Genomic DNA, 122,297 nt, shown 5'->3' on the forward strand with positions numbered 1-122,297 from the left:
TCTCCTTTATCTCCTACATTCTCTTCCCTTTCTGTGACAGCACAGTGATGTAGAAGTGAGTAAAATCCGTACATTATTTTAAGATGAAGACAGTTATACCCCAGGGCCCAAGAGGAATTTAGTTTCATGTTCCTGTTACCAAAGTGCCAGCATCCAAATGGATGTAACTGGACCTTCTTGCCTGTGTGCAGATAAAAGCAGGAAGCTGGAGGAGGGGAGAAGAAAGGCTGGAAAGATTGTTAATGTTTGACCTTGTTGCACAGAAATGTGTTCTGTCCTACCTTGTTAGAAGTTAAATGGAAATGTATTTTAACTCTGAAGCTTTTTGAGTTTGTCTGCTGGCAATCCATTTACTGCAAGTTCACAATTAAACAATTTCTTATTTTGTATAGGTAACTGTAAAATTGCAATGGGAATAAAATGGGAATGGGAGAAAACAAGGAGGTTTTTCAACAAGAACTACAACTTAGTTGATTTAGACTGTTCAAACCTAGCAGTGGACCTCCTATGAGAGAGTACTTCAGTGGAAGGCAACATCCTTCTCAAATGAAGAGAGACCAGTGAACACATCAACAGTGTATCAGATATCTATACCATTTTAAGAATCAAGTGAGAAAAACAAAACTCTCAACTCTGTTAGGTGTCTGGGGGAGTTAACTGTTGAAATTCTACCAGATGGAAAAGCAAGATAATGGAAGGTAGGCCCCACAGAAAAATCCTTTTGAACAGCTCATGGAAAGGTTTCAAAGAAGTTCTCATGAGAATTAATGAGAATTTGTTATCCTCCTTGAAATCCTGCCTTATTGGTTCTGTATCTTCATCTTTTTGCAGAACTAGACCTGCCTCAGACTGGCATGGGGCAGAGTACTGAAAAATGCTGAATGCCTCGAGTCATTCTGGCCTTGGAACATCAGGGAGAATGAATGCTGTTAAGGGGTGATCTTTGTATCAAGGACCAGCTCTGCAGCCCAACCGGACATTTCTGTTCTGGCAAAATACCTCAGGCACTTTCTCTTAGGTCTATTAGAGAAAAGTGAGATAGGTGGAGAGAGAGAACAAAAAGTGCTTAGGAAGCCTTTGAAACCTTTTTGATTGTAATTACAGACAATTTTTCTATAGCCTATTTGTTCCTAGAGACAGACTTTTCTTCCAATACTAAGGGAAAAATGGTAACCTTAATTTTAGCAGTAATGAGAAACTTGAAGAAACCTCTGTGTCCACCTAGATCAGGTACCCCTTTATCCATCCAGTTGTGCTTTTCATTAATTCTGTTTTGTGTATTAATACTTTGCTACTGATTAGTAATACTATCTGAGTAACACAGTATAAATAGATATTAGAATTATGAAAGACAAATAAAAGAAGATCCAGGAAGCTTTAACACCAGGAAAAGAAATTACTATCAAATTGTAATTTGCTAAAATACAAAAACAGGTATTATTGTACTCCACACCTATGGTATTGAAATGCAGTAACTTGCTGCAAATTTCAAAGCTACAGTTCTGTATTTGTAGACAGGGAAGTGTGGAAGCACCAGTTTATCCCTTTAAATCTATAGTCAATGATGCAAAAGAGTATACTGGAGAATCAGAAGGGGTTCAATACAAGCCAAAACCCAATTACATTAGCATTGGTGAATGTGTTATGGTTTTTCATGAGGTAAATCAATACATTATATTAATCTAAAAATGCAAATCATATGCTTTGAAAGTCAAATGTATACTACAGTGATACTCCATAATCAAGACGGAAAAGTTTAACAAGAGATGGTGGGCAATTAAAAAAAAAATACAAAAGATTTAGCTCTGAAATTAATAGAACTCTATAAATGTATACTGTACATAATATATAAGTGTGTATTTTGACACCCCCCTCTATGTAAGAGATTAAAGAGAAGTAGGACACTAAAGTTACTTTTTTCAAAAGTTGGATTTTGGTGGAAGAAGTGAAGAGGAATAAAATGAAGTTGATCTTTCTCATGCTAGACTGAATACCTAAAACTCATTGAGGTGAGCCTCTAAATATACTTCATTATTATTTTTGAGGACATGCAGGTGTCCTGGTTTCAACTGGGATAGAGTTAATTTTTTTCCTAGTAGCTGGTAGAGTGCTGTGTGCCTAAACTGCCTGGTGTGTTTGCATTTAAACTTTGTAACCTAACTGTCCTGACTATTAAAATAAACCAAATGCAGGCTCAACACCATCTTAATCCCAAAGAGCCAAGCCAGCCTTGATAATCTGCATGTTGACTCATCTGTCTTGCCTAGTCCAGAGGCTAAAATACTAGACTGCTAACACAAAAAAAAGGAAGAAAGAGTGGGAAATGTTGACAGAACATAAAAGGGGGCTGACTTGCAAGCAACTTTGGACAGCATGCTAATTGATCACAAACAGAAATATTAGTATTGATCCAAGCAAACATCTCCTTACAGAATTTGTAGCACTGGCTGGTAAACGCTAGAGAGGGATGGCATCTCTGCAGACCAGCTGTGACAATCAGTTGTGGCAGCTATCGAAATCAATGCAATTCTAATGAATTCTAATGATATAGGTGTATATATCCAAGTAAAGACTTGGACGAAATTACCTGTTCGCATATTATTCCGACAACAGTTTTTGTTCTTGGTCAGAGGCAACAGCACCTAAAGACAAACATGTAAATTAAGCATGTACTTTTTGAACCAGGTGTCTTTTTCCCCTGAATAAATAGTTATTGGGATGCAACTTTCAGTGTTTCTGCTAAGATGTGTTGTGCTCTGACAGTAATGTACTGTTATATGTAAATTCCATTAATTCACAGTTAATGGCAAACATCCAAGTCTGCTGTCAAGTTCAGTGAATCCCTGAAGGCAGAGTAAAACTAAATTCAGACTAAAGCATGTTTAAACAATGAATACTTTTTTAAAACTGGCACGTTTATTCAGAATTGTAATACCTGATGCATTTAGGCAGGCTGACTGATTCTAGCTAGCTAATTAGATTGACACTTGCACCTTGAAAGACAGTGCCCACAACTGAACCATTCCTCAGACTGCTAAGTAGTCAGGTAAGATCCTAGTGGTAGAATTCTTCCATTCCACCAACAAGAAATTTCCAGTTTGTCATTTATTAGAGCAAATATGTGTTTCACTTGAGTGCTCCTCATGTCTGGATGTCAGGTGAAATTAGTAATATAAGCTGTGAATTTATCAGAACTTGTACAATGATTCTTAAAATCTACAACAGAAACCCTCTGCCTGGACAGAAACCAATGTTAACTTGACATTGCTAAAAGAAACTTATTCTGTAGACATGCCAACTCTATAACCATGTATCCTAGCTATATTCTGTTTTCTTGTTAGGTACAGTCAAGGTTTACTGTACCAAATAGCTTACTGAACAAGTCTAACATAATAGACCTTTTTTAATGTTTGCTTGTTCTTTCTTCAGAGTGTATGATAAGTAAATATTTAAGCAAGCTGTCCTGTACTCGAAGGTCTTTTATTTCCCCATTAAGTGATCAATAAATTATCAGCTTTTTGAGAAATAATTGCCTATACTGCAGCTTTAACTAACAGAAAGCTGACTTTCTGTAGAGGCCCATTTCAAAACGTGTAATGCATTTTTACTTACTTTATAAGTAGATGGTTCTGGTTTTCATGGAACCTCAGGTGGCTTCTCTAGCTTTTTAAGTGTCCTGTCCATACAAGAAAATCTGAAATGGCAGTTCCCTGTGATACTGGGCTGTAACAGCAAGGTCCCCACCTAAAGGCGTCCTCTTGAGCTGGCTCACAGCTACACTTTGCTCTGTGTACAGAACCAAGAACAATTAACATAGCATGTGTCATGAAGAAACAAATGAATAGGGTCACTTCAGAACTAAAATCCAGATTTCAAAGAAATAAATCATCCTGGAGATTAATTTTCTAGAGTTTATTGCCGAATTCAAAATACTCACGTAATGTAGTACATATAAATTGTATCATACGTATATTTTACACTGGCATCAGAAATCTGATTTAAATTTGTGTTTTATTGGAGCAAATAGTCTCTGCTCATTTAGTTTCCCTTTTCACAGAAAGCTCCACAAAATTGTATCATATCCAATAGCTGTCATAAAATATAAACAGGATATATAACCTAAATTTCAGACTAGCTCCTTAATTAGGAGCTAGGACATGAATCCTTGAATTGACAAAATAGCTTGAGTTTTGCTACTGCTGAAAGGAGATCTCTCATCTCCTTTCCTTCATCTTACTGTCAGTATGTACCTTGGTGTCTCTGGTGCTGCTCCTGGTCTGAGTTTAACTTCTTAGGAGATGCTTAAATCCAATGATGTGGCTGAAAATCCCTTAGGGGAAGCTGACAGATTTCTGCTGCATCAGTGTGTTAAATGGATGTGCTATGCAACTCATCAGCTCTTGGGACTAGGACTAATTGTTCCACATATGACAAATTGTTTATAAGCTGAGTGCAGAGAGTAAGACAGCTCGAGGAAGGCTGTGGGACTACTGATTATTTATTTTCAAACTTTGTTGCCTGTGTATTCAAGGAAGTAGGGGGTAGAAAAGGGAGGGAATTAAAATACTTCCTCACCAATGTGAAAGCATAACTTTATTTTTTAAGTTCTGATAATAAGTATCACAATATGGGTCTAAAGATGGTTTTTGAAAGAGGTGCTGCTGACAGCATTCACAGTTTTGACTTTTTAAGACTGAAAAGTACATTATTAGGTAATCATGTATTTAGATATTTTTCTCTGATGTGTTGCACTCTGAACAGAACTTCAAGTACATATCAGTGTTCTAAAAAGAATTAACTGGACTCTATCTCATTAGAGAATAAAACAATATATTTAAAGAAAAGGAAGTACTACAGCAGAAATTGTTGTTGAACTTAATTCTAACTCACATCTGTGTGTGCACTGAGTTCACACTAGAAACACAAAGATCATCTATGTACCTTCCTTGAACTTTCCAAACTGAGTCTTCCTCTAGATGCAGATATAGCCTATGCTCAAAGAGACTAAAATTCCAGTTGTAGGAATGCTGAAGTGTTTATCTTCCACTTATCTTGGTTGTCTGTGAAAGGTTACTTTGTATATCCAGTTAAGAGGATTTTAACCTGAAATTTAAAATATAGCCTGTTTTGCTCTGCACCAGCTTGTTGAACAAATATTCCTGTCAGTTCTACCCCTTCCTCCCCATCTTTGTCATCTAAACTGATATTAATAGTAATGCATTGTTTGAAATGCTTATACATTGAAGTTAGGTCACCTGTGTACACCGAGATATATTGGAACAAGTCTTGAACTCCTTAGACTTGTCTTTAAATGAACCTGTGTGCTTTACTCTCCATCTATTTCAAGCAGAATCTGTATTGCCTCTTGGTTTTGTGTACTTTTACTGGTTAGCTAGCCTAAGCATCCACAGTACCTGTAAGTCTTACTGAGCATAAGCAGATAAAAAACAAGCACCGAATAATGATTAGGGTTTTCGTTTATGGATCTTTGCTATTCAAACATTCTTAAAATTAATCTCTGTATAAACTCCCCCCCAAATTAACACAGATCGTTTCAGTCATGTGGCTACTTCAAATATATATTGTTTGTACATTTAGATTAAGTTGCACCTTACAGCTGTCTCTGAGAATGGGATTTTACTGCATTATGTATTCTTTCTAAAAATCAAAAAAGGCAAAATCTCATTCTACCTCAATATTCAGCTCAAATATTTGTGTCATGAAAACAATAAAGGGGAAAAAAATTAAAATTGCTTAGTATGCTGATTAAATATGCATTTCCTTCTGAGATGTCCTTGGTATCTGTCAAGCAGTCAGTAGTCTACACCTCGTACTTTCCCCAAGAGCCGTGAACTGTCCTGAAGTCTTGCTAAAAAGAGTCTGTTTTTTTCTCACCTAGGTATAACTTCTCATACCTTCCATATCTGAAGCTCATAACTGATCTGAACTCAGAAAATCATCAGGCATCAGAAAAAATCCATTGAACTGCCTGAAGCAAATGAGGATCTCTATAAGGAAGAATTCCAGGTGAGATAACAAATCTGTTTAACAACGTTTTATTCAAACTTATACACTGGAAGTTTCTTTTAGGATGGGATAACCACAGTATCAGGAAATTCTGACAAAAGACAGGAAGCTAAGACAGATGACAAATAGCTCACAAATCTCAATGTGCTTTGTTTGACAAAGTAATTTTTTTGAAAACAGTTCTTCCAAATTCTTTCCATTGCAATTTTCTGAAATTACAATAAATGACTGAGTCCTCTTGTCTTAGAAAAACCTACAACAAAAGTTAAGGTTTACATTTTAATTTTTATCCACTAAAGTATGCCTAAGATTAATCATATACTAAAACAGGGGGTAAAACTCTTGTCGTGGTGTTGAAATTGAAATTTGAGACACCACAGTTGAATTTCAGGGAAAACTTCCCATTGCCAAAATTTCCTAAGCAGCTTGCAACCGACTGCAAATTTCCATCTGAAACCCCAGTTCTATTTTATGAGTCACTCGTGCAGATGTTGGCAAAGCTACAAAGTTGAGGCTTCTGTCCACTGGAACTACTGTAGTCATACTACAAATTTGTAATTTTGAGACAGAGATTCCAGTCTCAAGCCTGTGTGTGCTTATATGAGGACAATTATTAAACCTTACAAGACCTTTGTATTAAAAAAAAAAAAATCACCATCAATCTTGGAAGACAAACCCCACCACTATCCTATCATTCTGTGTGCTTACTGATTTCTTCTGTGGCACTTTTGCTTCCAAGTTTCATCCCCAACTCCAGCAAGAAATCAGCTGAAACGAATGCAACATGAAGTTTGTCTCTGCATGGTTAATTTTTATTCATACCTCAGTGGCATATGTAGTGTTCCTCATAAAGTCAGCTTTTAAGTGTCAATAATTTCAGATCCAGTAATCAGAACTCAAAAAAAAAAATCCGTATTACAGGCTAACATACAAGGAGACAGTTTAGCACATGGTGACATAATAAAATAGACCATCTCCACTTGAATATTATCTTGAGTTTAAAACTGTATGTCTCAAGAGTTTAGATACTTACTTTAAGCGGCAGTCAGCAGGAATCGAGTGTGACTGGTCTTCCTAAGAAGGAATTTGATTTTTTAAGATTCATCCAGCACTAATAGCTGGTTGCTTCTAACAGCAGCTGTTCCAAAACGCAGGGAAGATTATTATCAAAACCTGAATTTCAATTTCTCTATTATTCTGTCCATTTAAAGCACGTTCTTAATCTTGGGGTGTTTCACTTTTTCTTTTTCCTTTTGGTGCATTTAATTTTATATTGAGTTAATTTGTTCTACTTAAACCACGGCTTACCACAGCAAACGGGTATTCTTAACTCTGCTGGTGTAATTTTCTCAGCCATGCACAGGACAATCTGCTGAATCAACGTAATCCCTAATCCGCATGGTGTAATCCTGCAGCTGCTCGCTCCGGCGCCGTTATGTAATCCCGGCCTCCAGGGAAGGGAAGGGAGCGGAGCGGAGCGGGGCGAGCGCGGGGCTCGGCGCGGCCGGGTCTCGGGTCTCGGGTCTCGGGTCTCGGGTCTCGGGTCTCGGGGGTCGCGGTGCTGCCGGGCGGGGCCGGGGCCGCCGCGGCGCTCCCGGCCCGTAGTACTACAGCGCGCGCCGCCCGCCGCCGCCATTGGCCCAGCCGCGCCCGCGTGACGCGCGCCGGACGCGCGCGCGCCCCCTGCGCTCCCGCGGAGCGCCCCGCGCGCCGGCCCCGCGTTTCCAAGGCGACCCGGCGGGGACGGCGGGAGGCGCGCGCGGGCGGTCCCCGGGTCCCCTCCCCGTGCGGCCGCCGGTCCCGCGAGCAGCAGCAGGTACGTGCGGGGAGCCCCGGGGACCGAGGGACGCGCGGGGAGCCCCGGTCCGTGCCGTGCCCCGGCGCTGTCGGCGGGACTCTGCCGTGCCCGAGCCGCGGGACCGCACCGTGTGCTCCGGCGCGGCCGGCGGGACTCTGCCGTGCCCCATCGCGGCCGCGCGCGGCTCGCGGACCTCGGTCCCTCCGCCGCCCCCGGGGTCGGGCAGGGCGGCCCGGCTGGCTCCCCGCGCCGCGGTAGCGGGGGGCCGCGCTGTCGGGGCAGCCCCACGGCGGCGGACAAAGTTTGGCGGCGGGCGCCGCCTCCCGCCAACTTGGCGGCGGTGGGGCCGGGGGCTGAGGGCGCCGTGCCGCGAGCCGGCCTGCGGCGGGGCCCGAGCCCCCTCCCGCGGGGTCAGCCGAGCCGCCGCCCGGCCGGGGTGGTGTGAGGCTCGCGCCCGCCGGTATTGCGGGGCCGCGGCCGCGTTGCCGCAGCCGGAGCGGCGCGACCCCCGCAGGGAGGGGGCTGAGGGGGCTCCCCGCGCCGAGGGGCCCCTCACCCATCGCAGTCCCCGGCAGCGCTCGTCAGCGCGGCCCGCGCGCTCGGACTGGCCCGGCCGGACAACTTCTGATGTGCGGATCCCGAATACGAGCAGCCCCGGTAATGCCTGAGCGTGAAAGTTGGTTTTTACTGTCTGTGTGTGCAAACCCACCCAACGGTGGTGCCTCACCAGAGTCTTCACGCTCGGTATCTGTGTATCAGGATCTTCACGCGCTCTCTATTTGGAGGTGCTGCATCGCTTCTTGGAAACCCCCTGTCCGGCAGCAGCATCATTGCTTGCCCCAACGAGAAAAGGAATAGTAGTTTCTTTTCTGGAGTCAAAATCCCTTTAGAGTCCTCCTAACTAGGGAATTTTCAGTTTGCCTTCTGTAAAATGTAATAAACTTAATAGACCTTTTTTCTTAGATTTGTAGTCTAAATTGTAGGGCTTGATGAGCTATAATGGGATATGGCATGTCATAATAGCTTCTCTTAAAAAGAGTAGTACGTGAACATGCGTGCTTTCTAATCTTGTTAGTATACTGAAGTTAGGAAAAGGTTCTGCTAAGTGTGTCTCCAGATTTTTTTTGGTTCTTACATGCAGGTTTAAGAGCAAACTGATCTACAAGCTCTGTATTAGAGCATGTACCTGACATCGGTTGTAACAGCTGCAGAAGATCATATGTGTGAAAGAAGTAAAAGTAGTAATGGTGCAGGGGTATTTACAGCTGTGAATGCAATCAGCAGAGTAGGCTCATTTGTCTGAACATAGGGCACCTGTCACAGGCACCTAGAGCCTGCTGCTTTGCTCTGTGACTCTTAGGAATCCTGCTATTTTTGCAACACTTATTACTGGGATTTGCACGAAGAGGGGTAAGCAACCTGTGTACTTTTAATGCGCTCTAATAACATTACTAACCAAGTGTGGATCAGATGAAACAATACAGATAATTTTTGACAGCTCCTGTGAAGATCCTGCAAATTCCTGCAGGCCACTTGTAAAAGGATTATTGCTACCACAGTCATGTTAGGTGGGAGTTGTAAATTAGGCTGTACAATAGTAGCACGTAGGTGCCTTGCAACGAGATATGGCAATTCTCACTGTGCACCAAATATCTTGTATGGGAAAATGTGTGTCTTGATGTTGTGAAAAATGTCTGTCTCGTCTGTCTACTCTCTGCAGAGAAGGGGAGGAATACTTCTAATTTTCAGAAGATGCAGAATAAGGGGCAAATGTGTGCTGCTTCAAATGTGCTATGGTTCCTAAATGCTGGGCAGTCAGTCAGTGAAGGGACAGTGTGAGCGAGGAGCCCATTCCCCAAGCAGTGCGTGAGTGCACTCATCTTACTCATTCCTCTGTGTTTCTGAACTAGGTGCAGTTTCTGCAGCTCTGTCCTGATTTTTGTCCTATGTATTGCAGAATTTCTTAGGGCAAGATGTTGTTTTCGCCTGAAGGGTGAAAAGAGTTGAAAGTTGCACACAAAGTTAGATAGGGTTAGTGGGTAGTAATTATGCTAAAGACAGCAGTGGACAGCAAGGACATAAAGCAAGAGTATGCATCAGCTATTTCAGCCACAGAACTGGAGTGGTAGATGAGATAAAAATCTGAACTTGCGCTGGTTTGTGAAAAGGCCAATAAGAAAATTAAGATGTGAGCTATGTATACTTTCAGTGTGAGTATAAGTACAAGCCTGCTACTCAGCTGAAGTATTTTCAGATGATGACTGACAGCATAAATGCAGAACATCACACACAGTGTAGCTGTCTCCCCTCTCCCTGTGCCTGTTCCCACATTTTAGTTGGTGATTGCAGTTCTGAAGGTGCTCTGTACAAGATGCTTGCAGCTCAGTACACTTTGCCTCTCCTGGCCTCCAGTACTGGTGTGCTGTTACACCAGCTTGGGTGCAGTGGTGACTGCCCCAAACCTGGCTACCTGGCAGCTTGCTTTTGTCTCTGATGGTCTCTACACTGCAGAGTCTGACGCTGCAGTAATATTGCATCACAGATCACTTCTAGCACGAAGGGACAGAACTAGCAGCACCTCCAGCATGATGAAGTGTATGGTTTCAATGTTACTACACATGATGAGGTCCAGATCAGGAGGAGAAACTGCACTGCCCTGCGAGATCCTGACATGACTAAAATTTACCTGTATCATCACTATTTGTTTAAATTAGTTGCAATACCTGGCAATAGCACAAGAATTACTTGAGCTGTGTTATGCAGGACAAAACTGCACCTTTTATTAGAGCAACAGATGAGGTGTTACTTCAGTTACAGTGATGCTCAGCTAAACTGCTTCCTGGACAATGGGATTAACTAACAGAAAAAATACCTTATCCCTAGGAGCACTGCTGAATCAATATTGATAGGAGACTGAGCTGGAGTCCTTATTGCTGCATGTGTTAACATCAAAAGTGTCCAATAAATGCCAATTGAAGAATCTGCGTTGCTAGTTGGTGTATGAGAGGAACACTGAAGTTTGATTCCTCCTTTTCCTCTCACTGGTTGTAGAGTGATACTGTGTGCTGCTGCAGGGTATTTGCCACACTCTTGGTAGGCTCAGTAATGTGAGGAGTAAATCTAGAACCAGTGGTGTTGGAAAAAGGGGAGTTTTGGATTTTTTGACTTGGAAAAAATTTCTGAGCTTTTGGGAGTGTCTTTGTTATGTAAGTGGATACACTTGGTGAAATGCCATTTTCAAGAGAAGAAGAGTAGAAAAATAGTAAAATGTTGGCTTCTTATTGCTCTGGGATAGAACTTCATTGTTGTTCATTCTTTAGCTCTAGAGGTTTCTGTCCAAGGTGAATTGAGACCTTTTTCCTCCAAATTCTTAGCTAGTGTGTTGTGGGCAGCAGCAGTGTTACATCAGTCTCTGTCATATTTTAGCCCACCCATTTGCTGGGCTTAGGATTTGGTGTGACAAGTTCATGTATTAGGGTTTAATTCTTGATTTAGTTATAAGGTCCTGGTGAAGCCTGTTACTTCCATATAATCCCATTGAAATCACTGGGTTTGCATGGATAAGAGTGAAGTCAGGCCTTGTAAATTCAAGTGGAGATTTTCTAATGATACTTCTTAATAATGCTCATCAACTAAGCATTATAAAATGCAACATCAGCTTATTTCTTGCTTTATTCCTCTGTCCCACTTGCATTTTATCATGTCCTGAGTTCAGTGTTGCTTTAATGTGTTTCAAGTAAAATTTCTTTGGGGCAATTTTTGTATCTTTTCTTGAATCTGTAAAGCACTGTGTGTGCCTATAGCATTACGCACAAATGAAACTACCTTTGAAAATGTATGTTCAAATCCACTGGTGGCAGAGTTACACCTGTAAGTCAGTAAATACTCGATTTAGGGTCGAGGAGATGCAGTTCTGTGTTAGGAACCACCCTGCTCACTGAATGGGGCAATGATTTTTAGGAAGAGTAGTATGTGATCTTAATAGTTGAGAGGAGGATTAATGCAAATGGAGCTGAAGTAATAGGCTGTTTTAAACATGGTGCTTCTGAGTTTTCTAAAGCTTTACTTTCAGCCCAAATAACCTTCTTGCAAATTAGCTCCTAACATGGAACCTCTTGGTATTGGGAAGCTTAGCCTCTTTTGTTTGGGTTTGTTTGATTGTTTTTGTTTGTTTGTTTTGCTTGTTTTGTTTTGTTGTTGTTGTTTGGTTTGTTTTGTTGTTGTTGTTTTTTGTAAAATTACACTACATGTAGGTATAAACTTCTCTTGTTGACTTTAAAAAAAATCTCTAAATGGGATTTGAGCCTTCAACGGTGATTTCTAATTCAGGTAATTGCCTTACTTGGTAATCAGGTTACTGGATGAATGGGGGAAGGACTTTTAGGTTCTGTGCTTTGTGTGGGGGAACAGCAGGTGAAGTCTGACCTGTTTCATCCTCCTTTCTGCTCTGTGTCCTGTCCTCTTTAACCTCAGCAGCCTGCCAGTGTTCGTTGCACACTTGTTTCTGTTCTGTCCAGGTACCAAGTGCAGAGCCTTTGTGGACAGGGAGTTTGTGTCCGTTTGGATTGGCTTTGGAGAGGCCACCGAATACTTGATTAAAAAAGCAATCAGGCAGAGGAAAACAGTTCAGTTTAACTGGAATGGATTGCCATGAGACAAAGAGCATCTCTGCTCTTCCAGGGAACTTCAAAGGCTGCCTGCAGACAAAGTGTCAGAGCTTTTCTAAAAAGTTGTGAAAGTCTTTGTAGTGGAAAGTGTTGTGTCTGATATTTAAGTGTGCCTACCAGGTTTTTCCATTAATAGAAAAATGAAAATTCGTGTATAAAAATAGCAAAATGCAAGTTTTATTGAAGTTAGTGATACTTTTACTGTTGAATTATTTTATAATTTTTCCTTCAATGCTTTTGTACAAATTTATCAAGTAATTTCTTACAGAAAAGCAGCCATTTGGACTACCAGTCAATTTAGCTGCTGATACAAATGTGAAGAAAGCTCTTCTTTAAGTGAACTGAAGAGCTACTGTCTGTAGTAATTAAAGTTAGCAAACATACAGGATGTAAACATGAGGTATGTCGTGTGTCTCAGCAAGCAATGCATAATTTTTCTCTGTATGTTACAGCTGCCTGCATTATACAACCCACATATAGTAAATAATTGCATTTTTATCTGGTGATAAAATTGATAAAAGTAGACAAAAATGATAAAAGTACACAGCTTTGAAAGCGACTTTTTAACAGGAAAGTGAGATATGGATCAAACTTCACATGTTAGTTGCAGAAGTGTATTTAAAAAAGTCAATCTGAAAGATTTTTCTTGCACATATTTGTTTTTCTTCTGTTACCAGCTGCCACCTCCAGAAAACTGAATGCTCTCTTTTCTTGGTTTTTAATTTTTCCTGTTCAGTCTGAAGAAGGACTTTCAGAGCAGGAGTAGTAGTGTAATTAAATAGATACATTTAACTTGGAAAGGTGTTATTTTTAGGATTAGCTCAAAAGGGCAGGTACTCCTTAGAGACATTATACTATGGCCAGATTGTCTCCTCCAACTAAAGAGCAGTACAAGACGTGGGCAGCACCCAGGTTTACTTAAAAGTTTTTGACACGTGTTATCTCTGGGCAAAAAAGAATTGAGAGGAGGCTGCAGAGTGGGCACAACTTCTGAGCCTCAGGGCTCTTGGTGCTTCTTTAAAAAGAGTGCAGCTCCCAGAGAGGCTGCCCTATGGAGGGAAGTCCTTGTTCTGTCCCTTTCTCAGGGCTGCTTCTCTTCCCTGCCCGGTGTTGCTGTCCTGGTTGCTCTCACTGCACCACTGCTGGCTGGAGCACTCCAGCCCTCCCTCCTGCAAGGATTGTGCTGGAGGCAGCAGCTCTTCTGAGCTGCCCTAATCACTGCTCCCCTCAATTTACATCCTGGGGTGCAGGGAACAGGGAAGCTGGTGCATGCTTCTGGTAGGAAGGGGTGTGTACATGAATTAATGGGCACACTGCAGAGATGTTTTTCTCCCTACTCTCTGTTCTTTTTTTGTGGTTCCCATTTCCTCTCTTTTCCACCTCTGAGCAAAGGGGAGCATATGGCAGTGTGCTGTCCATCTGGTTGCCACTTACTGTGAAATCATTATGCAGGCAGATTTGGCCCCATCTTGAATTTCTTAGGTAAGTAAAACTGTTACTAGAATGACAGCTGAAGTGTTTATACTGAGCTGTAAATGTGAATTAAGTGCAGAATGAACACAAAGGCTCTTTCTGAATATTTTCAATCTTCTACATAAAAATCACCCAACCTGTGCTATGCTAGTATTTAAAGCAAAGAAGGCTGGGATCCTCATTGTGAGCAGTAGTCTTCAAGTACGGATAAAAGACAAGTCCTGTCCTACAGGATTTGCAGTCTAAATACATCTTAATGAGAATGTAGTGAATGGTGAGAGGTGCTTAGGAACCCCTTAGTTATAGAGATAATACTGTATGTGTGTCATGAAAAATTCCGCTGGCATTTTTGCATCCTAGTACAAGCTTGTCACATTGTGTCCTGAAATTCACAGTAGATGTTAATTCAGGTCCTGTGCATTTTGGGTATGCCCAGGTATTTCTTGTTTACCTGCATATCAAGGATCAGCACTGGCAAAGAGAAGTCTTGCTGCTTTGGCACCATGAGCACGTGTACATCTTTATCACATTTCATATTGCAAACATCAAAATAGTAATAACCTAGCTTTCCTCTAGTTATCTAAAAGAGTACCACTGAAAAAAACCAACTAGGTGATGTTTATGCTGTAATATTCTGATACCTTATCTGCAGACAAGAGTACCTGCTAAAGTAGTTTTTAAATTCAATTATATTTTATAATTGGGAGGATAAACTTTTGTACGTTTTCTATTGTAGCCACATGGAAAAGTCTATATTTTTCAAAATTGGAAAAGGTGGCTATACAAGTAGAAAATAAGTTAGAAGCAAGTAATTTATCTGAAACAATCTTCCTTGCTGTTTAGATCAGGGATCCTCATTTTTGATTGTTACATACGTATTTATTATAAAGTACTGCTGCAGTGATTCCACTGTGATACGTGATATGAAAGTGCTTGCGGGCTGGAAAGAAGAGTTTTGTCTTTGTGAAGGACAGTGGCTAGAATTTGTTCACTGCATTCTTTAAAGTTTTCATTTTGTTTTGAACAGAAGTGCAGTCAAGTTTTTAAACATTATCAGTATTGGGATTTTTTTGCCTTTTTCCTGCAAGAACCTATTTAAAGGACTATAGATAGCTTTCTGAAAAACTTTTCCTCTGTACTGCAACATGCAATGAGAAAAGTTCATTTTAAGTTTTTAAGAGAAAATCCTGAGTTTGAGGTTTGCTCCAAAGGAATTGTTTTTGAGCAGGTATTCTCTGCATTAGTATGTCTTGCAAGCATTTTAAAATGGGAATTCAACCCTCAGTACACAGCAGTGAAACTAGGCTGGCAGTGGGAATTCAGTGTAGATGTGGGGAGGAGGTAATATTTCATGGCTTATGTTAGAGGCTGGTGAGAGCTGTGGTGATGTACAGCCAGGCACGGGCTGTAGCAGCACTGGGGCTCTGCCACATCCCTGCTCAGCTGCACCTTGCACTGTTTTGTGCAATGACTTGTGCTCTCTGAAATTGTTTTTCTGTTCAAAAGAAGAAAAAAAAGGAGGGGTGGCCTAGAAAAATTCCAAGCTTTCCTTTTAGCCCTAGTTCTTTAGCTCAGAACATCGGCGAGTACTTCCCGAGTAGCGTTTGGGATTTTTAAATGCATGGTGTCACATGACTTGTATTGAAGTTTTCTGAAAAATATTTTCGTTTGGAGATGGTTGTGGGATAAATCTTTGATGAATCTAAAAGTGAGATTCGTGGACATTTTCACCAAACTTGTCTCCGTGCTACTGCTATTAATGTGAAAACGAGGGAGAATTCCTTTTGTAGTTTGCTTTTCATGAGATAGAGGTAACTGGTAAGGCAGCTTCTCTCTGGGTAGAAGTCAGAATAGTCACCGTAGTGATTCCTGAGACTGACATTTGAAAAAGATTATATTTAGTTAAAGATTCTAAAGGGTTTTAGTTGAGTGATACTTGTCATCTTCCTGTATCTATTACTCTGCTGTGGAAAAAGAAGTAACTGTTGCGCAGGTAATTCTAGCTAAGGAGGAGACTGTAACAGTTGTCTCCAAGTGCTGCTTTTAGGCTGGTACCCAGGCTTCATACCCTGCCAGAAGGCAGGAGTTTTGATGTGTAAATGAAAGTATTCTTTGCAATGCTGGGAAGGCCTGGAGTGCCAGGCAAAGGATTCCCTCAGAAGCCCAAGGAATAGATGCTCAGGGACTGTTACAGCCCTTTGAATCTTGAGCTATGGACTGTCCGGTTGTAAGGATGGTGTTTGGTTTATTTTTCAGTAACATTCTCTTTTGATTAAAAATGCTCATCAGCAGCTCCCTCGTCAGCTTTTCTGAAGTCTGGGAGTAATGCCAGAAACTTGGTGTTTTTTCCATTAGCAGTTGGATATTTTGCCCAATCTGAGTGCACCCTTCATTCTGAAGTGTGGGTAGGCTTGTTGCTTTTGAAGAAGTTCTTTCAGTGTAAGATGATTTCCCGTTTTTGGGGGCAGGGACTGCAGTCCGAGTAGCTGGTAGCCTGCCAAGGCCCTCTGAAAGCACTGGGTACGGTGAGCTAGCAAACAAAGACTAATTGGTTATTTGAAGCTTTGGAAATGCAGAGTGCCCATGTGACTGGCAGCAGCTGGGATGTGACTGATGTTTGCTGGGTTAAATGAAGAAGTGTATCTCTGTGAGAGGGGTTCCACAGCCTCATCTAAGAACACTTAACTGGTGCTTGCATGGGCTGCCTTGATGGAGAGATTTCATGGACTGAGTGAACACGGCAAGTCAGAGAGCTTTCTTCTGCTCCATGCCTCCAAATTAGGATTAAGGTACATGGGACAAATTGACTGGTTTGTCAGGTTTGCACAGTTCATTTTGTCAGGAGAGGGAGGACTTTATGCCCTAGTGCCTGTGTATTTCACAAGCTTTAAAAATCACTTTCAAACATGCTCCCGTTTTGTTGATGGCTGTGTGGGGCAGGAGCTTTCTCTCCTGGCGATGTCTAATGAAATTAAATACTTATTTTGGTTATAATGCTATCATAAGGCAATGCCAAGTGTCCTTTCCTGGAATGAAGGTAGAAAAAGGGAAGGTCAGTGTTCAAAACGTTAAGTTATAAAATGGAGGATTCGGTACTGGAAGAAAAACTGATAGCAGTGGTACTTTCCTTCCCTAGATGGACATCTGACCTTGGGGCTTTTGGTTATGTTTAAGTGGTTTAGCAAAGCACTTGAGTCTGAAAAAGGCTGTTTTTCTCTTAGTTTCACTGAGTATATAAAGCATACTGCATGAACAACATTTGGAAGAAGAGGAGCAAAATGTATGTGAAACCTTTCATTATATACTGTAGGCAGCACTGTCTAGGTCAGAAGACACCATATTATCAAATAACATATTGCAGGCATTCAGAACTTGCACAGTAGCTTGATTATTCAGTGACTAATTGGTCTTTGTTAAGCAGATAATGGCACTGTTTGCATTCAGAGACTAGGTTTGCAGTATATCACATAGAATATTTGCATTTTAAATCATCTATTATCCGGCTGATGTAAGAACTAAATAGAACTGAGTTCAGTGAAAGCTTTAAGGATGGTAGACTGCCTGTTCTGCTGTGCATGTCTCACTGACTGTATCAAACCTGTAGTTCTGAAGGTGTTGAAGAGATTTTTTTTTTGTTTGTTTATTGAATTTAATTTTGTATGGGTGTTTGCAGCAGTGCTTGGGACCATATAGACTTTTTAAACATGGACTTGGTATTAAAAACCAAGCAGACAATGCCCTGAAGAGTAAAACAATTTGGAAGCTTTCTGAACTGCTGGTGGGCAGAAAGGGGAGAAAATAAATAGTGCAGGAGAACAAGACTATGACAGGCAAATAGGATTTATGAGAGAAATGCCATGTCTTTCTGTGTCACACACACCACATCTTATTTTGCTTATCTAGAGAAGAGAAGGTATTTCTGCCTTAGGAATATTTACTTGGGCTTTTTAATCCTGAAAGATCCCAAGGTGGAATATGAAATTATTGACTACAGTGTCAATAGCTGATAATTTTTACAAGTATGTCAGAATATGAGCTCAAGTAAGTGTGCAGGTTCCTTGGGCACCCGTTTATGAAAGCTGATGCTTGGGGGTGACTGCCAGCTTGGTAGAATCCCCAGTGCTACAGTACTCTGTTTCGTGCAGGGTGGGGAGGAGGTGATGGCCAACAGACATTTTTTCTCTGGGTCTTATCTTACTTTCTTTTTCCAAGATGAAATTTAAAAGGAAAGCAGTAAGGTGATAAAATTATTGCCTTAAAGGAAAACAGAAGTGATCAAACCCACTCAAGTAATTATTTTTTTTGTATCAAGTGCAGCACAGTCAGCTAATGAAAACACATGTTCTCTGTATGTGACTGTTTAGCCTGCAGAAGATCAGCCTGCCTTGCAGTAGAGAAGTTGTATTTTCTGTATGAGCTGAATGCCCATTTGAGCTGCGATCAGCACTCTGCCTTCCCTAAGGAGATGGCAGTGATTGTAGCATTTATCATACATAAAGGAATCTGTCGTGCTCTATATATCTGCCAAAAGACATGTGAAAAATAGAGACCAAGCATCCATGATCTCAGTAACCCCTCAGACAACAAGACTGATGGTGAATTAAGGAAATCACTTCTCCCCTTCTCACCCAAGCCCCATATTTAGCCACAGCAATAGTTTTGAGTTGGGCTGATTTAGAAGCCTGTATGTGAAGGAATCTGCTAGCAGAATATTGGCTGAAAGGTTTGTGTAGTTCATGAAGCTGTGCTGCAGACATGAACCTCCAGGTGAAAACAAATTCTTGTTCACACCAGAAATTGAGTACCTGGGTAGAGTGCTGTGGCTTACACTGAAAATGGTTACTTGAAAATTAAATGACAGAGTGGGCAAGAGTTGGAATTTTTGGTGTTCAAGGAAAAATTGTAGTGCATAGAATTGCATTAATAAAAGCAGGGAGTTTGTTTGGGTTATTTAGGATTGAAGAACACCACAGAATGTAATGCATGCTCTGCTGTCATCAAGCAGCCCTGTGACTGAAGCAGAGACATAAAACCAAGGGCGAAAGTTCTTATTTAGGGAAGGAAAGATGGAGCAGACTTAAGTTGCAGAGCACTTTTTTTCACGGCAAAGCACTGAATATTAGAATTTTGCTTTAGTCCTCTGCTCTATAACATGTAGCAAAAATGATGGATTGGTGATTCTTCTGACTTGGCAAAATTAGGGCTGCTCCCTGGAAATTGCAGCAGAAGAGCCTCAGAGGCTGCTCTTGGTTTGCTCACAGATTTGTGCGCCTTTGCTAGGAAAGGAGAAACAAAGGACTTGCAAGCCAAGATCAAAATAAGAAATTATATATGAGAGGTGCTATACAAGACCTGTTTTTCAATTCTCTGCTAAAGGCAATGAAGCTGCATAGTATGTATTTTCTAATGATTTTCCTTGTGTCAAGCTAAACATTCCCTTCATTTTCCCCTCTAAGGACTGAACTTACAAGCATTCTTGTGATTTGAGTAAGGACAGATCTAAATGTAGCATCAGCAGCTCCTGGATCCACATGCCCACTGAGCTGCTTCCCTTCTTGCCTGCCGTGGTGTGTGGTGTCAGAGGTATTGGAGTTGCTAATTGCTAATTTAATATCCAAATGAAAGGATGGGTGACAGCATTTGTATGTCCATAGCTGGAGTTGGTGTATCTCCCATGCAAGGAGTACGGCAGTGCTTTCAAGTTTAGATTATTGTCAGTTTTGATAGCTTTGTGTTTGCTTTGGTGCATGGATAGTGCGCATTTAAATTAGTTTTAATCTTTTCTCTGAGATACAGTTTTGCATTTTTATAATAATTTATAACATTGTTATAAGTTATATATTATGCAACTGAAGTGTTGGAGAAATCATTCAGGCATGGGTTTTGAAAGAAGCTAAACACTGTTTACTATTACAATTTATTTGCCTAGAAAATTCTACTACATTTTTTCCTTAAATAAGCAGGCAAACTTTCTTTTCCTTCCCCAGTTTTCACAAATTTCAGCACTGTGTTTGCTGATGAGGTGAGTAGGTGGGGTTAGGAAAAGCATTTCAGCCAGGTGGACCTTTTTGTCGTTATCTATAATGTGTGTGTGTCCATGTGGATCCTGCAATTTTTCTGCCTTCTGGGCTCTCATGAAATTCATCCTGCTGCAGAGCTTTGAGTTTGATTTGTACTTTCCACCAAGTTGTCTCTGGGATAGCCTCTCAACCCATTCATTTGCTGTGATATTTTTATGCAAATAGTAGCAAAAGAAGATGTTTAAGGAGAAATATTTTAAGAATTTCAAACGTGCTTTTCATCTTCTGATCACCAACTGGTACAGCCAAGGGGAGAAAAGTCAGCATAATGTGACCAGCTGTCTCTGTAAGTTGTGTTTGAGAACATCTGGACTGTAAAATGCACCTCTTGAACTTTCATTGATTGGTTCCTTGGGCTGCCAGCCAGGAAGTGTATTTTTAGATACTTGCAGCAAATCTTATTGCATGTGAGAGAATGCCAGATCCATAGTTCATCAGCTGCTGTTTTTCAGTAAGTAGGGAAAATGGATCAGGGTTTAAGTTAAATAGTTAATTTCATGCTGCATTGCAGAGCATAGTTTGTCCAGCTGTACCTGAGTTGGCTTGGAACTGGGCAGCCTGGCAACTAGTCCCAAAGCCCAGCATGAGCTGTGCTAATCCAGAGAGGAAAGCCACTGGCCTGGACACAGTAAAGCAATCTTTTCTTTCACTTAGCCATGGCCTCTGAAAGCAGAGATGGGAAAAAAAGTGTGTGTGTGTGTTTAGTTTTTATGGCTTGCCATATATTTTGTACCAGAACAAAGGGAGGCATATTAATTTAATGGAAAATGAATGGGTTGACTCCTTATGTGAGTGAAATGTGATGCATGCTAGAGTTACATAGCATACTAGAGTACAGCTGTTCCTTGGGACATTTGAAACAGAGCACGTTCTTTTGAAAGCAGGAGGAAACAGTTCTGCCCTGCAGCTGCAGCAGTGGGCAGAGCAGTGGTGAAATGTATGTAAAGTGTGGGGCTGCCTGAACTGATCCAGTCTCACCGATTGCCTTGGTCCCATCACATTCCCAGAGGATTCTGCTCTTGGTTGAGGGTGAGCTGTGGTTTGGCCTGCCTGTATTTTTAACCTTTGGATGCTGCCTGATGCTACTCTGAGTGGCATTATTCTCTGAAGCTTATTGCACTTGCTTTGGACACCTCTCTGTTGGGTGCTCAGTAGAAGTGTTTCCAACATTACTGACTCTTGAAATTACTTGTTAATGGAATATCTTGTCAAAACCTTGTTCATCTTTGATTCAAGACAGAAATTTTCCTATCCTGAAGCATTCCCTGTTTCTCATGCTGTCTGTCCTGCAGTTTCTCCTGAAAGATCCTCTGTTCAGCATCAGTGTGGTAGGCCCATCAAACCAACCTGTGCTGATAAGTTATTTAATCTGTGCTTGTTCAAAACTGTGTGATCTTATTACTGCAAAAAATGCCTCAAATTAGAGTGAGTACTTTGGAGCAGGGGTTATATCACTTTAAAAACCATATTCTAAATCACCTAATGTGTCTCTAAGTAGCATGTGAATAACTAAATCACTGGCCAACTTTGTGTTCATTTCTGTTCGTTTCTAGGAGTTTAAAATCACAGGATTCTGGTTGTCCTTTAGTGTTTTTCCCATGTTGGCTGCAGTGGAGTTTGCAGTGGGCTCCTGTGTCAGCTCTCACTGAGAGCAGGTGCTTGGGACCATCTGAAGGCTTCCTGCCCCCCACGTTTTGAGTGTTGTGAGCTCTACAGTTCATAACCTGTCAATTGTCAGCGTGGTGTTTTAAATTAGTATGTTGAGAGTGAGAAGAATTATACAAGAGAATTCTTTACGAAGGACCAGTGTTATAGAGCTATGAAGATGAGAAAAGAAGGCTCACAAGGTATTGTCTCTTTAAATCCCATGTTGGTCTTTGCAGCAGATTATCTGATTTCTAGTGCTTGTTTTTACAGTAACAAGTGCAGTAAATCTCTCACCTGATACCAGTATCTTAATTCCGTGCAGACATTTTTGGTTTGTTGGAAAATTTGTATTGATTTTTCATTTCTTATATTTCTGATTCAATTAAAATTTCAAAAACAATAAATAAATTAATTATTTTTGGAATATTTTCATATGTATCTACAAAACCTCAACAACCTATACTTACAGTACTGGAGGCTTTTCTTTCTGTTGGAAAGTGGCAGGATTTTTCTCAACAGAATGCTGGACCGAAAGTCAGAAACTTGAATACTAATCCAGATTTTATCATCTGTTTCATGTGTGGTTTTGGGCTTTGTGTTTAGTTATGGAGTATGTATAAATAACTTATTTAAATTCTATTGAAGGTGCTGGGGAATCTTTGGCTGAGTTTGATAGATTGTTTAGCAGATAATGGTTGGATCGGAGGGGTTAGTGCAGTGCTGATACACAAAATATTTCTGAAAATTTTAAGAGCTGTTTCACCAGCTCTTCATGATTTTAATTCAGAAGATAATACAGATGTCGCTTCTTTGCTCTCATCTGTCTGTTTAGAACATGTTTTTCTGCGTTTCCTATCTCCTAAAAATGTTTTGTGACTAGACTAGTAAAGTAGTTTGTTTTGGGGGTTTTTATTTTTAATAAAGATGAATTGATAAATCTTAACAGAAGTCTGTGTTTGCAGCTGTAACAAGACACAGTTCTATTACAAGCAGGTGACTGGTACGTGCTGTAAGTTGAAGAGCAAAAATGTGTTTTATGTGTATCTTGACATTTCTTTACTGTTCTGGGGCTTGCCTTGCAGTATGGATCCCTTGCGTAACCTTTGCTTGAAAATCATCTTTTTGTCTGCTCAGTGTATTAGACAGAACATCTTTATTGGATATGGGTCATGGGCTTTGAAGTACTAAATAAGATACTGCTGAAATAGAGCTGAGGAGGGTGGCAGGATGACTGCTACCTTGGGTCACACAGTGGCCAAAGCTTTTCTGCCTGTGTGGTGCCACAGAATTCTGAAGGATAGAGGACAAAAGTTTTTTTGTGGGGCAGTGTGGTTGGGGTTTCCTGTTTTCTTTATGATCTTCTGTTTTGGAGAAAGTAGTTACTAAGCAAAGCTTTTTAAAAGATGTGTTTTATATATTCCCTGTGCTGAGCTCTAGGGTACCAGTTTGTTGCATAAGACTTCATTGTACATTTCTCCAGCAGGCACTGTCATGTGTGATGGAAGTGTTCATAGAAAATTATTGTATCTCCTTTAATAGATGTCTGTTATAATTATTTAATACACTGGCAAAAGCCACGGAGGTCTGATTTGAAGTTAGTGCCAGGCATTTTAAATGGGAATAACTTTCTCCATCATTTCCCTAACTGCAAATGAACTACCATGGCTGTATATTGAAAGAGCAGCCTAATAATTAACATGCATGACTTTTAATTGAAAATACATGAGTGGTTTGTATTTTTATTTCTTCCCATTTTGCAGTGAATTGATAAGTATTGGGTAGAACAGTTACTGCAGAGTTTACTTGTGGAGTTGCCAGAGAAGCTGAGGCAGGTCCCTGTCTGTGCCATCCCTGCCCTGTACTTGGTGCTATGTTGTCAGTGACAGCAGGAGCAGTTGCTCAGGGGCACAACCTCTGCAATTCTTGGGGCCATTTCAGGGACACCAGCTCCCAGGCAGGGATCAATTTGCTGCTAGATTCATCATTTGCTATCCCTCATCATTGTATCTTATCAATGCCAGTCCTTTATTACCAAAACTTTCCTGAGGCAGGGAAGTTGTTTGGTTTGGTTTGTTTGTTTGGGTTTTTTTCCTATCTCCTCATTCTTTTCCTCCTCCATGAAGGAAAAACTGGGGTCCAGGAAGCCACGGTCTAGTCCTATGAGGGCACCTGAAGTGGCATTCAGGCAGCTGAAAAAGCATCAGAGCATTAACACTTCTGTTTGAACCGTGGTGCATATTTTATCTGCCTCTAAGGTATTGCTGCCCTTAGTGCCCAGTGCCTCCTGCTTGCTCGTGTTCTTCTGGGACTGTAGTTCTACCACGTGTCCTTAGGGCCATGGTTCAAAGTGTATGGCAGAAGCCTGAGGGAATTCTGAGGTAAATTTTATATCTTGGTCCCACAGTACCATCCTCAATGCTTCACAACATGCATTTCGTAGTATGTTAGCAGTAGCACCAAATTAGTGTGCCACAGGAAAAGCTGGTTCTAGCTCACAGTTTTGAATCACAATAAAATTAATTTCCTAGTGAAGAGTTAACTTTGGGAGCCTTTAGCAGTTGGGAAGTTGAGTTTATCTTTATGCTGCTGTTGTCAGTGGAAGAGCACAAGCAGACAGTTCTCCCCTCTAAATCAAAGGGAGTTCATGGGTGGGTGTTCCTGCATCTTCTTTGAAATTTATTCAGTAGCTTGTGATGCTCTGCATTTCCTCATGTGACAAGAATATCAGTCCTCTCTGTTCTTGCAGAGTTTAAAAGAGATGAGGGCTGGACAGAGATGGTGATGTTAGGTATTCTTGAGAGGGGGAAAAAGATAAATTGGACATTTTTACTTTCCACGTATGATTTATTTTATTACCAGTAGCTGAATGCATTTTAATATGTATTCATATGAATAAGCAAATAGCATTCTGAAGGAATTCTGCATGCCTGTGCAGATCAAATGCTTTTTTACAGTTTCAGAAATACTTCAGAAAGTATTTCTCTTGCATACTTAATTGATCCTTTTTGTATTCCATACAAAATAACTAAGGAATCCATTACTTCTAGTAAAATTGAGCCCTCACTTCCTATCCCTTTTCCAGTCCAGTGGGAAGAACTGTTGCCTTATCTGTTCAGTTTGCTGTGGACAGACTGGGCAGACTCCAAACATCTGCTGTCCGTGTGTGTGTGAGTGTCCCCTTGTGATGTGTCCAGCCTCAGTCAGAGGTGAGGGGAAGCACTCTGCTGCAGGAGGGGATGTGCTCCAGCTGACAGGGCTGCACTGAGCTATGGCTCCAGGTCATTCCCAGGACTGGCTGGGCTGGGCGTGCTTGCTCACAGCTTGGACCCAGTCCCTCACCATCAGTATCTTGTGGCTGTAATTTGCTGTAAGTTCATTCCATCACCATTCCCATGGTGAGGGAACCAGAATGACCTGGTTGAATGCACCAGACATATATGAAATAATGGCTGTCAGTACTCTGCATGCTGTAAATTTTGCCTTTTAGGCTCCTGGTGGTCAGGAAGACTCTGCCAGCCAAAAACTGAAGGAATTTCATCATGTGACAAGAATAACAGTCCTCTCTGTTCTTGCAGAGTTTAAAAGAGATGAGGGCTGGGCAGGGATGGTGATGTTAGGTATTCTTGAGAGGGGAAAAAGATAAATTGGACATTTTTACTTTGTGTCCCCATGCCTCTGAGAGATAACTTGCCTCTGAAGTACAAGACAGATGTGAATTCAAGAATTTTAGCATGTTTTTGCAGAGTGGAGTTTATCCCACGTACATCACTAGGATTAAATGCTGCAACTATTTGTAAATTTGCATTCAGAACAACTGGGCTGTTTGTTTCCAAAAGCTGAATTACAAAGCGTAACTGTCCAAGAGAGGAGCAATAAATTTCACATCAATGGGCTAATTGTTATATACTTGTTTTTAAGATACACAGTAAAGCCATAAATTCTTAGAAATTTATTGCATTTTGTCTGGAAGGTTGCCCATAATACCTTCCAGGAATGACAAAACACAGATATTTCTCACAAATTTGTGATTTAGTTGGTTCTTAGAATGAAATCTTTGGTTCCAGATGCTTGTTTTGATTTGTCTAATAACTGGATTTAGTACCAGTCTAGTCAGGTTTGTTTTGATTCTATGCTGGCGATTATGTGAGAGACAAAATTGGTCTAAAGAACTTCCCACTCTCCTTCCTAGCTAGAAACATAATATTTATGGGCCTCACAGAGTCCTAATTGGCAAGATACATTGAAATCCTCAGCTTCAAGAGATGCCAACAATTTCTTAGGAGATGTTCTCTGTACTTTCTCCCATTCTTACTGTAGTATTGTGAATCTTTTTGTATTTTGGTTGACATTACATTCTCTAGAAAACTAGAGGATACTTCTAAAACTTCTAAAGGCCTTTCATTCCAGAATCCATTAGGCCCAGGACCTGAACAAAGTTGAAACTAATAGCTTGAGGAAGAGTTTTAAGGTTGAAGGGTAATGGCTGAAACACAATCTCAAAGTTACATTAATCTAAGTGTATGATCACTATAAGTGTATCACTTGAAAATCAAGTGATAGTTAAGCTCCAAGTAAGATGGGCAGCACATATGGTGGATGAAAATTTAGGCGTAGTGAGTTTTGCCTCTTTTTCTGACAGACATCAGTATTTTCATGTGACTGAGATTGCCAGTGTCACCCCCCTGAACTGACACATGACTCGTACTCAGGGTGTCTCAAGGATTTGTATTACTGTGCTGCTGTTGTTAAAAGCCTGAGTGAAATTTCCAAATAAAATTTGCTGTTGGGTTCAAATGGACTTCTGTTTTTACCTCAAAAGCCATTAATAGGCTGCAAAAATTAGGTTTGTGTGTGATAAACTCAAATCTAATCAGAGATGACCTGAAGGTATCTAAAAAAAACATGAATTCTAGCATGTTCAGAAGGGTCCATATGTTTTCTTGTCTATTCTAAAGAGTGGCTGGACTGATCTTGCTTGGGTTGGGGAAAAAAAAAAAAAGATGTGGCTGCAGGTCTCTGGTTTGGCTTTTCACTGCCAAAAAAACAAGGAGCTAAAAACAACATCCAGGAGTTGACTCTTGACAGACAAAAGCAAACCACACTTCTTTGAAACTAGATTGGTACTTGTTTTGCTTCTGGTAGTAATGATTTGGATTAATACAATTTGACTAGGTTGGTGTCATTCCCCAATGATTAAATTCAGAAATGCAGTTGTTTTTAGCCGAGGAAATATAAACCCAACTTTGGGTTTCAAATTTAATATTTTAATATATAATCTAAGGGAGATTGGGGGGGGGGGGGGGGGTGTGCATGTGTTTCTTTGTTTGAGGGGCTTTGTTTCTTTCTTTCTTTTCAGAAACAGAATTTGTGACACAAAAAATTATGGTTTGTGGGAGGAGTGTCTATGTTACAAAATTTGTCCAGATGTTTATCTGGCTATATGCTGACTAAGTGCAGAGTCATTTAGTTTCCCAGACCACAACAAGTCTGATGTTTTCAGTCCAGTGGAGCTGTTGCTCCACTCTTTGATGTCAGTATGTGCAGTGGGACATTCTGAAAGAAGACTAATGCTGAGCTTCCACCAGTGAGCCCAGGAGCAGCATCCTAAGCCTCTCCTCCCTGTTTGGATCCCTGTGTCCTGCTGTACAGAGGGATCACCTCTCTCCCTGGGAGCCCTGTCTGGCCCAGGAGCTGCTGTGTCCCATTCCAGCCAAGGTGCCCCAGCAGCAGCTGCAGCTGTGAGCAGAGCAGGAGATGCTCAGGAGTGCAGGGAGGTGCTGGGAGCTGCCAGCCCTGTGCCCAGTCCTGCTGGGAACAGCCTGCTTGGAGCTTGCCCTGCCTGAGGAGGCCCAAACTGGGAAGACCAGGCAAATCTGTAAAGGGACCTTTTAGCTATGTGATTGTTGGTTTTGTTTGTTTTTTTTTTTTGTTTGGACTCGAGAGCCCTGTTGTATGGGGGTTTTTTCCTACCACATGCAGGAACTATAGATAACTGTGGGGAGCACCAGTTTATTACAGCTAAATGAGTGTGGTTTGTAAAATGGAAAGGGAAATGGCATGCTTGGAATTACTCCAGAGAAAGAGATCAAATGAATTATCTTCTGGCTGAATGAATGCCTGTTGTTTATTGAGGAGCTAAGAGCAAAGTTGCTATTTGGATAGCCTTTGTAGATGGACAATTTTGCACATCTTTGAGATCCATATTGCTCCCAGTATTTGCCATAGTATTAAACTTCCTCAAGCAGAAGGCCCTCAGTGCAGAGAATACCTTTTCTTTTCCCTGTGGCATGTTCTGAATTGGTAACACTGTGGATTGCTGCAGTACCTGGCAGACCTGTGCCTCTTCTGGAAAACCTTGGGATTGTGTGAGAACCATGAATTGCAAGCAGTGCCAATGTGCCCTGTGTATCATGAACTGAATGAGAGCCAGAGGAGCTGTGGGCAGCTCTCGTGTTGGAAGCCTATTGATGCTGGAGTATTTGCAGGTCACAGAACCTGTCTGGAGACCTGCTACAACCTCTGCCCTCCTCCCCAGCTCCTATGCAAAGAGAGAGCACAAGGAAGGAGCATGAGCAGAGTCTCTTTATAACCTTCCCAAGCAGAGCAGCTCCTCTTGTTTCTTTTGGTCTGGAAGTGCTGTGTGCTGCACACCTGCAAGCTCCTTGGAACAGGGTGGGCTTGGCTGAGCTTTCCTCAGAGCCTGCTTTGGATGAGTCCTGCTCTAAAGGCTTGGCTCCAGCTACTGCTACTTGTTCTGTAGTCCAGATTTGCAATACTGAAATCTTCAGGATTCAACCGGTGATCACATTGCATTCATGAAGAGATTATTACAACTGTGCACAAGATAATTTTTCTCTTTTTTGGCCCGTCTAGACTTCTCTCTAGAAAGTGTTAGTTACACTTAGGAATAATGAGGGTCTTTAGTTACCTGATTACATGCTGTTTTTTTCCTTGAACAGCATTCTGCTTAATTTCAGCATAGAGGATGATTCCACAAGGGGATAGAATTATGACTGCATGAGCAAGTGCAAATCTGGCATTTCCTAATTTGTGAATGCCTGACTTCTTCTTTCCCCTCCCCAGTCTAAATACCTTTCCTGCAGTGGAGGAGTTTTTTCCTTTTTTTTTTTTAAATGTGGTGTATTCAAAAACTTTATCAGTCCCTCCATGAAAAAGATGCAAAATCCAATGTCCCTTTTTTCCTTGAAATAAAAAGCTCCTTCTCTTGTGCCTCTTTTCTTTTGGACACTGAATAGGAGTGTTAAAGATTAAGGAAGTTAATTTGCTTTATATTTTCTGTGTGGCATCTCTGCATTCATAATTTTTTGACTAATACTTTATCAAATTCTGGTCTCACACAAGACATTAGGGAGGGTCAGTTTAATCAAAAGAATTTTTTTTTTAACATCATAACCTGTGATTTTTGCTGTTGGGGAAAAAAGAAAAACCAATTTTGTTTAACCCAAAGTAAAGCAAAGAAGTGCTGGAACCAGGCCTGCAAATTTGTTAGTTCTTCCCCTTCAAAAGTACAAGTTGCTGGATTCCTGAAAGGAGCAGTTTTGGCATACGTGACTAATAAAATTCTCTAAATGTGGATGATTTGAGCTAATTAAAATTCTCAGGGAGCCTGGGAATTTCAGTTCTTGAAGAAACGCAACTTGCAGTAGTAGCAATGAGTAATCTTATAGGTTGCTGGTGATCCTCAGGATGATAGGCATGGTGTTCATCACCAAAAAATTTGGCTTGGCTAATTCTCAAGAGCTAAATGTATAAATCACTCCTGCAGTTTGGCTTTAAAAGCTTCTGGGGTAATGTGTGTTTAGGTGTTTTCCCTACTCTTAGTACTCTTATGTCAGATTATTCCTTTTCTTCCTGTTTTTCTGAATAGCTCCCTGACCTCCTTAGGATTGCCCAGCTGGCACATGAGTAGCCATCGTTTGCATTTACACTTTAAAGTGTATAAGGCTTTCAGTTTACAGACTGAAATAAGAACGTAGCTTGTTTGCACAAAGGAAGCAAAATCCTATTTCTTGGTGTGGACTAGACTCAGAGTAAAAGTATGACACAGAAGGCGAAAGCCCCCACAGCAGCCTTCCTCCTGTGCACCCATTCCCCATCTCTTCAGTGACCTCATGCTGGTGTTTGCTCCAAGTGAACATTGCCAGTGGCCAGGGCTCTGCACATCATCCCTGAGTATTTCTGATCATGATCATGTCTTTCTGCTCTGTATGCTTTGTTTCTTTGGCTGTGCACAGCACCTTGCCCTGCCCTCTCACTTTTGCTGACACAGCTATTTTTGGAGCTGTACTATGACCTGTATTAGTGAAGCCATCCTGTTATGGTTTTTTTTGTTTGGTTTGGTGGGGTTTTTTTGTTTGTTTGTTTTGTTTTGTTTTTGTTCTCATTTTTTATGGATGAGGTGTGAGCAGAAGGAGGAGCCAGAGCTGGCTCTGAGAACACAAAACCCCATGTTGCAGCCACAGCAGTGTCTCCTTGAGTGGGGCCTGTGGCATTTCCTTGGCATGCAAACTCGGAGCCTGTCCAGGTGTCTTAAGCTGCTATTAGGGGATTTATTAGGAGAACATGTCAGAATCTGGGTTTGTACTACCTTGTAAGGACGCAAACTTGGATACTTCAGTTAGCATCTGAGTTCTGTACAGGAGCTTATGCATTCATGATAATACGCCTCAGAACATGAGCAAGTGCAGCAAACAGCTCTGATTCATGTTGTCTTGGCTTCAGCTCAGCTTAATAGGCTACAAGTTAGTAGGGACTTGGGTGCAGAAGGCTTAAATTACATCACCTTCCTACTCCCCACCCCCAGTTGGGCCCACTGCATTGTGGCACATATTTTGTAAGACTGCTTAAACCAGTGCTAAGAGCCATGGTTTTCATGCACCAGTGGAGTATAGATTTTTTTTTTTCAAGTTTGATATTGGAGTTCTGTTTCGTTTGTTGTTTTAGCTTAGGGTATGTACACTACGTGCTATGCTTTATCATGCCTTTTCCAAACTCTGTTCTATGTTTTTTGTTGTTTCAGCTGGATTTTATCTGCTATTAGGAGTTGTGGCCAAGGTGTGGTGACTGACAATAGAAGGTTGCTGTAAACATTAACAAATTCTCCAGGGCAGGCTGTGTGCTGGGCAAGGCCAGCAGCAGGAACCTTTGCTCCAGTGCAGCACATGACACAGCACCAGCACAGCCCAGAACTGTGAGCGGGTGCTTGCAGTGCCCCTGCACAGGACAGGGGAGAGCACACTCAGCCAACCCCAGGGCACCTGCAGCAGCCTTGGGGAGCGTTGGCATGAGTGGTGAGGGTGCAGAGAACCACAAAGCTGAAGGGTGAGGCAAGGATAGCACTTGGAAGCATTTGGAAGATCTCACTTCCGAAAGAGCTCAGTGGCTGGGGTGCAACTTCTTTCAGTGCTAAAGAAGGGTGAAGAGCTGATCAGCTTGGCTGAGATTTGAGCTGTGATCCCACAGGTTTTAAGCTTAGATGCTTCCCATCAGATTGCACTGTCCTCTTGGTACACACAAATGTCAGTCATTTAGTGCAGTGAATGTTTCTGGTTGTTACACTGCTTGGAAGCTTGCACTAGGAACTAGCAAGACAATTCTTCCCTTTCTGCCCTATCTCCCTTCTAATCTGTTTCTAGTAAACTTCGGAAACTGCTCCTGCTGCATAAAACCATCTCACCTGGAAAACACCACGGAACAAACAGAATTGCTGAACTCTCAGGGGTTGGGCATTGCCCATGCTCTCGTGGCAGCTCAGCAAGTGCTGTGTGCTGCCTCCTCTCAATTCTACAAAGTGAGGAAAAAAGCCAAAAACTTTGGACATATTAGTAATTCCATCAGATGAGACTATGGGAGATGAGGCATTTTTGTCTACTGAACATTGAGTGTGTTAGATGGGGAAAGGGCTGTATGGAAAACTTTCACTTGAGTGATGGATGGAATACCCAAAAGTTGCCCTCTGCCTATCTTTGTTGGCAGGGAGAAGAGTAACATCATTCCACATTGCCTACAGGAAAATCCTATAGGAATGCAGGCAAGAGATAAATTTAAAGGAATGAGATTGCCCTGCTGATCCCTACTGCCTTTAAACACTGCTCAGTTGCACAGAAATTTCATGTGAAGTTGCAAGTGGTTTATGTTGCTATAAAATGTGATTTTTTTAAAGGAAGTAAAAATAGATGAGGTGGAGTGGATAGTAAAAAAGTACATTTTTGCAGAATACCAGTATATATGTTAATATGTTTCTGTTGCTTGCATAAAGCCTGGAAAGAAGCATGAATCACAGTAATTCATTCAGGAGATAGACACATATACACAACGTATTGCATCTTTTCTGCCCTCTTATGCACTTACTGACTCTGCTTGTCTCTTCAGCTCGTTCGATCAGCTCACACATTCGTCATTTTTACCCGCGATTACTCACGTTTTGCCCCTTTTTGTTCCAGGAGGGTTGCAGTGAGTCCCTGGGAGAGCTGAGTCCCCGCCTCTGGTTTCGGGTGTCCCGGCGCTGCTCGTCCCAGCCCGGTGAGCTCCTTGTGGCATGGTAGCGATGCCTGTGGTGCCAGCTGGACTCTGCTCCCTGCACAGGAGCTGCTGCCCTGCTGCCAGCGGCTCCTTCGGGCCGGGCTGAGCAAACTTGCTGGCACCTGTAGAGCTGCCAGCTCCAGTAGGAGCGAGCTGGGCTGGCTTAGTGCTGCTGCTGCTGCTGCTCACAGCAGGCTCAGAGCTCCGCTGAGCTGTAAAACACACTTCTGTGTGATTGCAAATGTCCTTCCAGCTCTGGGAAAGCAGGAGACACTTCTGGAGGGGCGAATATCTACTGTTTGTGTCCTGGCCCGTTCCCTAGAATCTTAGGGTTAGTCTAAAAAATAAGATTTGTTAAAATCTAGATGCACAGTTTTTGTCACTGCTTTGTTTTTGAAGTCTCCTTTGGGAGTGAGGTTGGGGTTACCAGCCCTGTGCTGTCTCCCAGATAAATGGTGAGGTTTTACTGGGTTAAGAAGCTTCCGTATGCACATTTGCCTGTCTGTCCTCTAAGGATAGTTTACATCAGTCTCATTCCCATTTCCTAAATCAGCTGTATCCCCAAGCACTTCTTATTCTCTGGGCCTGCAAATGCAATTAGAGTAGGATTCTCAGTTTTCTCAATCTCACAGGACAAGTGCACAGTACCTCACGTCTTGGTCATTTTCTTACGCTGAATGCTTAGCACAACTGATTTGGATAAAATTTTTCATTCAAAATTGTTTGGGGTTGTTTCATGTTGTGAAAATGTCAAATGAAAATGAGATTATAGGGAGCTAACATTGCAAAACAAGTCTGAGTCTTATGTTTTAGTTTTGTTGTGCTGAGAGGTGCAACAGTTGCTATGAGAAAGCTCTGTGTGAAATATTCCTAATTTCAGACAAATGTTTTAATATTTTGCTGCCTTAGGGATATAGTAAATAAAATAATTCAAGGCGTACAAAGGCCAGGGAATAGACTCCCATTGATAATTGAATGGATATCAAATGAACTTTCTGCTGTATTATCAAAGCTTTATCTGAGAAACATTTCCTTCTTACTCTGTCTTTAGAAGTATTACAAGGTTATAAATAAATGGAGTGTGTGTGTGTGTCTTTCGAAAGTATGTGTAGTCTTTTGTTTTAAAGTTGTCCTCTTCATAGGAAATTAAATTGCTTTTGGCTGACTTATCTACCTGAGGAGGTTGATCACAGCATAGAACTTTTTTTCTTGCATACCCGGGCACATAATCTGGAAAATATGAAAATGCATTGGCCACATTTTGCGTTTTTGTAAAATTACAAAATGTGAAATAAAGCCTTGGAAATGGCTCTACAAAAGATGTAAGTTCAATTTTATTTTTTCATAGGAAGTGATTGTTAAGTATCTTAATGTAGCTCCATTTGTATGGCTCCACTGTAAATACTTGACTAACAATTCAGCCTGTAAGTGACTCTAGGGTAAAGTTTAGTTTAAGAGCATTTTTCATGATCATTTGAGTTATTGCAGTTCTAATTTGCCAATGTTTACTTCCGATGTTTAATCAAAATAAGAGTCTGCTTTTATGTTTCTTTTAAAAATCTTGTAGTATCTAATCTTCACAATAGCTTCACTAGGTTTCTAATGATTTTTAAAAGCTGTTATTTGTTGTGTGGTATTCCTCATTTTTCCTTCTGGCAAAGCCTACTGTGTATCAGTAGGTTTCATTCTCACAGGCTTGTCTTCTTTTGCTCTGGTGGGTATGTATTGCTCTGGGTAGAGGACAAGTGGAGATTTTGTCTTTTCCAAATGTCTTATTTGGTTTTGTGGATCAAAGTACTTTCCAGATAACAGCCCATCTAGAATGTTTGACAGTATGATTTAATTTTTGGAAGAGACTTCATAAGATAGCAAAGGGAGTTCAGGCTGCAGAATGGAGAACAACCCCCCAAACTCCATTGACAACATTAGTACTTATGTCTAGAAAGTAGAAAAAAATGGTAAAAAATTGTCTTCTGCAAAATGGAGAACAAACTGCAAAATGGAGAACAAACCCCCAAACTTCATTGACAATGTTAATGCTTATGTCTAGCAAGTATAAAAAAAGGTAAAAAATTGTCTTCCAATAGAATTTACGCTCCTGAAGCCATGAGCTTTCTCTGAAGATCCTCTTCCCCCTTTGATCTTGGTTATTTTCTCAACAGTCCAGTGGTTTAAAAGAAGACCTGTGTTCTTAAGGAATTACATATGTGTCTGTGTGTAAAAGTAAATGCACTTATGGAACGTTACAGCTTCCATCATATGGAGGAATTAACCTGGAATAAAACCACTTTGATAAAGAATCACAAGGGGAAATTAAACTGTTAGAGCGTTTGCAGCATGATAGCAGAAGTCAGTGTAGCCCTTTGGATTTCTTTCAGTTGTGTTTTAGATAACCTTGTTTTGCTTCTTGCAGAGACCTAATCTTGCAAGGCTAGAACTTCAATGCAGAGCAGCTGGATGTAGTTAAATACTGGAACCACTGCTGCTTTGGTTGCCTCTTCCAACATGACCAATCCTCAGTAAGTACCGTGTGATACAGATTACTTCAAATGAAAGGGAAGAGGCTGCTGCCTGGAGAAAAATCATGCCACTTCAGGCAGGTTTTGTATTTATCTAAAGAGTGAATTAGCAGAAAATACATGAATGAGGCTGTAAGCATGTCTGATGTGTCACTAACAGTAGTAGGTGAAAACTAGTATGTTATTTTCAGATCTGTTTATTTTTCTTTTTCCCCACCACCAAAGCTGTCTGCCAATGCCTGTCTGTTTTTCTTTGCAATCCAATCAGACTTCATCTGTCATCTAGTCTGTCTAAGAATACAGAAACTCAGTGCTGTTGGGGAAGGGAACCAACACATTTCCTTTTTATTTTATAACACTGGAAATTGGATCATTGTATGCTCTTTCATGCAAAACTGAACCAGCTTGGACTTATAAAGGTAAATATCCAGAGGATGGCACCAAAGGTGAAAATCAAAGCAAATTCTTGCTAAAATTAGCTTTTACCTCTGGGTTTCTGATTTTAGGTTGTTTTCAGAAGAAGACAGTTCTGTTGGAAATTAAAGAATCTCATTGCTTTCCATTATTAATTACACATGAATAAAATAAAAGCTTTTAGGTTGTTCAAATAGTACTTCCTTTTACCTCCTTTTTCTGCCACAGTGTGACACAGCTGCAGCCTTTTCCTGCCAAGTACTCTACATATAACATTTTACTTTCTTGGGTAATTCTGGCAGTAGTTAGCTCCTTTTAATTCAAGAATAATGTCTTCCGTCTGGAAGAATTAGTGTAAGGGTGGGACTCTGACCAATGGAAACTTTCAACATGGAATTTTAGTTCCTTCACCCACATCTTTAAATGATACCCTTATACCAAATCTACCAGTTAAGTGGTCTTCTGAAGTAGTCTGTTATTTTGGGGGAAAATAAAGGAACTACTAATCAGGTTGCTTACATTGCTGGAAGATTTTAATATGCTTCTTTGAAATAAAATCAGCAGTGCAATTTTTGCAGTCAAATAAGACAGGGTGCTAAGATCTTTTTAACTATATCACTATAAAAAAAAAAAAGAAAAATAGTCTCTTCACACCTGCTGTAAAGCTGTGACAGTAGCCTGGGATTTTTTCCTAAGTTACCAAGCTCTCCTGGAAGAAAGCTGGAGAAGTTTGTGCTTGCACATCCTTGGAATCAGACAGGGCAAGCAGTTTTGCTAGGTGCTGCAAAGATCAGTCCTTGACATGCAAGCTGTGTCCTCCAGGCAAGGCATGCTGTGCATGCACTAATGGTAACAGATACTGCTTCTGTAGGGATCCTATCTTGTTCTAAATGTGGGATACATACACATTGTTTTTACCTGCATGGAGTTTCCATTAGTGTAGAGGGCTGCTGTAAGAATAAAACCATCAGGTTTAGAAGCTGTACATACGGCTAGTTAAGGTAATCTTTATGGAGGAGGCCATAATTCTTCTGAATCACTGTTCCCTTTCAGAACTATTTTGAAATAAGATTCTGAAGTAACAGAATGATCCTTTTTAGGTGAAGGTAACAAAGCTGCCACCCGTTAAAACTATTTGAATCAGTATTCAAATCTACAGTGGAAGAAAGGTCTTAACTGCATCTAGTGGTTAACAATTGATTTGTATATAATAGTGAAAAAGCCTAGCTGTTCATTGCTCACCAATCTAACTCAGAAAGCAGTGAGTCTTTAGTTGGCATAATTACATTCTTTCTTTTTGTTTTGCATAAATATTTTCCTTTGGGGCTTATGCATTTTTTGTCTCTTTGTTTATAACACATCTGTTTATATTTAGTGCTTCTGAAGCAGGTCCAGCAGAGAGAAATGTTGTTCTCCTGTGTGAGTTTTATGTTGATCACAGTGAGATCTACTAAAGTTTGGAGATATTTGATCTGCCTCTTTAATGACAACACCTCCTCAGTGGCCTTGCAGAGGCCTTTAAAGTTGCTGGCTCTTTAGGATTCTCTGAAGTTCTTGTGTCTTAACTTCCTTTTACTTGCTTGCTCATTTATATTTCTTTCTGTGTATACATGTGTCTGTTAACGTTTTCAGGCCTACAATTGAAGGTGGTGTTTCTGAAGTTGAGATAATTTCCCAACAAGTTGAAGAAGAGACCAAAAGCATTGCTCCTGTGCAGCTTGTTAATTTTGCTTATCGAGATCTGCCTTTAGCTGCCCTTGATCTGTCTGTGGCTGGGTCCCAGCTTTTGTCAAATTTGGATGAGGAGTACCAAAGAGAAGGGTAAGTACAAGGGAGAGTTTTTTGTCGTGTAGTTTTAGGTTACAGGAATTTCATGGCCTTTAAAGCTGGAAACCTTAAGGAGAAGTACAGCCAGTTGTCCTTAAGCTCTGTAAAATCACTGTCATGGGATGGAAGAGACCTTTTCTAATATCACTCATCTGGGCTAGTTTAGGGCTGTTTATCATTTTAAGTGGTTCCACTCTTTGACCACAGTCTGGAAGCTTTATCTCCAGAAAAACCAGATTAAATACCTGGCCTGTCAAACAAGCAAAATGGTCTGGTGAAGGCTCCTTGAGAAAGGTGTTTCAGGATGATGAGAGTTGGCTGGTATGATTCTTGTATAGAACTGTGCATCTCCTGACTGAGGGATAATACCTGGTACTGCTGATTGCAGGACAGATAGTGTACTTGTCACCCAGATTGTGTAGTTTGCTAATGTGAGAATGTTGGCTTTGATAATACAGTATATACATACTGCTCCTGTTTTCACAGAATGGTGGTTCCAGGTTTATTGCGATAACAGATCTTAATCAGTTCGTAGCATCTGCCCAAACATAGCCCAATGTCCTATTATGTAGCACTGTTGTCCTACAGGACTTTAGAAGTCATCCTTATGCCTGGTTCAGGCTTGAAGTGGCTGTAGGTGGACTGCTGCACTAAATTCTTTATGAAAGATTTGGGTCAGCTGGACAGAATCCAGAAGAAGGCAGTGAGAATTATTAGAGGCTCAGAAAACCTGCCATGGAGTGTTCACATGAGCAAGGGACTTTGAGGGGAGCTTCTGAGAGACTTCAGTGAGGAAGGGAACAGGCCACTATTGATCTCCATGATGTTTAGGACAAGAAGTAAAAAGCCTGAATTGCAGCAGGGAGCGGTGAGGGCAGTGGAGTGCTTGGGTAGACTGCTGGTGTGTGTGGGAAGGAGGAGAGTAGAGGTATAATTGCCGGGCATCTTCAGGAAGATGCATTTGTCAGGAATGAGAGCACTGTATTTAACATCCCTCAGGACAGAGATGGGCTGAGTGCTGGTGCCTGCCCTCCCTGGGTCTGTGCCTGCTCCTCCCCTGAGTGTCCCACTGAGAACAGACCTGCTCCGCTGTCAGTGAGCTCCAGGGAGAGCACTGCCCAGTCAGCCATGTAGAATGCTCACTGCTGAACACTTTCAAAGGCTTTATACATGCCTCCATTTCCTGACGACTCAGTGTGCTTTAACCTGTGCTCTGTAATCAGCAGAGACCTGCTTGATCTCAGCTCAGCAGGTATTCTGGGTGGTACTCAGGAAACAAGATGTGAGGAAGACTCTTGCCTTTAATTTCTTTCCAAATTGGACTTCATGAGACTTCTCCAAAAAGTTGTTACTCCAAACAAGGGGAAATACATTTCGAGTAGGTTATATAACTGTAACATAAAATACCCTGCATAGCAAATGAGGCACTTGAAAATTAATTTGAGTGCAGGTGTAACCCTCAGGCTATTTTGGTGCTGAGTCAATACCAGTTTAGTTCAAATATGCATTTGTATAGATTTTTATTATCTGAAACTCAATTCTTCACTGTGCCAAAGGGCACAGGTCTCTCACTGTAGCCATTTGAGCAGCTTTGCAGTCTTAAGCATGGAAATAGGCTTGTCATTCTTTTCCTCAGCAGAGATCTTTCCCTTCACTCACACTTCTTTTGTGACTTTGTCAATCTGAATGGAAAGAAGCAGGTGCCCTCCACACTTCCCAGCTGTAGAGTACATTCTCTGAAGAAAGTTCAAAGCTTCAGTTTGGACATCCCAGTGCATTTTGGCTGTGTTCAGCTGCCTTATGGAAATGGTGGTTTCTCCCTTTCAGAAGGATCCATGACAGCTGATGTCCTGAGAAATTTAGGAGCAGAACTGGGCTTTGGAAGCCAAGCAGCAAAGTAGAATACTGTCCCTGTGCTACCTCCTGGCTTGGTTGGGACTATGTCTGGTTTTGTGAATGTGGTGTCGCTTCTTTCCCATGGCCTTGTTAATTGTGACTGGCATCAATCCGAGTGAGAAGGAGGTAGGGTGGGTCAGATCAGTCTGATACAGGAACTGGCAGCCACATCTCCCTTAAATGCAAAGAGGGGGATGTGGGGAGGGCAGCAGAAAATGGCAAAAATCCCTGTAGTTTCTGCCAGCATCCATCTTCATGCCTGAGGCTCTCTCTGGTACCCCAGTACTGCTATGCAAAGTGCAGCTGGAGATACCAGCAGATACTGCTAATGGCAGAGAGGAAAACAGTCCCTTCGCTGGAAGTCTGCCTTTTGTTGCAGACTCCATGTATCACCTTCTGCATGCATTTCCCAGAGAGAATGTCAGGGGGGGTGCCAGCCTGCATGGACCCACATGTATTTTGTGTGGCTGTGATATTCTGGATTTGCAGTTGTTCTAACTGCAAGACTCTGGCATGTGCCTGTGCTTGGGCAAGATCTTGGGCAAGATGGTTGTTACATGGTGCATCTCTCCACAGCCTTGGTGGATGACATAATTGTCCACAGTCAGAAGTTCCTGGTTACTCTGAGCATTCACCAGTAAGTCTCTATTCCCTTGCATGGAGAAGCAAGAGAGACCCCAGACTAGAGATGAACGAGAGGGCAAGAAAGGAGCCTTCTGATTTAATGGTTTCGTTGTGTGCACACAAGGTTTTCCTCTACCTTGTCTTCAAGGCTACAAGGTGTTCAGGGTCCAAGCACAAATTTGACCTGGTTGCTAACTGAGGGAGCTTTTTGTTTCATCCATGGTAATGTTTCTCTTACTAAAGCTGATAATAATAGGTGATCAGGATACGTGGGTCATAACCCTTGTTGTATGCCTGGAAACTCTCAGATGGCATCGCACTAGCTACCCCTTCCACAAGAAAAGAAAAAAATGAGAAGGAAAAGGTAAAAGAAATAAAGTTATGGTCTGTCTTTAACTTGTTAGACAGACTGTATGTAAGCTGACATTCCTGTGGCTTTAATACTGGAATAAAAGTCTTACTCTGTGCAGCTTAATTGGTCTTTGCCTTTTCATATCAAATCCTCAGGGCAGTCAGTTCCTGTCTGTTGGTGTTGTTGAAGGAATTTTGTGGACAGTTTGAGCCGGTTTTGTCAAACATTTAGATGACAATGCTGATCCCTGTGCTGAGTAACAAAGAAAGGGCTGCAGATTAGAGGCACATTAAGCCTGCCCCTGATGTACACCTATAAGTAGTGAAAGGGTAATCAGGCAAGAAAAACCTTTCTGCTCTACCTGAAACTCTCAAACAAAACATAAAACGTCGTCCTGAATTTCCTGGAGAGGCTGTGGCTGCCTCAGTTTTGCATGAGCTCAATTGAGCTCAGTTTGCATGAGAAGGGTATGCCAGCCTTTCTTTAAGGAGGCTAATCACCCAGAAAGGCAAGTTAATTTTTAAATTCTAACATTACTTTAAATGCCACTCCTAGTTTCTTTTTATTTTTCTGATCAAGTATTCTGTTTTTCAAAAAAATAGTTTCTCTCTTCTGCTTTTTTTTTCTTTTGCGTCAAGTCCAATAAAAGTAATAGAGAATAGCAGAAAAACAAACATGCAGAAAGTAATAAGTGGATAAGGAAAAGCTCTCCTTCCTAGATTTTCTGTAAGTTCCAGTTAACAGGTATCAGTCACAATAAATTATAAAAAATTGACAGATAGTTGCACTACAGAGCATATTTTATTGTGTGAATATGCAGATAGACAATGAGCCTCTCTCGATGAAGATCTGTGTTTATGGGGCTTGAGAAACGAGGGGGGAGAGATGTACACCAACTTCTCAGTTATTTGTTGTATTTGTCTTAAGTTGCAGCTCTTGTGTTTTAATGTTAAACATTTTAAACAGGAAGGTGTTTTCAAATACTGTATTTTGCATCAAAAGCTGTAAAGTGTATGAGTTCACACAGTTAATGGGACTCATTTGACATTAGCTGTAAATAGTCATGCTATTGTAATTCAATAATTTATGATCTTCTGTTTATAGCCTTAAATTTGTTTGGTCACAGCTAGAAAGTACATTAAACAGTGGGAGTATCAGAAAAAAGAAAACCATAAAGAAAGAGAAAGGAAGGAAACCAAAAGTGAACAGAGATTTACAGAGATGCAGAAATTAACACAGAGAAGAGTTGTGAGCTCTTATTTTAAACTGGTTGCAAGACTTCGCTGGTGAATGTATTCACCCATCCTGGGGAAAAAAGATGTCTGTTCCTTCAATCTTCTCTGACTGTACCAAGTAGGTGCCATTATTTTGCTTTTCAGATTCATCTTTCAGATATCACTTAGATTTTTTGAGGTATTTTACTTGTGCTTTGTACAGATCTTAAGGGTGCTTTATCTAAAAGAACTTGACTAGATCAAGTTCTCACATTTCTCTAGTTTTCTGCTTTTCTTGTCTTTATCTGGTGACATAATGAAAAATAGTCCATTTTCTGAAAAGTTTTGTGCACCTCTGCAGGTCTTGGGTCTGGAATAGTGGTGAAAAATGAGGTCCAAGCCCAAGATGAAGTGCAAAGGCTTTGGAGGGTACAATTATTTCATGTAGCTAGCAAGCTCCTATTTATAGAAGTGAGTTGTAATTTAGTTTTAGAGGTCAGTCCTAGTCTGAATCCAGAAAGATGCTGCAAAATCCTAACATGAGGATGCAGTGATTGAGGCTGTGGTGCTGATCTGTTCTTTGTGTAGTACTTCATCACTGCTGCTCTCGGTGCTGTGGTCCTGCGACACAGACCTGCACTGCAGCAGAAAAGGAGCATTCAGCTCAACAGAACCTCTGAGCTCTTCAGGAGAGAAAAATAGGAGATTTTGGGCTATGTTGCATAGATGTTTGGTGATTTAGAAATTTCTGTTTCTGTACACAGCCTTTTAAGTGTTTCTCTTGGTAAATGTTATTTTCCAGAGTAGCTTATTACTCTGCTTATGCCAGTAGTTCAGTGCTGGGAGTGTGTCCTCCCATGTCTTTTATCAACTGGGGGAGAGGGCAGTACTGTAAATAAGACCATTCATTTTCTAGCTCAGCGATTTTAAGAGTTTTTCGGTTTGGAGATATGTCTGTATTTTTCCAACAGAAGTTTCTTTTCCCAGATAGTTTTTGAGGATACAAATGTAGCATCTGTAGCCCACAGATCACTGTTTGCAAAGCTCTTTATTAGAGACTGGAAATGACATAAGTCTGTTTTTTCTGGCTTGGCACTGGAATTAATTATCTAAATTGGGGAGTATATGGTTTGGGACAAAAATTGAAAAATGGATAAGCCATAGGACAAAGGAGAAATGTGGAAAAGAGGAATGTTTGTCTGGACAGGTCTGTAAAAAAAAAAAAATCAGCTAAATGCTAAGCAGCAGTGTAAAAGCAAATCAGATCTTAGGATTGCTTAGGAAAAAGCAGAGAGTAAAAGGGAGGCCATTGTTGTGCATCTCTGTGTATCCAAGCTTTGCCCACATCTTGAACACAAGCGCAGTTCTGGTCCTGTCAGAAAGGATATGGTAGATATAAAATAACTGGAAAAGAATCAAAGCAAAAGAGTGATCAAAGATGTGAGACATCTTCCAGTGGAGATTGCTGTGTAAACTGGGACCACAGTCTGGAAAAGAGAAGGTTGACTGAAATTTGATTGATGTTACAAGTCTGTGACACAGAGAGGTTAAAATAGGTTTGACACCCACACACCCCCCTCCAAATACAGTCTCTAAGGTTCATTGATGGATTAAGGCCCAGTTCCAAAGAAACAAAAGGAGTTTGCTCTTGGCACAAAGGAGAGTAGATGCCTGAAGCTACATTCTGAAGGCTGTGTGGCTGAGAGTAGCTTATCCCCATAAGGGGAGGTTGAACAAGTCTGTGGAAGAGAAATTAATGGGAGGTTACTAAGTACAACCGGAGAAAACACATGTGTCTCAGGAAGTGACCAAATGGAAAAGAGTTGGATGCTGTGAGAATGTTAAGGGGAAGGATTTATGTTTGCTGTGTTCTTAGTCATCTTGAGACATCTGCTCATGGCCACTGTTGGAGACAGATGCCAAGTCTTTGTTCAGTGTGTTCTAGTATGGCTGTTCTCATGTTTCTTGAAGGGAGCTTTTGAGACTGATGTTATATTGCACTAAAGATTTTAGCATAAAAAGGAGAATCCTAACAAGCAATTTTCTAGTTAGAGTAGTAAAAGGCCTGGTAATCACAGGAGGTCTGTGAGCAAATGGCGTGATATACACCTCTAAAGAAAGCACAAATGATCCTCGAAAGCTTCAAGTACTTCGAATAGAGCTGGGAAGCAGTCATGTAATTAATTAAGCCTATTCTAAAATCTTATCTACTGCTCCAGTTGTCTGTCTTCATGTGCAGAAGAGGCTGCCAGCATAGTTACAGAAACTGAGGGTCTGTTCTACAAAAAGCATGGGCTTTCATTGAATTACACACCTGGCTGCCATTACTGTTTATAATGCATCATGGACAAAATGTCAGCTAGGGAAAAGACTTGATCAAGCTGTAGAATAATACTGGCACAAGAATGAGTGTGTATTAACTGGCCATGGGTGAGTCTGGGGAGAAAAACAGGGGAATCTCTATTGCTGTTTGAGCAGCAGAGTTTTGCAGGAGTTTTCCAAGAAGAACCATGGGGTTTGAAAGTTTTAGGGGGAAAAAAGATGAGAGCGTTGTCAATAGTTGAAGTTCTGTAGTTACACCAAGCTTGTAGAAGTCCAGAAAAGAGGTGCAGAACTCTGTGTGTTCCTTGGAGTTAGCTGCTCCCTGCAGCCTGCTGTGAGGCTCTGCTGTCTGTGTTGGCTCAGCCAGGTTTTGTATTGTTATTTAGCCTGTCACTTCCTGAGCATGGCCTTTCTGCTCCTTCAGATAGCAATTTGGATTCCATCCATCCTTCTGTTTTCTGATCAGAACCATCTTGTGAGGTGCAAACACTCGCTGTTTAGCCAAAAGAAAGGGAGAAAAAAGACAGGGTAAGGTATAATGCAGGTTTTGGGTATTTGTTTACAAAGCCAGAAAATAGAAACAGTGGCAGCTGTTAAGAGCTTGAAAAAACTGTTTGTAGTGGTTCCTTATCAGATAAATATGTTCAACCTTTCCCAGTTTTGCCTTCTGTTCTTTTTTTTTTTTCCAAGCTGTTTATTAGTAAGAGTAACAGGATGATGACAGATTGGTTTTGCACAAAGCCATGTGTGAAAGTATCTTTAAAAAAATTTCTCCCGGTAAAATTCCACTAAATACATTTTAATGTATTGGGACAAAACTTTACAGCTCAGTGTCACCAACAATTAAAACTTTCCTGTGCTAGTACATTTATTTACTTCATCCAGGCATTGCAGGAAAGATAAATGTTACTTCTGTTTTAGAGATAAAGTAGCTGAAATACCTGACGAACTATTTGAAGTCATGCAGGAAAGTTTTCCAAAGTCACGCTTGTCTGTGAATTCAAGCAAACACAATCAGGACACCAATAGAATATGTGCTTATTCTTTGAAGAGAATAGGGGACCTTTTTACTAGCTTGTGGGGTTTTGGTGATTTTTTTTTTTTTTTTAATTTGGTTCTGGGTTTTTTGTCTGAAGTGAGGGAAAAGGTCTTTTACTTGCCTGTGGTTAGTACAAAATCTTTTCATAAGTTTATGGCCTGTGTAAGTTATATTTTAGTTTGTTGGGTTTTTTGAAAATTTTGTGTAGCTAAATTTCTAATCTGAGCTTAAAATTTTAAGTGTAGCTTTGCGGTGTCTCAGGTGAAATGGCCAGAATTGGGAAGGTAAGTTCAAACCCACAGTACTTCTTGTAGGTATTTGCTGTTCTCCAAAACCAGTTTTCTCACCTCAGTGGGTGAGCCTTTGCACATCAGAAGGGGGGAAGAGAGAGAGAGAGAGAGACTTCTCTGCTCAAACAAGTTGCAGGGTTACAGAGGTGAGATGTGTGTTAGGGTTCAGGGTGGTTTCTAACATGCAGACAGGGGCATGCAGGTGCTGATCTCTGTCCATCCACGGGCCAGTTGGTAACAAACTCACCTTGGTGCAACAAGTTAGGGTATGGAGCTGAAGGTGCTTCTCCAGTGCTTCAATTTCAAATCCTTTTGTGTCTTTGAATTCAATGTATATGTTTTATGAGTGTGGTACAGGTGGAAATGTGCACGTGAGCTGCACTTGACCTCTTAAGCTGATTGATTTTTCTATTGTAAACTGGTAGTTTCATTCAGAAGCTTTTTAGAATTGGTATTATTGAGTAATGATACTGAGCAGACAGAATAATGCCATGTTATTTAGGACTCTATACGTAATTAACAGCTTGGGTAATAATTATCATGGTTATATATGTTGTATGCCAAGTATTACAGCTGGTTTATTCTTACCGGTACATTTGGTCTATTTGAAAGTCTTGACTATGCAGAGCTTTTAGAGGCAGGAACTTGGGCCATCTACTGATGATTCTGTGCATAGGAAAAGCTGCCCTGCAATATTAAAATATTGGTATAATGGAAAAGGGAAAATAAATGTAAGCAGAGACTAGAACTGAAGCCTGTTCTGTTTAAACAGAGCCATCCCCCCCCATTTTTTTTAGAAATATCTAAAAAAACCCCAACCCTAAGCCCAAAATAGTAGTTGCATTAAAAACAAGTTACTGCTTTGAGATGATGTAAAATAAAATCCATTAAAAGATCAAGTTGGCAAAAAGGCCCTATCCAAATGCCTCTTTCTGCCTTATGTTTTAACACAGCCGATTTGAAATCTCATGCATTCTGTATTCAGGCTGGAGCCATAACATTGTTTAACCTAAGGGCAAGTTGCTGATAGTAACACTTGTCAAATCTTCTCTGAAGCTTTGAGAGTCAATTGAGGAGGTCTTTTGCAGTCAGGCAATCAGGCAATCTGACTACAAGTGCTGTTGATATGCTTAATTCTGAGAAGCTGCTCAAAAGTGTCAGTCTCTGAGCACTGCTTGGCATCACTTTCACCCTCGTTTGTGAGTATGTCAGAGAACATTTTGTAATGTTTTCCCAAGTGTTTGATTATAGTGTGAGTTAGTGAGTCTAGAGCTGTTTATTAGGAATTGATTAGCATCACCATATCTTCTTGTACACCACTGCTTTCTGTGGAGTGATATTTTAGTCGGACAGTGGGGTTTACTGCACCGCACTTGCAGCTTTTTAAACCCTGGTTAATAAATCATGTTGGCTTTTCATTACCTAACGTGTATTTACAGTGCTTTGAAAATCTGAAATGTCTGGTAACCATCTCATCCGAACTTTCTGAGGTGAGCCAGTACAGGAACCTTGCAGAGCATTGTGATGAGAAATTATGTGATATTGCATCAAAGTGATTCTGAGAGGGGGGATTTAGGAGATGAACAGTATCAGGATGGGCTTTATACTTCTGGAGTTCATGCTACTGTTATTCCTATTACCAATACTCCTAAAAGAAAAAAAAATATTTTTAGCAACCCTCTTGTAAAAGTATATCTGCATTAGCACAACACTAGTGCAACATTTACTGCTTCATCAGCTTCCCTCCAAAGTTCTGGTTCTCAGAACTCAGCCTCCTTACAGGTTCCTGTATCCTGCCTAATCCTTTTTTTTCCTCTGAAGAAGGGTGACCTCATCCAAAGCAGGTTTGGGAGCAGTCCCTGGTGCATGCTGTCCCCCAGATTCTGGCAAGGTAATTCTTGGGCTGATCCACAAACAGATTAATGAGAGTTGGACAAATAGCCAAGGAGAGAGCCTTGGCCAGAGGCTTGACACTTCGCCAAGCTGTGTACCTTTGCTACTATAAAGTGTAGCTGTGTAGTCACTTAGCTGCTGCTTTGGTGTTCTCCAGATTCCTGTTCTTTTCCATGTCATGGACTGGTTGTTGCAGCCTACATTTGGCAGTCCTTGTCAGATCTGTCTCATAGTAGAGCAGGGATAAAGGTGCATGACCAGAAAATTCAGAAGCAGAGAAATTATTTTTAAAAAGTCATTAGCTTTTAACTAGCAGAGTCCTGCTGTGCCTTGGTACTCACTGATAAATGAATGCAGCATGTGTGTCAAGATAAGAGCACATGACCTGTGAGACAAGAGGAAAGCAGAAAGGTGTGTGTGGTGTTTGGGGCTGCATGATTCAGTGCACTGAAGGTACTTGGACTCCTGTACACTCCAGAGCTGGGAGATCCCTGGCTGAAGGGTTTTCTTACATTTCTCATGGTAAAGAAACCAGTGAACGTGAACTTTGCAAAGGCTTTGTGCATTATTGCTGAGTGTCTCAGCAGAACTTACAATTTTGAGCTCACTGCTCTTCAGCTCTTTTCCTTTTTCACTTCTTTTTTTCTTTTCTTGTTTTCCCCTTAATTTTATTTCCTTAGATCTAACTGGCTAAAACCGTGCTGTGGGAGACGAGCAGCTGTGTGGCAGGTATTTTTGCTCAGTGCAAGTCTCAACAGTTTCCTGGTAGCCTGTGTAGTATTGGTGGTGATTCTTCTGACTCTGGAACTCCTAATAGATATAAAGCTTCTCCAGTGTGAGTAGGAGGATTTTTTTTTCTTTTAAATTTATTTTATTTTATTTTATTTTGATGAAATAAAGGCTTAACTTGCTGGGAGGTTTCTGAAGGGGGAGGGATGTTGGGGATGTTTTTTCCCTACCATTTAAATTATTACTAGGCTAGGTAAGAAATGTGTTCTTGTGGAACCCTGGTATAGTGAAGTCAGTCTCTTCTTAGTCATTCTGATCAAAGCTAGGTCAAATAACAAAGTCAGTACAGGACAAATTTTCAAAGGATACAAGAAGATGGTACATGCAAAGATTCACGTGTGTTGTCATTAGTACTTGAAAAGCTCTGTCCTTTACAGACTTATTACATACGTACAGGAAAAAAATCTGTGCACCGTTAATTTGATACCCATCACATGGGGATAGACAAAAGGAATGAACATACAAAAATAAATAGGGTGCTTGGTGTTAACCTTATTAATTTACTTCTGCTTGAGTGGATAGAGATTGAAATTATAGCCTTCTAGCTTGTAATGCTCTGAAATGAGACAGATTTTCATTCTACTTTGCTAACACACTGTGAGTCAGTTAATGGCTTAAATGGAGTTTTGCTTTATCTGAATTCACTCTACACAGGTTCCACAATGGAAATTTTAATGCTGCTGGTTTGCTTCTTAATTCATCTTTCCCCCCCCACTCTTCTTTTCTTGCATTCCACCCTTTTTTTTCTTTCTTTTTTCTTTTATGATACAAAGTTGACATGAGCACAGACACCACCTACATTTTCCCCTAAGCTAAATGTTGAGGAGCAGCCTCTGGTATGTCCATGCACTGTCAGATGTGTTGAAATGGCAGCTGGAGTTCAGCCAATCCCATAAATTCAAGAGTGCACAGAGGAGTGTCTGGTGTCTCCTGTGGCAGCTTTAAACTGAGCAAACAAAATTTTTATTCTGTTGAATAAATGAAAATAAATGAGCAAATAAAATTTTTATTCTGTTGAACATTGCGATTTCTCAATTGACAGTAGTGGGCTAAAGATTCAGGTATTGCAGTTGTGTTAAGATGACTTTAAGGGACTTCACTGATAATTGCAGACACTTGTTAAACTCTGTAAGGTGAATAAATTGCTGTGTGTCATTGCATGGTGATGCTCCCCATTTCCACCCATGTGTCCATTCTGCACACCCTGCCAGGGCATGGCTGCTCTGTTACAGCTGCTACTTTCTCTGCTCTCTGGTCACTCACCATTTTTGGATGAGAAAGCCCAGGATTTGGACAAGTCTGCCACTTCCACAAAAGTAAGGAATGCAAATTGTGGGTATAAGGCCTTATTGAGGAAGAAGCTTTCCAACAGTATTTATTGAGGTGTCACGTCTTTCTGTTTGTGTAGAGAATTTGCACTTCCTGTAGAGACAGAGGGTTTTAAAGACTGTTGATTTCTCTGAGTTTTAACAGTTTTGGTTACTCTCCTCTGGAAGCAGCTATTTTCTCACCATTATTTTCTGAAGACCCTTTTAAAGAAAGCTTTACTTTAGGAATCATTGCTCCCCCGTGTGTCTGGTGCATATGAAGCTGCTGAAAGCTCTGCAGCTTACACCTTGTGCACGACCTGCAGGTGTTGGGTGCAGCCAGGTGACTTCACTGTTCAGAGGTGGCCCCTGCTGAATGCATTTGCTTAGGACCCTTTCCACTTGTGTCACTGATTTACATTTTAACTAATGAATCTTGCCATGAGCCTTTTTGCCTTGGCCAAGTTTGAATACCTTCTGTCCTTTTTTAATTCAGATAAAGGCTGTCTCGGTGAGGCTGATTTAAGTTTTCCACTTGTGCCTTGTAGGGGATATGTGTCACTTATATTGAGGTTTTGAAAAGTCATTAGCCCATAACTATGTTTATCAAAAACATAATTGCAGTTTTAAAGGGTTCCTTATTCTTTATAAAGAATAGGAAAGCATTACAGCACATCACTGCCACTTCTGTCCATAATAACAATTGCTAATCCATGCTGTAGACTGTAATTACTTAGGAAACCTCCCTTTATTAGAAGAAAACCAAACCAACCAACTACTAAGGAAAAAGAAAAAAAAATCCACAACAAAAGAAACCTGGTGTTTTCTTTAGCTGTGACATTTTTGGAGTAGTTTTTCTCTTCTGCTTTCAGTGTAGTCTTTGGTTGCATGATGCACTTCTCCCACAGACAAGGCTGTTGGTTTCATAGGTGGACGCCACATTTGTAAACTGTAGGATACACACATGAAAAGGTCAGAGACATTTTAGGGGATTTTAGCACAAAGCATATTCATACCAGGATTAGAGACCCCAGAAAGCAAGGGACATACAATGGGAGGTCTTTTGTTTTAGGTCTCTGTTCTGTAATCAGGTTTTAAAATTCTCTCTTCAGAGTTCCTCACATGCAGTAACAAAATAACATCTTGATACATTGTTCTGCAAAAGCAGAAATAGATGAGCATTAACACACTTGTGCTTCATTTGGAAAAAAAAAAAAAAAAAAAGGAAAAGTCGTGGTAGGTTCCAGTGCCTCAGAAATACAGACCGTATGCTCTATCCATTCCTCATCCTCAGCAGTTTTGGGGAAATGCTGTTAACACTGCTCTCGTTCTGCAGTGAGCTGCAGCAGGTGCACGTGTGGAAGGCAGCAGCTGGAGCTCAGCTTGCACTGGTGGGCAGTGGGAGCTGTGCCCTGGCTCTCACACACACAGAGCCTGCAGTGTGCGTCTGCCAGGAGATCAGCAACAGCATCCCCTGGGAACAGTGAGAGCTCGGCAGGATGAATTCCATCCCAAATTGCTGGCTGCTCTGTCTCTCCGTGTCACTGGGGGGCAGCGGCAGCCCTGTGTGCATCCGGAGGGTTTCCCGTTCCTCAGGCTGCCCGATACACAAAGTGCCTTAGGAAGCCTCATTAGCTTCTGTTCTGTCCATTTCATGTTTCGTCTTTAAGAGGTTCTTCTGCTGCTGCACAGCAAAGCTCACATCAAGCCCCAAAAGAGCTGCAGCAGTGGGAGTTCCAGTGGCCGGGCATACTCAGTTTTATTTTCTTCCTACATCCTTCTCCTCTCCTTCCCATGTTACTCAATTCTGATTTTAAAATTAAATTCTTTATTCAGTGTGTGCCCTGTATGTTCCTGGGATGTGGTTAAGTCTGCCACAGCCCTGCACTCTATGCACACAGCTACTGCTTGCCTTACACAGTCATTGTTTGATACTGCAGGACTGCACAGACTGCTCTGCCCTGGCTGCTGTGGAGATGGTAGACTCACAAATTCCCTGCAGGAAGGAGCAAATGTTTGCTCTTCATTCCAATTAGCCCAAACTCGGGAGCATGTGGGGGTAGGAATCACTAGCAGTTCAGTTAGTAGACCCTGCCAACTTTCTGCGTTTTTCTGTCAGCATGGAATGGATTTCAAAGCCCATTTTGAGCCCTACTTTTTAGGCACCTGTTCCAGACAAATACTGATCCTCTGAACTGAATTGTCAAAGACTGAGCACAAGGAATAATGTGGGGATTCTGTTTCCTTTCTGAGTCCTAGATCTGGGTTTTTAGATACGCAGGAGTTAGTCACACAGCTCATGGGATGAGAGCACGAGGCAGTGGCAGAGCATCAGAGCCCTGAGCTGTGTCTGCCATTGCTTGGCAGCAGGATCTGTTCAGGCTCCAGTGCAGAGCTGCTAATGTGGTGAATGAGGGTGAGTAGCTGGGAGGGCTGGAGTTCCATGTCCAATGCATCCCATCCTCTCTCTGGTACTTCCATTGCAAGGTCTAAGCAAGCAAGCTTTACCATGTGTAGCTTGTGGCAGTACTAATTATGCTAAACCTAAGTTACACTCTGCTGCTATAATGACCCTTCATTGTATTATGTTAATTGCAGTTTCAAGTGCTTCCCAGTTTGCAGGAGTAATTCACTGGATCAGCCTAGTCATCCTCTCTGTTTTCTTTTCAGAGGTATGTATAACCAAAGTCTTTCTCCACATACAGAACTGCAAAGTATTATGTTGTCACTGGAATTAGGAAGAGTTTTACAGTAGTTTGAAAGTAAATAATGTAGCACAGTGTATTTTAAGGAAAAACAAGCGAACATGTATTGTTGCTGCTTCTACTTAGCAAACAAAAAAAACCGTTATTTAGATTAGCATTGTGTGTCAGTTGCTTAGAATTGGTAAGGAAACATGGAAGGGAAGATACTGCCTTACAAATTATAATTGGAAAGCTGCAGGAAGAAATAATCACCTCTGAATCTACAGGCATTGGACAGGGTGTTGATCAGTTGGATCAGTTTGTTATCAGTGTCACTGGGTATAAGTACAGGATTAAGATGAAGATTTGTTCTTCAAGAATAAAGATCCATGGGAGTTTTGTACAAAAAGATCTGTTTTGAGAATGGAGTTACCTCTTCTCACAATTTATTAAGGGGCTTTATATATTCCAGGTTACTTCATATAGAATTAGTCAGAGAATGTAACAAATGGTGAATTTCTTTGCCAAAATGTTTATGAATGTATGTACTGGAAAAGGCTCTAGTCATGATGTAACAAATTACCAAACTGGGATAATCTGCCTTTCTGAGCTTTCAGCTTTGTTCCAGAAAGAAGCCATTGGTATTGAGACATTCAGACTGCTCCTGAAATATTCCAAAATGCCTTTATTGCTATTTTTCAGCTTGTCATATGTTACATGTCACAAAAACAAATTTTATGTTTGTTAAGTTGGAAGACAGCTTGGACTTGAATGTTTTAAAATATTTTTTCTGGTTCCATAGGAGAAAATATAATCCAGAGAGGTTTGTTAATGACTTCATCCTATAGGAAATTTAAATAGTTACAAAGTGAAGGTTACAAGAAAACAATCATCAAAAAACAAAGCTGTGATATCTGCAAACAATTTATTGATTCACTTGTATTGAATTAATACTCATCATACATGATCGATAATTTCCATGGTGCCCCTAATGAAATCCACATATAATTTTGTATTTCTCAACAGGGTTTTTAGCTGCTGTTGTCAGTGGGTGCTTTCTGAAAGGATTGTGTGATCGCAGGCAGGGATCTCACACTGCTCTACATCTCAGCCTTCTGCTGCCTTCACACAATCAGGTCCCATTACTGGCCCCATCCTCTGACAGTGGTGCTGAGCTGTAGGTTACATGGAAGATGACTGAAAAAATTTCTCAACAATTAAATGAATTTGCAGTCCTTCCTTTGTGAATTGCACATCCTAATTCCCAGAGGCTCAGGTTTGCTAGATGGTGTCCATTCCCTTTAAGAAAATACTTCCCCCTCCAGAGTCTTTCCTCAGTGGGGATTAGCACCCTGGAGCTCCCTGTAATGCTGAGCTTCCCAGCAGGATCAGCCTGTAAGTGCTGCTAGTAGCATGGCTGTAGCACCACACTCACCTGGCCCCTTCCCTTTCTGGAGCTGCTTTCACCAAAAGTCTCTCCTGTGCTGCTCAGTTCCCTGCTGCTGGGCTGCAGCCTGCACCTGTGTTTTCATTCCCTTGCACCGCCAGACTCTGCTCACAGCTGGGGCAGTGCTTTGCCCTGTGTCCCTCCCTGAGTGCCCAGCTGTTGTTGGGCTGTTTGTGGCACTGCAGATGCATCATCAGGCCAGGGCTCAGCTAGCTCAAGGAAGGGATTGGTCCTTTCACTTCTACTGAGACAGGATGAACTGCTTCAGAAGTATTTTGCAGGAAAAGTGTAACAGAAGTGTTTCACAGAGCTGAAACAGGTTCCTTGACTCACCATCCTCATTTTGGAACTGTGTTGGCTTTTCTCTCTTTATTGGATATTTGGAACTACTTTGTCTACTTGCTGTTCTCATTTATTATAAGCTTATCACTCACTTCATTATCTACTGCTGTCTTCTGAAGTAGCTTTCTTCAAATAGCTATTTGATTATGTTTGAATTTAGATCAGAGATAAATGAGGCCACAAGACAACCATGTGACGTGCACAGACCGGGGAAGATTTTTGGATGTGGATTCATTAGGTAGCTCAGAGACAGAGATGGCTCCACAGAGCAGCTGGATGTGCTTCAGAGACCACCAGTCTAGGAAAGAGTTCAGGTGTACCTTTCCTGCTGGCTTTGCTGGGGTTGAGTTTTATGCCAGGTTGAGTTCATGTTGAATTGTGTCTTAAGAGAGGAAAAACAGAGGGTGTAATTTTCTGTCATCCAAACAATTTCTTTTCCCAAGAGGTTACAAAATACTGCAAAAATTGCAAATGGATTTTTTTTCATCCATCTTAATTTTATTTACTCCTTTGATCCCTTCATGGGATTTTTTTCCCTCTGATTACCATACCATGAGTCAGCTTTGGGATCATTTGTTGAGAAGGTGATGTGTTACAGTGAGACTCTGCAGTCTGTGGCTGTCCATGCCAGGATGATATTCCAGAGATGAGCAGGTTTAATTAGGTTACCTGTATATAACAGCAGCTGCTGAGGATTGAGGAGTCCTTCAGCCATTGTGTTTTGACTCAAAGCAAGGATTCAAGGTTTCTAGTGTTCAAAAAGAGTTCTTTCCGTAGCAAGGACCCTGTTGTAAGTTTGGATGTTTACTGTATATTCTGTAATTTGGTTCCCATTAGTTGTAAATATGGGTCCACAATTCTTCAGAAAGGCCTCATCTTGAAGAACAAAGAAAGTTATGCAAGACTTGGTAAGACCCATAAAACTTTTCAGCACAAAATGTGAATGTTTTGGAAGAATACAATTCTTGATTAAAGGTGGTGCTCTGAAAGCATTGCAAGTAATTGCAGTGGGGTTGAAGTTGAACAGGCATTGGCTTTCTGCTTGGTTAAAATGAGGGAGCTAAATATGCCAGCAGCTGGCAAATGCCACCAGAGCAGCTGCCAGCAGAGCTGAGTGGCTGTTCTCACAGCATTTTCCTGCTTTCACTAGGCTTGTCTTACAGCCACAAGCCTTAAAGGCGCTTTGGTCATTTTTTGCTCTCTGTCACTGCCTGTGACTTTCCAGCATTAAAATATCCATATTCAAGTGAAGTACACGTCAGCTTTGTCAAGTATTTGAACAGGATTTACTAGTGTGATGATTGTGTATGTTTGTCTCTGTTTACATACATCACTATGATTTGTCTGTGCATCAAATATTACCCAGACGTTCAGACAGAAGAGAAGAGAGATGCACTGGGGGACATCCCAGTATTAACAGCAAGGGGTTGCACCCTCTCAAGAGGGCAAATTCAGCCTTGGTGTTAGTTGGCTGAGAAAAGGAAGATGGGGAATGTCCCAGAGTTCTGGTAAGTGGATTGAAGTCTGCTCTTAACAGTTCTATCCCGTTGCCACAAGTCTGTGGTTCTGTGGCTGTTGTTCACTTCAGCTTTTCACTAGGACTGATGAGGCTGTGTGCAAGAATGGAGTTCTTGATATTAGCTGTTTGCATTGTGTGTGCTTCAGTGAGCTCAGCACGCAGGCATTCTGCTGGAGGGAAGCACTTGAGGCTTTCCCTGGGAGAAACAAAGTCTGGTGTGCTCAAAGCACTAAATCACAGCTTTCCTCCAGCATCTGTGTCCACAAAATGAGCTCTCAAATTGAGTAGAGCAAGTCTGGGCTCCCAGCTGAGAAACAACCTGTTTCATGAGCTATGGGTTACAGGAGGAAAAACTCCCAAGGCTTTCTTCATCCTATGTGTTTAAAGGAATTGTTTGCAGTAACCTGCCACTTTTCTGCTTGTTAATAGCAGCCCTTGAAAGGACTAAAACCTCCAAAGGGAGACTCTGCTGTTAAGGTTCTGTTAAAAAGGAAAAGCATTCTTAATGGCAAAACTAAGTAAAACTGTATTTCTCTAAATAAATTCATAATTTATGTTAGAGAAACTCAGTTACGTTACTTTTGTTATGTTATTTGTGAACTTCAAAGAGCTGAGAGCCAAGATGATAATCTGTTAATCTTCCATAAGATGTGGTTTCTCTTCTGTGTGTTTACTTTTATTCCATGTAGACACAACTTTTCTCATGATGCATAAATGCACTTGCATTGCTGTATGGTTTTGTTTTTATAATGGATTGAGTAGTGAGGTCTAGGAACAAAGATACAGATTTTATACATAATATGATTTATAAAGGTAAATTTAGGCTTCTTTTATTTTGCTAATGTGCATAAAATTCCTTTACTGAGCAAATTTCTGGCTTCACAAAGAAATAGTTACCGTGGAAAATGGCTCTGTAAAGTTCTGGGAATCTAGTTTGACATCTGCTTGAAATGCCAGTGTGCCCATTTAATTTCTGATAGTACACCTGACTTGCAGTGTGTTCTGACAGTGCTTCATCTGTGCTTTCAGCTCTTGGTAGTGGCAGTGCAGCACCTCCTGCAGCACGTCTCACAGAGAAGTGTCAGTGCTTGTGTGACCATGCCCAGAGGGAACTTGTGATGCAGGGCTGCCCAAGCCCAGTTCCCTGGCCACTCTGCATGTTTGGTAGTCTCTGGTGAGCCATTCCCATGCTTGAAAAGCTCTTTCAAATCTATACAGAATTGTTAGTTGAAAACTCTTTGGTTTTCACCATATGCTAAGAATTAAGACGGTGAGAGTATTGGGAGAGCATAAGAAGAAATAGAAGTGCAAAGTCTGTGCAAAGGTGCATTTGGGTATGTCCTGGTAGTGTTAGTGAGAGAACGCTCTGTTTTAGTCTGTTCATGGCACCAGGCCTGGGCAGTGAATGATTTCTGTGGCACCATGTGCTGGTGGAGCCCCAGCAGTACCAGTGTGCAGGGCATGGGGATGGGTTGTACTGGGTAATGGTGACGTGGAGGTCTGTAGTTTGAGAGCTTTGGTTGAAGAGAAGCTGTGTGAGAGGAGTGCCTGTGCCCTGGAAACAGAAGGATGTGTTGGTTTAAGCATGCCAGCACATTCCTCCAGGCTGTGGTGGCCTGGGCACAGCGTGTGCTAGGACAGCTCGTGCAGGAGCTCAGTACAGGCACACCAGGAGAGGGTGAAAGAGGATTCTTCTGAGGACAGGTGAGCTGAGGCCTGTCTGGGGTGACCCTCATGAGAGGGGTTATAAATTGCAGATTGGGTACAAGGTGTTCTGGGAGAGCTTTCAATAAATATTTGGTCTTATGAGATATGTTCAGAAGGCAAAAACTTAATCTACAGGGGTTGTGGAGCCTCTGTAACAGATAGATTAGTTCTGTGGCGGAGGGAGGGCTTTTTTAAGGACATCCTTTCCAGCATCCTCCATCGTGTCTACTCCTGCCCAATCACTACCCCATCTCCGAGTGCAGAGTTGTTCTCCTTTGCCTCATGCTGCTGGGCCAGCTTCACCTCCTGTGCTACCTCCTGGTGATTCCATCACTCTATGGAGGGATTGACACAGTGACTCACTGAGTACTAAATTGTATATTAACTGTGCAAGCAGAAAAGTACTTAAAATTACCTAATGAACCTCATGGGCAGTCAGCTGACAAATGCAGATTGTGGGAATTCACACAGCTGGCTCAGCAGAGGACTTGGCCAAAGTTCCCTATAAAATTAAAGAGAGAGCCTGCAGCATCACGCAGTTCATCATAAACTTCACTGCAGACACTTCATGTCGTGCAAACAATTGTGTGTCACCAGGAGACTTTGTCAGTTTTGAAATTGTATTTCTGTCTGAAAAATGGTTTAAAATTTTACCTGGGTTCACTTCAGCTTAAAGAAGTTAACCAAACTGTTCAGTCATTTGCCTTTCAGTAGTGCACTGAACAGACTTTTATGTAATAAATTAGCTTTTAGCAGAAGAAAAATATTTCTGATATAACTAAAAATATATATGTGTTTATGACTTTATAAATAAAATATTTCCAGTCAAAAAAAAATTAAAGCTTTCTTTTTCAAGTACAAAAAACCAAGCTGTCAGTACTTTCCTTTAACAGGAAAATGCTCACCCTGATACTTAATTTCTGTTTTCAAATGTGTATTCAAAAATGCAGAATGCCTGTGGTGTAATGCAAAACTATGTGTGTGCATTTGCTACATGCCTGCATGTAGCAGGTAGGAAACATTGGTAGGAAACAGCAATGCTACTTCAGTTTTTCCCTTTTTCTTGTAGATTCTTGTACTTAGAAATGGCAGAGTTGTGACTAATACTGGTTTTGTCTGTGATGAATATTTTACAGTGGCAATTCTCTTTCAGTTCATATGCATTTTTCAGTTTGGTCCTTGAACAGTAGGTAGGAAGTTCCCTGGATTATTAATTTCTGTCTCTGTGTGTTTTTCAGATTCTGAAACAGGTCCTCGTTTTCAAAGTTCTGTACAGAGACAATATACAATCAAATGCAACGTAGATGTATTTGTTTGAAACGTATTTTTGATTGCTTTGGAAGAAACACTAAAATGTTACATATTAAATTACCAGTGCTTTCATTTGCAGTCAAAGTATTCATTGTACTGAGCAATCAAGAAGGTGCCCAGTACCCAGTCCAAATGTCTTTGGTTCCAGCTGTTGTGGGTGAGAGCTGTGGCAGCAGCACTGGATGTTCTCTGTGCCATGGACACACAGAGGCACAGTGAGCACAGCCAGGGCAGGTTTGGGGCTGTGCTGGCCCAGAGGCCCTCGGTGGCCAGGCTGGGTCTCACTGATGTCACCAAGGACAGACAGCCTTGCCTGGCTCTTAGCACTTCAGTGCTGATGGGGTTCTTTAAGAGTGGCAGTGCTGATGCACAGCTCGAAGAGCTTCCATATACATCAATTCTTCTGTAAGCTTACTACCCCCAGGTGTGTTCAGCTGGTTCTGGGTGCACCTCTGGGATGGGAGGAGCTGGCTTACCCCACCCTTGCATTCTCCTTCCTGCAGTTTCTGCTGAAGCTGCTCACCTGGGCATGTTTTACTACACCGACACCCAATCCTGCATTAAACATCTGTCAAGTGAACTTCCAGTCACTGGCCTTGTGCTGATTTACAGCAGCAGAGTGGCAATGAAAACATTTGTGTTAGCTTCCAGCCCTTGGAACTGCTCACACCCATTAATGTGGCAGTAGCAGTCTGATTTAAACACTGCAGTTGGGAATTTTAAAGGAAGGAAGGAAAATCCTACCTTCCATTCCTTCACCAGTCCATGTTTAATCATTTTTAGGGTTGTGAGGCGGTGTTTCAATTTTCTTTGTGCAAATATGCCTCATTTCAGTGAAAATTCCTTTGTGCACAGCTATCCAAAGGAAGGAAGATGTTCACCCTCAGTTTTTCTGTAAAGGTCTTAAGTGCTCAAGTATCCTGTATTAGTTGCTCACTGACCTGGCACTTCATAAATGCTGCCCAAGCATAGCAGAGCATGGGCAGTGCTCTCAGCAGGGTGACTGTAGGAAAGGTGCTGCCCCGAGCTTTATTCCTATAAATATAAATATAAATATAAATATAAATATAAATATAAATATAAATATAAATAGGCTCTGCTTGTCCTCATGTGTTTCCCCATGGCTGCTGCTGTGGAACCTGTGTGGACCCAGGTAAGTGATCCAGCTGAACTGACAGGCTCACAAGTAACTTGTACTTCAGCATTTTGTGCAGCTCTTTGCTGGGCAGTGAGGGAGATGCTGGCAGAGGAGCTGGGCTGCTCTTGCCTGACAGAATTGAGCTCAGGAGCTGAGCTGAGGCTGCAGGAGTGCCTTGGCTGGTGGGCACGTGTACTTAATGTATTTACACCTTGTGCCTATGTCACATCACACTGTCCTGGCCAGTTTGGCATCTTTAAGGGACTTGAGCACCTGCTCTTGTGCATCTCTTCCTCCACATAATCAGTAAACTTTGGGGATATAGGTTGTTATTATTACTACCATGCTTCATTTGTAAAGTGCTCTAGAAGTAGAGTGTTTTTAGGAGTCCAGACCAGCAGCATTGGCAGATCTTGCTGTCTGTGTAGTGTCATCATTCTTTGTAGAGGAAAGAGAATGTTGTGTTTTGTCTTCTGGCTCATGCCTCCCTTTCTCAGCCAGCCTTGGCCTGTCCCTTTGCATCCCCCATTTCTGAGAGGTGTTGGTGCTTCACTTTCCTGCTCTGTTGGTCTGGGCTCTGGAAGCAGCACCTGCCCCCCAGCAGTGTGTCCCTGGGCAGAGCAGGGCTGGGTGCAGTGATCCAGGTTTGCAGCACCAGGAGAATGGAGCGCAGTTATCCCAGACCTGGGGCCATTGGGCTCGTGGGGGTTGGCAGAACTGTGCACAGGAGCACTGCTGAGCCATTCGGTGTTATTCTGCAATTGGGTACTGCTGGTGTGTCTGGTGTAAATTTAGAGCTGCTTGGGATTTCATAGTTGTGTTTGTAGTGAAGAGGAGATGCGTGTATTCATCAGAGCCACTTTTTCTCTGCACACTTCTGGGCATGGTCACCCCTCATATGCAGACCTGCTAAGCACTAAGTCATTATGCTGCTCTTTGATGGTGAAAGTGGCATTTTGGTGATCTTTGTAAGACTTCCAGCTGCAGGTAGGCTCCTCAGGTCTGTCAAAATCTGACGTTGTTGTTGCCGTTGGTAGGAAACATCTCTACCAATTTTATGTGAGTTCTATATCAATCCCAAGTTGACTGATGGATCTTTTCTTTTATTTTGTCTTCTGAATGCCAAATTAAAATTAGGAAAGGTGCCATTGGATTTTTTAATAGGAATTCACCATTGGTTCATTCTGTTCTTTCTTTATTCTTCTTTTTTTAGCTGTTGAGGCTACTTATTGCTGTTTTGCTTCACTGAGAAGGATCACAGAGATATTTTTCTCCCTTATCCCATGACTTTCTGAGATCTTACAATAAAGCAAAAGCCTTTGACTCCAGTGAAGAGTATCTGCTCTTCAGGCTGATGAAATGTCAGTACCTTTAGGGCATCAGGACAGGACAGGGCCTCTTCTCTTAGAGAATCAGTAAGCACTGGCATATCAAAGATGGCCAGAAAAGAGAATTTTCTCCCATTCCGACTGAGGGGGCCCCATGGTGGATCTCACATAGGCTTGGGTCAGGAGGGGTGGAGAGGGTTGGTTATCTAAATCACACAATTCTGAAAGCAAAATTTTAGGAAGATGGAAAGGCTGATGAGCATTTGAACTTGCTTTTTCTAGGACCCAATTATTATTTAGAAGAAATGTATAATGCTTAAATAAGACAAAAAATTATTCCCTAAATAGGTAAAGGACTAAATGTTTATCTACCACTGCAATAACATTCATAATCTTTTTCCCCCCTAATCTATTTTACTAGACTATTTTGAGGATTGTGGTCCTTGGCATATGGGATTACATTGAAAACAAAATAGAGGTAAGCTCTCTCTTGGTACTGTTTTCCAGACAGCAGCAGTAAGACCATGAAGAACTGCTTTGGATGGCTTTGTTATTAATCTGGTGCAATACAATATCTTTTAAGGCAGATAAATACACACATTCTTCTCATTATGTGCATTATCCATAGCTGAGTGGTACAGTCCCTTTTTCTGTTCCCTTTCTTTTTCTCTTCTGAGAGACTGAGAAAATTGCAGTATTTGAAAATATTTTATGAAGGGAGGGATTTTGGCCTTGCTCCATGTGTGCCTTTTGTTGTTAGAGCTGTGCTGGTCTCACTGTTGGTACTGGTACCCTGAGATGTGAAAATTGTTTCCTGAATTTTATATCCCCATTGCAATAATTGTGGTAAAATTAATTGAGTTAGTTGCAAAATGTTGCATGTAGTTTCTTGGTAGTAAATACTAGTTTGGCAAAACCCCTACTTTTATCATTAAATTGCTTTGATAGACACTGTATTAGTACTTCAAATTGGAAATTAGGTAGAGTGTATACAGAAAGAAAAGGAAATTCTTTCTTGTACAGAAAGAAAAGGAAATCAGTGTGTTGTAAATAATATATAATCTAAATCTGAGCAGAAATCTGGAGACTGGGAAAATTGAAAGCTCTTTCTTGGTACTGCCTCATCAACCACTACTGTACAGGAAGAGGCAGAACACAGTCTGGGTGTTGTTGGAGCTTAAGCAGTCTAGAAACTTGCATATTTTTGCAGTGAGGTTGTAAACATGTTAACTTGTTTTGCTGAAAAAATGAAATTAAACTTAAATAGTTGATTCAGGGTTTCTTATTAAGGCTAAATGCAGCAGTTGCTAATAATTGATTTTAGTAATTTGGAATAGTGATATTTTGTACTGCCCATTGAATGGCTGCAGTAAGAAACAGTTCTTTTCAATACACTGAATAGTTACACACAGTTCTGGATAAGTAGTTCTTACAAAAATCCGTGGCCTGCCCCTTTATGCAAACAGTTTATCAATGGGCCTTGCCAGCAGGGATGATCTCAGCAGCAGTGAGAACGTGGTGCTCTGTTCTACCTTGCTAGCCCAGTGTGGGACAGACACAGCCCTGCTCTGAAACACTTTTACTGCCTCATTTCTGTCTAATGCTGTGCACAGTTGCTTTTTCTGATCTAATCCAAATGCAGCCAGTGTCACATAAATCATTCTGAACAGTCCCAGTTGTCAATGTCTTTGCAAGCCTCGCTGCCCCATAACGGTGAGAGCAGGCAGTCTTTGTGTCTAGGTGCACAGCCATTCCCACAAGTGGTGTGGAGCCACTTCATGGCCAGGAGCCATCAAGTCTCTTGGCTCCATCTTTTCCTACTTGTCTTGAGCTCTTCATTTAGACAGTAAGATCTATGGGCAGGAATTGCATCTTTTTTTTTTTTTTTTTTAAATGGCATTATGCCAAGTAACAGGTAATAAATACCAGTGATGATAAAACCCTTTGGCTGTAGTAACATAGAGTCTATTGCTTCTCCTTAGGGATTTTGGCTAGTGTTTCCAAATACCTTTCTCTCCGCCTGCCCTTCCACCACAGTTTGTCTCTCCTCACCTCATAAAAAGCACTGAGGAATTCTGTTGTGCTACCTAAAAAGGATGCAGCCTTTCTGTGGCTTGGCCACCTCTCATACCCCTTTCAAATAGGTACCATAATTGAATGTCTTTTGGGCAAAGAGGGAGTCCTTCAAGATGTCAGAGAGGAACAGCAGGGCTATGATTTTAAGGAAAGGTTTAAAAAGCTGATTTCTCTCTAGGTGTTTGATGGTGCTGTCATCATCTTGTCCTTGGCACCAATGGTGGCCTCCACAGTGGCCAACGGCCCCAGCAGCCCCTGGGATGCCATCAGCCTTATCATCACACTGCGCGTATGGAGAGTGAAGAGGATCATTGATGGTGAGTGGGGACTCACTTTGGAACTCCCAAGCATTACCTGGCAGGCTGGAGAAAAGAAGTTTTGAAAATATAGAAAGATTGGTTTCTACCACCATTCCTGTCATTGTCCTTTCTCTTACATTTTGCTAGCACTGAAGAGAAGAGATTTGACTCCAATGGAGGAGAGTAGTCTGGAGATCATGGCTGTATCTCCTGTTCCCTAGGAGCCTTTATAAATCATTGGTTTATTTTCCTGTTAGGCACCTTCCCATCCCCTGTCCTGTAAAGTACATGTCTTGACCTGCTTCATGTCTCTTGCCACCAGATGTCATTACTGATTCTGCAAAATAATCTGTTCCAGTCTGCTTTACTGATATTTGCTGCACCCTCCCCATAACCATACAGCCAGCTCTGTCATGAGACTTTCTAAGTTTTTTGTCAGTAAATAAATTTTGTGTCAGATTCCAGGAGGATTTTCTTGCCCTGGGGATTCCCAGCTGGAGGTGCTCTCCACAGTGCTGTACATCATGGAAATGTTGGTGGTGTTTTGCACAAACCTCTGTGTTAATGTGCCTGGGGAGATTAAAAGGTCCCAGCAAGTCAAGGTTGTGGAGAACAGAGTCTGTGTCTGGGCCTGGAAGCAAGGACTTCAGTGTAGGTTACTGTGTGCTCAGCAGCTTCAGGCAACTTAGGGAACAGAAATAAATGAATGGTCATTTTGCTCATGTGTGAAAAATCAGAGTTAAACTGTTATTTTGGGTTTAAATGCTCAGGAAACTGTATTCAGAGTTTAGGAGAGGTCATAGCCCTCTGATTGAAGCTTAAAAGAAAATTTCAGGATTTGTGTAGCTTCAGATAGTATTAATTACAATATGTATTCACCAGCTTTTCTGATCAGTCTGAGTTTGCCATAGTGAAGGCAGGAGCAAAATTTCTGGAAACGTATTTATTTTTTCCATTCAGAAAACATATTTAAAGCTGGGCTATAGCTTGAAAAGCCATAGGAGATAAATGCTCTTTTTGTTTCTTCAGAATATCTTTCTTAGTCTGATGTGTCTATTAAGGAGCATTTCTTACCACATAGTCTAGGAATTAAATGATTAGGACTCTGGAATAGTTACTTTCCTGAGAGAGCTGTGCTGTTCAGGTTTAGAGGGAATGGCCTGACTCTAAAGAGAAAATCCTCCTACCCAGAAATTCAGGAAATCTGTGGTAAGCACAGGGGAAGAGATGTACTGGCATGGAAACTGGGAAGAGCAGGCAGCATGCACTTCAGTCCAGCCAGGCAGATGGAGGTCTGACCAAACAATACCTAGCCCTGCATTTCCTGTGTTAGAAATCCTTCCTGGAAAAAGGTACTCCAGAGCTACTTCTATTAAAAATACTCCAATTCTCTAGATGTAAGGGGAAAGGGTGATGTTCTTTGGACTGTGAAGGTTTTCTTTCTGACAAAAAACCAAATCACAGCTGGGTTTCTTTAAGTGTTATTTGTGTTTTCCAGCGTATGTCCTTCCAGTGAAAGTGGAGATGGAGATGATGATTCAGCAATATGAGAAGGCAAAAGTTATTCAAGATGAGCAGCTGGAAAGACTAACCCAAATCTGCCAAGAACAAGGGGTAAAGTTCAGTTCTGTCTTTATTTACGCATATCTTGTCAAGGCAAATCAAACAGTTCATGTACTTCACTGCAAGCTGAGCTTTGAGAAGCACTGGGACTTGTGCTGAGGGGTGACAGGTCTCAGTGCTAAGGAGGCATTAGCTGCAGCCAGGATATTGACAGCATGGTGTTTGTCAAACAGCAGTCATCTGCCTCTGCTGCTGGGCTTGTGTTTTCTGAGGTGAGGAAAACAAATGTGAGCAACAGAACAGAAATGGTTCCAGTGTATCATTTATTGAATGTGTACAGCTAGCTTGACATAGTACTAACATATAAAGCCATTGTTGGAGACTGCAGCTAGTATTCCTAGGAAACGGATGTGAAGTTAAAAACAAATTAATCTCCCTGCTTTAAATGCAAAAGGCAGCTTCCCTGTAGGTCAGTCAGAGACTCTTGGCAAGCTCAGAATGTTGCAGTAGAAGTTTCTAGTTCCTGGAAGCAAGTCAAGATTTAAGACTCTTCCCAGGCCCCCAAATGTTCAGTGATTCAGTCTAGAGGTAAGGGAAGGTGAAGTTTAAAATATCTCACATGAATATATTTTACATGTAAAAGGTGTAAAACCATTTTTGGGGCAATGAGCCAGGAGTTTTTGCCATTTGTCTTATGCAAATGTGTTCTTGACTAACTTGTTTTAAAGTAGAAAGCAGGGATGGATGTTAAGGCTTGGGATAAGTGAGTGTTGAGGGGACCATCAGACCACAACAGGATGATCCATACTTGATTTACTTCTTGTTTCGGTGAAAGGGGACCTATGAGATATAGTCCAAATAAATCCTGGAGACTTCTAGCTTCAGCTACCTCTCCTGGCTTGTGGCAGGTACTTTTGAAATGCAAAACCATCAATATTTAGGTCCCCAGGTGGATTTTTAGGTTTAGGTCTAGGTGTCCTGGATCCCAGTCTGGGATTCTGCTGCTGGTGGCGAGTTGCCTCGTCTGTGTGATGGAAGAGGAAGAGCTGTAGACACTGTGTCATTTCATAACACTTGTTTTGAGTCACTCATATTAACCATAACAAAGTTCTAAAGGTTGGCTTCTGCCAAAAATTAGTAAGTGCCAACTGTGTAAGTGTCTTTGGTGATAAAACTGCAGTCTTCTTCATAACCCCTTTGCACAATGATCCTTAGTGATTGGGGTTCTGTCAAGGCTGTGGAATGGCCAGGTGAGTGGTATGCACCCCATTTTACAAGGGAGGGGTTATCCCTTCAGCAAACATTATGCAGTCAATGAGTTCTTGAGTCCCAGTGCAGTATTTTGTCTGTCAGACCATACTAAAGGTCTTGACAGTCATAAATTGTAAAACATTTGTTTTTAGGAACTTTGCTATACAGCCAGGTAACACTCTCAATCTCTAAACAATTGTTAGTGTTATTGTTTCATGAGTAAAGGTGGGCTCGTTATCCCAGGTGGAGTTCAGGAGCAGCTCTTGCTGCTCTTCATTCTGGGCCAGATACTCCTGAATGTGTGACCAGAGTAGCCCGAAATCTGAGCTCTGATGGTTGAGAAAACCTATTCATCAAAGAAAGAAATACTGCACTGGGAGAAGAGTAAATCTGAGAAACAGAGCAGGTTCTCTTGCAGCTTTCAAGTGTCATCTGCTATGGAAAAATACTGTCTGTAGAAAGATGACAGCATCCTAATCCCTTACTGGCCTGACTTGCTGCCAAACAACTGTCTCAGCTGTATAATATCAGGTAAATGTACTCATTTGCTGCAGTTAGCAACATAAGACATTGACTCAAGTACTGCATCCTTTATTTGTAAATTATTAGCTTCATAATTCAGTCAAGAATAAGTTGTCAGCATTATAATATTCACATTTACGTTGTGTACAGCATCTGATGGGAAAAATTTCTTCTAATGGTATTTAATGTCTAAAATTCTGCCAGGTTTTTGCTTTTTCACTTGATCATCTTTCCTGAGCTTTCTGAAGGATTGCTTGTTCATGGTGTTTCCCTGTGCTTGTCTGTGTGTGAGGGAAGGTTTGCTGCAGTAGTGTGGCTGTGCCCAGAGCAGAGCAGCAGCCAGGAGGGTTCCAGGCTGCCCTGTCTATGGCGCCAGCTGTGCCAGGGCAGGTGGGTGCTGGGGCAAGTCCAGTCACCGTGGTTGCCTGCAGCCCAGCAGTGGATGCAGGCACTGACTCACCCTGTGCTGCACCTTTGTGTCCACATGGTGGTCACAAATAAAAATAAAATAATAAAAAAAAATAAATGCTGGGGATTTGCACTTAGTAGAGATGAGGCTGAGAGCATTCCTGTTGGAAAGGTTTCCTTTGTTTTCTGACATCCTGTGTTCAGTTTCTTTCTGCTTTGCTGCTGCTCAGGCAATTTGGGTTAGAATTCTCGTGGTCTGGCATATTCTGCAGATTAAATGATACTGAAAGTCTCAAGCAAAGTATTAATTATTTCATTAGAGAAATTGGGAAAAATAGTTAGCCTCTTTTGCTTGGGATTTAAAACAAAAATAATTGGTGACCGATTCTCAGAGAAGTCCCATGCTGATTTGAAGCTGGCAAAACCAGAATTTCTGTTTTAAAAATTAAAAACAGGATAGATACAACCTCCCTTTATCTTTTTGAATTCTCTTTCTTTTGTCAGTTGTGGGGTTTTTTGACCAGTGATGGGGTATCACAACTATAAAGTACGTTTCCATTCCTGACTGACATTGGAGAAACATGTAAACTTTTCCACGTGTTGTTATTGATTAGCTGTACGTCTGAAAACCGGAATATAAATCATACTTGCACAGACCACCACTTTTTCTCTGTAGTTACTCCAGTGCAACTTTTTGAATAGTTTGCTTTTTATTGATTCTCCATTGGCAAAAAAAGAGATTGTTAAACAGGAATGGAGCATGAGTGATTTCTAAAAATGGGTAAAGGTAAAAAGAAAAATCTTGTTGCAGTCACTATCAAAAATATGCAGTATATTGCTGGTAGTTTTGTTTTATCAGAATAACTCAAATTGCAAAACAAAGTTCTAAAGTTTCATTAGCTACAAGTTCCAGTCAGGGAAGATTGCTTTTTTCCTCTGGAATCACCTGTAAAGGAATTTCCATTTGTGGTAACAGATATACGTACCTGATCTTTTCTGCTTAGCTTCCATAAGCATAATTCAGCTGAACACAGCCCAGCCAAGAGTGTGTGCTTAGCCTTATCACACCAGAGCTCCTTTTCTGTCAGAACTGGGGCTTTCATCACTCTGAACACTGCACAAACTATGGAGGCTGTAATTTCTTTTTTTATCTTGGAATATAATTTTTACAACAGCTGCCAGTTTAATGACAGAGCTATTTAGGCTGGTAAAATTACCTATCAGAGAAACAACGTACGCTATCCTCTTGCAATAATTTTAATTTATTTCTAACTACCAGTCTTTTTCTTGGTGGATGGAAGGCAGCCAAGATCATCCCATGTTTTATTCTACCCGTAAATCATTAGTTTGTAACTGTCTTCTGATTTTTATTGTTACCAACAATGGCTAAACTAATGGAAATAAACATTGGATTGCATCCCAGTGGCAGATGAGTTTTAGGGTAGGGCATTCTGTACAGACAGCACTAATAGAATTGAGCAAAGGTATTGCTCCTGCATTAGACACAAGTAAGCTTCTGGCTAAAATGTTCATTGGTCTCTCTGAAACCATGTCAGTCCTACTGTTGTTAGATCATTAAAAGGGAGTACTCCATGAATCACTGCTATGTCCCTTTTTGAGTCTTATATTTGTATTATAAAATACCAGCTAGGATGGGTGGCCCACTTAATAAAGCCAGGAATGGAAAAGGAGATGTTATCTAGAGCTCAGGGTAGCTCTGTCAATTTACCTGCTTAGAAATAATCACCTAAGGCATTATTTGAGTGAGGAAGTGCACAGGACTGCCCCATAATTCTTTCTGGTTTGTTTCCTGACAAAATACTGCCAGCTCTGTGCTGAAAGAGGACATGTAACAGATTTTGAAAATGGTAAGTTTGAATTTCTCATTGGTAAACTTTCTCTTCATGGAAGACAATCTAGTTACTCATTTTCTAGAAATCACTCTGTATCTCCCCTTTTCTTGAGAAGAAGTGTATTTTCACATCAGCCATTTGTATTACACCTTTGGTGCTGTCTCAGCTCCATCGTGGTGGGGTTTTTGAGAGGTGCACAGTGACAGTACATCAGCATGGAATGTACAGACTTCCTGTGAAATACAAGAACGAACATTTTCATTATGAGAATGGGCAAGCACTGGAGCAGCTTGCCAGGGAGGTGGTGCTGTGTGCACACAGTCAAAATTGGAGAGGACAGGCTTTCAGCAACCTCAGCTGAATTGAGCTGCCTTAAGCCAGGGCTTGGACTTGATGGCCCTCCCAGTTCCATTTCAGCTTAGATTATGCTGGGATTCTATGAAGTTTTCAAAAATATATTTTCCATGGTGAAGTATGTTGGAACTTACTGGTTAGTACCCACCAGAAGCTACTGTGATTAAGGAACATGGATGTCATAGGTGTCCTGGTAAATAAAGGCAATAGCAGCTTCAAGTGGACCAGTGCTCTGTGATTACCGTGGGTCAGGAGATGGTTTACCTTTGTCTCCTGGGTCACAAGTTACCTTCCACACAAGAGCATTTTTTTGCTCTCTGTGAGGTTTGCAAGGTTCTTCCAGAGCTGATACCTGTGAGTTAATTTAAACAAATCAAAGCATGTGATTAAGTTTCTCTGTCTTTTTTTTTGTCCTCTGATGATATGTGCAATGTGCTCCTGCCCTGCAGGCTGAGGGAAGGATGCTGTACCTGGAAATTCAAACTGTGGTTTCCTCAGTCCAGCTCTGCTGGTCCGGGTGTGCACTCAGACCATTACATCAACTCCTACTGCAAATAGAAATTTTAAATGTTACCTTGGCCCAGAATTTTAACTTGAAAAGACTGTTGTATTTTCTACCTCCTAGTGATTTATTTTAGCTGCTCTGGGCTGCAGAATTCAGTCGGAGCAATCTCATTAGCTCTTGTACACGTTGGAACTCCCTGAGGTCAGTGTTCAGTATAATCTTCAGTAGGTAGAAGCACCTACAACCTAAGAGCCTCCCGTTGCGTTTCGTCTGTAAGGAACACGCCCTAAGGGTTAGGTCCTAAAGTTAGGTTAGACCTAAGCTGTGCTTTTTAGAGGCTTGCTTTGAGTGTTCCAGCATCTACGGGATCCTGGGATAACTGTTAGGAAACATTTCCTACAGAAACCATCTCCTCTGTAGGTCCATGCCTTTTATGAACAAAAGTTCTGGTTCTTGTCTGTGACAGAGGCCGTCAGTACCTGGATTCAGTGTCTGTGACAGGGTGACACTGGAACCAGGTTTGGTATCTGTGTCCTGCTGTGTCCCGCTGTGTCCCTGTGCCCGGTGTCCCTCTGTGTCCCACTGTGTCCCTCTGTGTCCCACTGTGTCCCGTTGTGTCCCACTGTGTCCTGTTGTATCCCACTGTGTCCCGCTGTGTCCCGGTGTCCCTGTGTCCCGGTGTCCCTGTGCTCGGTGTCCCACTGTGTCCCGGTGTCCCACTGTGTCACTCTGTCCCTGTGTCCCGGTGTCCCGCTGTGTCCCGGTGTCTCTGTGCCCGGTGTCCCGGTGTCCCACTGTGTCCCTTTGTGTCCCACTATGTCCTGTTGTATCCCACTGTGTCCCGCTGTGTCCCTGTGCCCGGTGTCCCTGTGCTCGGTGTCCCGCTGTGTCCCGGTGTCCCGCTGTGTCCCGGTGTCCCTGTGCCCGGTGTCCCTGTGCCCGGTGTCCCTCCGTGTCCCACTGTGTCCCTGTGCCCGGTGTCCCTCTGTGTCACTCTGTCCCTGTGTCCCTCTGTGTCCCTCTGTGTCCCTCTGTGTCCCTCTGTGTCCCTGTGCCCGGTGTCCCTCTGTGTCACTCTGTCCCTGTGTCCCGCTGTGTCCCTGTGCCCGGTGTCCCGCTGTGTCCCTCTGTGTCCCGCTGTGTCCCTGTGCCCGGTGTCCCTCTGTGTCACTCTGTCCCTGTGCCCGGTGTCCCTCTCTGTCCCGCTGTGTCCCGCTGTGTCCCTGTGCCCGGTGTCCCTCTGTGTCACTCTGTCCCTGTGCCCGGTGTCCCTCTGTGTCCCGCTGTGTCCCTGTGCCTGGTGTCCCTCTGTGTCCCGGTGTCCCTGTGCCCGGTGTCCCTCTCTGTCCCGCTGTGTCCCGCTGTGTCCCTGTGCCCGGTGTCGCTCTGTGTCACTCTGTCCCTGTGCCCGGTGTCCCGCTGTGTCCCGCGGTTGGTGGCGCGGCTGCAGTTCCCTCCACGCTCGTAAGGTGGCAGCAGAGCGGCGCTGCGGGCGCGGTGAGTCCCCGTTGCGGGCGGACGGACGGACGGACGGAGCCGAGCGCTGTCCAGCGCAACTCACGGGCTCTGCCTGCCCTCGGCCTTTGGGCACTGCCAGGAACCTGTGCCCTTTGGAATGCTCACTGTGTCCCCAGCAACCGGGAGTGCGCAGCAGGAGCCTGGGCTCTGCTCCGTTCCTGCTCTGGGCTGCTGCTCCTTCGCAGCTGTGTAACGCTGTGATGCATTCAGGCTTCTGATTGCTACAGTGCTCAGCAAATCTATGTAAATGCTGAAGCTCCTTAAATTTGGTCTGATGCAGACATAGTAATTGAGCTGATTTTTAGCTAGTTCTGTCTATTTGTGTTAAAAAATATCTGCCAAATTTTTTGTCTTCCATGAAAGAAGAAAACTATACCATACCTCTAGGCCAGAATTAAGCATTTTAATAACAGTTATTTCTTTTTCTGACACATGTGAATGTTTTTGAAGGGTGAAATGTAGAAAAACAGAAATTATGTTTAAGCTAGACAACATGAAAAAAAAATCCCCAGTTTTATTTTTTGCCTGCTGTGTTTGAGTGCATTTCTTCCATTAAACCAAGGGAGTGTCTGAAAGGGTATCTTTCTCCCTTTAAAGGCAGAATGTAAGGTATTCTTTGTGATTCCTCTTTTTTTCCAAGCTAAGGATAAAATCTGAAATTTCTTATATTCTAGCACAAGCACCTTGAGCCTCAGAATGCTTCAGGCTGGCTGGGATCAGAGTTAGGAATGTCACTTTTTCCTAGCAATAGGGTTACCACAATAATGACCTGCAGGAATCTGCCATGGAGGCTACATTGCAGGAAATCAGGAAGCAGGGCAGTATTTTGATGTTTTCTGATTCCTCCTGACTGCCACTGCCAGAAAACCTTTGGTTAAAAGCAGTGAGCATTTGCAGACAGCTGTTTACAGCTGCCAGGCCTCTGTACACTGAATTGCAGATGGAGGAAAAGCTCTGTGCTTTGTTAGAGCTGTGCATTAGCTGCTCTGAATGGTATCTGGAAAGCTTGAACTGTCCTTTGGCTTTCTAGATTTGAGTTTGCAATGGCCCTTCCAGGTACTGTAGTTCCTTCCCAGATCCTCTGGAAAGCAGATAGCATCTAGATGTGGCAAATTGGAATCCCTTTTGCTGTCTTAAATCCGTGGCAGTTCTGTGTGGTTTCCCCTCCCCGGTGTTTGCACCTCTTCTGACTGCAGCTGAACAAGCAGGGTGTGGTGATGGGTTCCAAAATGTGCCAGGGAAGCAGATCGGTGTCACATCTGAGGGGTGAGAGGCACAGCCAGATGCACTCAGCCAGGGCTGTTCCACACCAGATTTGCAGTGTGGAGGTGCCATTTCCATGTGTGCTGTGAGTGTGGGGTGGCAGCTACTGTGTACTGCTCTACCATGGCTCTTCAGGCCCTCAACCAGGCCCAGAAATGGCACATTTAAATGTTTGCCTGTGACTCACCTCGTTTGTGTTTCCCTCTCATACTCTAGAATTAGACGTGTCTTGGTCACTGCTGTACTACTGGTTTTAAAAAGTTACTCTTTTAAAGAGAAACTCCTCCTTGCAGCCCCACAGCTGTGCTGAATGGCACAGGGAGTTTTGTCCTGCTTATATAAGGGTTTTTAGGGTCTCTGCAGTCCTCTCCAAAAGAACCATTTTACTTCTTGTATTGTGGAAGATGCGTGGCCATCAAAAACAAGAGAAATGTACTGTGTCCCTCAGTCACATTGTACCTGGTAGCTTCTTTTTGTCAGGTGTCTGCTTTTTAACACCAGTCATGAGCAAATCTCATGGCTGCAGAAATTCTTTACCATGTTTAAGAGGAAAGGCCAGAAAAGTGGAAACCTTCCCCAGGGTTTTCTGCACATTGCTGTGTACAGAAGATTTCAAGTCAGAAGAGGACTGTAGTATTCTCCCCTTGTCTATTTAGTGAGGGAGTGCTGCTGAGAGAACCTCTCATCCACTGGAAGCCTCATTACAAAGTTAGTTAAGGATATTTGTTGTGGGCCTAACTCCCTAAATGCCTGTTAAAAGTGGTCTCTTTCTGTAAAGGTTACATGAGGTTAGGCAGTAAGACTTGTTACAAGGGTCCAAAATCTTACCTTCAGTACACAGCTGTGCAGGATAGACTACCAGCATGGGGCAGTTATTGTCCTTAAATTATGAGAACAATGGTCCAGCACCACCAGCCTGGACTCATATCCTGGCTCAAGCACACTGTTTGTTTTACCAGACTCTAGTGTTTAGTGATAAAATGAGTCACAGGTCCCAACTGTAGCATAGAAACTTCTGGTCGTGCTCGCATGACATCAGTTTGTGGTGTTTTTTCCTCTAGTTTGAAATCAGGCAGCTGAGGGCCCACCTTGCCCAGCAGGATTTGGACCTGGCTGCAGAGAGAGAGGCTGCGCTGCAGGTCCCTCATGTGCTGAACAAACAGAGCAGCAAGAGGTACAAGGTGGTGGCCACCGAAGACTCGGACGACGAAGCCACCGAGAGCATCACTGAGCTGCACCCTGCACGAGGTGAGTGCTGCTGTGCATAGCAGGGTCCCACTGAGCACCTCCACTCCTGCAGGGATTGATGCTCCCTGCAGGCTGCAGACAGGCTGCATCTGCTCTCAAGTGGCAGGAGCTGTGGTGTTTGGGAGCAGGTTCTAAACAGAGCCAAAAAAATGACGGGGAGAAAATGGCCATGATGTACCTTCCCAGTGTCCTCATGATGAGATCCATCAAACTCTAGAGAAGCAGCAGCCAAATGAAAGTTGGCCAAAGGATAGTAATCACTCAGAGGTAAAAGCAGGGAAGTCGGGAATAACATTGAAAAACAGATTTGGTCTTTGGCCACTTGCATTTCTGTGGTTTGGATAGGACTCCTGCATCAGCTGTGAGGCTTGCCTTGCCTGGAGGCTGTGCTCTCACTAGTTCCTTAAAGCTGAGTGTTGGGCAGGGCAGCCCTGGTGCCAGGAGAGGAGGGAAGTGCAATGTGGGCATTGCATGTCTGAGTGCCACGTAGCCAAGAGCACTCTGCTGCCTCGGGGTGTCTGCTGAGCAGCTCTGTGCTTCAGGGAGACAACACTTACATTTACTTGGATCAGATATTATTATCTAAGTGCTAGACTTGCATTTTTTTTCTGGGAAAGATGAAGCTCCTTTCCTGTGATCCATCAGCCCTTCCATGGAGTGCAGAATGTTTCCTGGTTTAATGTAATATTGCAGAGGAGACAACACTTTCTGCCTTAGTGGTATGTTAGTCTTCCTTGGGCATCTTAGCTTAATTACTGTGAATCTGTTGGAATTAGAAGTTTGTACAGTATCTTTATGTTGGTCAAACTCCTTAGAATTCAAGGTGCAAATACTTTAAAAGCTGTTAGACATTTTCAAATTACAATCCTTTTCTTTCTCTGCAGAGTAGTAAAAGCATGTAGAAATTGTTTTGTTTTTTTCCTCTTTGTAATATCCAAGTACTAACTACAATAAAGCCATTAATTATTCCTGATATGAATTTGTATTTAAAAGCAGACAGTTGAGCAGAATGACCCCTAAAATGCATTTCCCTCTTTTTTATAGTATTTCAGAGGTTTCCCCAGTGGGTATATTATAATTTATGCATGTGTTCCTTGTGGAAACATTTGGAAATGAAGAGTGTTGCACACACTGTAAGGAGTCTTGCTGAAATTTTAGTGCTGTGGAGGTTGAACTAAAAATTCTTCTATCCAAGGTATTCATTCCAACATCCAGGTTAACAGAAATACTAAGTATTCACATCTTCCTGTAAAATGCTGCCCACACTCGCAACAAAGTAGACATCCAATCTCCAGAATTGATTTCTGCACTTAGGTTACATGATTAGAGGGATTTGTGCTTTTCACCAAAAAAAAAAAAAATGTTCAGCAAATAAGACAAAGGTGGATTGCTTCACATATTGGGTAAGGTGCAGTTGTGTTATATTTAAACATTTATACAGAGCATGCATAATAAATTTCCAGTTCCTGGAGATCATCTAAAAGTACCAAAGGAAATGTTTCTTGCACTGTATTATATATTGCATATAGGGACTTTGATTGCTCGTTGTCAGAACCTAAATTAGGGTGGCTGTATTTGAACAGGTAGTTGCTGTGGAATGAGGCAGGAGGTGGACAGAAGAAATTCCCTGTGTGTCACAGCAAGGGTCAGCAGTCTGTGGTAGTCTGGTGTGTCATCACATGGGGCTGCCAGCACAGGACCCAGTTCTGGCTGCAGGAGAAACCACCCACCAGCAGTGGGGTCAGTATGCTCAGCCCAGGGCATGGGGCTGTCCAAGCACAGGATTTCACGTGGCAGTTCCCAAATTTTTTTGCAGTGCTGGCTTGTGGATTGCTTCTGTGTAACTTGGAAATCTCAGCTGACAGCTGAAGAAGGCAGTTACCTCTGGGCAACAAGGATCCTCACCAGCCCTGCCTCATTCTTCTCCCTCCCCACTTCGACTGGGGCTTTCTTCTCCATCTCTCCAGCACCTTCCCAGTGATATACTGGCAGGTGCTGCAGCAGCTTTCACCATCCTCCCTTTGCCATGCTGGAAGTGTCTGCTCATTCTGCACCTTCTGAGCAGTGCAGGTGTCAGCCAGAGCTGCCTGTGCTGTGCCAGCTGGAAGCTCCCCACCTGCTGAGGCACATCAGTACTCAGAGACTGGCTTTGCAGAGCACAGGCAGACAGGACAATTCCTGTACCCTCCTGCCTTTCCTGCACACTCTCACACTGGCTGTGCTGCCTTCAGGGCTTCCCACACCACTTGCTCTGCCAGGAACTCCAGCCCCAGTGTTTTAACACCTGACTTTGGGGTTAAGGGTTGTATTTTGCCAGTTCCCCTGTGTGTCAGACTACATTAGGGATTGCTTTGCAAGCATTTTCTCTAAGCTGTGTTTCATAGATTCCAGAGTGACGGCTGCAGCTGATCATTCTGAGTGCCACTTGGCACTTGTGAGCTCTGGAACAAACCTGCCATGGCCTATTGCACTGCTGGGGAGAGGAGAAATGAGGGACCAGGTCACTTCCACTGTCCAGAGGAAAGCAGCAGTTCAGAGCCACAATTCAGCTGTTTGGCAGAAAAGGCTCTGATGTGCTGTTCTTTTATGCTCTGGCAGAACATTAGCCCTACACAGAACACCTGAGGCTGGGGGATGGAACGGAACGGAATGTGTGTGTTTTTGCCAAATGAAACTTTGTCAGCCTTCAGAAAATCACTGTCTTCAGAGAGCTCTGAATTCTGCCAAACCAGCAAGCTTGAGTTGGCTACAGAACATACTGCATGAGAAAATGGGATATTCCATCTCAGGCTAATCTTGTTTCCTCCATCTATATTGAACAATGGAAACATTCAGTACAGAATTCTTCACCATGAAAGGCTGATGGAATAAGAAAGCATTGAGACTTTTTATTCATTTCCCTACCTGGAAGTTTTATGGGACAGTGCATAAGTTAAAGCACCTCAGGGACAGCTGTAGCTCATACTCTGGTATTTACACAGGATTTTGTGCAACCATTTAGTGCAGCATTCAATAAAGTAAGTCAGGTAACCCCTGTATCACATGGTACGTGCAGGACCCCAGGGAATTTGTGTAGGGACATACAGTGACCTATAGCAGGAGAGCTGTGTGTGTGCTGGCTGTTTTGGGAGTTTTCAATTGCATGTTTTCACCCAGATTTTCCTTCAGCAGATCTCCTGCTCTTTGTATTTAAAGTGCCTTAATTGCAGGTACAAGACTGGGAGAAGCAAGAGCTCTGGTCAGATGGACAGTGGGCTCTGAAAGAGTCCTAGAACTCCCCAGCTAACATTTCATGCCTCCTCCTGAAGCCAGTCCTCTGCTAGTTCTGGGAACGAGCTGGTTGCTGCCTCACACTTCTGTTTCCCCAGAGCAGTTCACCAAGAGACCTCCTGACACAACAGAAATAATTCTGTGGAAAATGTATGGATAGATGGCATTTCCTAATTAATATGGTAAAGAAGCAGGAATTCTTTTCACCTTTCATCTGCTTTGAATTGAGGTTTCATTTCTCTTGCCAAGAATTTTATCTCCAGAGCAGACAAATGTGAAGGCTGAAACTGTTTTCAGCTTGCAAGTCAAAAGGTACCAGTATCAACAGCAGGATACAAATAGACCCCAGAGAAGGGCAGGGCTGGAGGAGCTGCAGAGCCAGGGCAGAGCTCTGACATTTGCTGCACTCTCAGAGCACTTCAGCTCTGTTTGTGAAGAGCTTGGGCTGAAAGCTGCTGCCTGTGAGTGCACAGCAGCATCACTAATGATGTTCAGGACCATTGTGGTCAGCCCTTCTGTGAGAGCAGGGAAATATCCTAAGTGCTCCTTTCTTCCCAGACATGGTTGCCATTTCACATAATGGCAAATACTGTCCTGTCTATTAGTCTTTAAATTATAAAGGAAGTTCTAAATTATAAAGGACTTCTTGCCTCGTACAGTATGTAACTGGTCATGGTGAGAATAACAGCCAATGTTTTCTTGTTCTGCACAAATCATTTTTAGTGTTTGGTATACAAAGTTCCAGGCTTCAGGAAATCCCAGGTTCACAGTGCCCCCTCTAGCCATTAATACTTCCTTCCAAAATTTATTATTCTTTAATCTCTCCCATAACAGATGAATTAGAGTCCCCAGTGGAAATTCCTCATTTTCCTGCATATATCATTTCAGTTTTTGAAATTCTACAGTACTGCCATATTGTAAGTTTAATATACCACCCTTTCTGTTCCTTTGAGCAAGAACCGGAACTTTACATTGCCAAAAAACCTTTTTTTAACTGTTCTGAGTCAAATTTCCATTTTTATGGGGTTAGTAGTAAGTCTTTGCTGTGGGGAATTGCTGCAATTTATGATCATGCTTTAAAGAAAAGTAAAGCTTGCCCTCCCCATAGGTACCCACTGTTTTGTAAGTGAAGAAAGTAGGATGTTGGGAGGGGAACACAAAAAACACTGGAGCTTCAGAGGGCTTCCCTAAAGATTATTCATAAGCTGTCTGAGAAGGCAAAGCAGGGCACTGGAAAGGATTTTGTCAGTTGTTCCTTGCAAAGCAGTCTGAGCTGGTTGGATGCTTTTAAACTCTAAGCCAGTTCCTTTGGTGATCATCTGTTAGTGTTTCAAGAGAATCCTGTTAGTGCAAAACAATAGATAAAAAATAGTTTATGGCTATTTTCAAATGCTGAAATGTATCTACTTTGAAGTCTGCTCCTGGAAATGGAGTATCTAAGTGCACTCTACTTCAGCTTGGCTTCTCTCTAGGTACCTCTTTCAGGCTTTGTGGTTCTCTGTGCACTGACCAGCCAGGCAGGAATCAAAGGAGTTAAACCTTAAGCAATACTTAGAGAAATGTGTGTGCAGTTAGTGGAGTCAGGCTCTTGTATTTCAGAGTCACCAAATGGGTGGGGTAGAAAGTGCTCCCTCCCAGAAGGAGTGAGCCTACAGTCACAAATGTGAGGGTGAAATTGTCTCTCATCATTAATGTGAGGAGGTGTGAAGACACTGCTGACAGGTAAAGGAACACAGAACTGGAATGTTTTCCACTGTCCAAGCATGCAGCCCTTTCATGAGCAGATGGTGCTGCCTGGGACAGCAGTGATGCATTCTGCCCTCTGCCACCCTTCCAGCAGCTCGGCTTCTAAAGCATTACAAGTCTTTTCCTGGTTTTCAGATCACATTTATTTGTTGCTAATCTATAACAGTTTGTTCTTGAATCCTTTTGCTTAGTTTTTTCTTTTCTTGAGGATTGTTTTGGTCACAGCAAAATTCTTCCTTAGCTTTGTATTTTAGACTCAGCAGGTGCCTCTGAGTCTGCTTGAGGCTGACTGTACTGAGCCAGCTCAGATATTGATCTGCTGATCCATGTTCAGGGAACAAGGTTGGGAAGAGCACAGAGTCCCCCCAGGCCATCCTGTGCCACAGCCACCCTGGCACAGAGCTGTGCTGCATCCCAGCCTGCTCCAGTCAGCTTACAGTGCTCCAGCTGCATGATCTGAGGCCCAAAGCCCCCCATTCATTGTCAGGATTCTGGGTTTCTGTCCCAGCAGCATCTGCTGATAATGGAGCCTATTGCACATCCCAGATTTCTCCCTTCTGCACAATGGCTTTGACCACAGGTTGATTTCTGACTTAGAACCAGGCTGGAGCTGTTGCTCTGTTTTCTGTGCAAGCTGACTTCACAGTTGCTCCCAAGATGGAATATCCATGTGCCCAGGCATCCAGCCAGCCTCTTCAGGGACTGGATGTGTGTGTGAATTGAGCAGAGGTGTGAATACTGTAGCTTGCACTAATATGGCAGTCAGTCTTCAGACCAAAGGCAGGGGAAGTCTCCTGGAAAGTGCCAGCTAGCTGCTCCTGGTTCCTGTTGAAACAGATGAAAGATCTGCCTCTTTAGAAACCTCCTAGTAAAGACTGTTTGCTGGAGAGAAGCTGGGCTAAGACATTACTCTGAGGACTTAGTTCCTCAGTGGGAGGCTGCACAGCAGAACAAATAACTTTCCAGTTCAGAAAATTCATCTTGGATGGACAGAAGGCAGTACAACCAATGGCAATAAAAAAATGAAATCAATTACTCCAATAATGAAATATTTCAAAATAAAACCCCCTTTTTAAGCCCTTTTCTTGTATGCAGGGTAGTTGCAGATCATTCACTGAAGGCATTGATGAAACAATTAAAGATCAATTAAAGTATTATAGAACTGAAAGAGATCTGCCTTGGGTGGATGTCATTTATATGTTTCACCAAATTTATTAGGTTTTTATGGGGCCAAGAGAGAGAAATTGCAGTGTTGTCTCATGGGTCACATGAGATTATATGGCACTGTACTCTTATTACTCCCTGAACCATTGCAGTGTGTGTTTGGAGTCCTGCAGGAAAAAGAACAAGGAGATAACTTGGAAATCTTCATAAGCCAAAATCCAGTGGTTGTCAGACAGGCCTGACTGAGAACCACATGTTTTTCCAATAACTGGGATTTGGGCAGCAGCAGAGATGGGAGTGCCCTGCAGGGAGCAGCCTTGCAGGGGTTGGTGGCCGTGCAGGGAGGCTGGGTTTGTGTGAGCAGGGCAGAGTTTGAGCAGCCTCCCACTCACACGTTCCCTTTTGTGGGCTGGGAGCTCTGCTGGTGCTGGATTCAGCCCCACTGTCCGTTTGTGGTCTCTGCTGCCTCACCCCCTAGAGCTGGCAGACCACACTGCTGGAGCATCTGTTCATGGAGCACAGGGAGCAGCAGCCTGCTCTTCCTTCCTTCCCCTCTCAGCAGAACTCTCAGCTGAATCCTCCACTGGGTCTTGCTGCCTCCCTGCTCCCACTCTGCAGGGAAGATTGTTCACCATCCTTGTTCACCACTGCTGTTCACATGGCGAAGAGCTGCCTCACTCTTCCTTCTCAGCTCGCGCGTTTTGGATCTTCACTAAATTTCCTGTCATTCACATTTCCTTGGGGTCATTTTTTAAGGGTGGAGTGGCAGTGTTAGGTTCACTGGTAGACTCCCATCTTAAAGGCCTTTTCTAACAGAAAAGTTTCTGTGATTCCTGCTGGTACATGTAGCAAGAGCATCCCAGTCACCATCCATAGACATTTTCATGGGAATTAAGGAGAAAATGCTTTTCCTTTCTACTTACTGCCAGTTTTTTAGTTTGCTACAAATACCATTTGGGCATCGTTATAGCTAAAGATTCAAAGTCTGTCTTCTGGAAAAGGAAGTACAGGTAACATTTCTGTGTATTGGAGATGGATTTATTGCTAGGAAACGAGAAAAATTAAATCTGGATCCTGAAAATTCCAGGGTGGTAGAAATAAAATAAAATTTAAAAAATAATTTTAAAACCCCAGGGAAATTGTGAAAAATTAAGTATTTCTTAAGACAGCTCCCTTTCTGGAGCTGAAACTGGAATAGATGTGCCAGCAGAAAACACTGTGTAGAATGTAAATAGTACAAGTGCTCTGACCCTTGTGTAAAGCTGCTCTTCCTTGTGTGCTACCAGCTGATCCTGATCCCATGGGACCCCCACTCTGAGCAGGGACTCATCTCAGACTCCCCACGAGCACTTGAGCAGTGTTGTGTGGTGCTGTGAACTACTGGGGCTCTGTGGGGACATGTGACATGCAAAGAAGGGTGCTTTCAGCTGGGTATTTGTTGCATTATTTTGAACTTTTTTAAGCAATGTAGAATATAATGGGAGGTAACTGGAATTGTTTATAACCTTCAATGCCCAAAGCAGCTGAGACTCCCATATGACTCAGATGAGTTTGTTAATTGTCAGTTTGCTTTAATGTAGTGATTCAGAAACCTAATCTGTTGTTGAAATATTTATTCTGGTGCTGTTATTCCATTACTCTTTATTGGTTTTTATTCGTAAGAAACTACTCAAGGTTGAATATATATGTTTTATATTTACATAGACATGCACATTTGGATATATTTATACATATAATTTATAGCTAAATAGGTAGCAGTGGTGAGCAATGACATTAATAAGGCTATCACAGAATAACATTAAAGTAGGCAGCTGGGAGCTCCCGCAGTGTGTGCCAGTGGCCAGGCCAGGCTAGGCTGGAATTCTCCTCCCAGCTCAGAGAGAGCAGGGGCAGCACATTCATTTGTGGAGTTCTTCTCCAGCAGTGCCCACTGTTGCCACGCAGAGCAGGTTCTCTGCTAACCTGGTTTGGACACAGTGCTGTGGTTGCAAGCAGTGCACTGGTACCTTGTGTCAGCTGGCACACAGGTGGGCAGTGCAGTCCCTGTGGGCAGTCCTGAGGAAACCTTTACTTGAGCATTAAAACATTAAATGCAGGTGAGTAACTTTCCCAGATGTTTCCTGTCTTTGATGGAAGGTGTCTTGGTATTTGAAGAGACTGTACTGGGAGCACCCAAGGCCCTTGTTGGTGGCTTTTGTCAGGTGACAGGGAGGGTGACCCTCATCCAGCCATGCTGTGCTGTTTTCCTTGTTTGTCTGCTCAGAATTGGACTCCAAGATGCTGCAAGTGCCCTACCAGAAAAGAGCTACACAGGCATCCTCTGAACCAGAGCCTGTGTCTGCATGGCTGACAGGTCTGGTGGCACTGACAGTATCAATTATGCATGATTGAAATGAAGTGTATTTTAGTAGCAGATAGCTGAAAAGCCTTGCAATGTACTCCTAATCCAGCAGCATTGCCTTGAGCTACTCTGAGGCCTCTTTTTTAAACTCAGACATTAGCACAAGGCACACCTCTGACTGCAGGCATTTAAAGATCAACAAGGGCTGAAAAAGCTTTTAAGATCCAGTGAAACCAGGAAAAAAACCACGTTTCCTTTCAGTGTCAGGTTAGATTGCCTTCTTATGAGTGCAGCTATTTCAGGTACAGAGTGCTTGGTGGTTTGGGTCTTGTTGTGTGAGGAAAGTGTTCCCCAGAAAACATCTGTTTCTTTCACCTACAAACCGCAATGTGCTGTGATGAGGCAGGACTGTAGCCACAGAGACCCAGGGGGACGAAGGAAATCTGGCTCAAAGGGATGAGCATGGGTTTCTGAAACATGGTATCAAAAGGAGCACTTAAAAGGAGAGAATGCTTTTAGAGCACAGATATACCACAAATTGGGCAGGTCAGGTTGCTTGGAACCCTGACATTCTCTGGGCCTGCCAATGCTGCATCGTAGCAGCAGTGTTTGCCCTCTCCTCAGAACAAGAGAAGTTTATGTTTTTTTCCCCCAACAGTAAAATGTTCTGTTTTTCCATAAGATAGCAGTAAATCCCTCTGTCACCTGCAGCATCTAAAATCTGTACATGCAGATAGAGCTGCTGCTTTCCCTTCTGTGGTCGCATCTTCATTCTTAACCTGCTGTTGAAGTGTAGCTCTCATGCATGTACTACAAGTTCACTGCTATACCCTTGATTAGTAAAACTCTTTATAGTAGGTTTTAAGCCAATGAATAGTGTAATGTTAACACTATGCTGTGTATTTATATGCAAGTGTTATATCACCAAAATAACTCTTCATTCATTCAGAATGAAAAAGAAAAGACATTATCTTAGAAGGTAGGGAATTACACATTAAAATCATACATGGTGCCTCCCTCTCTCCTGTGGGGAAGGAGGTGACTTGGAGATGTCAGTGTGCAGCAGCAGTGGGTCTGTCTGTGCTGGTGCCCTTGGTTCAGCGTGTCAGGATTAGTGCCAGGTTTATCTGTGTGCCGTAGGTGGGAGGGCCCTGCTGCTCAGGGACAGGCCCGTGTTGTGTTTGTCTCTGCAGGTTGAGGGGAAATGGCCAGCCCCCATCAGCCTCTGGAAAGATCACAGAACACCTTTCCTTTGGAGCCCAGAGTGCCTCATTCCCAGGCTGGTGCTGTAAAGGACAAAGGATAATCCAGTCCCTGCACTGGCTGCAGTCACAGCATGGATGGGCTGTTATGCACTTGGGCCTTGTGGCCTAAAAATACAGAGAAGGCAGCTCTGGTCATGCAGGGACAGGAAAGCCTTCCACGGGGTGGGATTCATCCATTTCATTAAATGAATGGTCTTCTAAGGGCTGCCTTTGTGTTCTTTCAGAGGATGACATGAACAATTACATCAGTCGATACTACAATGAGCCCAGCAGTGGTGAGTGTTGCTTGAAAACACAAACGTGAGAGGTATTTTTGCGTTGCATTGTGTGCTGTAAACCAAGTGAGACTCAGCAGTGGTGGAGATCTGTCCTGGAAATGAAACCCACCACAGAGTCCACAGAAGTGTGTGCCAATAGTCACTATCTGAAAGTTGAAGGGCCCCAAGTTTGCTCTTGTTGATGGCACTCAGGATAGTTTGGAGGTCTGGGAGGGGTTAATTCCCTGTGGCTGGGCTGTCCAGCTCACAGAACAGTTCAAATGAATCTGAGAATGAACAGTAGGGACAAAATAACCGAAGAGAAAAATGGGGAGACAAGTTATCCCAGCACCATGCTGGAAACCTTTCAGAAAGGTTAAACTGAATGGTGGGAAACCTCAGGAGCTGGGCCCTGACCTGAGGGCAGCCTTGAAATGGATGTTCTCGGCAGGCATCCTGCTGGCACGGGTGGTTCCTGCCTGTGCTGGGGCTCTGCACACCTCTGCTGGGCAGCACTGGGGGCTCTGCACAGCCCCAGCCCAGCCCAGTCATGCCCTGGCTGCTGGTGCACAGCAGGGCCGGGGAGGCTGAGCAAGGCGGGCTCTGACAGGTGGGGGTGTGCACACCCCCACTTACGTATATAACATTTTGTAGATGTAGATTTAAGAAGTGGATGTGCTTAAATATAATGTTACAAATGTCTATCCCCACATATACATCCCTATATATAGGTATGTATGTGTATATACAGAGTTGTAGGAAAAAAACCAATGTGTGCGTGCCTGCATGTACGTGTACATAGAATGTATATACACAAGGTATGTGGGTGTATATAATCATATATATATGCATTTATGTGTGTATATATAATGTATTACATACACTATCTATACATACAGTATGCATACATAGTGAAATATAGGTTTAGGTATATAGAGAAATATATATAAGGATGTCTAGTGTGTGTATATATATATAATATGAATATATGTGTATGTATATAAATCTGTAGTATATTCTATGTATCCCACATATATACACACAAACCCAGATAAACATACACAGACAAAGATGTAAGTAAACATACATGTGTTTGTTTGTACATATATGCGTATATGCACGTTTGTATCATATATGACTAACATACACACATCCCCATATGGGTATTACATGAGCAGATTTATACACATATAAAGGTATTTGTGTATACATAGATATATCTTTGTACAAATGTAAAGACATGTGAAAGGCTGTGTCTCTGGGCATAGTGAGATATTTCATTAGAATACATACATTAAATATATAAAATGTGTAAAGAAGTGTGAGAGGAGAGATGGTCAAAATATATGTGCATATATTCTAGAAATACATGTGTGTGTATATATTACAGGAATGAAAATACGCATCTCTGTATAATCTATATCTTTAATCCTGTATATACATCCCCACACAGAAACAGATTTATGTGTAGCTGAAAACAGAAGGGAGTGTGAGTGTGGCCTGCAGTGGGATCCAAGCAGGCTGGACAGGGGCTCCTGGATCCTCCTGGCATTCACCAGGGGAAGGTCCTGGCCCTGTGTCTGGGCACTGCCCAGCACGAGCCCTGGCTGGGGACTGGGGGAACCCCAAGGACACGGAGCTGGAGCCAGGGTGAGTCCCCTGGGTAGAGCTGCCCGCGCTCTGGCCTGACAGGAGCAGATCTGGAGCAGGGGCAAGAGCAGCAGAACATGGAGCAGCAGCAGCAGGAGCAGCAGGATGGGGAGCTGCTGCAGGAGTCCAGAGGAGGCCCCGGAGCTGCCCTTGGGCCAGGCTGGGAGCACAGAGGGGGTGAGGCCCTGACTGCCCCTGCATCCCTGGCAGTGCCCAGGGCCAGGCTGGAAGGTCCCTCGCAGCCCCAACCATTCCGTGGCCCGATGAGTACATGGATATTGTATAGTACATGTACATTGTTCTCTTCTGTACATGGGGACATAAGCACGCCTGCCAAAGAGGCCTTCCTGTGTCTGTTCATGCATGTGCGTATGAATACAGCTCATGCGTGTTCCTTATACTGAAACATCTGCAGAGGCATTTACACATGCTTGTGTCTACAGATCTTTATTTTATATGCATTACAAAATACATCTGTAATTATGTATCTATAGCCATATCCATACCTGGAGGGCCATGCACTTAAATATGACTATGTGTGTATGCACAGTCTGTATAAAGATACTTTAAGTGTGGTGTGTGGTGTATGTGTGTGTGTGTGTGTGTATGTGTGTGTATATATATATATATATATATATATATATGGCGATAGATACATACTGATACATATGTGTGAATGAAACTGTCCATTCATAGATTTTCTATTTCTTAGGTAATACAACTCAAGGGGGTGTGAATGGCTGTATACTTGTATTTTTAATATGTGTAATATGTATGACACAGAACACAGATCTGTCTCTCGTGTATCATGTACAGGTACTACATTATCAATTATATCCCTATATACAAATTCCCCACATTGACACATATGGAGGGAAGAAAGTGTGTGTCTATAGATTTTGTTTTAAAACATTATAATATATATTTTAGAAGTGTGTATAAGACTGTTTGCATATAAAACTCTTTCTAATCTATTTTATGCATGTTATCATGTGCATTTTACAGATAAAATATATAGTTGTCTTTCTGTAATAATACAGGTACATGGAATATTATTTATAGGCTTATCCTATATCTGTGTGTGTATAAATGAGGTGGTTTATGCATATATATGCAGACAAAGACAGGTAAAGATTGTACTACACTGGTAGTTTATAGATGTATAAATATATGTAACGATACATATCTGGATACAGAGAGAAATATATGTGGGTAGGTATGTGAGAGCCTGTTTAAATAAACATGTGGTTTATATATTAGAAAGGACATGAGTGTATATATAGACATATGTATAATATAAATATGTGTACATATGTAAATATATTATGAAGGGGAAATGTAGATCTATGCATAGAGACATTCCCTCTGTAAATATGGATGTCTTTATATAAAGCCTCTGTATATGGATATATAAAATCTGTAAATATGTGAGACAGAGAAGGCCTGTGTATCCATAGACATGTGAGTTATATAGAGAGCTATTTAAAAAATGTACACACGTGCATAGAGGTATAAAGTATTGGTTTTATTCGTGTCTATCCCTCTACAGGACTATATGTATATTATGTATATAAAGATGTATGAATCTATACATAGGTGTAGGGTGTGTAAAAAGGGAAAGGTGTGAGGGTCCATGAGGACTACCACCATGCATATACATAGATATACAATGTGCGTGTTCATATATAGCAGTGATTTATTTCATATGTATATCCCAGTATATGTACATTTCACATGTCTACAAAGATACTCGCGCGTGTGTGTGTGTGTGTGTAAGCATTAGAGATCTATACATTATATCCTATATATGGGGCAGATCCACACACCTATCCCCTTATCTATATTGATAAATGTGTGTGTGTGTGTGTGTGTGTGTGTGTGTGTGTGTGTGTGTGTATATATATATATATATATATATATATATATATATATATATATAAAACTGGGGGGGGATACCCTGTATATTATCTGTAGTTGTGTGAGATAGATACACAGATATATGATACTGTTTATAGATGTATATTAACATATATCAATAAACATTAAAAGGGGGGGGCGAGGGTAAATATAACTTTATATGTAGAGTATGTAGCATTGGTGTTATGTATAATGTATATCCTTATATCTGCAGTCCCTGTGTATGTACACACAAGTTTATATATATATGTGTGTGTGTGTGTGTGTACATATGTATCTATATCTATCTATCTATAGATTATATATGTATGTATACATGTGTGGGGGTGTGTGTTCTATTTAAGGAGAGCAGACTGTATTTAAAGGGAATATTGTGTGTTCCATGGATCAGAAGTCCGTATGCTGTATTTTACAGGGGACTCTTCATCCATTCATACACATTGCCTGTATGGCTCCAGAATGGCTGTGGGTGTGAGACTGTGTGTGTGTGTATATAGTGAGCAGGTATATACAGGCATATCCTATTCACATGTAGATGTGTGTATGCATACACGTCCCTTGATATTAACCCCCGTTATACAGACAGCAATAAAGATATAGCCAGCTTCTCAAGTAAAGGTACAATGCATTTTTATATATATTTATATATATACATGCTTCTCAGAAATAAATACACAAATATATTTAGTAATAAATCATTATATATATTTAAGGGGTAGGCTGTTTATTACAGTGTGTATATGTGTGTGTGAAATATTCTCTGTGGAGCTCATGCATGCACATATTGCCCATATGTATGGCAAAATCTTAAAGATTATGTGTATATTAAAGGGGGGGGGGAAGTACATTTCTGTAGTGATGTATTCTATGGAATGTGTAGGTGTACAGCACTGTGTGTAAATGTCTGTGTCATCGTCCCCCCCCCACCCCCCCCAATCCCACGATGCTGTCTACCAAGGTGTGTGCGTGTGCACACCTCACTGGCTGTGGGTACAATCTCTTATATAACATGTGCAAGTACAGCTGTAATGTATATCCTGCTACACACACTGTCCCTGTCTGCACACACCGTGACAAAGTGCATTTCCACACAAAGGGAAGGCTGTGCAGGTGCGAGTACCCATTGTATGGAATTAAAGAGAGCAGTACACAGTGCATATATAAAATGTTGCATCTTCATAGGGATCATGTGTAATTATTACATGTTATAATGTGTTATTACCATACACTGCAGTGTGTGTGCATGTATATGCACTCTATTATATGGACACACAAATACTCTTCATATCTCTGTGGAGAAATCACTGCAGGTATAATTTACATGGATTTAAACTAGGGCAAGTGCCTATATAGGTGCATATTGTATTATACACAGATGTATATCCACAATAAACTTTGCTAGTTATAAAAGGTGTATGTATATAATTTAAAACATGTATAAAGGGTGAGGGTGTCATGTATAGCTATAGTGTTTACACAAGTATTATATGTATGTCTTACATTATTTGAGATGTGTTATATATCTATAGCTATCCCTGTATATACATTCCAGATTTATATATACACACCATAAGACATAAATATTAATGCACAAAGGTGTGTGTGTAACTGTATATACAACAATTATATAACAATTATGGTTTCAAAAGGGGAGAACAACAGTGTCCTATAGATAGTATATATATATGTTTTTATATATATCTATACACACACAGATATGTAGAAAATGTGCATATGTATGTATAGGTCTAATGTGCTACCTATGGGGCTTGTAAATATATGTACAGATACAGCTCTTCCCTATGTACCTCTATGCTTAAATATATATATTTATATATATAAAGATTAGGTACATATAAAATGAGGTGGGTGAGAGTGTGTAGCTATGCCTATGTATTACATATATATGTGTGTGTGTCTGCACATGTGTAGAGAGAGGTATGTGGTATTATATTGGTATATATCTCTATAGAGCCTCATAATACACTTGGAAAACTGTAAAAAGGTACATGTAAATATGTGTATATTTGCATAGATATGTACACACAAGTAGGCATTAAGGGGGAGGGGGTGTTCATGTGTAGGTGAAATGTATTCTGCATGTCCCTATAACTATGTTCCCCAGCCATACACACACACTGAGATATTGCTGTGTTTCTATATGAAGGTAAGTATGTATACTCTTGTGTGAGAGCACAGGTGTGTTCTATTTATAGAGAATAATTCTATGCATTTAAAGGGGAAACATGGATTAATACTCTGTCTGTGATATGTATGTGCACTGTATCATATATGGATCTCCATGTAGTCCAAGAGTGTGCTTATAAATAGCTGTGTAAATGCAAAGTTCATGGACAGGTATCATCTCTTACATAGCCAGTAAATACATGGAGAAATAAGTATACATTTCTACAGCAGGGGAGAGGGATTGTATCTATTCTATTTAATGGCAAATAACTGTATGTCTTTCAGGGGGACATTTTATTTTGTGCATATAACAGGAGAGTATTGTGTATGACAACGTAATACATTGTGTACAGTGTGTTCTATATGGGGCTCATACAGACATGATTCCTCATCTGTATAAGACCCTGTCTATATAAAATGGGGTGGGAAGGGGTGAGGGACTGAGCTATCCACCTGTGTATTGCATGCAATAAATACATGTGCTTATGTATGTCTATACAGGTATGTGGCATTAGCTCTGACCGTGTACAGAGTAGGGGATACGTACAAGGCTTGTGTGCATAATTGAAAGACTGTCTCGAGAGCGTGGGGGGTGTTAATGTGTAGGTATAAACGTGTGTGTGCTGTGTATGTATATCCCTATGGGTACACACACACACATACACAAAAACCAGTACAGCTGGGGGGGGGGGGGTGACTAAACCTCTGGGTGGTGGTGTTTGGGAGTGACTGTATGTATACACACACATCTATAGAAGCATACAGTGTGTGATATACCTCTGTCTCCTCTCCAGCTGCTGCCCCTAGAAACAAACAGCGAGAGTTGGGGATAGAGGACAGGGCTCTAACACTCTATAAATCTATAAACAGTGTTTAAAGGGGATCCCTGCACTACAGCCGCTTTGTGTACCTACCTCGCTGTAGCTACAGCGTTCGACAGGAACTCCTCCCGTTCTCTGTACCCCTGCAGCCCCTCCCCTCCCGGGCTCTGAGCTGCCTCTGTGCTCTCTCCCCGCAGACAGCGGAGTCCCCGAGGCCATCTGCGTGGTGACCACGGCCGCCATCGACGTGCACCGGCCCAACATCTCGTCGGAGCTGTTCACGGTGGAGGTGCCCCTGCGCCTGGGCAGCACCGGGACCTCTGCCAGCCTCACTTCGGGCAGCGCCTCGCGCTCCACCGTCAGCTCGGGCACGCGGGGCTGCAGCGAGAGCAGCCAGACGCTGGGCTCCTCCCCGGACTGCAGCGCGGCCTGCGAGGAACCGGCCCAGGCGGGCCCGGGCCCGCGGGCCGAGCTGGGCCCCGGCAGGCCGGGCGTGCCTCACACCGTTGTGCAGGAGCTGCTCTCGTCCCTGTCCGAAGAGGCGTGCTTAGCGCAGAAGGGGCTGGATCCTGTCAATCTGAAGCTGTCCAGCCCAGCCGGCTCGGTGGGGGCCAGCCCCGACCTGGGCCACCGGCTCAGTGTCTACAACCGCAGGAACCAGGAGAGTCTTGATGTCTTCCAGCTCAAGCCACTCCTCGACTGCCCCCAGGGTGCCCCAATGATTGAGGAGAAGTATGGGGCGCTGGGGCCCCCAGAGCCACGGCTGGGCAGGGTTCCTGAGGCATAGAACTAACCTGGGGGAACGCGGACTCCTTGTGGGGACAAGCTCGCCGCCCTGGCCCGCGAGGCTGCCACAGGCGAGGTGGCGGTGCTGAAGGCAGCCTGCGGCACGTCCTGCAATGGGCACCAGCACAGAGGCCAGCGTGCCTCTGCTCGCCCGTGTCTGAGGCACACAACCTCCCTGCCCTGCCACCAGCTCGGGGGCAGCTGGGACCTATGGGGGCCACGTGGCACCGAGGGACCTTCCAGCAGTCTTAAGCCAATATGAACCCACGGTGCCTGGAGGGACGCACGGACTGTGCCAGGAACAGCATGGAGCTCACACCAGTGGAGGGCCAGCACAGCCCCACTGTACTGGGGGCAGGACAGAGCTGCTGGACAGCTTGGGCCCAGCCTGGCTCCCCAGTCAGACCCCCCGGCCTGATCTGCCCAGGGCTGAGCATGGCTGGGAGGGGTGTGAAAATGGGAATAAACACTGACAAATGCATACAGCTTCTGCCCTGTATCGCTCTTGCTTTCTTCTCTTACCTGCCTTCCCTGTCTTACTTCCACCCCATTACTCCACATGCCGTGTAACTGTCCACCAAAAAAAAAAAACCTCAAAAAAAACCAACCATCCCAACACCACAGTGACCGACCCCACCTCTTTCCAGTAAAATCCTTTATTTGCCCTTACTCCACAGCACCGGGTCCCATCACCAGCACTCACTTCTTCTTCAGGAGCTTCGTCATCTCTGGCACAGCCTGCAAACATCAGTGCCAAACACCTCTGACCCCCAGTAACTTGCCCTGTGCAGTTCCCAGCCCTGCAATTACACTGCCCACCCTCCCACCCAGCACAGCACTCCAGGGGCTGTGGGTGACCCCAGCTCACAGCACTCCCCACTTCTCTCCTGCTGAATAAAGCCTCTTAATTATTTACGAGAGCTACATTTCCATTAGGTGGAAATAATGCATTCGTACAAAATTTATTAAGGAAATTGTCTACATGGTGTTTCTTCAGAATGTGACTGTCTCTGGCTTACAAAGAGGCCCATGCTCACCATGGAGCCAGTGGGCATTATTTCAGGAATGGCATTAAGTGCTGGCAGAGTTTCTGCCCGTGCTTCCACAGGGCCACAACATTCACACGTATGGCCACGCACAGGCAGTGACACAGGCACTAGGACAGGGCTGGCTCAGGGCTCCAGAAGGAACTGCAGGCTCCTCCTGGGTATCAGTCAGTGAGGCAGCAAGCCCAGGCAAAAGTAATCCTGCCAACTCTCTACTTCCAAACTTCATTAAGCTTAAAACACACACAAGCACCTCTGTGCACTTATTTCCAAAATGGTTCAACCTCAGGAAACCAGAAGTGAAGCCGGCTGGCTGCGACACACCACCCCACCCCCCCCGCCCACCTACTTGCAGGGATTCCATTTTAAGCATGCAGATCATGACATCAGAAAACAAATTTTTAAACAACCCAAACACCCTCACACAGACATCGTTAACACTCATTAGATTATATTATGTCAGCCTTCCCAAAGTAATCCTGCACATCAAGTTTAACCTCACCTGAAATAAGTCTGCTACCAGTCCATAGTCTGCCACTTGGAAAATTGGAGCTTCTGGATCCTTGTTAATAGCAACAATGGTCTGCAAAGCAACGTTAAAGCACTGCATGAGTCTAGATACTGATCATCCTCTGGGGCTGGATCACAGGGCCAGGTCTTGGCCAGGAGATGGGCTATATTCTCTCCAAGCCCCCAGAAGCAGATGATTTATCTGGGCAGTTAATATTTCTCCATCACAAAAACAAATACCTCCTTCCCTCCATATTCACAATCCCCCTGACAAGAAAACCAAAACCCTCCTTTCCCTGCTCATCATACACATCTCTGCTATCCTTCCCTTGTTGAAAAGCCTAGAAAAAAAATAATACAAAAGGAGGATTAAGGATTACCCGTTCTGAGCTGCACCACTGCAGAACTAACCTGGAGGCAGCAGTTACAACAAGCACAATAAAGCCCTGCCCAGAGGCCCCTGTACTTAACAGTGGAACATAGCATTTAATTTGTCACACAGTCACCTCAACAAATCCCAACACAATGATCCAGAAAATGTCTTGGTTTAAACTCTGCCATACACTCAATCATTCTAAACTGCCTGTGACAGCTTTCAGCAAGGTAAGCATGGGTGGGTGCCCTCATCAAAATCTGCAACGGATGGGGAGCTCTTCATATAGAGGAAGGGAAAAGAATCCTAAAGCAAACCAAACAGCTCACAGAAGGAGCCTTGCACCAAGAAGGGGCCCAGAGCACAGCACCACGCGGTGGCAGTGGGAGCAGTGGCTGGGGGCAGCCCCAACCCAAGAGGCAGCTGAGGCTGCCACACCCAGGGAACACTCCACAGGTCTGCTTTACTCCCTCCACTCCAAGACCAACAAAACTAATGGCTGGCAAAGCAGGAGCCTAGTGGCAGGAACTCAAAAAGTTTACAAATCTTGTGGTTTTAGGCCCCCTGAAATGTTATTTCTTGGCATGCCATTTGTCCACTGAGAGTCCCTGTAAAGGACCCCATCACACATGCAAGCAGGCAGTCCCCAGAGCACTGCCCCTGCCCTGTGACCAGCTCATAGTCAAGGCTGTGCAGGTGCTGCAGCAATGTTGCCCTTAAAATGTTCTTCCAAGAGCTTTACTGGTTTTACTTCAGTTACCCCTGTTTGCAAATTTAAGCCTTCCCTGACAAGCTGCAGTGCAGGAAGCAAATCCAGGCTGGGATCCCTAAGGGTACTGGCCCATTAAAGACTTTCCCTGACCCTCCTGAGGCCCTGCCATTCCTTGCAGAGCCATCCACAGGGGCTGATGCTGAGGCCCGGCCAAGGCCAGCAGTCAGAGACACCACAGGGGCCATGGCTGCCAGTTCTGTCCTTAGCACAAAAATAATTCACAAATTACTTGCAAAACTGTCTGAAGCTTTGGTTTAGCAGCCTAGTCCTTCCTCTGCCTTCTTTATATGAAGTAACTTCAGTAAGATTTGGTTTCCTACCTCACTGCTAACTTAGGTAAGCAGCAAAAGCATCACAGAACTTTGTGAGTTAAATCTGAGTAAGAAGAGATAGGAGAACTGTCATGAGGGAACTGGAAATAAGGAAAGAAAGCAACAACAATTCTCCAGGTCTCCTCAAAAGCCGCATTCTCTACCTTGCTGTAAAAGAACTAAAATTATACATTTCACTTGGTAGAAAGCATCTGACTGCTTTGGAAAACATATCCTGAAGTGTACAATTTCACAATGCCAGATAACTCAGAGTACTGAGGGAGGACAGGCAATGCTCCAGAGAGCTCCCATGGCTGCAGAATTCTTTGTTTGGGAAGATTGGATCTTTTCCATAACTACCCCACCTAAATGCTTTAGCTAAAAGGAAGGCAGAATACGTTCCAAATACCAATAATGAAATCCGAATTTTACAACAGACACATTAGCTTACACTAAAAAACTGAGATATGGGAGAAATGGAAGGATTAAATAAGCATCTCAAACAGATTTCATCTGTCCTTATTTCTTACAGCAGAATACCCCAAAATATCAAACATGCCTTTGGAAAAGCCATAAAGGCAGAGGATTTGCTGTTACAGTACAGGGTAATAATATCAGTGCTTGGTATTTCTGTAACGAAGGAAATTCTGGCACTTCAAGTCTGGTGCTGGCAGTCTTAACTGAGAGAAGGCAGCAGATAAACACAAAGAGGGTAACGCCAAGTCTTATGCAGCTCCCAGTATCCAGTTCTCAGCCAGTGGCTGCTGCTCACCCACCTGCTCAAGGACACAACTGGAGACTGAACTCCAAACAAAGCCACTGGTGCCATGGTGGCCTGGCAGTGCCAGAGGATCCAAGGTGGCTGTGGCAGCAGTGCTGTGCATGGACGCTCCTCTGCTGCGCTGCAGGCAGGAGCCACTGTGGCAATGCTGTTCCTTTGGGAATACACTGACACAGTTCCCACTTCAACAGAGACCTTCGCACCTGCCCATCACACACCCTTAACATTTTGAATTTTAGTTGATGCAGTGGAGAAAAAGCAACCAATGATAACACCACTTGAGTCCCTGCTTTTAGAAAGCTTATCATTTCCATCCTCAAAATATTTATGAGGAAAAAAGAGGGTAAGAAAGCAGAGAATCATCCTACCACACAGGCTGGTTTGCGAGGACAATACCAGACCACAAACTGGTCTGTCACTGGTTGAACACAAGAAACTACCTGCAAAGCTTTGTAACCCTTTTCCTCAGCTTTATATACTACTCAAAGGTGTGGCTTGGTTCATTCCCTGAAAATAGAAAAAAAGTACATATCCTTTTTAAAATATTACTGCAGGACCTCCAGTTTTTGATGTCTGGCATTTGATAGTATCAATCAGCAAGTAACTCTGCTCCTCTTTTCAAACACTGCACCGTGGGCCAAACTGGCAATTCCAATTTTGGATTATTTGTTTTGGCAACTAATGAGTTAAACCTTTTAAAATTTTACTGCCGTTTTATAGCAGGTTTCCATTTGAATGGCTAAATGCAGGAATGTCAGAGACATCTTTTACTTTATGGAATAGTAAGTTCATAACTCAAATTGCACATTGTTATGCATGAATTAATATGTCATAGTCTGGAATAAAGGCAAATGGAACTATTGTATAGAATTCAGGCATATGTGCTTTGGGTTGGGTTTTTTAAACAAAGTCAGTTAGCTGCTTCCACTGATCACTTTGGCTTGTAGTGCAAAGGTTTTTATAGAGTGAGATGTTTTTTGCTACAGTAGCTTTTTTTGTTGTTGTTCAAAGAGTGTTTTAAAGCAGCCGGAAATACAAAAACCATCTAAAGCACTGATGCAAAACCAAGGAAGTCAACACATTTCCTTCCTCAAAAATCTTTTCTAGTACATCCACCTTCACATACCTTGCTGTCTTTCATTCCGGCCAAGTGTTGGATTGCTCCAGATATTCCCACAGCAATATAAAGTTCCTAGGAAAAAACAAGAGACATATTTTTGGTCCCCACACCACAGTCTCAGTAAGCTCTCACAAACCTTAATCCAAATCAGTTACATGCAGCAGTTTTTACATCACAGTAGTTTTCAATACTAAAGGCAACTGATGATTGGTTCCCTTCCCACCTGGGGATGCAGTGTGACTGCAGAAGGAGAATCCCAAAGGAGCATCCAGCAAAGACAGATGAGGGGAAAAAAATAAACAAAGTCTGCATCAAACACATACAATGCTGCTCAGCTAAAGGCCAGAGCAGCCCATGTTACCCATGACCCTGGAGACTCCCAGTGCAAATACCAAGGAAGACAACCTACAGATGGATAATGCAGCTGCCCAAAGAGCAAACCAAGGCTTTTGTTGGAAGCCCCTCAGAGCCTTTACCTAAGACAGAATGCACAGAGCTGAAATTCAGGTGTTAGGCCTTTGAAAGGCTCCCTACAGAGCAGGATAAACCTTTGAGGCAGCCAAGTGGGCTGGTGCACTCAGAGCTGCAGTTTGTGTTCCATGTCCACATGGCCTGAACCCTCCTTCCCCACTCACTGCCCACTCCCACACAGAGTACAGAGAGTACCCCAGCTACACCAACAGTTCTGTACTTTGGGGCTCCCAGTTCCACATCTCCCATGAGTCTTACACTCGAGTGAGATGAAAATGTATAGGTAAATAAATCTGTATCACCTGTTTTATTCAAAACTGAAAACTATTACTTTTCCTTAGGCTGAAATCATCCATGTTATCATTTATCCAAAACCAAGGGCATTTCAGCTCCCTAGCAGTTTTTCCAGTACTACAAGTCCAAGCAAGCAGTCAGAGCTGTACTCTTTAGTTAACTAACATTACAGAAGAAAACTAAAGAAAGTATTTTTCAACGACTCATTCAACAACAGAAAATTGCCACATAAATTTAGTTAGGGACTCTCAAAAGGTGGTACTTCAACATGTGCTTAGAAAAGATGCAGCCTCAAATACTAACATAATTTCTCTTTTAAAAATACCAAGGGTATTCCAGATCTAAGAAAATATAAATCTAATTTAACTCAGTAAGTAATACCGGAGGGTCAGGGAGGGTAAGAAGGTCAAAAGCAATCTTACCACTGTGCAGCTGAAACTGCACTACAGTTAAGTGGCTTTAAGCATGGCAGAGCCGAGCCCAGCTGTGGGACATGCACAGACCTACAGAGAGTGGCAAACAAAGGTGTTCAAACAGACCCACAGAGCCTTCTGCCATACAGGCCTCAGAGTCATTACACCAGCTGAAGGAAAAAAAAAAAAAAGGAAGATTGCTTTCTGATGTTTCCACAGCTATAGACTCTGCTCACATTGTTTTTTAAACAGGGATAAATGGAATGTAGGAAGTTTTTCTGTATTTTTATACAAAAACTCTCTCCTGTAAAAGGGGAAATAAAGCAGAAATGAAGTAGTTCCTATCAAAGAGGCTTCCTTTGAAACTGAAACACAGAATCTGGTCCATGTACTTGCACAAAACCACACAGCCGGTGAACACACTCAGGAACTCCTTTGCCTTAGCAGGCTTTTATCAAGTGGATTACTATTGGAGGTCAACCACAGCTGCAATGTAACATAATATGTCCACATTAGAACTCATGGTAAGAATGCAATATTTTAATTATACCAAATAAAAGAACAGATGTTACAGGAGAAATTATTCTAACATCATGCCGTCTTTAATACATGCTCTTTTTAAAGACACATTACTGTAATTTGATTTTTTTTTAGAGCAATTCATTAAGTGCCAGTCACCCAGACTACCAGATACTCTTATCAGTCTGCTTAACATTGTGAAGTTCAATCTTTGGAAAGAATCCAGCTAACCAGGAGCCAGATGCCTATGAATATATTCTATTAAAATATCTTGGAAAGACAAGGATGTTTCATTAAAAGGACATTTGTAAATCACCAGGCTTGTCTAAAAGCATTTATTATGCATCTGGGCCATGGCCTTCTAGGATACGTGCTTTTGGCTCCTTGGTTCAGACAACTGATCCTGTCAGTTCAGACAGCTGGTCCTCTGACCCTGACAGGAGATCACCTCAACAATGTTTTCATACAGAGAACACACAGGACAGCAGGGATCTTATCAACACTTCTGTGCTGCAAAAGGGACAGGACTGCCTAAACCTTAGTTTTAATCTATTCTGCAGTTCAGCAGGAGGGACCCAAAGGACCCACAATGTCTGAATGATAAAGCTGCAGGACTGTTCAATGCTGTCCTGAAGAATATTCAGCTGGACATCCAGAGAGGACATAAATCACTGAGAAATTCAAATCCTTATTTATTTTCAGAGTAATAACCTTATTTTGATGTTTTCCCTGAAGTCACTAACTTCTGTCAGGCCTTTGGCTGAGTCCTCTCCTGCTGTGTCAGAGTTCAAAGTCCCAAGTCAGGACTGTAGCCCCAGGCTCTGCGAAGCAGGGGAGGGAGGGGAGCACAAAGGAGCTGGGTACCCCAGGGCAGAGTCCTTGCCAGAGTGTGCTGGGCCATGGCAGCACAGAGCAGCAAGCTCTGCAAGGAGCTCTGGGTCCTCCTGAGCTCATCTGGACAGGAAACCCACACAGGGCACAGAACAGATGAATCCGAGTCCAGGTCACACCTCTCAGGGGCCAGACGTGGCTTTACACCAAGTTCAAGTTCCAGCTTTTTGGAACCCTGGAAGCTGCCCTAATTACTGCTGTCAGGCAGCTGATCACAGCCCCCAATTACAGGCACTTACAGCAAAGTTCAGCACATGGAGTAGCATTTGTCAACTCCCTAGTGCTGGGCACAGGCAGATTTTCACTGAGGGGTTGCTGCCAGCACTGTGCCACATGAGAATGGGCAACAAAACAGCACACATACATCGCAGACCAAAGGGCTCACAGCACTGGCAACAATTGAACTGCCAAAAGCAAATAAAGTCAAGAAAGTGAAAGCTCTGGTGGTATACGGACATGACATCAGGTTAGAAAATTGTCTTGGCTCTCAGGAGCTTCATTTCACACAGGAAATATTGTACAAACATCACAGTCATGCCACAAATATTTTTATGCATTCCCTGGCAGACATCAGCACAGGGAAAGGGCACCAGAGAAGAGAGCTGGTGGCAAGGAAGAGCAGGATGGAGGGAACACATGGCACAGGACGCTGAGTGCACTGAAGAGCCAGGACTGTGTCAAGCAGAGCACAAGGAGGCACTGTGAGGCAGTACCAACACTCCAGATATGCTGCTGCTGGAAGGGCTCGGTACCTCAACAGTGGGCAGATGTGAAGGGGGGCACCAGCACCCATGAGGCTTCTCACAAGGGCTACGACAGCAGCCCAAGGTAAAAAAAAAAACTGGCACAGAGGCCAAGAGGGCTGTCATTTGTCCTGCCACACAACATCCTGCACAACTCTAGTGGAAGACAGGACCCTGACACACACCTCTAAGTTTATAAGCACAGATTTGCATCACAACCACCCTAGAAAACCCTCACAACTCTAACTCCCAAATTTATCCTATTCAAAGTCAAGATTCCAAATCAAAAATCCATCTTCTCAGTTGCTAGTTAAAGCATTCATCTAGACTTATATTTTTTCCAACAGAAATGACCATGACCATGGTACAGCTGTAATGCTAACCATTAAAATGAAAAAAAAAAAAATCCTCCTAAGCCATTCCCTAAACTCTATTTCTGCTTCAGACATACCCAACTTATACACTAGAAGACTTCACATGCACCAATCTGCACATCTGGCTCCTGAATCCATACAGCCAGTTCCATGTTGCTTGGGTAAATGCACAGAGTGCTGTATGTGGATGACTGCAATTGCCAATATACCAATGCAGTTATTTTCCTGTGCATACAGACTCTTGCAATTATTTATAGAATAACTTGTGGCATATGATATTACTTTGTTTATACCTATGAGAATATTTAAATATGCCTTAGGCTGCCTTGAGGCAGTTAAGGGACATTTGCTTAAGAGAACTCCCAAGAACAGTTTTTATTTCAGCTCCCAGAGCCTTTGAATGGTGCTGGGACAGACCACAGGGCAGCCACAGGTGCCCCACAAGCTGAGGTAGCTACTTTGCAAGCATGTTGTCAGCTGCTATTGATTTTTATGACAATTTTTGAATTATGCTGAAAACCTCCAACGCACATCAATTTATCATCATACCAATGGCACGCTTTTAAACAGGCCAGTTTAATAAACTCTGGCATACACACTATTTTTACAGGCAGCTCAGATATTTTATTTTCTTTGCAAGAGTGAAAGGACAATGAAATTAGAAAAATCTTTGTGCTCAAAATTGCTTCGTACAAACGATTCCTTCCAATTACAAGCTGTTAAGCCAATAAAATACTTTCTGGCTTGACAGTAGTTCATCTCTATTACACTGTATATCACACACTTCTCCACTATGTACAGCTTTGATGCAGCTGAACCTACTCCATTCAAGAAGCACACATGACTAAACTAGAGTCCAACTACAGTTTCTTATTCACTTTAAGAACCTTTGATCAGCCAAGCTGTGTAATTACTCTTAAGCATAGTTAGGGTGTCTGCTGGAGTGCAGGGCCATACAGCAATTTTTTTCCCCCCCTCTCTCCAGGGAAAAGCACATCAATTGCTTTCAGCTAAATGCACTCACATATGAATATTTTAGTACAATTTAATGTTTCTGCACCAACCCCAAAGGAGCAGAGCATCAATTTGTGAACATAGTTTTCTTGGAGTTAAAAGCTACACTGGATAATGCAGGATGAAAGGGGTTGTCAATCCTTAGCTTTTTAGTAAGTCAGAGAAAGAGTCTGTAAATTCAGTCCCAGCTGCATACAAACAGCTCTCTAAAGTTTGCCACCATAAAGCTACTTCTCAACAATAGTGAATTATCAGAGGAGATATTCCAAAAAACAATTTCCCAAGCACAGTTGGTTTTCCCAATGCTATTCCCATCTGCTACCTACCTAACAGCCCTAACCATTTATACCATGCAAAATGCACCTGCTGGTCTGCTAGCAACACCCACAAACCTGATGTACATATAACACATTCCTACAAAGCACTGAGCTGCACAGGGCAGGAATTACATACCCTGCTTTTGAAGAGAGAAACTTTGGTGTCTCAATATTGCCTTGTATGTTCACTCAATGAAGAAGTAATTAAGATCTTATCACTGATAAGCAAAGAGTAGAATTTTTTTTAAGGAAGTACAATCTAGACAAGAGGAGTGACAATTCTCGTGATGCCAAGGGAACTGATTAGTTTGTTCTATTGTTAGTAAAGTAGGGGCCAGAGAACAAAAAAAGAAAAATACTAGAATAAAAATATGCCTTGTTTCACTTTCCTTATGCTTTCTCACAGGAGAGTGAAGGGAAACATCAGATAAACTAATCCAAACAAGCAAAGGATCCCTAAAAATGCCATGGGAAGTAACAGGCAAGGACAGTTAGCATCCACTTACCACAAAGAAATGCAAAATACAGGAATTATGTCAATGATGTGATACTGTGCCTCTCCCTTCCTGCTACTCCCAAAGCAAGATGACAACTACTAAGTGCTAAAAACCCACTCACTGCAGTGAAAGGGATGCCCAGTAAAATACTGGGGCACAGAGAGACTCAGACAGGATCCCATTCTCTTGCAGAGGAGGGGAAGCAACAAGAATTCCACCTTTCTTGCACAGCTTTGGTGCCTTTCAAGTGAACCAACATCTCACTCTTCAGTGTCTCAACTGAAGCTGCACCTCTAACATGCCTCTTTTCCCTTCATTATTACTGTGACACTTGTTAATCTGCCTCCCTTGGAAGTTGTTCAATCTATCACAGACAAAGCATCAAACTGAGGCAGTGAAGCCAAGCAGCTTCCTCCTGGCCATCATATCCGACCTACACTGAATTCTCCTCTGCCTTGCCCACCCGAGGTTTCTCAGCACCTGCACCTGTCTTCTGTGCTAGCATATACACCTTTTATAGCACAACCATTTAATCCTCAATTATCACATATTTCCTAACTTGTGCCTTCCTGAGTTTTCCAGCTCAGTTTCTTGTCATCTATTAGCATTTTGTACCCAATGTTTAAAGCAACAAGACAGCAGCAACTGAACACCTTAAAATAAAAAATAAAATTAAATATATATATACATATACAGTTTTACCAGCTAGGAAATACTACAGCATAAACTAAGGCAGTTCTAGAGTTAGACCCTGAAAGAGCACGAATTTTAGAAGAGTGAACATTTAAAGTCTGAAGAGAATAAACTAGAAGGACACCTTTCAGGCAGCAGCTGATCCTTCACAAGGTCAGAGGGTAACAGTATATATACACACTTGCCAAAAAAGCATCTCTTAGGGTCACTGAGGTTCTGGCTATTCTGGGGACAAGGAGTGGAGTGTGAGATAATCCCAGTAACAAGCCTACCTTCCCTCAAAACCCAAGGGATAATAATGTAAATGGATATAATTAATTAGAATAGGTTACAAGGGAGCACCTGGGAAACGTTTGGGCATGCAGAGATAGCTGCCTGTGGCACTGCAGTACAGGACTTCCCAGCTGCTCCAGGACCAAGTGTGCAGGCCCCACACAGTGCCCAGAACCCTGGGAATGCACTTTTCATAGCCCAGCTGCCTCAATGGCCCTGGACATCCCCCCCTTTCCCCCCCCCCATGAGTCCCCCCCATGCCTCTTTCTGCCAGCCTGCACTGCAGAGGTCACAGCTCAGCAACTGCAGAACCCAGGAAAGCTTTAGGAGCAGTTGCTTTCCTTTTCTCACAAGTCAGAGTTTATTTTCTGGTTGAATATCAGACAAATTGCACGAGTTCCTGAGAAAGATTACACAGTGCTCTGCGTGATAGAAATGTTGCTAATTATGCCTTGGGTAAGGAAAGCTTATACTGAACTATTAAATGAAGCATTCATGTTCCATTTGCAGAAGTTTTAAATAACTGAAGAAAACACTTTTTCTTTCTTCTTTCTTTACACCTGTTTGTTCTTGTTTCTTTCTTCATTTGTGAAAGTGAGAGAAAGAACTGGGAAGATTTTTACTGTTGAAACTAACACCCCTGACTATTTAAAATTTCTTACCAAAAAATAGCAGTTACTCTGGGGTAACAGTGGTAGGCTTGATTTCTGTAGGGAATTTAGAATTTTCTAACTGGATACACTTAATTTATATTTAGTAGTAGGCACTCATAGGAAGGATATTTTTATCCAAAACCAGCTAATTTGAACATTCTTACACAAGCTTTTTTCCTTAAACAGAAACTACATACAGTACTTAACCTGAGAATCAGATTTCATTTTTTCTGCAGAACACCTGCATATAAGAAACAGTGGGGAAAACTGGCTTCTAATTGTAAAAAATATGCTAAGATGGTTGTCACTGATTAAAGACACTGAATACACTAAATTGCCTTTTTTTTAATTAGGAAGAAAACATTTTATATTTTAATATATCCACTTATGTCTAAAAATTTCCTTCCTTCCATCTCATCAAATAATACAAATCAGCCTTCTCTTTCATAAGACAGAACGTTCAAATAGGAGCTGCAATCACCTGAAATCAGGAAGTTAGAAAAAAGTACTAACAGAAACAAAAATAATACACCAAATATTTTAACAACCGGACCAAAACTGTAAAGAAAAATTGCCAAAGATCCAGCCAAAACCCAGCAATATGCATAAACACCAACATGAACAAAACTTGGAGGTTTACCAGTCCAAGATTACTTTGGAAGAGCAGATGTGCTGCATAGAACCAGGGCTCAAACAGACTCAAGGTGAAATCTGTGCTCTTTAACTGCATTGTTCCACCAGCTAAGTAAAATGAATTCAGTTGCTCTTTGAGTGGCAGTGTGGTTGTGTATTAATACCTCAGCATTTGGGAATGCTGCTGTGCGTGTCAGGTTCTTGGTTCTGTCATGCACTGTCTGGGCTGCACTCTTAAAAACTGAAGCCAGTCACAGAATTATGAATGACCAATGACCAAAAATACCCGAATGCTCAACAGAAGGCACAGGGGAAGAAATGAGCAGCCCTTTCAGCCCATGATCTTATTAGTCAATGGTGAGCAGAAACACACAGAAAAAGCAGTAGAAGCACCTCCCCTCTTCCTGAGCTTGTAACTAACCCCCTGCCCCCTCACAGTCTCACTCTCTCTGGACCCAATTGCAGAGTCCTGGAAAACAATGCATTCCAATCCTCCACTGAGACTGGCCAAGACACTATTAATAGAAGTGTAAGAGCACACACTAAGATACTTTCCCATCAGAAGCCAACAGCTGCACAGGAGCACAAGCACAGCTCAGACTCCCAGAGTTTGTAGTATCTCAGATTCTCCCCTGCTTAAAACCCACACACCCAGAGGGCACACACCATGTCAACGCAGAACACAAAACACAGGTCTCAGCTACTCTACCTGGCCTCTGTTCAAACCTGTTCTGCAGTCCTCCAGACAGAACATCACAAGCTCTCCCCGAACTGGTACCAAGCATGTCTCATACAGGGAAAAAGCAGCATTTTCTGAGAACTGCTAAAAGAGCCAGTGTCATCTTGACCCGACCAAAAAAGCTCAGTTCTTCAAGCCAACTCTGTTTTCCATTGCAGAGATTAATTTTCTACCTGAAGTACCAAAAAGACAGTGAAGTAGATTTAGGAATGCTAAATTAAGAATTTGCAGCTTTCAATTGCTTCATATTTAAGATGCCTATCCAACACACTGAAAAATTAAAACCTCAAGTCAGCAACTGTGGGCTTAGTATCAATTCAACTTGGACTTTCATTACAATTAACATTTAGTATTCTCTGTATTTCTAAGGCACTGAATGCTATCCTTAAATATCTGAAATTTGAAAGAAGCGGCAATATAATTTCCAGTACTCTGCACAACTCACTATTTAATAAACACTTGCTAAGAAGTGAGATGAGAGAAAAATGCATCAGCCTACAAACAAATAGATGGAGGCCCATGCAATTGTGCCAGTTCAGATCATTTATGACACCAGAGTTTAGCATTCATTCTTGAGTCCTGACTAAAGGCTTTTTAACAATCTTCCAGAAGAGGACAATGATGACACTGATGTGATTCTGTGATGTGGCTTTATGTTCTTTTGACTCTAACATGTTGCTGTGGCCCCTCTGTGGCAAAATACAGCATTGTATCACCATCAAATACCAACTTTTTTTGTTTCAACATAATTGTTTACATACCCTTGACTCTGGAAAGAATGTTCATTGTTGAGCCTTAACATACAAACCAGAGCTGAGTTGTCTTCAAATTAATATTCTCCACCTCATTAATGGATAATTGGGAAGTGAAGAACTAAGGATGGTTAGTCTCATCTCATGCCCTTTCAAAATGCACACTTAAATGACACTTAGCTTATACCCTGGTAAGCAGAAAGAGTTGGGGTTGCTTTATAATCCACAGACCTTCCCAACTGCCTTAATATCACTGCTGTCAAGATTTTGGAATGACCTTAGTCTTATCAATAGGTCTGTTTCTCAGGAGGAGTGTTTTGTAGCAGTTGGCTATCATATAGATTCACAGGTTTAAACACTAGCATGCCTAGAAATAGCTCCAGTCAGCCCTACAGGGTTACCATCAGATGGCTTCTGATGAGGCCTTCAAAAAAACTAGCAAACATCCCTATCCACATCTCAAGACAGAGGAAATCAGAAGCACAAAACATCTTGTTCAAGAAAATCCAGGAGATGGAGTTGACAGCAGAATCACAAGTTCCTGTCTGACATCCAAGTATTACTCCATCCTGCTGGATGCTATTGCTAGAAAAATAACGGCCATGGTTTGAATTTCTTAAATTTGCAGCAATGGTGAAGGCAAAACATTTCAAGATCCTATCAAGGTTTTGAACATGCACAGCTTTTTAGTATTATTCAAATAATTACAATTTGGTAAAGGCAGCAATTGAAATATGCTGAGTTTCCCTACTAAGTTTCAGCTCACTCTTCCCTTCTGGTCTCATTAAGCCATTAACAAGTAAAAAGTTGCTCCTTGGTTCTGTTGCCATACACAAACAGCTGCTTACTGAGAGGTGAAAGCTTTACTCCACCCTGGAGCTCAGTGTACCCCTGACAGACCATCATATCTCAGCAGGGGCTCTGCCCCACACTGAGATGAGCTACATTTGCACCTTCCTATTTATAAACACTCGAATGTGCTTCATCTGGCTACAGCTTTCCTTGTGTGTCTTCGGGTCATCAAGAACAATAAATGAAGTCTCAGACTTCTGCACCACAGGAAGTCCCACACAGACCCAAGACACAAAAATAACCTGTTCCCTGTGATACTGGGATACAGAAATAGCAGAAAAAGATGTGCAGCATCTTATTGCCCAATATTAAGTCATTCAGAGAATGTCCTTCTTGGTATTGCACTGTACAGCCAATCTGTAGATTACTCCTCTCAAATTTCTTGCACTTTCACTTCTTATAAAAATTTTGCTTTGACTGTACTGCAATAATCCAGAAACATTTACTAAAAGTTTTTTAAAGTCATCACCTGAAAAAGCCCAGAACACACAATTGCAAGGGATCAAGCCATGGATTGATACAATTTTATGTCAGTAATCACATCTTTTAGCATATCAATGCCAGCTGCTAGGAAGCTAAAAAGGGTTCGGGCAGCTACAAAAAACTGCAGCATGCAAAGCCCTGACAAAGCTGTGCCAGAACACATCCCATTGGCCTAAAGGAGAGATTTTTGTCCCAGCTTGCTTCCATTGTGTTATAAACACGTTGTCAAGTGACAGTATCACAGCGGGCACACTGATCTTCCTGGCAGGCCTGGAATTAAGACTCAGCTCACCTCTAAGTGCTTGCTCTGAAGGCAAATGCATGCTAGAAACTATCCCAGGTCTATGATGAGAGGTATTTCCATACTTACTGGTGCTACTATTTTGCCCGTCTGTCCAACTTGCATGTCATTAGGAACAAAGCCAGCATCAACAGCTGCACGGGAAGCTCCAACTAGTTCAAAGAAAATATTTTCAATGTTTTCTTTAAAAATATTTGCGAGACAAATTTATATCACCATAAAAGCCCACGTATTTTTCTGAAGAGCCCCACACTCTAAGAGCACACATTTAAAAACTTCCCTCTTAAAAGCTCTTATGGTAATCCCTCTCTACACCACTAGCTCAAAACTTCCAAATACTAAGTGCTAATGCACTTCATAAGCAACAGGAAATCCCTACTCCCAGCACCAAAGGGCCATATATTTAAAACCAAGGATTTCAATCTGGCATCTTTCCATGATTTTTTCTTGTTGCTTTGTCAAAAGAAGATTTTCCCATAAATGCCTTCCCAAAATATTCCTTTAAGTCTGAATGGAACATATATGCCATCTTGTATTGCTGTGAATCTCAGAAGTCAGGCATGGTAATGAAAAATATCAAAGTACACTCCAAAATGCCATATGGTTACTTATTTAGCAAAAACACCAATTTAAAAATTAACCCAATAAAGTAAAACTATAAATGTGAATGCTAAAATTAAAACATTAAAGCAAACAGTTTCTCCTTCTTTCCCAACCTTTATACAAAATACTTTGCATTGTATATTGTTGATCTTCTGTTAAAATAAAAGCACAGCAAAAGGATGGAGCTACTCCAACTAGGACAATGTGAGTGGGATTCTGTAAAGAAGCAGTAGAAAAAGATGTATGCAGAGAGTATCAGCTCTTCAAAATGAGCTAAGACAACTTCACTTTTTGTTTGCAAGCTTCTGTTCTGGAGATTTGAGAAGCACAGAGAATATTACAGGTCAGTATTTTGCTTCATACACAGGCATTTAAGTATAGTTGACAGAACTCTATCTATTACTAAACTAAGAGCATTTTAACCATTTGATAGAGTAATGAAAATAAAATACTTAAGATTAATTCTGGTTTTAATATGACCTGTTCAAATATAATAAATGGGATCTAAAAAAAAAAAAATCGAGGAAAACAAGTTTACCTGCAGCATGCAACTGATCCGCAAGGTCATACAACAACTTGAAATTTTCACCACTCTTCAAGCCCCTCCCTTCAAAATTAAGAACAAAAGATCAAGAAAGAAGAACATGTGTTTTAAGATTTTTTTTTTCTGCCTGTGTAAACTTTCTGCATGAGTATTACCATTTGCAAAGACTCAAAAAGATGCTTGCACAGGATATTTTTGGATACATTACTAACCAGTATTTAATATTTGGAGATTTAGCTTTTGTCTTTGCCATTAATATTTCATATGTATAAACCAACACCACTCTCTCTTGTTTACTTCCTGCACACAGCACCATCAAGGTCATTCTCCAAAACCAGGGAAGCAGCATTTTAACTAATTTGTGCTCCCTCTGCTGGCTTCAGGAACAAAACACTGTAGTGGGATTAGTAAGAAATCATTTCAGCTGCAGGCATACAGTAAAAATCACAGTCCATCACTTGATACCTAAGGAGCAGAATTCTATCAATAGAGGTTTAAAAATCATTAAGGTCATTACATAATAATGTTCAGACTGACTGAAATGATCAGCAGTAATTTTAAACATGATAAATTTCCATCTAACAACCACTTCATATCACTAAAATTTTAAAGAGGGTCACCAAATATGACTGTTCCTACAAAGCCTCCCAGCATATGCTAAACTCGCTAAACTCATGTTCTACCTCTTTACAAAATATCCACGTTGGGTGCTTCCCCAGTGGCCCCGTGGAACATTTCAGAGTTCCATCAGAATTTCTTTTTTTAAATGTATCATATTACAGCACTGTGCCACCGATATGATTTACCAAGAGGTACCACTGGTTCAGTGCAACATAAGACATTTCGATGTGATCCACTCACCCCCTGACACAACCACTTTTGCACTGGTGAGCTCCGGCCGGTCGCTCTTCGTCAACTTCTGCTCGATCCACTCAGAGATGCCAACGGGTGGTGGAGGGGTCACTGCGCACCAGACGAACCAAACACCCAAGAGGAAAATGAGAAAGCATGTGTTTTCAAGCTGAAATCTGAGCTTAAGCTTAATTCAGAGATCATTCTATAACCAATTCTGCTGCAAGCTTTTGCTGAGACTCAGAGCAGTAACTGGCTCTGAGTTACAAGGCTTGCTCACCAGTTGTGTTTAGGGAACCTACAGTACAAAGTGCACTGAAAGGAATTCTGCTGTGCAAGTGTTACACACCGATACCAACCCAGCAGAACAAGCGTGAGCAGACAAGTCAATCAGGCAATGCACCAACAGTGCAATACACTAACTTCAGAAGTGTTTGACTTCTACCACCCACAGACATTAGGAAATATAGGATGGTTCAGAGGGACTAAGCCACAAAACAAAAAGGCCCAGAGTGAAAAACAGCAGAGGTCACCAAAAGTGGAACCGGTCACCCAGAGTAGTTGTGAAGTCTCCACCTGTGGAGACTCTCTCAAAGCCTGACTGGACACAGTCCTGGGCAACCTGCTCCATGGGGCTGGACTAGATGACCTCTAGAGATCCCTTCCAACATCAGCTACTTTGTCATTATGTGACTGCATTTCTCAATTATCAAAGCTACACTGGCTTCGTTACATTGTAAACTAAACTGATATAGTTAAAACTGATCTAAAAGAACAACTGGGTGTTCTCAAATCAATTTGAACTGCCACTAATTTAGCTTGATGATGTAATGGCCTATCTCAATTGCAATGTGATTAAACCAAAACTGCAGAAAGCCAAACACTTCTATTTTTGCTCAGTCTTGTTTTGAAAACCAATCTGGTTATTCAAACAGCTGGAACGTGTCTGTCCTTAAAGTTTCAAGACTGCAGTGACAGAAGTTGGATTTCAGCACAGATAATATCCATTTCCTGTCAAAGGAAAGGAAGTAACTGTGCAGATAATCCATACTTTCTCTTACCAGACACCACTAAAAGGTGCAAGCATATGTAATTAAAAGTATAAAGCTAATGTTATGACAATCAGTTTGCCTTCACAAATATATCTACGAAACATCGCCATGCAGTGAGCAAAACTAACTCTATTAAATAAAACAACAGCATCCCAGAACAAATACTCACACTTTTCTACACTGGCACTACCACCACTCACTGGTGCAGCCTCAAAGGAAGTTCCCCGTACAGTAAACACTTTGATTGCTTCATCGCACTGCACAGTGCAAATAATATTTCCTATAAAAAGACACATTAAAACTTTAAAGATTATCAGACATACTGTGCTTTAAACAAAAACAAATAAAATTAATATCAAAACCACATTAGCAGTTGTACTAGAATATGCAACATCCACCAAAGTACTTCCCAAAACTGCAGTTTTAGATAACTAAAACTTAGCACTTAATAAAAAGAGATTACAAATACTTTAATTGACATTTTAGCCATGTGTTTCCAAAGTATGAATACAAATCCTCTATTTTTAAAAGGATATAAAGCATTCAAATCATCTCTTATGAATGGGCTTTTAAATTTCAGAAGGGATAAAAAAAGAAAATTGAAAATGCCATTCTTACACAAAGAATGTCTGTAATTCAAAGTAGATCTTTTATCCTGTTGTATGAATTCATCAGAACTGAAGACAATGAGGCCTCCCCCAAGTATTTGTGGGATTGTGTTTCTCTCAGAGAAGAAGAAAATTTTAAAAAAACAAAAAGTGCTGCAACATTTTTCTAAACAAACTATTCATAAAATCATCTTGAAACTGAATTATTGGGAAGCAACTTAAAGTGCAGCACAAAACCACATTCTGGTACCATAACTCAAAATGTAATACCCTGTTGGTACACGTTGTACAACCTTTACAGTAAAATTAAGAAACACAAGCTAATGAGCTCATGTCTAAAATAAAACACAGTGTCAGCCAAGCATTAGAGAAACAAGACTGAAAAAATAATTACCAACTAAGTTAATTAAATATTATAAATAATTCGTTCAATGTCTTCATAATTAGAAAAAACAACCCTGTGGTATCTTAAATCAGAATTAATGCTAGTCCTATTAAATAAAGCTGGACAATTAACCTGTCTCATTCTTTCCAAAATCTGATCAGAAGGGCATTAACAAACACAGTGCACAGAAAGGATGTGACCAAATTCTGTTCCTTAAGGTGACAGACCTGGGTTTGACATGCTGCTACCAAAGCCCTTGCAATTACTTGCTTTCTCACAAGAGAGCATCATGTCATCCCCAGCCTTCATTTTACATGAATCACAGCAACTGAGATTGTAAACTGAAAATTCCTCTCATATTCCAAGGTTTTAACAACAGGATCACGTAGAAGAATTGCAGTACTGGATTCCTCATTGGACAAATACCACACAGCTTTTGTGATTACCCACCTGCATAGATAGTTCTCACAAAAGTATCTGGGGACTTAATTTCAATAATGTCAGAAACAGGGGCAACATCAAGTTTGCCAGCCACTCTGGGAATAAGATTCTAGAAGTTAGAGATGAAAAAGTTAGCAAAGTGAATGCTAAGTAAAATGCACATGGTCAGTAAAAGAACACTGCTGACCCAATTTTAGCATCATATAATGCTGTCTCTAAGACATACAGAACCACGATTTTTGAAAGGCTACTCATGTAGCTTTAGCAGCCAAATAAAACCCCATTACTGTAATAACATTAGACATTTTGTAAGACTTACTGTAAGTAGACCCTTAATTCAATATCTGAAATTAGGAGACTTATTTGCTTCAAATATTCCGAAACTGAATATAGATGCCATGTACTCAGAAAATTGACAGTTATGGATTGCTGAGCTCTTGGCACTTCAAGGGAAAAAAAAAAGTGCTTTTGGAAGTTAGATGCCAGAAATTATAGGAAAAAAACCCTGCACTCTTTCCCTCCAAAGCAAAAAAAATTAAAAAATAAAAATAAAAAATAATTTTTATATTAAAGTATATATTCTCTTGCTCCAAAACTTATTCTAGAAAATTACTTAGCACCTTTAGAAGAGGGAAGAAGGCTAAACAGAGCAGCAGAAATGATGAAGAAATCAATGATAAGATGATGGTTTGCTTTTTGTCTGCCTCTTAATCTGGTACAAGAAAAAAGGGCCCAGTTGTGAAATCTTTACTCACACGAAGCACTCAAAAACGGCAGTGTAAGCTTTAAAGCAAAATCCATTAATTCATACTACAACAATGCAGCCCCAAAAAAAAAAAAAAAATATGGCTTAAGATGCATCAAGATTTCTCTTAGCAGAAACACAAGCATATGGATTGATACTGATTGGAAGTGAAAGTAGTCAGATGGAAGCCGATGTCATTACTCGTCCGACATCGGCAAGATTGCTGAAGGATTCTTTGTCTCTCATTTGGCTGTACCACAATGTTGCTCAGATTCTTAGCACTGAGGTTCTCCATGTACTTATAAACACATTCTTTAAAAAAAAAAAAGTTTTGAAAAATTGCATTTTCATTATAAACCACCCTGGCTGCAACTTAGATCTGTGTTATTTATAGATGTTTACAGATATTTCAATGTACATAACTTATATCACAGATGCAAATCCCACTCCAAAAAAAAAATCTTGCTTCCAATAGGTCTGCACACTTTCATTTCAACATGCAAATAACAGATTTTTCATCTCGATTTGCTGTGCTTTTCCTTACAATTTTCATGCTTTCAGATCACTTAATCTTACTTGTCTTCTTGTACATTTTGCCTTGTGTCCACAGGACTGGCTGATTATCACAGAATATTTCTTCTACACTGTATTTTGCACATCAGCTTATAAAAGAACTCAAACATCAATCATGAAATCAACTAATGATGCCTTCAGCAAACTACTGTAAAATAGTTTGCAAATGCAAAACTCTCCATGGCTGATCTCTCTCAGGCCTGATTCACACTCTTACATACAGCAGTATCTGTCTCTTTTCTACAAAAGCTTTTTGAAGCTCTTTCATCCACTTACCTTCCCAAAGGCAGATGCTCCAGCACAAATGTGGGTGTAATTAAATTTTTTATGAGTTTCCACAATCAAGGGAGTCAGCTCCTCTGAGAATAAAAATATATTGCTCAGAGTTTACAACTAATCTTATTTTCCATCACAAATACACCAATAAATTTCTTTTGCCAATAGGTAAGAACAACTCTCACCTGCTAGAAATCCCTTGTACACATCATGCTGAGCCACAAGAACTTTTGCAACACCCTGCACTTTGCTGAGTTCTGACGCTACCTGTGATTACAAGTGAATTGTTATTAGTTTGTGTTTTAACAGGCAAACATGCAACAAGGGAGTCCCCCCTGCAAATAGCTCACAGCCTATAGATTACTAAAACCTGAACCAAAAGTACATGAATTTCCAAATCAGAACAAACCTGGATGGAATAAAATTGCACATCTTCAGAGCCACAGCATAGTGCCTCACGGGATAATGAAAATTAATTTGTGAATAAGAGAACTACGGAGCAAATCAAACTGAGCAAAACTTGCCTCGAGCATGCAGGGCTCCACACGGATCCCTGCATTTCTTACAGCAGCCAACAATCACACTTGAGGATTACTGCTCAGTATTCCAGTACAATCACCAAGAAACCAATCCTACCTACTTTAGATCAGTCAGCATCTACCATACAAATACAAATTTATAACACTGCTATGATTTTTGTCCAAATTCTAGGAGCAGCCCTTTGTTTGCAACGGACTTTTAGCCCACTGAAGCAATGTGTATTTTCAATTTATATTTACACATTTTTTTTGTTTGAATTGGCACAAGTGAAGTTTAAATGATAAAAGGGTTACTACAGATCAGAGAGAAGAAGACTGACAGCGAGGTCTGGAGACCACATGCATCGTCCAAGAACCAGTGCAGTTTTACTGAGTTTGATGAGTATCAGTTTACCCTCAAAAATCAACAAAGGAAATAAAGAAAAAAATCCCTAATAGCTGCTGCAGAATATCTGAGCCACTGGCTCTTAAATAAAAATTTAATAAAAACACCCTCATTTTTTATAAAATACTTTTTCCCATCATAACATAAAGACTCCACATATTTAGCATTAAAACAAACAAAACATTCACAGTCATTTTTCACTTATGCAAGTGCATAGAATAAGGAAACTTAAAGGCACACATCAGGCACTTCTTTTTTCTTTTTAATTTTCTTGATTTAGTTAAAATATTTGCTTCATCTCCAGCTCAAACACTTGAATAACTACTGAGGTTTCTCTAGCTATTTGTGAATAAGCAGCTCCAAGTATGTGTTCTTCATGAGATACTACACGTTGCTTTCAAAATAACAGCTCATAAACAGTATGTAAATATTGGGCATCATTTTTTGTACTTCTACTGCTCACACAATACCAAGTCATGCTGGAATAAAAGTGCCACCTATGTACTAACTACATTGTCTCTAGAATTGGCACATAAAAATTACACTAAAAATACACAGCTAACGTACTTTTAGGATGTTTTTACATACATGAGATGTGTGATAAAGTCAAGGAGCACTGATTTCAGAATTTCAGATTGCAAACACTCTACACAACTAGCAATCAGTTAGTAAAGGCAACTTGCTCAAAAGCCCAATTTATCACTGTTGTTTTTTATCACTTCTTGTGTTGTTTCACTTCTGCTGGTTTCCATTTAAACAATCGCAAGCTTCTTTCAAACTCTTAGCACTGCAATAATTGTATTTTAAACTTTACAGAGATGTATCTTGTTTTAAAAGTTAAATGTCCTTTAGTCCTAGAAAAAATTGCTTGCTCAAGCAAGTAAGAGCCATTATTGATACTGTCCCCTGTGACATGAAATCTATATCCCCATTTTATCTTTAGAAGAGACGCAGTTCCAAGTGCAGGACTTTCCTGGCATGGTTTCTCCTCACTACAGATTATTTTTCAGGCTGCCCAAGATGCCGCCAAGTACTGTTTCACTGCATTCTTTATTTCATCGGTATGAAAATAGCATTTCCTACCTTGTCACAGCTGGTACCAGCCACCAAACAAGAGACCTCCCCTCCCAGGTGCTTTGCTGCAGTGATGGCATTGAGGGTGATGGGTGTGAGAGACTCATTGTTGTGTTCTGCCACCACCAAGGTGCTCTGAGACCTCTGCAGCACCGACACCTGCGAAGGAAGGGACACACAGCACTTGGAAACTTAGCACTGAAGTTAAAACTCTGAGCATCCAAGGCTCCACAGAAATCCATCAATTATACAAATCGTAAAACACTGCTGTCAAACAAACAGGCTCATGCTAGATAATTTTTATAAAGAGAACACAGAGTGACACAAAAAAGAAAAGTCAAACCCGCTTGACTTCAGAAGCTTGTCTGTAACATGCTGTGCTTAAACTGAAACTCCACAGGAAAATACTGAACTGAATTAAGAAAAACGTTTTCACACGTGACATTCAAGCTCTGTTGATCACTTTACCAAGTACCTTAAAGAGTGAGGATTAGACAAGCAAAAGTAAGACACAAGGAAATTAACAGCTGCAAATAAATATTTATTTGATTTTTCTAGGGTGGTTCTCTGGCAGTGTTTTATTATAAGTTTTAAACAAAATCTAGCTACAGAACCCACTTTTATATTTAGATATGTACAGAGGCAAAATTTTATGCAGTGGCTGAATGAAAATTAAGCAGCAGGGCTCACAGCCTGAAAAAAACACTAGGAGAAATCTTTATAGACATCAGGTTCATTTTTCCTCCTTTTCCTTTAAAACATTTGAGCACTTAGTCTACCACAATTTAATGGTCCTTAAACAACAATTTCGACCAATTCACCATCCAAACACCAACGTGAACTCCTAAAGCAAAAATGAAAGAAATTAGAAGGTATAAAAAAGGCAAAAAAGCTGCCATAAAACCAAACCAAAATATTCTAAATTCTGAGACCTTCCTCTCTAATATTCAGGTATATGTGTGAAAAGCCTCATTCCTCCAAGACTAATACTAGGGTAAGAAAAACATTTTGGATGGGAACAAGAATATTGTCCCTCAAGTGTCTGTCTACCCTACATGAAGCCCAGCTGAAGACTTGAGTTATGATCAGTGTAGGATGGAACACATGGAAAATCAAGGAAATTCATTAATATAACCAAGAAACTAACACAACACTAAAGATGCACACACAGCCAAACACTACTTTTTTAAACTTACATTCCAACCCCATTTCCTCTCATGCCAAACATGCACTTGCCTACAACTTCAAATAAAAAAAGAAAATATGAGAGGCTAAAATTTGCATCTGGACTTCAACCACACAAAGCCTACCAATACACTGAATTTCAAACACAGAAATCAAATCCCAAGGACTTCCCTGGAACTAATCACAGCGCACAAAGAAAAATACAAAGATAAGTTTCTGCAGAATCTGGATCATAATTGGTCCTTTTGGTTAAAACAGTAAGGATTCTCGTAGATGTGCTCTGCATTTAATCTCTTATGCTTGAGGTTACTTGCTGTGATTAAATAGTCTAAGCTCTTTCAAAACCAATTGACAGTAACAAAATATTTACTGGCACTATAGATCAGACACTGTATTTTTGATTATGTTTCATACACCATTTGTAATAAAAGTTATGAAATTTTAGTCACCTCTTGAAGAATAAATCCATGCCTTTATGGCAAAAAAGCCCACTCTCCAGCTATCTACAGTTACGTCATGCAGTAAAGTGGACCACACTCCTAGAAAATCCTCAAGTTTTCAGATTTCCAAAGGGAGACACATGCATTTTAAACACATGCTTATTTCTGCCTATATTAGCATTTTTCCCCTAAATAAGCACTGCACCACCACGACCATCATACTGTCAAACCATTCTTAAATAAACTGAGAAACAACTGGTTTTTAGCCAAAACGAATACAAGCTATAGAAGCTGCTGAGGACTGACTATTACAGCAGTAATCAGGTATTATTTCTAAACCAATAGTCCAAATGTTATATTTGTGGGAATATACACAATATGCACACCAAAAGGCCACTTAATGGATGACATTTCTGAACATAAAGACAAGACCAGATGCAAAAGTAAATTTAAAGTCACATTATATATTATGGGTAAAAATCTAGATGACAAACAAGACTTGTATGTGAATCTGAATTTTATATACTGAGACACATTAAATAATTGTCTCAATAAACAAAACCAAACCAAACTGACTTTTGTTTGTTAAAATAAAGAACCTGCAGTAAAACCAAAGGCTAGTTCATGCAGTCATATGGTCCTGAAAGCTCAGAACCTGCAATGAGCCAATGATAAGACAGGTAGCTCTTTTGATGAAGTTACTGTCCAGCTGCACACGTGGGAGAACAGCCCATTACTCCACTGACATCATTTCTACACTTGGGCAGGATGTTGACTTTGAAGCCTAAATAAAATAGGAAGGCAGAGAACAAACCTAACCAGCTAGCAGCAGGGAAAGAAAGCACAAGAAATAAGACAGACAGATCAATCAAACTATTGAAAACAATGCCTTAAGAAAGAAGATCACTCAGTGCTTGTGCCATGGAAGGTTCCTGATGAATACCAAGCTCTGGAAAATCAGGCTATCCACAGAAAACACCTGCAGATAAACATCCCACCTGCTGGAACCCAGAAACCTGGGAGTTTTGAGCTTTCTATGCCTTCTCACACTGACCACATGGAGAACAGTGCTTTTGCCCTGAGACCTTGGAGAACCAAATCTGAGTGATAAAATTAGAATCACAGGTGTGTAGTTAGAAGTGTGTGATTCCACATGGTGAAGGGCTTTGAATTTAGGATTTTTAAAATGTAGTAATAAGTATGGAACAAGATGGAAGTTTTTGGGTGTTGTCTGTTTCTGTCTTCATTATTTCAGGTAGTAGCTTTTAGTTGGACAGTTAGTGCTGCACTGCGAGTCACATAGCTTTTGTTATTAGGTCAAAAGAATAAATAATATAGGTATTAGTTCTTTATTAGACTGTTTAGCTTTAAAAAACCTTATTACTAGCTAAATTCACCTCCATTTTACTCACTTTTAGCTGGCAGCTAGAAGTGTCATAGAACCATCTGTACTTTAGATAAGATTTAATAAACAACCAAGCCCGAACACAAGAAACTCACCTCCTTCGTGTTTTTAGTCCTGACTCTGAGTGAAGGCAGAAGAAAACAAAAACAAGCCACTAATTCAGTGGTGCAATTAACCCATTTACACACACCAACCTGAGCAACTGAGGACCTTCTGCAGCATGACACCAGGTAGTGACATGCCAGCAACAGGGAGGTAGAACTGGGAAACTTCCTCAGGTTTAGGTACAAATCACAGGTAGACACCTGTTTCCTCTACAGCAGAAACATCTTGTGGAAGCTCTGAACAGTGACTCAGTCTATACCAAAACTAACATTTGTGAATGAAAACCACTCAGAATTTCCAACTTCCCCTTCCCTCAATATTTACTGTAGAGCAAATTTGGCCTCTGACTTCCAGATGTCTAAAAGCGTAGGAGCTGGTGGCTGGGACAAACTCAGGCGAGCTCTCTATATTCAGGTCTCGAAGCTTGCAGTTTATTACATTGGGCATGGGTGAAAAGGGCCTTGCTGCCAGACACAGCTCAAAGCAGGCCCAGAGGAGCAGGATAACAAAAGGGGTGAAAACAAGGGTGAGGGGTGCAGGGACGAGGACAAGGGAGTGAGAGGGTAAAGGTGCAAGGGGGCAAGAGCATAACGGCAAGAGAGAGCAGAAAGGCAAGAGCAAGAGAGACAAGGGCAAAAGCAAGAGAGTAAGAGGAAGAGAGAGCAGAGCAAGAGCGTAAGAGAAGGAGGTCTCCTTTTACAAAGTCTTAAATCTCATTCTATGTTGAATATTCTACTTTTTCACTGACCAATCTAGCGCAAGATACAAATTTCTAACATTAACATACAACCTATAGGAAACACTACATTACCATGTTTCACCATTTCCTTATCTCTAAACCTTATCTTGGGCCCTTCCTGTCCTGCCAGGAAGGGGGCTCTCATGGCTCTTTGGTATGTTTGCAGCAATAGGCATTATCTTAACAAAGGGAGAAGACAGGCATCCATAGTGCTGCTCTCCAGACGCTCAGTCGGGAACACCGCTTTCATTTCAATCTCACCTACAGTTTCCCTATTCCAGGCTTCTTTTGCTAAACAATCATATCTATAAGGCATTCCTATTTCTTCCTCCCCAAAATAAAAGTTGCTAAGATTAACTCTGATGTGCAGTATTAATCAATTAAGCCACTTGCAAAATAGCCACGGATTCACTGAACTGATTGTCTCAAGTTTCCCCAAAGCACCATTTTGCTCCCCCACTGAGAAACCCATCACTATTTTCCAACCAGAGCACAAAAAACGTAAGTACAATATCTGGATTTCTAGGCTTCAGACAAAATACCAGCTATTGGTCACCGCTTCTGTCACAGTAGAACATCATCAATCTGGGCCCATCCAGCACACATGCACAGGTAAAGCCAACACCACACACACTCAAGGCCCCCACTGCATTTGCACAAGTGATGTGCTCTTCACACAAAGCCACTGCAAACCGAGCACCTGTGGGTCTTTCAGCACACAGACAGGCCACCTGAACAGCACACATGCCCAGCACCTCCTCAGTACAGATGTACTGCTTGTATACTAAAAAACACTTGTATCAAGAGCTGGAAAAACACAGAGGGAAGTGTTGCAAATCTTTGCTTGCTGCTGGGTGGGATCGGTGTGTAGCAACAGTGGTGGCTAACTGCTTGCAGCCTGCTCTAAGGACACTCATTAATAATACCAGAATTAGGAAATCAAATCTAACCAAAACACGTGGCAGTACAGCAACACAAGACGGGTTGGCCAGAAAGCTCCTCCAAGAAATGCCAGAGATGCAGCAGGTGAACTCTACATAGCCACATGCTCCAAATATGCATCAAAAAGAAACAGGGTGCTAGAAACTTCACCTGGGAAAATGAAGTTTGTCTCCCTTCAGAAGAGCCACTGGAAGTCACAGGAACAAAACCAAAACAGACATTCACAAGGCAGAGCACTGAACAAGTGGACCTATAAAAGTATCTCTAGAGCTAATTTTCTTAGCTGTAAGAGCAAACTGGCCAGCAGATAAAATTTTAAAACTGTTTATTAGGAATTCCAGATCTCATGGAGAACCATTAACACTGGGCAAAGCTCCCAAGAAGGAACTCCAGGAACTAGAAATTGGGGTATTACTAAAGACAAGGGCTACATTCCTAAACAACAAAGCAATGCCTAATTCCAGTAAGACACACTCGTGTAGCTATAAAACTTTAAACTAGCTACATAAATTTGGTAAACTCAGAGAGAGAAGGGAACTCTAACAAAGCATATGTTTCTAGAATCTCTCCAAAGACATGGCTACAAAAGAGGTCTAACAGACAGCTCTGTAACTCCAGGAAACATTAAGCAGAAAAACAAGACTAAAGGCACCTGAATTAACGAGCTATAACTACAGCAAAGAACAGGAATAAAAAATAAAACCACTTTGCAAAAAGGATTTTGTAATCATAATAAAGACTTAATACTACAAAGTGATTGAAGCAGCAAGAGAAAGAGATAATACACAATAAATTTCCCCAAATACACCACTTGCAAACCATTAATAAAAATCAACAAAGCTATTTTGAAATACAGACGATACTGAGTGCAATTCAACACAGTAAACTCCCTAAATGGCTTATTCCCACCTCTACACCAACTTTTTGGGCACTTGCAGTCTCATTCCTCCTCAGTACTCCCATCTTCAAAGTTATATAAAAGTCCAACTTTCCTTCCTGCTCATATTCCACAGGTTTCTCTCATCTTTTTCTCTAGGCTCCACTCACTGTAAGCATCAGCAGGGCTAAACTTTGCACATACCAAAAAGTGAACCGAACTGTTTGTTTCACTTCTTGCACAGGCTACATTGTTGCACATACACTGAAGCTGCACACAATGTTTTAGCGGATTCATTTTATAAAGTTACTAGTTTAGATGAGTATGGCTGACAACCAAGGAGCTGAACTGACATGTGCAGGCCATGAAACTGAATTGTGCAGAGAGCACGTGAGTAAAGCACTATTTACACAGCAGTACCATATGATTCAGAGATCATCGAGACCTTTGCTCTACAAAGCCTGAAGCCTCACAACAACTGAGATGTGTCCATGACTATAACAGTTAGAATTCTCTGCTTAATTTAATTATATCTGATCTACCTTTACTCATCTTTTAAGAGATTTTTATTGCCTGAAACTATTTAATAGACACATAACTACTATTTTAGAGCTGTACTGAACTGTAATACCTTTAAAAGCCTTGGAGAGCTCAAAAAGAAACTTGTGAGATTGCAAATTGTTTACGAGGGCTATTTACACACAATTCTAGTGGAGAGGGTATCTCCTGGTGAATAGTAAGAGATTGAGCAGATATTCGGGGACACCTCATCAATCTACTCCAATTAACCTTGAATTCACCTAGACCTTGGTAACACAGCCACAATGACACACCAAGCAGTAAATGGCCTCCAGAAGTCCAGCACTCCTCCCAGCTGAGCAACATGAAGGTCAAACCGGAGAAGCAGCAGGTGTTTTGCATTAGCTTCATCCACAGGTTGTGATAATAAAGGAAATCATATTTCTGCTCAGGTGTGACTGAGAAACGCTGGATTAACCTGTAATACCCCAGAAAGCCTCTCCCTGACTCACAAATATTTTTATAGTGTTCTTAAGAGTTTACAGTAACAAACTTTAGAAGTCTTTTCCACCTGTTGCTCAGCTTGTCGTACTCAAGGGTGGATGCGAGAGAGCACTCCCAGAAGTTCAGCATTTCCCTGATGCCTACGATACCTTTCCACACAGGACAACAGCCCTCAAAACTCCTGCCTGTCGTGACCGCCGAAAAGGGCTCCTGGAACACCGTGTCCGCTCGGAAACTTTGCTTTTAACAGACAGAATGGGAGAGGAGTCCAGAGGAGAAGCCCGACCCCGGCGGCGCGGGGCGCTCGCCTCTCACACACCCCCTCGACCACCGCTGCCGGGCGGGAGGAGCTCGGCCCGGCCCCACGCCGCGCCCCGCACGCCCTTCGCCCCGCAAGGCAAGGCCCGCTCAGCCGGGGCGGAGGGAAGGCCCCGCTCGGGGCTCGCCGCGCCCGCCCCTCACTCACCGCCCGCCGCAGCCGCTGCGCCGCCACCGCCCGCAACATGGTTCCGCCGGCCCGCAGCGCGCCGCTCTCGCGAGAGCTCGGCCGGCCCCGCCCCGCCGCCCCATTGGACCGACCGCCCGGCCAATGAGCGGCGGCGGCGCGGCCGGACAGGAGCGGGGAGCGAGCTGCGGAGCCCGCACGGCCGGACAGGAGCGGGGAGCGAGCTGCGGAGCCCGCACGGCCGGACAGGAGCGGGGAGCGAGCTGCGGAGCCCGCACGGCCGGACAGGAGCGGGCAGCGAGCTGCGGAGCCCGCACGGCCGGACAGGAGCGGGCAGCGAGCTGCGGAGCCCGCACGGCCGGCCGTGTCCCGCCCGCCCCGGCCGGCCGTGTCCCGCCCGCTCGAACCTATCCTACCCTGTTCGGCCGGGCTCTGTCCTTCCCCTCTCTCCCGGGTTGTCCGCCCCGCACCGCCGGCTCTCTTCCCCCCGGCTGGCTGTATCCGCCCGTCCCGTGCGGTCCGGGCCGTGCTGCTGGGTAAGAGCGAGGTTGCCGCTGCCGTAGGAGTCCCGTCCAGCTCCCTCGGAGCGCCTCGAGGGGAGCGGACCCCCTCCAGTCCAAACTGACCTGGTACCAGCGCCAGTCTCCTCCGGCCGCCTTTGTGGGGTTCCCCTGCTCTGCTTCCACCAAGGGTTAAAGCCTTTAAAGAGAAGAAAACAACAGAAAGCAGAGTTATGCCTTCAAATGCCGGTGCTCCTTGCCAGATCCTATCCTA

General features: G+C 42.1%; 3 protein-coding genes across 6 annotated transcripts in view; 1 reads left to right on the plus strand and 2 right to left on the minus strand.

The window, feature by feature from the left end:
* Window positions 1-2,597, minus strand: part of NRG4 (neuregulin 4) — a 15,694-nt gene extending 13,097 nt beyond the window's left edge. The window contains exon 1 of the mRNA XM_062501674.1: window positions 2,588-2,597. Coding sequence (XP_062357658.1) covers window positions 2,588-2,597 — 10 coding nt within the window. The remainder of the gene's footprint in view (window positions 1-2,587) is intronic.
* A 32,142-nt stretch (window positions 2,598-34,739) lies between these two features.
* Window positions 34,740-90,467, plus strand: TMEM266 (transmembrane protein 266). Its single transcript, XM_062501103.1, has 10 exons — window positions 34,740-34,753; window positions 36,800-36,988; window positions 47,305-47,459; window positions 51,319-51,392; window positions 60,618-60,674; window positions 62,451-62,589; window positions 64,070-64,185; window positions 72,870-73,056; window positions 83,067-83,117; window positions 89,872-90,467. The coding sequence occupies exons 1-10, from the start codon at window positions 34,740-34,742 to the stop codon at window positions 90,459-90,461; spliced, it is 1,572 nt and encodes a 523-aa protein (XP_062357087.1). The 3' UTR covers window positions 90,462-90,467.
* On the minus strand, window positions 89,526-121,586 carry ETFA (electron transfer flavoprotein subunit alpha). 4 transcript variants are annotated; one of them, XM_062501104.1, is made up of 12 exons: window positions 121,545-121,586; window positions 114,372-114,521; window positions 112,550-112,631; window positions 112,365-112,447; window positions 110,780-110,879; window positions 109,506-109,616; window positions 108,294-108,395; window positions 107,427-107,495; window positions 106,355-106,437; window positions 95,380-95,445; window positions 92,009-92,089; window positions 89,526-89,656 (listed from the first exon to the last, which is right to left on the minus strand). In XM_062501104.1, the coding sequence occupies exons 1-12, from the start codon at window positions 121,581-121,583 to the stop codon at window positions 89,603-89,605; spliced, it is 1,020 nt and encodes a 339-aa protein (XP_062357088.1). In that variant the 5' UTR covers window positions 121,584-121,586; the 3' UTR covers window positions 89,526-89,602. The 4 variants fall into 4 exon arrangements, with proteins under 4 accessions (XP_062357088.1, XP_062357090.1, XP_062357092.1 ...); XM_062501106.1 differs by lacking the exon at window positions 89,526-89,656 and adding an exon at window positions 91,105-91,198; XM_062501108.1 differs by lacking the exons at window positions 89,526-89,656; window positions 114,372-114,521 and adding an exon at window positions 91,105-91,198 and having other exon boundaries at window positions 121,545-121,584.
* Window positions 121,587-122,297: the final 711 nt, after the last annotated feature.

The sequence above is a fragment of the Cinclus cinclus genome, chromosome 13 (genome assembly GCF_963662255.1).
Source record: "Cinclus cinclus chromosome 13, bCinCin1.1, whole genome shotgun sequence".
Classification (NCBI taxonomy): Eukaryota; Metazoa; Chordata; class Aves; order Passeriformes; family Cinclidae; genus Cinclus; species Cinclus cinclus.

Bases quoted from the DNA above. Each gene is read 5' to 3' on its own strand.
- TMEM266 (XM_062501103.1), top strand. The intron at 36,989-47,304 runs GTAAGTACAAGG...TTATTTCCTTAG, and splicing joins GAGGAGTACCAAAGAGAAGG to ATCTAACTGGCTAAAACCGT. The intron at 60,675-62,450 runs GTAAGCTCTCTC...ATTTCTCTCTAG, and splicing joins ACATTGAAAACAAAATAGAG to GTGTTTGATGGTGCTGTCAT.
- ETFA (XM_062501104.1), bottom strand. From the start codon at position 121,583: ATGTTGCGGGCGGTGGCGGCGCAGCGGCTGCGGCGGGCG. The intron at 107,496-108,293 runs GTGAGTGGATCA...TTAATTTTGAAG, and splicing joins AAAAGTGGTTGTGTCAGGGG to GGAGGGGCTTGAAGAGTGGT. The intron at 106,438-107,426 runs GTAAACTTGTTT...TCTTTGAACTAG, and splicing joins GGATCAGTTGCATGCTGCAG to TTGGAGCTTCCCGTGCAGCT.